We start from the raw sequence: 121896 nt of genomic DNA on the forward strand, positions 1-121896 counted from the left end.
TGTAGGCACTGGCTCACACTGGGATATGGCCTTGAGGGCACTGGCTCACACTGGGGTCTGGTCCTGTAGGCACTGGCTCACACTGGGATATGGTTCTGTAGGCACTGGCTCACACTGGGATATGGTTCTGTAGGCACTGGCTCACACTGGCATATGGTTCTGTAGGCACTGGCTCACACTGGGATATGGCCTTGAGGGCACTGGCTCACACTGGGATATGGTTCTGTAGGCACTGGCTCACTGGGATATTGTTCTGTAGGCACTGGCTCACACTGGGATATGGCCTTGAGGGCACTGGCTCACACTGGGATATGGTTCTGTAGGCACTGGCTCACTGGGATATTGTTCTGTAGGCACTGGCTCACGCTGGGGTATAGTCCTGTAAGCACTGGCTCACACTGGGGTATGGTCTTGAGGGCACTGGCTCACACTGGGATATGGCCTTGAGGGCACTGGCTCACACTGGGGTATGGTCTTGAGGGCACTGGCTCACACTGGGGTATGGTCCTGTCGGCACTGGCTCACACTGGGATGCGAATCTGCGAGCAGTGGCTGCCACTCTGATATTTTGCCCAATTGGCCATGCCTAATGTGTAAGCCCAGTCAATGAGCGGTGGTTTATTCAACCTGTGGGTGAATCTGAGCCCAATCCTGTTTCTTTTGCCATCTGCATGGGTTCATTATCTACCAGGGGGACATCATTGGACAGCGAGCAGGGACATGGGTGAGTGTGATTTAGTGCCCTGGGCATAGGTTTCCACTTAACCACCAATTATGTATAAAGTGAACCTCAATTTTTCCTTCTCTGACCTACAGAAACATATTCCATGTCCAAGAGTGGGGCTTGAAGCCACAGTCTTACAGCAGAGATAAAGGTGCACCAACTGAACTACAACGACACTTAAACATTTATTGCGCTGCGGAGAGAAAGAGACAAAACCGAACATCTCAATCGTGCCCTGTTAGCGCTTTTAATTGTGCTTATGTGACTTCCGGTTGCGGCGATGACCAGCTAAGCCGCACGTTTCGGCACCTCACGTTTCAACTGACTATTGGGCTCTTATCGGGAGCCCCAACGGAAATTTTCTTGCGGCCAAACCCAGTGTGAGGTGACAAAGGAAGGAGTCCCCCTGGATGGAAAGGAGCGGTGGTAGTGGCCAGATTGCGGAGGATCCTTTGGAGCAGCGGCAGAGAAGAGAAGGGAGAAGCAAGATGGCGGCCGAGGGAGCCCAGATGGTATGAGGCCCGGACCAGCAGGAGTTCCTCCGCCGATGTGTGGAGGAGCTCAAGAAAGAGGTGCTGGCGCCGATGTTACTGGCAATCGAGGGACTGAAGGAAACACAAAAGGTCCAGGCGATGGAGCTCCGTGGAGTGAAGGCAAAGGCAGCCGAGAATGAAGATGAGATACAGGGCCTGGTGGTAAAAACGGAAACACACGAGGCGCTACATAAGAGGTGCATAGAAAGGCTGGAAGCCCTGGAGAACAGCTCCACGAGGAAAAACCTACGGATTCTAGGTCTCCCTGAAGGAGCAGAGGGAGCTGATGTTGGGGCTTATGTGAGCACGATGCTCCATACGCTAATGGGAGCTGAGGCCCCAACGGGCCCCCTGGAAGTGGAGGGAGCGTACCGGGTCCTCGTGAGAAGACCAAAGGCAGGGGAAACACCAAGAGCAATAGTGGTGAGGTTCCATCGCTACAGGGACAGAGAGATGGTCCTGAGCTGGGCCAAGAAGACACGGAGTAGCAAGTGGGAGAATGCGGTGATACATGTGTATCAGGACTGGAGTGCGGAGGTGGCGAGAAGGAGGGCGAGCTTTAACCGGGCCAAGGCGGTGCTCCATAGGAAGAAAATTAAATTTGGGATGCTGCAGCCGGCGAGATTGTGGGTCACACATCAGGGCAAACACCACTACTTCGAGACGGCGGAGGAGGCATGGACATTTATTCAGGAAGAGAAATTGGACTAGACTTGAGAAATTGCCCGGAGATGGGTAGCGAGGTGGTGGCACAGAAATGTAAAGTGGGGAGAGGGGAGGGCTAATGTATAATAATGTTGGACGGGGAATTTGTCTCCCCCCCGATGGGGGGGACATGAAGAAATGTGGGCGCCGGTGGAAAAGGGGACAAGGAAGGGGAATGAGGGAACTGCGCCATTAGGGGCGGGGCCGAGAGGAAGGCGCGGGATTTTTCCCACGCTATGGAAACTATGGCGGGAAAAAGGGCGCAGGAAGGAAGGGAGCCTCCCACGCAGGGAGGTCAAAGGATGAACGGGGGAAGCCGAGGTCAGCCAGAGTTAGCTGACTTCCGGAAGCAATATGGGGGGAGTAATCAAGCTAGAGGGGGATCTAGCGGGGGGGGGGGTTAACTGGGTTGCTGCTGCTGAGAGTAAGGGGGAGCTGATACGAGACGAGGTGGTCGGGACGGGAGGGCGCCGTCTGGGGGACAGACGGGTGCGTGAGACCTGGGTGAGGAGATGGTTTAAAAAAGGGGATGGCTAGTCGACGAGGGGGGGGGGGGGCGGTAAATGGCCCCCCAACCCGGCTGATCACGTGGAATGTGAGAGGTTTAAATGGGCCGATTAAGAGGGCAAGGGTGTTTGCGCACTTAACTACGTCTGCCTTCAGTCTCTTTATGCTCCAGGAGACGCACCTGAAGATGGCGGATCAGGTTAGGTTAAGAAAAGGATGGGTGGGACAGGTATTCCACTCAGGGTTGGACGCGAAAAACAGAGGGGTGGCAATACTTGTGGGGAAACGTGTATCGTTTGAGGCTAAGACCATAGTGGTGGATAGTGGGGGCAGGTATGTGATGGCGAGTGGCAGATTGCAGGGTGAGGCGGTTGTGCTGGTGAACGTATATGGCCCGAACTGGGATGACGCAGGATTCATGAAGCGAATGCTGGGACGTATCCCGGACCTGGAGGTGGGAAACTTGTTAATGGGGGGGGGACTTTAACACAGTGCTTGACCCAGGGCTGGACCGGTCCAGATCCAGGACCGGGAGAAGGCCGGCAGCGGCCAAGGTGCTTAAGGGGTTCATGGAGCAAATGGGGGGGGGAGTAGATCCGTGGAGATTCGCCAGACCGATGGGTAAAGAGTTTTCCTTTTTCTCCCACGTCCACAAGGTATATTCCCGGATAGACTTTTTTGTTTTGAGAAGGGCACTGATCCCGAAAGTGGCAGGAACGGAGTACTCGGCCAGAGCCGTTTCAGACCACGCCCCGCATTGGGTGGAGCTGGAACTAGGAGAGGAAAGGGACCAGCGCCCACTCTGGCGATTAGACATGGGACAACTGGTGGACGAGGGGGTATGCGGAAGGGTGAGGGGATGTATTGAAAGATACCTGGAGGTCAATGACGATGGGGAGGTCCAGGTGGGAGTAGTATGGGAAGCGCTGAAGGCGGTGGTTAGAGGAGAGCTGATTTCCATCAGAGCCCACAAGGGGAATCAAGAGGGTAAAGAAAGAGAGAGATTAGTAGGGGAAATTTTGAGGGTGGATATGAAGTATGCAGAGGCCCCAGACGAAGGGCTATACAGGGAAAGACGAAGATTACAGACGGAGTTTGACCTGCTGACCACGGGAAAGGCAGAGACACAGTGGAGGAAGGCACAGGGGATACAATATGAATATGGGGAAAAGGCGAGCCGGCTGCTGGCCCAACAACTTCGGAAGAGGGGGGCGGCGAGAGAGATTGGAGGAGTTCGGGACGAAACGGGAAAGATGGAGCAGAGGGCAGGGAAAGTGAACGAGGTATTCAAGACATTCTATGAGAGGCTGTACAAGTCCCAACCCCGGAGAGGAAAGAGGGAATGAGACACTTTTTGGACCAGCTAGAGTTCCCGAGCGTGGAGGGGCAGGAGGTGGCAGGTCTGGGGGCGCAGATTGAGGTGGATGAGGTGATCAAAGGAATTGGGAGCATGCAAGCAGGGAAGGCCCCGGGACCAGATGGGTTCCCGGTAGAATTTTATAGGAAATATATGGACCTGTTGGCCCCGCTTTTGGCGAGAACCTTTAATGAGGCTAAGGAAAGGGGGACATTACCCCCGACAATGTCGGAGGCGACGATATCGCTAATCCTGAAATGAGACAAAGACCCGCTGCAGTGCGGGTCATACAGGCCCATCTCCCTCCTAAACGTAGACGCCAAACTGCTGGCCAAAGTGATGGCGACAAGGATAGAGGATTGTGTCCCAGGGGTGGTACATGACGACCAGACAGGGTTTGTTAAGGGGAGACAACTGAATGTTAATGTACGAAGGCTGCTGGGGGTGATGATGATGCCCCCACCGGAGGAGGAGGCAGAGATAGTGGTGGCGATGGATGCGGAGAAGGCATTCGATAGGGTGGAGTGGGACTATTTGTGGGAGGTGCTGAAGAGATTTGGGTTCGGGAAGGGGTTCATCAGATGGGTTAGACTCTTGTACGCGGCCCCGATGGCAAGCCTCGTTACAAACCGGCAAAGATCGGGGTATTTCGGCTACATAGGGGTACAAGACAAGGGTGCCCCCTGTCCCCGTTACTGTTCGCGTTGGCAATTGAACCATTGGCCATAGCGCTGAGGGACTCTCAAGAAGTGGAGGGGGGTGCTTAGAGGGGGAGAGGAACATCGAGTGTCGCTCTCCGCAGATGATCTACTGCTATACGTTGTGGACCCAGTAGAGGGGATGCCAGAAGTAATGCAGATACTCGGAGTTTGGAGAGTTCTCGGGATACAAATTAAACATGGGAGAGAGCGAACTTTTTGTGATGCACCCCGGGGAACAGGGCAGGGGGATAGATGCTCTGCCGCTGAGGAGAGTAGCAAGGAATTTTCGATACCTGGGGATTCAGGTGGCCAGGAACTGGGGAACCCTGCATAGACTTAACCTGACGCGATTGGTAGAGCAGACGGTGGAGGACTTCAAGAGGTGGGATATGGTGCCCCTGTCATTGGCGGGCAGAGTACAGGCGGTTAAAATGGTGGTCCTCCCGAGGTTTCTTTTCGTGTTTCAGTGCCTCCCCATCCTGATTACAAAGGCCTTCTTTAAAAAAATAGACAGGAGCATTATGAGCTTTGTGTGGGCGGGAAAGACCCCGAGGGTAAAGAGGGGGTTCCTGCAGCGCAGTAGGGATAGAGGGGGACTGGCACTGCCGAGTCTGAGCGACTATTGCTGGGCCGCCAATGTGTCGATGGTCTGTAAGTGGATGAGGGAAGAAGAAGGTGCGGCGTGGAAAAGGTTGGAGACGGCATCCTGTAAGGGAACGAGCCTAAAAGCGCTGGCGACGGCGCCACTACCGTTCTCCCCGAAAAGGTACACCACAAACCCAGTAGTGGTGGCGACCTTGAAGATCTGGGGGCAGTGGAGACGACATAGGGGAGTGACGAGTGCCTCGGTGTGGTCCCCGATAAGGAATAACCACAGGTTCGTCCCGGGGAGGATAGATGGGGGATTTCAATGTTGGCAGTGAGCAGGAATTAGGAAGCTGAAGGACCTGTTTGTGGACGGGACGTTTGCGAGTTTGGGAGCATTGGAAGAAAAATATAAGTTGCCACCAGGGAATGCTTTCCGATACATGCAAGTGAGGGCATTTACGAGGCAACAGGTGAAGGAATTTCCGCAGCTCCCGACGCAAGAGGTCCAGGATAGAGTGATTTCGGGGGCATGGGTTGGAGAAGGTAAAGTGTCCGAAATATACAGGGATACGAGAGACGAGGGGGAGGTGATGGTAGAGGAGCTGAAGGGAAAATGGGAAGAGGAGCTGGGGGAAGAGATTGAGGAGGGGCTGTGGGCAGATGCCCTAAGTAGGGTAAATTCCTTGTCCTCGTGTGCCAGGCTTAGCCTGATTCAATTTAAGGTTCTACACAGAGCGCATATAACGGGAGCAAGACTGAGCAGGTTTTTCGGGGTGGAGGACAGGTGTGGGAGGTGCTCGGGAAGCTCGGTGAACCACACTCACATGTTCTGGTCGTGTCCGGCACTGCACGAGTTCTGGGAGGGTGTGGCAAGAGTGATCTCAAAGGTGTTGGGGGTCCGGGTCAAACCAAGCTGGGGGTTGGCTATGTTCGGGGTTGCAGAAGAACCGGGAGTGCAGGAGGCGAAAGAGGCCGACGTCTTGGCCTTTGCGTCCCTAGTAGCCCGGCGAAGGATTCTACTTATGTGGAAAGAAGCTAAACCCCCAGGCGTGGAGGCCTGGATAAACGACATGGCAGGGTTCATAAGACTGGAACGAATAAAATATGCGTTAAGAGGATCGGCTCAGGGGTTCACCAGGCGGTGGCAACCGTTCCTTGACTATCTCGCGGAGCGATAATGGAAAAACTTCAATAAAATATATTTCAAAAAAAAAAAAATTGTGCTTATGTTTCGCGCAAGTTAATGAGCAATGACTGAAGATCTCCACAGCTCTGCTAAAAATCCCAACCACTAAATTCAACTTGAGACAGGTTGCAGTGAATGAACACAGACAATACACACCTTTGAAAAACTTTTATTAGTGACCATTTGAGTGCAGTATCAGTGGAAACCGTTTATGAAAAATTGTTCCCAGTCACTGCATAACTGAATCAGCGTTGAGTGCATTTCAAGTTACTTCAGCATGAAATGGGGTACTTAGAGCAGGAATTTTGCAAGATAATGTTTTTTTTAAAAAACAGCAATTTGCGCACTTTTTTTAACCTCAACCCATCCGCATCCATTCTGCTCAATGTAAAATTAAACCACAATTGGATTACACAGGCCAAGGGATAGAATATAAATCTTTCTTTTTTATATATAAATTCAGAGTACCCAATTCATTTTTTTTCCAATTAAAGGGCAATTTATCGTGGCCAATCCACCTACCCTGCACATCTTTGGGTTGTGGGGGCGAGACCCACGCAGACACTGGGAGAATGTGCAAACTCCACACGGACAGTGACCCAGAGCCGGGATCGAACCTGGGACCTTGGTGCCGTGAGGCAGCAGTGCTAACCACTGCGCCACCGTGCTGCCCTAGAATATAAATCTTGGGAGGCTCCAGTGTTGCTGCATAAGATGTTGGCCAGTCTCCATCCAGTTGGAGTATTGTGTGCAGATCAAGAATATTACTGTACAAAGCACTATACAGTCCTTTATTGTAGAATACTCCCTTGCCCAAGCTGTTTTCATGTTTTACTGGGGAAAAGAAATTCAAATAAAACTGCTTTTGCTAAAGACGCTACGAGATTAATTGAGGTGGAGAGTATGTTAAATGCACTACAGCTGCTGACTTTCTCCAGAGAACGAGTGACACAGACGGCTTCAGGTGAGTGGGTCTGTGACAACAGCAAGACACTGTCAACTAATTAAAAATAAAACAAGCCAAATTGAAGAAAATTAATATTTGTGCCCCTGGTTACAAGTATTCTCTTCTGAGCAGTCGATATTGCTTCCAGGTATCCAAAATTAATTGTGAGATGGTTGAGGAAGAATGGCTTATTTTCTCTGGAAAGGTGATTTCATTGAAATTTACACGATTTTGAATTTGTATTATTCTCTACGGCCCAAGTTATGCTTCCAAACTATTCCCCCACCAGACTTTGGGGCAGAACCAGACATAAGAAAAAAAACCCAGCAGGCTGTTAAATTTTGAATTTGGCCCCAGAATTGGGAGCAGAGGTGTGATAGAATCAGCTTCTCAATGAAAGTCTCAAGAAACAAGAGCATGAGGCTGCCAGCACTGCACCTCGTCCTGTTCTGCCACCCAGCCCTGTTCTGCCACCCAGTCCTGTTCTGCCACCCAGCCCTGTTCTGCCACCCAGCCCTGTTCTGCCACCCAGCCCTGTTCTGCCACCCAGTCCTGTTCTGCCACCCAGTCCTGTTCTGCCACCCAGCCCTGTTCTGCCACCCAGCCCTCTTCTGCCACCCAGTCCTGTTCTGCCACCCAGTCCTGTTCTGCCACCCAGCCCTGTTCTGCCACCCAGCCCTGTTCTGCCACCCAGCCCTGTTCTGCCACCCAGTCCTGTTCTGCCACCCAGTCCTGTTCTGCCACCCAGCCCTGTTCTGCCACCCAGCCCTGTTCTGCCACCCAGTCCTGTTCTGCCACCCAGCCCTGTTCTGCCACCCAGCCCTGTTCTGCCACCCAGCCCTGTTCTGCCACCCAGCCCTGTTCTGCCACCCAGCCCTGTTCTGCCACCCAGCCCTGTTCTGCCACCCAGTCCTGTTCTGCCATTACTCTTGATCTCACAGCTCCTGTGCCCTGGGGATCTGAGCTCCATGTTCTGCTGCTGGTGGTGGTTGCCTGACTGCGGACTCATTGCGGTCTCACCAGCTGGTTAGGTAACTGAAGACAGCCTACGAGCTGACCGCATATGCATTTGGCTGCGATTGTCTGCGTGCAAGCTATTTGCGGACTTTCTATGAGCTTATTGTTGACTGGCTATCTGCGAGCAGGATGACTGACAGCAACCTTTCTGTTGCTACTGAAGATTTGTGTTCCATCGATTTCTCTCCTTGTCTCCTCATAAGATCCTGTAATTTAATAGATTCAGGGCCTCTCTCCAAACTTTTAAAAAATCAATTACGACTGTTAAACCTTTCTGAAGTTATAATTACATTGAGACAAATAGCAAAAAGGGCAAACAAGGGATATAAGCTAAAATCAGGGAGATATTGGGAAGAACTTGCAATTTTGTAGTGTCTTTCATAATCACAGGACATTCCAGAGCGTCTTACAGCCAATGGAGTACCTTTGAAGTGTGGTCACTGTTGTAGAAAACGCAGCAGCCAATTTGCGCACAGGGAGCTCCCACAAATAGCATTGAGATAACGACCAGATTTTCTGTTTTAGTTATGTTGGTGGGGGGATAAATACTGGATAGGACACCAGGGAGGACTCCCTTGCTCTTCTTCAAATAGTGCAATGAGATATTTTGCGTCCAACTGAGAGGTTTGACATCTGATCTGAAGGAATGCACATCTGACACTCCAGCACCGCACTGCGTGTCAACCTGGATTATCAGGCTCAAATCTTTAGAGAGAGGCTTGAACTCACAACCTTCTGACTCAGGCAAGAGTGGTACCCATTGAGGCAGGACTGAAACTTGTAAGACTGTCTTCGCCCAAAGAGTAACGATAAACTTCCCAGCTGTTACCTGAATAGGGTTGAAGCAGACAGTATGACGAGGTAACAAGGCATGGAGATGGTGAGAACCTATGATTCAGCAACCCCAAATACCTCTTGTCATATCAACTGCACCATATAGCGCTTGAACATTCTTACTTCAGTATCAGGCTAGACTTGCAAAGACTGCAGTTGTCTCCTGCCTGACCCACCTCCATCCCTTGTGTTTCTAAGATCCTTTTGGCTCCTATGTGTCTCAGATCTCACTCCCTCCTCTGCTGTATATCATGTGAAGCCAAGAGGATAGGCTGAAGATCTGCTGCATTGGCATCGTCACAGCCACAGTCACGAAGAGATACATATAACATTGGCCGTAAGGGTTGGGACAGAAAGGGAAATGCTACTTTGTTTTCCCCCTCTCTCTTTCCCTACCTATGGGCTGCTCCCTGGTATTTGTTTACTGACTTCTAGGTGACAATGACTCATCGAATGGGACATCCAAGGAAGTCAACCCACAGCTTTATTAGCAGGAAGTTGGGTTGAATGTGGAACGGGATAAATATTTGGGAATTTTGTGAAGGAGATTAACTGGGTGGCGTGGTGCCTGGTCTGAGGAATGAGTGCTGCTGGAGGCCCTGTTATCACTCCATGATTTATAATGTGCTTCTGGAAAGAAAGTAATTTGTGAGATATGAAGAGAATGTTGGGGAAGAGTGGCTCATTGATCAAAACAATAACTGGGCTTGAAGTTATTTTCTTTTCGTAGCTAACAGAATGGCAGAACACGCCCAATGGATTGAATGGCCTAATCTACTGTCTATGTTCCACCCATATGATCATTGTAGTTTTTGTAACACCATGGGTCCGTTAATTTTAAAACAATTAAGTGGAGATGTTGGCTGTTTGGGTTTCTGTTCATCATTTTGCGCAATAGATGGTGTTTGTGTTTTTCTTTGCTGAAGGACAGGGTGATTTGGAGACATTCCCTAAACTATCACAACAGGAAGGTTTGGTGCCAAAAAGTGTAATTGAGGCAGAAGACAGAATCGCCATTGGCAGAAAGTGGCACAAGCGTTATCCAGTTCTCCATCACCTTTTAGAACATTCCTTTCGACTTCTTCAAGTTTATCTGTTTCCAGCTGGGAAGTGCAATGAACATCCCCCTCGACAGGCCGAAAACCATTTTGAAATCCTGGTCTGTCAGGGAGTTCTGTGAAGGAAGTTTATGGGTTCAGTTTTAATCCTCTCCACGCTTCTAGAACGTCCTCAGCTTTAAAGCAGTGGCACTGCTGTAGCATGTAGGAATAGATTCAAGGACCCAAATCTTCTTGGGTTCTTTCATGACCTGAATTTGACTTCACCATTGATGGTCACCTCCACTCTTTCCCTTCCATTATTCAATTTGTTTTCCACAGCCCCTCACCACCTCCCACATCAGCATCGTGTGGATCCTGCAGGGCAAACCCTACATACTACTTCCTTCATGTATGGACAGATTTAGTATGATCTGGTGAATTGGCTGATCCCAGCCAAGGTGATAATTGGGATGCCACTACTGGCCTCAGCACCTTTGGGCCAAGCCATTCCTGGTTCACAACAGCCAGTGGTTCCCCCTCCACAGTGCTGGAAAATGCACAGGTCTCGGTAACAAGTGAGGACACACATAAATCAGTGCCTTTGTGTAACGGGTACAGAATATTAGCTGTAAAAAACATGTAGCATAGGGGGTTACGACATCAACATCACAGAACAGTAGGCCCCAGTATGCTGGTTCTTGTGGTAAACACTCTTTTGCTAACGAGAGAGATCGCCCTGTTTTTGGCCGGGCAGGAATCCATTCAATACAAGAAATAAGTGTGCGGCCATTTTAAATTCGGGGGTCAATTTAAAAAAAATAAAAATCTTTATTCTAACAAGTGGGCTTACATTAACACTGCAATGAAGTTACTGTGAAAAGCCCCTAGTCGCCACATTCCGGCGCCTGTTCGGGTCACAGAGGGAGAATTCAGAATGTCCAAATTACACAACAGCGCGTCTTTCGGGACTTGTGGGAGGAAACCGGAGCACCCGGAGGCAACCCACGCAGACACAGGGAGAATGTGCAGACTCCCCACAGACAGTGACCCAAGCCGGGAATCGAACCTGGGACCCCGAAGCTCTGAAGCAACAGTGCTAACCACTGTGCTACCGTGCTGCCCAATATGATTTCCTGAACTCTGTTGCCTACAGGTGGGAGAGGAGTTTTACAGACTTTCCCTCTGAATTGGCTTGGATTTCTGTCAGCTTCTTTCACCTCTGCCAAGAAATCATGTGGCAGTGGGTTGCTACGCAGCTTCTGGATGTGCCAAGCTGGATGGACCAGTTGGATTTTACTTGGTTTTGCTACGTTTGTTTGCTGTTACGCTCTCGGCCTTGATTTGGGACAGAGGCACTAATTAAGAGCCAAGCACCTCCTCCTTAATAGAGACAACAATCAGAGGGAGCACCAATACTGGGTTACTCTCACATGCCTCTTAGTGGCCAATTTCATAGACCAGAGAGTGACTCTCCTCCTCAAACGCCACCTCCTCAGTGAAGGCTGGAGAGACCTAATGAGAGAAATTGAAAATTTCATCCTCACCCCCTAAAGCTTCTCTATTAAGTCTCCCAGCCCTTATGGTTGGATGGAATTGCACCATCCAACGCAGTGCGAAGAGGTGAAGACAAATCCATAGTGTCAGATTTCTGTGCATCTAAGATGCTACCAGTCCTTTGACCATTGGTTTCTTTATACTCTGGAGTGCAGCTAACTGACGCAGAACCCCATGAGCTGTCAGCGTTGCCTCCCATGTGAAAGTCCCTTACTGCACATCGTTTCCATCCCTACTATCAGCTTTACACCAGCCACTTAAAATTACAAGTGGAATGGGAGAGCAGGACTAACCTCCTTTCTGGTTGGGTCGACACCTCCAGGTAATTGATGCCTTTGTTTATTAATCAGTGCCTCTGGGGGGTAGCACTTGTATGAACCTGCCTTACTGTCCGAGTCCATTCCATTCAAATCCTGCATTAAATAAGATGTTATTAATGACTGAATTTGGATATTTTTTTTAAACCATTTTCTGACAGGCTTTTCCCCTGTCATGTACATTTCTTATCTCTACTTTAGATGGTCCTGTCACATAATGTTAGGCTCACTGTGTCATTAGTACAATACCTTTGACATATAGTGCCTCATAGGTCTGTACTTTGGTTAATATATCTTATGTGTCACCGCACTCGTAGATCACTCGACAGATCTTGGGACTGAGCTTCATGCGTGAAGTACATTATCCTTTATTCAGTTAGTTTTGCAGATGCCTCTTATCAAGTCAGTTTTCTTGCAAATACAGAGTTTTTAAAAGTTTGTTTTGTCCAAGCAAATACAAAGTACTGAGTTGAATTCAATACGAATTACAGCTCTTGATATTTCTTCTAATTGAATACATGATACAGAAAAATTGAAAGTAAACAAAATGGCGGTTCAAAGCGATAGTGCAGCAAAATAGCTTCAGAAGTGATGCACGATCAATAACTACTAAAACGAGGTTGTAGTACAACTGAAGGCTTTAATATGCTAGAACTGTTCCCCAGCAGCTCAGGTACAGAATGAGGACTGCTGGGACGGCACGGGTTCTTATACCCCGCCTATCAGGGCGGAGCTACTATACTATACAGCCAATGGTAAACCCCTAGGTTTAACCAATGGTACTTCAGCCTCTCAGGTACCGTAATACCTGATAATACCACAAGAAGTTAAGCCAGATGATTCCGGAATGAGTAGTTCAGACCGGCACGTACTTTTTAAGATTATTGCTGTCACTAATGTCTTTCCCCTTTCTGACTGTGGTTGGGTTGAAGTTATTACACAGTTAATTCAATTCGATTAAAATGTCTGTCCATCAAATTTTAATATGAGGTAATTGAAATATGTTTTCCTTATGAGCCTTATCCGTTGTCGTGAAAACAGTTTCTGGGAACACTGCCCAGACACTTTAAATTAGCCAAATGTGTCCTTGGTCTGTTTGGCTTTCCTTACCCTGATGTTTCTCATGGGATTCAGCATTTTTACTGTCCTGTCTGAAATGTGGGTATTTTAACAAACCATTTCAAGAAGCCATTTTAAATACAGGGCCATTTATTCCTTTACACTTGTTATATACTAAAAAGGTAGATTTATACTAAAAAGGTAGATTCTATAAATGCCCCTGCATAAATTATACTGCAGAATTGGCTACGTTGATCCAGGCAAATTGCACATTGTGAGGAAAGGTTGAATTAGCAGGGAACAGAGGAAGTAAGAAAGGGCGAACTTACTCACATAAAGGGTAATCAAGATGTGGAATAAATGACCAGGGAAGGACATTGAAGTATAAATGGGTTCAAGAGGCAAATGGATGGAGAGAGAAGGAACTGAGAAGATGGGATGAGAGGGCAAGAAGTGAGGCTGTTCTATGGAATTATACACGATTCGGCTATGGCTGGGGGCATTTTTTGGTAACATAAGTCACGATAGAGCGCAAGTCACCGGCAGAGGAACAAAACCATAGCTCATTCTGCCTTAATATGATTTGCAAAAAAACAGGCACCTTAAATGTTCCCCATTCGGCCCACACCCAGAGGGGAGGACCTCACCCAGGGTGAAGAGAGTATAAAAGACCATAAAGTGAATCGATGAGCAGATTAAGGGAAACAGCAAGGAGTTTGTAAAGGGAAGCAAAACGGAGGCTACTGTTGAGATCTTGGGAAAGAATGATTTTGAATGGAAGAGAGTGCAGGGAGGGAGAAGATGTGTGAGGAACTATATGAGACGATACTTACAGCAGTGATCTCAACAATTGTCACAGCGTCACCGAGCTCTTTTTTCAACTGTTCATAAGTTTTGCCTGCCTGTAAAAGATAAAAAAGTGAGTTCTATTATGGGCTACATGTGTTGGATTTTGGACTAGGTCAGTTAGCGTTCTGAGGGATAAGCTTTTAATGAACTGAAATATCCTTTTCCTGTCTTTCATTCGCTCCTATTTTTGAAATTGAATAACCAGTCATTTATATAGTACCGTTTGCAGAACAAAATATAGCGAACACAATATAATAAGGTTCTGTGGACTTCCATTCTGCGTCTTCGTAACTGCTCCATAATATTGTCTAAACTCTGGGCTGATGTGTCCATTGTTACTCCCAGTTCCCTTCCCAAGCACCTCTCCACTATTGCAATTCCATTGATTGTAGAGTTACATTTCAGTTTCCTCAGTCAAATGTACAACACTTTATATTGGTGCCATTTAGCTGCTCAATGACAAAACTGATTCAACCTTCTTGAACACCCAAATCTTCTTGAACGAATGCTTTCCCTTTGACCAAGTATTACCGTCTGCAGTGAACACACCAAAAAAATATCCATTTAATATTTCTACCATTTATCCTTTAACCACATCAGTTTTATTCTTCCAGTTTGCTCTTGAACTGTCCTTTCTCTGTTGTAATACTAAAAGGATTCCATAGTATTCTGCTTAATCTCCCCGGGATTGTGTATACCTCCAATAATGTTTAATTATGGTCAACAGAACATTAGCACTCTTCTCATGCAATATAAATTGTTGTTCCCTTTACAATAAGTATTCTTGCAAGCTGACCTGATGAGTGCAAGGTGAAAAGCTTCAACTGCATGTCTCCTTTTTCAGCAATACTCAAATTTTTAATTTGTTAAGTGCATCCCTACACTTTTGTTCCAGTGTTCTCTCCTTTCTAACCACAGGAAGCTTTACACATGTTGTTGTTTTCCATGCACCACTGAAAGGCTGCTATAAAGTGTTGAAAGTTTAAAGGCTCCTTACACTCCATTTGCTTATGTCCCATGCCACAAACCAGCCAGTGAAGGTTGGTGGCTCAAAGCCCTGTTTGATGATGATTATGGGTGTGCCAAGGTCCCGGCCACTGGGGTGTGTCTTCAGATAGTCCTGTGCTGTGATCATGGTCTCTTTCCTTTCTATCTCATTCGCCTCTTTGCCAATCCAAATAAAAATCTGGAACACAAGGAACGATGATAAGGAGGATGATGTTGAAAGAGATGAAGTCAGACTCAAACCCACACCAGTTCCTGCAGAACCTCTGTCCTCTGATCCACTCAACTTTGCTCGTTCATGTACCAGCTCAGCTACTCCATGGCACTTTGTCACTCAGAGCATAAGGGAGCAAAAGGAGTACGATGTGGGAGGAGGCAGTGACATTTCGGTAGTCATAGAATCCCTAGAGTGCAGAAGGAGGCCATTCGGCCCATCGAGGCTGCACCGACCCTTCAAATGAGCAATCTACCCATGCCCACCTCCCCCCTATTTCCGTAATCCCAGAACCTAAGTTGCACATCCCCGGACCTTAAGGGACAATTTATCATGGCCAATCCACCTAACCTGCACATCCCCGGACCTTAAGGGACAATTTATCATGGCCAATCCACCTAACCTGCACATCTTTGGACACTAAGGGACAATTTATCATGGCCAATCCACCTAACCTGCATTTCTTTGGAATGTGGGAGGAAACCGGAGCAGCCGGAGGAAACCCACGCAGACACGGGGAGAACATACAAACTCCACACAGACAGAGACCCAAGCAGGAATTTAACCCGGGTTCCTGGTGCTCTGAGGCAGCAGTGCTAACCACTGTGCCACCATGACATTGGACTAGTAATTCAGAGACCTCCGAGATCCAGGTTCAGATCCCAAACAAAAAAAATCAAATGATAACAATGAATTGATTGTTGTAAAAACCCATCCGGTTCATTAATATCCTTTTGGGAAGGTAACCTGCTGTCCTTACCTGGTCTGGAAACAATAATAGCAAACCCAGCCCTGCCGTCCCTGTAACGTCCTCCTTACTAACATCTGGAGGCGTGTGCCAAAATCAGGAGAGTCCCACCAGCAGCCCTCCTCCAGCTGATGGATTGGTACTCCATTTGGAGGAGGTCCTGAGGGTGGCACGGGTGCAGATTATTCTCTGGATGGGGACTTCAATGTCCATCACCAAGAGTGGCTCGGTAGCACCACTGATGACCAAGCTGGCCGGGTCCTAAAGGACATAGACTGGGACCGCAGCAGGTGGTGAGGGAACCAACAAGAGGGAAAAACCTACTTGACCCCATCCTCACCAACCTGCCTGCTGCAGATGCATCTGTCCCTGACAGTATCAATAGGAGTGACCACCGCATAGTCCTTGTGAAGACAAAGTACCGTCTTCACATTGAGGACGCCCTCCATCGTGTAGTGTGGCACTACCACCGTGCTAAATGGGATAGACTTCAAACAGATCCAGCAACTGTTTTAAAAAAATTTAGAGTATCCAATTTTTTCCAAATTAAGGGACAATTTAGCTTGGCCAATTCATCTACCCTGCACATCTTTTTGGGTTGTGGGGGCGAGACCCACGCAGAGCATATCCCCATTCTAACATTATCGCCAAGCCAGGGGACGAACCCTGGTTCAATGAGGTGTGTGTGCCAGGTGCAGCACCAAGCAGAGCTAAAATGAGGTGTCAACCTGGTGAAGCTATAACTCAGGGCTACCTGCATGCCAGACAACATAAGCATCAAGTGATAGGCAGAGGTAAGCAATTCCACAGCCAATGGATCAGATCTAAGTTCTGCCACATACAGTCATGAATGGCGGTGGGCAACTAAACAACTTACTAGAGGTGGAGGCTCCACAAATATCCCCATCCTAAATGATGAAGGAACCCAGCCCATGAGTCCAAAAGATAGGGGCAGCACGGTGGCGCAGTGTTTAGCACACCTGTCTCACGGCACCGAGGTCCCACGTTCGATCCCGGCTCTGGGTCACTGTCCGTGTGGAGTTTGCACATTCTCCCCGTGTCTGCGTGGGTTTCGCCCCCACAACCCAAAGATGTGCAGGGTAGGTGGATTGGCCGCACTAAATTGCCCCTTAATTGAAAAAAAATGAATTGGGCATTCTAAATTTAAAAAAAAGATAGAGATAGATAAGTTCTTGATCAATAAGGGGATGAGGGGAGAAGGCAGGAGAATGGGGATGAGAAAATATCAGCCATGATTGAATGACGGAGCAGACTCGATGGGCCGAGTGGCCTAATTCTGCTCCTCTGAGTTATGGTCTTATTGTTGATGCAATAGTGGGAACTGGATCTGAATGCTGGGTGTCTTCCATTCTTCATTTGGATCAGCACTGAATTTGCACAAAGTATTTAAAAAGGAGGGAGTGCTAGTGTCACACGGGAGGGTTTAAACTAGTATGGCAGGGGGGTGGGCACGGGAGCAATAGGTCAGAAGGTGAGAGCATTGAGGGAGAACTAGGGAATAGGGACAGTGTGGCTCTGAGGCAGAGCAGACAGGGAGAAGTTGCTGAACACAGCGGGTCTGGTGGCCTGAAGTGCATATGTTTTAATGCAAGGAGCATTACGGGTAAGGCAGATGAACTTAGAGCTTGGATTAGTACTTGGAACTATGATGTTGTTGCCATTACAGAGACCTGGTTGAGGGAAGGGCAGGATTGGCAGCTAAACGTTCCAGGATTTAGATGTTTCAGGCGGGATAGAGGGGGATGTAAAAGGGGAGGTGGAGTTGCGCTACTTGTTCGGGAGAATATCACAGCTGTACTGCGAGAGGACACCTCAGAGGGCAGTGAGGCTATATGGGTAGAGATCAGGAATAAGAAGGGTGCAGTCACAATGTTGGGGGTATACTACAGGCCTCCCAACAGCCAGCGGGAGATAGAGGAGCAGATAGGTAGACAGATTTTGGAAAAGAGTCAAAACAACAGGGTTGTGGTGATGGGAGACTTCAACTTCCCCAATATTGACTGGGACTCACTTAGTGCCAGGGGCTTAGACGGGGCGGAGTTTGTAAGGAGCATCCAGGAGGGCTTCTTAAAACAATATGTAGACAGTCCAACTCGGGAAGGGGCGGTACTGGACCTGGTATTGGGGAATGAGCCCGGCCAGGTGGTAGGTGTTTCAGTAGGGGAGCATTTCGGTAACAGTGACCACAATTCAGTAAGTTTTAAAGTACTGGTGGACAAGGATAAGAGTGGTCCGAGGATGAATGTGCTAAATTGGGGGAAGGCTAATTATAACAATATTAGGCGGGAACTGAAGAACATAGATTGGGGGCGGTTGTTTGAGGGCAAATCAACATCTGACATGTGGGAGGCTTTCAAGTGGCAGTTGAAAGGAATACAGGACCGGCATGTTCCTGTGAGGAAGAAAGATAAATACGGCAATTTTCGGGAACCTTGGATGACGAGTGATATTGTAGGCCTCGTCAAAAAGAAAAAGGAGGCATTTGTCAGGGCTAAAAGGCTGGGAACAGACGAAGCCTGCGTGGAATATAAGGAAAGTAGGAAGGAACTTAAGCAAGGAGTCAGAAGGGCTAGAAGGGGTCACGAAAAGTCATTGGCAAATAGGGTTAAGGAAAATCCCAAGGCTTTTTACACGTACATAAAAAGCAAGAGGGTAGCCAGGGAAAGGGTTGGCCCACTGAAGGATAGGCAAGGGAATCTATGTGTGGAGCCAGAGGAAATGGGCGAGGTACTAAATGAATACTTTGCATCAGTATTCACGAAAGAGAAGGAATTGGTAGATGTTGAGTCTGGAGAAGGGGGTGTAGATAGCCTGGGTCGCATTGTGATCCAAAAATACGAAGTGTTGGGTGTCTTAAAAAATATTAAGGTAGATAAGTCCCCAGGGCCTGATGGGATCTACCCCAGAATACTGAAGGAGGCTGGAGAGGAAATTGCTGAGGCCTTGACAGAAATCTTTGGATCCTCGCTGTCTTCAGGGGATGTCCCGGAGGACTGGAGAATAGCCAATGTTGTTCCTCTGTTTAAGAAGGGTAGCAAGGATAATCCCGGGAACTACAGGCCGGTGAGCCTTACTTCAGTGGTAGGGAAATTACTGGAGAGAATTCTTCGAGACAGGATCTACTCCCATTTGGAAGCAAATGGACGTATTAGTGAGAGGCAGCACGGTTTTGTGAAGGGGAGGTCGTGTCTCACTAACTTGATAGAGTTTTTCGAGGAGGTCACTAAGATGATTGATGCAGGTAGGGCAGTAGATGTTGTCTATATGGACTTCAGTAAGGCCTTTGACAAGGTCCCTCATGGTAGACTAGTACAAAAGGTGAAGTCACACGGGATCAGGGGTGAGCTGGCAAGGTGGATACAGAACTGGCTAGGCCATAGAAGGCAGAGAGTAGCAATGGAGGGATGCTTTTCTAATTGGAGGGCTGTGACCAGTGGTGTTCCACAGGGATCAGTGCTGGGACCTTTGCTCTTTGTAGTATATATAAATGATTTGGAGGAAAATGTAACTGGTCTGATTAGTAAGTTTGCAGACGACACAAAGGTTGGTGGAATTGCGGATAGCGATGAGGACTGTCGGAGGATACAGCAGGATTTAGATTGTCTGGAGACTTGGGCGGAGAGATGGCAGATGGAGTTTCATCCGGACAAATGTGAGGTAATGCATTTTGGAAGGTCTAATGCAGGTAGGGAATATACAGTGAATGGTGGAACCCTCAAGAGTATTGAAAGTCAAAGAGATCTAGGAGTACAGGTCCACAGGTCATTGAAAGGGGCAACACAGGTGGAGAAGGTAGTCAAGAAGGCATACGGCATGCTTGCCTTCATTGGCCAGGGCATTGAGTATAAGAATTGGCAAGTCATGTTGCAGCTGTATAGAACCTTAGTTAGGCCACACTTGGAGTATAGTGTTCAATTCTGGTCGCCACACTACCAGAAGGATGTGGAGGCTTTAGAGAGGGTGCAGAAGAGATTTACCAGAATGTTGCCTGGTATGGAGGGCATTAGCTATGAGGAGCGGTTGAATAAACTCGGTTTGTTCTCACTGGAACGAAGGAGGTTGAGGGGAGACCTGATAGAGATATACAAAATTATGAGGGGCATAGACAGAGTGGATAGTCAGAGGCTTTTCCCCAGGGTAGAGGGGTCAATTACTAGGGGGCATAGGTTTAAGGTGAGAGGGGCAAGGTTTAGAGTAGATGTACGAGGCAAGTTTTTTACGCAGAGGGTAGTGGGTGCCTGGAACTCGCTACCGGAGGAGGTAGTGGAAGCAGGGACAATAGGGACATTTAAGGGGCATCTTGACAAATATATGAATAGGATGGGAATAGAAGGATACGGACCCAGGAAGTGTAGAAGATTGTAGTTTAGTCGGGCAGCATGGTCGGCACGGGCTTGGAGGGCCGAAGGGCCTGTTCCTGTGCTGTACATTTCTTTGTTCTTTGTTCTTTGTTCTTTGAGGGAGTGGTTTAGTAAACAGCCAGCAAGTGTGAGTGGTTCAGATGCTTAATTTGAACAGTTCTGTTGCAGATTCAGCGGCCGAGTGCGGTCATTCGAATGAATTGCCCTGATACTCAGGTGGGCACCTTTAACCAGCTCTGTCCTCAGCCTCCAAATAAGACAAGCTCAGGAAGGAGACTCTCACCTGAGTGGGGAAGACTGGATGTCCATCCCTCGCATCCTGCAATCCACGACTGATTGAGCAGGAAGAGGAAACATGAGACCAACAAACTAATCTTCAGACCATAACTTGATAACTGCATTTCCATTGGGTGATTTTTTTTTACCTGATCCCATGTGTCCAGGAGCATGACGTCACCTTCACTGAGGTCATCCTGGCTGAAGTTTGTGACCTCGTTAACAATGAATCGCCCTGTTTTGTTGGAGCACTCAAATAGACGCGGTTGAAAATCCGTATTTTCGTCTTGGAGTCTGCGTGAGACAGAAACAATCTGTGGAGCAAGAATTCTGTTCCATGTTCCTCACCTTGCCTTCATTTTTAAATTTTTTTTTATAAATTGAAAGTACCCAATTCATTTTTTCCAGTTAAGGGGCAATTTAGCGTGGCCAATCCACCTGCCCTGCACATCTTTGGGTTGTGGGGGCAAGACCCAAGCAGACACGGGGAGAATGTGCAAACTCCACACGGACAGTGACCCAGGGCCGGGATCGAACCTGGGACCTCGGCGCCGTGAGGCAGCAGTGCTAACCCACTGCGCCACCGTGCTGCCCCTCACCTTCCCCTCATAAGGCCCCAAAAATCCACTGTTATTTGGGGGCTTCTAAAAAACGTCAGGTCAGTGTGTACTCCATGGGTGTCATTGTCCAGTCATTATAAAATGGCAGCAACTAAAATGAAAGCTCCCTTCACTGACATCATGAGTGGCCAAATCTTGGAAAAGGTGTTGGCAGCGTTGATTCCTGCTGGTCTCCTATTATTCTCCTGATAAATAGCCTGTATCACTGCTGGTCTCTTGATCTGAAGCCATCCATCTCCCAAGTGATGGCTTTACTCTTGTTGGCCCAGATGCCCACTCCTTACAACTGTGACATGACTCCTATTGAAAGGGGTCATGTGCGGACAGTAGATGCGGTCAGGAAAGGACTTGGTAACGGTGTCCACTGCATAATTAAACAGCCCAGCGACACTCACTATCTAGGTGGAGAATGGACATTTGGATAAGGTACTAAGGACAGCCCGTCCCGAGGAGCTTTAGCCCAGCTTTGAAGAAGGGGTGGAAAGGAAAATGGCTGTTACCTTTTGTCATTTGCATATGGCACCTTTCCACCAAGTGCTTCCCAGAATACCAGTGGTTCTTGACCCTCAGCAATGATGGCCTCATTCCCATTGGCAACAATGGCAGCCAATTCTTTTGCCATTGCACGTTCATCCCCACTGGAACCCTAGACACAGGAAGAAAGAGGAATATCAGCCCTACATCCCGGAAGCAACTTCCAGTGGTAACATTCCATCTCTGCTACTGTCTCACATCCCAATGTATGTTCACTCGGTAATAGCTGTGTTTGAATCTGGCCTGCAATAAAGGACAAAGGCCTTTTCTCGTCCCATGGCTTATGCGGTATGTGGAAGATTATCAAGCGACCTCTGTATATCCTCCCAGCACAAATATAGCCCTAAAACTGAGCATCCATTAACAGTAATTCAACAAATCAACGTCCCATCACCTCATTGGTTTAGGGTTGCCAATCCTCCAGGAATGTTCTGGACTCTCTGGAAATTGAATATTAATCTGCAGGACGCTGCTTCAGTTTTGTTGGAACATTTTCAACGTTTGCTGATAAGAATTTTGGAGATCGGGGGATGGGAAGGGGGGGGGGGGGGGCTGGAGAGGTTGTTTGATTGACAGTCAATAAACATCCAATCAGGTAACAGAATATTTTCAATATGCAACTGTTGTGGGTCCCAAGAATGGGCACATTGGGCAACTAATGGTTGGAGTGTGAGGTTGGGTTTGTGTAATACAACATCCAGAAATATGTCTCGCCAGAGTTGGCAACCCTCCACCCATCATGTGTGTCTGAGCGAGTGTCATTAAGTGGGGTGCTCTTTCTAAGGGCCGGTGCAGACTCGATGGGCCGAATGGCCTCCTTCTGCACTGTAAATTCTATGCTTGTATAATACTTTTGTGAGAGGCATTTCAGACGCACCTGATCCCGCCCTCTTTAGACCTGCCACCTCCAGCAGGGTACACTGGATAGTGATGGCCCAGGGTACTTCGCTGGGAGCAGGGATTGAACTTCCAAACTGGGCCATGAAGTTCGCAACCGAGTCAACATGAGGAGTTCAGAATCTTATCCACAGCTACCTGATAATGTGCAACTTGCGGTTTGAAGTTTTTTACCTTCCCACACCACAGGTAGCAATTTGTTTCTGTTTTTAGAAGAAAGACATCATTTGAGTTGAAAGATGAAGCGTAGGCCGGGACCTCAATTGCCTTGGTATTAGACTGAACAAAGCCATGAACCTGAAAGAGTCTGACAGGAGGCTCTGGATGGTTGCCGCTCTTCCTTGAAGTGCCGCCCTAACAAGCAAACCAAAGGTGCACTTTATCAATATGCCGGTAACTATCTTATTTTAAGGGTCCAAGCCCTCCATGACAAAAGGTCCAACATGATTTGCCAAATGTTTGTTTCTTCTCTTGACCAACATCCCATAAACAGAGAACTTGGCCATTTTTTTTCCCACATCATTTGATGGACCTCATTCCTTTAAAAGGTCATGAGGTGAAATCATACCGTGTATGGGCGGCACGGTAGCACGGTGGTTAGCACTGTTGCTTCACAGCGCCAGGGTCCCGGGTTCGATTCCCGGCTTGGGTGACTGTCTGTGCGGAGTCTGCACATCCTCCCCGTGTGTGCGTGGGTTTCCTCCGGGTGCTCCGGTTTCCTCCCACAAGTCCCGAAAGACGTGCTGTTGGGTGAATTGGACATTCTGAATTCTCCCTCTGTGACCCGAACAGGCGCCGGAATGTGGCGACGAGGGGATTTTCACAGTAACTTCATCGCAGTGTTAATGTAAGCCTACTTGTGACACTAATAAAGATTATTATCATATATCACAGTGAGAATTTAACTCACAAAATAGAATCATATAACAGATTGAAGGCCTGTTGCTAGATGCCAGTTCATTGGTAGGGCACCTGTAGCTTTGAGTTTGTTAAAATTAGTGGAAACTCCAGCCCATAAAACAAACCTTTCCTCACATTTACTGCAAACAACATTCTATCCAAATATTATCTGATTGTATTGTTGTTTCAGGTGAAAATTTTACATCAATTCCTTATATCCAAATTAATGTACACATCAATAGTTACTGGGAGTCAAGGTGGAATTAGTGATACAAATCAGTCAGAAGATTAAACCTTCAGAATTGGCCGCATAAGGTTGATTAAAATATATAATTGAGGCATTACTGGTAGGCGAGGGTAAAAGTCTTTTCTCTTTCAATTTTGTTTCCTTTTTCTCACCTCATTCGAAGGTTCTGGCACCTGTCAGGATAAGGGCCCAGTAGACAGGCTGTTTTGCCTATCTGAACACTCTTAGAGCCACTCTTATTGCACTGAATAAATGCAGCCCATCAAGTCTATGCCAGCTCTCCATGGAGTAATCCAGTCCGCCCCATTCCCCCCCTCTAACTCCGTAGCCCTGAGGGTTTAGTTCCTTCAAATGCCAATTCACTTTCCTTTAGAAAATGTTGATCATCTCTGCATCCACCAGCAGCCGGTTCCAGGTCGTTACCACTCGCTGTGTATAAAGGTTCTTTCCCACATTCCGCCTGCATCTCTTGCCCAAAGCCTTGGGCAGAATTTAGAGGCCTGTTCGCAGTGGACGCAAATCCCATTATGGCTGCTAAATCTCACGAGAGGGCCATAACGGGATTTGCGCCGACGAGATCTCAGTTTGAGATCTTCCCCGACCCCTGGCGGTGACATGACCAGGTTCATGCCCAGAAAGGGGTGTGACCTGATTTCCATGAATTTGAATAATTTAAATGCACTTAACCGGCTTTACCCTGTCGTGTCTGTCCTTCGGCGGCGTGACATCACGCCCGAGTGACTCATTGCTGGTTTTCAAAAACTAAAACAAGTCTTGATGGACCAAGCTGGGGACGCGGAGGTGCCTGGAGGCCTCGGGGGTTGAGGACCAAGGCTGGACATTGCATCCTGGCCCCAGGTGACACTGTCGTGGGAACTGCCGGGAGCACTGCCAGGGGGCACTGAAGCAGACACTGCCAAGCGGGCTCTGGCAGGGGGATAACCCTCCTCCACTGCGGGGGGGGGGAATAATGCTCCCCGATATTTCCATGGTGAACGTCGCCCAGATGCTTATGGGGGTGGTCCTCCATGTCTGTGGGAGCAGGTTGGGGGAAACATATTTTAAGTGCTCTTTAAAGATGGCGCCCAAATCTCTGTGGGGCCGCCCTTGCTGGTTTTCAGACAGTCTTACACTTTGCCATTTTGGGGGCGAATTCCACCTCTTAAATCTGTCACTCCTAGTCCTGTACAATCAGTTCATGGGACTGGGTTTCCTTATGCACCTCTATCAAATTTCCTCGCAAACCAGGGACACCCTCTGTCCAGTCCCATGCCAGCTAGTCTATTCACACACTGAGCCACTGGTAATCTCAGGTTTAATTCTATTCTAGTCACATTATACCAAAGACTTACTTCAAAGATGATCACTTTACCATTGAAAATGGTCATGAAGTGTCGTGGCTCCTTGCCCATGGTGACCCGAACCTGCACAGGTTCATCACCAAACTTCTGGTCCAGCTGGACTGCTTGAAAGGCTGAGGCAGCCAGTTCATCTTGGCTGGCATGACGACCCTAGGAATAAAGGCACCAATCTAGTTAAGCTACTCATAACATAGGAACATAGCACTGCTGCCTCAGTGCCAGGGACCTGGGTTCGATTCCGGTCTTGGGTGACTGTCTTTGTGGAGTTTGCACATTTTCCCAGTGTTTGCATGGGTTTCCTCCGGGTGCTCCGGTTTCCTCCCACAGTCCAAAGATGTGGATTGACCATGCTAAAATTGCCCCTTAGTATCCAAAGAGATGATTGACAGCTTCAAATTCCTAGACGTGCACATCACCAACAATCTGTCCTGGTCCACCCACGTCGACGCTACCACCAAGAAAGCACAACAGCGCCTATACTTCCTCAGGAAACTAAGGAAATTCGGCATGTCCACATTGACTCTTACCAACTTTTACAGATGCACCATAGAAAGCATCCTATCTGGCTGCATCACAGCCTGGTATGGCAACTGCTCGGCCCAGGACCGCAAGAAACTTCAGAGAGTCGTGAACACCGCCCAGTCCATCACACGAACCTGCCTCCCATCCATTGACTCCATCGACACCTCCCGCTGCCTGGGGAAAGCGGGCAGCATAATCAAAGATCCCTCCCACCCGGCTTACTCACTCTTCCAACTTCTTCCATCGGGCAAGAGATCTGAGAACATGCACAAACAGACCCAAAAACAGCTTCTTCCCCGCTGTTACCAGACTCCTAAATGGCCCTCTAATGGACTGAACTGATCTACGCATCCTCTCCACTGTTGTAGTACTACACTCCGTATGCTTCACACAATGTCTATGTCTATGTATTTACTGTACGTTGTATGTTTTTCATGTACGGAATGATCTGCCTGGACTGTACGCAGAACAATACTGGACCTCGGTACACGTGACAATAAATGTAAATCTAAAGATGTGCAGGTTAGGTGGATTGGCCGTGATAAATTGTCCCTTAGTGTCCAAAGATGTGCAGGTTAGGTGGATTGGCCATGTTAAATTGTCCCTTAGTGTCCAAAGATGTGCAGGTTAGGTGGATTGGCCATGTTAAATTGTCCCTTAGTGTCCAAAGATGTGCAGGTTAGGTGGATTGGCCATGTTAAATTGTCCCTTAGTGTCCAAAGATGTGCAGGTTAGGTGGATTGGCCATGATAAATTGTCCCTTAGTGTCCAAAGATGACTCCCTTACCGAACTAAAATCCGTCCACTCAGCCATGAATAAATTCATCGACCTAAGCCTCGACTGCTATCTGAGGAAGGGACTTCCACAGAGCAACAACCCTTTGGGAGAAAACATTTCACCTTACCTCTTCCCCACAAAAGGAACCATCCTCTGGGTATCCACCCTGTCAAGTCCCCTCAGGATAAGGTCACCTCTCATTCTTCTAAGCGCCAACGGATACAGGCCCAACCTGCTCAATCTTTCTTCATAAGACGCGGTACAGTGGTGCAGTGGTTAGCACTGCTGCCTCACGGCGCCGAGGTCCCAGGTTCGATCCCGGCCCTGGGTCACTGTCCGTGTGGAGTTTGCACATTCTCCCCGTGTCTGCGTGGGTTTCACCCCCACAATTCAAAGATGTGCAGGGTAGGTGGATTGGCCGCACTAAATTGCCCCTTAATTGGGAAAAAAAAATAATTGGGTACTCTAAATTAAAAAAAAACATTTGTCCCAGGAATGAGCCTAGTGAACCTTTGCTGAACTGCTTCTAACCCAGTCATATCGTTTTTGAACCAGGAGACCAAAACTGTACACGGTATTCTCAACGTGGCCTCACCAATGCCCTGTATAGCTGCAATAAACACCAATATTCCATTGGAAATCCAAGTACACCACATCTACTGGCTCTCCTGTATCATCAAAAAACCTCTAACGGATTAGTTGTACACAATTTCCCTTTCACAAAGCCACATTGGCTCGGCCTGATCAAATTGTGATTTCTAAGTATCCTGCTGCAATTTCCTTAATAATGGATTCTAGCACTTTCCCTATGACAAACTACAGACAGACCTGGCTCCTCCCAAAAAAGTGGGCAGCATGGTAGCATAGTGGTTAGCACAGTTGCTTCACAGCTCCAGGGTCCCAGGTTCGATTCCCGGCTGGGTCACTGTCTGTGTGGAGTCGGCACGTTCTCCCCGTGTGTGCGTGGGTTTCCTCCGGGTGCTCCGGTTTCCTCCCACAGTCCAAAGATGTGCGGGTTAGGTGGCTTAGCCATGATAAATTGCCATTAGTGTCCAAAAAATGTTAACTGGGGGTTACGGGGATAGGGTAAAAACGTGGGCTTCAGTAGGGTGCTCTTTGTAAGGGCTGGTGCAGACTCGATGGGCCGAATGGCCTCCTTCTGCACTGTAAATTCTATGATTCTATGACATAGGCTAACTGGCCTATAATTTCCTGCTTTCTGACCCCTCCTTTCTTGAATAAAGGTGTTAAATTAGCTATTTTCGATTCCAATGGAACCTTCCCAGAATCTAAGGAATTTTGGAAGATAGCTAATGCATCTGCTATCTGTGTCGACACTTTACTGGCCCTGGGATGTAGGCAAATCCAGTTATGGGGATTTAGGTCTAATAGTTTTCCTCGATCCCTTCCCTGCTGATGGAGATTGTTTTAAGTTCACCCCTCCCTATCGCCTCTTGACTTTATAACCTCTCGACTTTTAAGAACTTTGGGAAGTTTTCTAAATCCTCTACCGGGAATATAGACACAAATTTCAACGCCTCTGCCATGTTCTCCATGATCAATTTCCCAGACTCACTCTCTCGAGGACCAACACTAACTTTAGTTACTCTTTTCGTTTTCAAATACTTGTAGAAACTTCTACTATTCGTTTCTATATTACTAGCCAGCTTTCTCTCAGACTCTGCTCTCTGCCTCATTATTATCGTTTTAATCAACCTCTACTGGTTCTTAAAATTTGCCCAATTCTCTGAATTATCACTAATCTTTGCAGATTAAACTAAATTGTTTGGCAGCTTTGACAAGCTTCCACTCTGTCTATGCACCTCATAATTTTGTAGACCTCTATCAAGTCGCCCCTCAACCTCCGTCGTTCCAGTGAGAACAAACCGAGTTTATTCAACCGCTCCTCATAGCTAATGCCCTCCATACCAGGCAACATCCTGGTAAATCTCTTCTGTACCCTCTCTAAAGCCTCCACATCCTTCTGGTAGTGTGGCGACCAGAATTGAACACTATACTCCAAGTGTGGTCTAATTAAGGTTCTATACAGCTGCAACATGACTTGCCAATTCTTATACTCAATGCCCCGGCCAATGAAGGCAAGCATGCCGTATGCCTTCTTGACTACCTTCTCCACCTGTGTTGCCCCTTTCAGTGACCTGTGGACCTTTACACCTAGATCTCTCTGACCGTCAATACTCTGGAGGGTAATTTTGAGGCGTGGTCATTGTAATGTAGGAAATGTGGAAGTCAATTAAAAAAATATATATATTTTTATTCTCCTTTTTCACATTTTCTTCCAAATTTACACTGAACAATAAACAATAATCAGTAACGAATGTAATGTCAATCCCCATATCAATAACAACGATCCCATCCTCCCACTAAACCCCAAACATTGGCCCGCATGTTAACATAAACAAATGACAAAAAGGAATCAGGAATCACCCATAGTCGCCATTAACACACACAGCCCCCTCCCCCCAACCCACCCAGCCCCCAACATGTTCAATGTTATCCAATTCTTGAAAGTCCAGAATGAATAACGGCCATGAATTGTAGAACCCCTCCATCCTTCCCCTCAGTTCAAATTTGACCTTCTCAGGCGATAAGAATTCCAGCAGGTCCCCCCGCCACGCCAGGGCACAGGGTGGAGAGGTTGATCTCCACCCGAACAGAATCCGCCTTCGGGCGATCAATGAGGCGAAGGCTACAACAGCTGCCTACGCACCCGTTTCCAACCCGGCTGCTCCGACACCCCAAATATGGCCTCCCGAGGGCCCAGGTCCAGTTTTACATGCAGTGGAAGTCAATTTAACCACAGCAAGCTTCCACAATGAAAATGCAGATAATCTGTTTTTTTAGTGATGTTGGTGGAAGGATAAATACTAGCCTAACACTCCAGAAGCTCGACACCATCCAGGACAAAGCAGCCCCGCTCGATTGGCTCCCCATCCACAAACATTCACTCCCTCCACCACCGACGCACAGTGACAGCCGTGTGTACCATCTTCAAGATGCACTGCAGCAACTCACCAAGGCTCCTTAGACAGCACCTTCCAAACCCACGACCTCTACCATCTAGAAGGACAAGAGCAGCAGATACCTGGGAACCCCACCACCTGGAGGTTCCCCTCCAAGTCACTCACCATCCTGACTGGGAAATATATCGCCGCTCCTTCACTGTCGCTGGGACAACATCCTGGAACTCCCTCCCTAACAGCACAGTGGGTGTACCTACACCTCATGGACTGCAGCGGTTCAAGAAGGCAGCTCACTCCCACCTTCTCAAGGGGCAATTAGGGATGGGAAATAAACACCCTAACCAGCGACGCCCACATCCCATAAATTAATTGTGAAAGAAATAGCCAGAGGAGTGGAGAGAATTCTCCCTAATATGTTTCAAAATAGTCCTGTGGCATTTCTTTCACCACGTAAGAAGGCAGACAGAGCCTCTGTTTCTTATTCAAAAGACAGCACTCCCTCAGTACAACACTGGGAGCGTCAACCTAAATTTTGTTCTGAAGTCTCTGGAGTGGGACCTGAACTCACAACCTTCTGACTCAGTGCTGCCAACTGTGCCACAGTAACAGCTTGAACATTCCTTCGAAATATAGAATCGCTACAGTGCAGAAGGAGGCCACTTGGCCCAGCGAGCCCGCACTGAAGACCAGCACCCAGGCCCACGTCCCCACCCCATCCCCAACCAACCCCACCTTGGACACTAAGGGACAATTTAACACGGCCAATCCACCTAACCTGCACATCTTTGGACACTAAGGGACAATTTATCATGGCCAATCCACCTAACCTGCACATCTTTGGACACTAAGGGCAATTTATCATGGCCAATCCACCTAACCTGCACATCTTTGGACTGTGGGAGGAAACCGGAGCACCCGGAGGAAACCCACGCGACACGGGGAGAATGTGCAGACTCCGCACAGACAGTGACCCAAGCTGGGAATCGAACCGGGTCCCTGACGCTGTGAGGCAGCAGTGCTAACCACTGTGCAACCGTGGTCTTTATTAGTTCAAATGATGACAACAATTCGCACTTGGGTATCTCCTCAAGTACGTAATATTCCATTGGCTCAAATCACCAATGCGATTGACATATGCATCTCTTAACGACACATTTCTATTCAAATTCCTCAAGAACACAAAAGCCTAACATTTTGACAACTTGGGGCTTGCAAATCAGAAATCAAACTGCCCATTTGACCATCGGCAATGTAAAGTCTGAGTTGGAAGGCTGCTGCAGCCGAGGTTATGGTGTATTTGGTTGTGACCCCTTCAGATAGCCTCACCTGCCAAATATAGAGGATAAAATGTTGCTTCCTGTTCACTTGGTATGTATACAGAATCAGGTAGCAGTCACCACCGTAGAAGAAGCCATGCCTTCCGGGATCCACCGGAACCAGTTCAAGGTTTTCTATTCTCCACACCTGCAAAGACAATATGGATCTACAGTCATGTGAAGAGCTGGATGGAGTTCATTGCCAAATTCAGCACCAGAGGAAATAGAAGGGGGCATCCAAATGGGGTCACTGCTAGTATCAAAAATATTCAAAACCAAGTTGAAAAAGTTGTAGCTGGTGCAAAATCAAAACAGTGTCACACTACCTTTCCTCACTCTGCTTTTCAAACACAATTGAAGTGATTTCACTCCCAAACACACTCCACAGTTTGTTTTGGCACAAATCCATGTTACAGCATTTGACTAGAACAAAGAAGAAGGAACAATACAGCACAGGAACAGGCCCTTCGGCCCTCCAAGTCTGTGCCGACCATGATACCACCCTTGGCCAAACCCCTCAGCACTTCCTTGTGCCGTATCCCTCTATACCCGTCCTATCCATGGGTTTGTCAAGATGCCGTTAATGTATCTGCTTCCACAACCTCCCCTGGAAACACGTTCCAGGCACTCACCACCCTCTGCGTAAAAAACCTGCCTCGCACATCTCCTCTAAACTTTGCCCCACGGACCTTAAACCTATGCCCCCTGGTGACTGACCCCTCCACCCTGGGAAAGAGTGCCTGCCCATCCACTCTATCCATGCCCCTCATAATCCTGTAGACCTCGATCAGGTCACCCCTCAAACTCCGTCTCTCTAATGAAAACAGTCCGAGTCTATTCAGCTTCTCCACATAGCTAACACCCTCCAGACCAGGCAACATCCTGGTAAACCTCCTCTGCACCCTCTCCAAAGCCTCCATGTCCTTCTGGTAGTGTGGTGACCTGAATTGTGCGCAATATTCCAAGTGGGGCCTTACCAAGGTTCTATCCAACTGCAGCCTGACTTGCCAGTTTTTATACTCGATGCCCCGTCCAATGAAGGCGAGCATTCCGTCTGCTTTCTTGACTACCTTGTCCACTTGTGTTGCTACTTTCAAAGATCTGTGAACCTGCACGCCCAGATCTCTCTGACTTTCTATATTCCTGAGAGTTTTGCCATTTACGGTATATTTCCCTATATGTATGCCCCTCAGGGGCTGGTTTAGCACAGGGCTAAATAGCTGGCTTTGAAAGCAGACCAAGGCAGGCCAGCAGCACGGTTCAATTCCCGTACCAGCCTCCCCGAACAGGCGCCGCAATGTGGCGACTAGGGGCTTTTCACAGTAACTTCATTTGAAGCCTACTTGTGACAATAAGCGATTTTCATTTTATGTTAGACCGACCAAAATGTATGACCTCACACTACTCGCCTATTGCATTGGAAGCAAGTACAACGAGGCTGTGGTCAACGATATGGCCACCCTGCATCCAATCCATCCATTTGTTTATTTTTAAATCTCTCTCTCAGTACCAACAACAAGTAATAATAGTACTGTACCTCTGTTTTTCCTTTGCCATCATCAAACATCCTCTCTTGAGCTGCCACCTTTGGCATGGCATGCAATAAGTTGGCATCAAACGCCTGTTGGCTAATCTTGGCTGGAAAGGGAATAAAAAGATAAAAGATGTCAAAATTGTTAACTTTGAAGGCGTGCAGTGTACTTAGGCACATAGAAACAGGAGGAGGCCATTCAACCCCTCAAGACTGTACCACCATTGAACAAGATCATGGTTGTTCAGTATCTTCATTCCATCCACCCTCCTTGGCTCCGTATCCTCTTATATTCTTGTCTAGCACACGTGCATCACTCTCAGGTTTAAAATATTGACTGAGTTCGCTTTTAATATGAGTATATAATTCTATCATGAAGAAGTGTTACCTAACATTTTTCTTAATGCCCTAGCTCTAAATACCTAGTTATGTGTCTTTGCTCTAGACTCCCACACCAGTGGAAATGATTTCTATGCCCTTTATAAATTCCTTTAAAAACCTTTAAAATAGGGCAGCACGGTGGCGCAGTGGGTTAGCACTGCTGCTTCACGGCGCTGAGGTCCCAGGTTCGATCCCGGCTCTGGGACACTGTCCGTGTGGAGTTTGCACATTCTCCCCGTGTCTGTGTGGGTTTCACCCCCACAACCCAAAGATGTGCAGAGTAGGTGGATTGGCCACGCTAAATTGCCCCTTCATTGGAAAAAAAATAATTGGGTACTCTAAATTTTTTTTTTAATCTTTAAAATCACCCCTAAACCTTCTCTCTTCCATGGAATACAAGTCTGCTTTTTATAATATCTCCTCATAACCTAACTCTGGGAACATTCTGGTGAATCTGCATTACGCTCTTTCCAAGGTCAATATATCCTTTCCAAGGTACAGTGCCCATTATTACACATCTGGTCGAACCAAGGCTTTCTATAGCTGCAACAGAAATTCCTCCCCTTCATATTCGAGCCCTAAAAGGTCTAAAGGTGAATATACTGGACGGGATTCTCCGACCCCAGGCTGGGTCAGAGAATCGGCGGGCGTGTGGGGGGGGGGGGGGGGGGGGGGATGGGGGATCCGACCCCAGGGGGCCTCCACGGTGGCCTGGCCTGCAATCGGGGCCTACCGATCAGCGGGCGGGCTTCTCCTGGTGGGGGCCTATGTTCCTCCGCGCGGGTCCCTGCACCTCTCCGCCATGTTGCGTCGGGGCCGGCGCGGAGAAGGCAACTAGTGCGAATTCACGCCGGTCGTAGCGTGCATGCGCGAACTCGTGCCGCACGCACAGACCCGCGGCATCCATTCTGACAGCGGCATCGGCAGCTGGAGCTGTGTGAAGCGCCCCAGTGCCGTGCTGGCCCCCTTTACGGAGCAGGATCGATGCTCCTAGGGGCCTGTTGACGCCGTCGTAAAACGCGACGGCATTTACGACGGTGTCAACACTTAGCCTCAGGACCAGAGAATCCCGCCCACTATTTTGGGGGGATTATTTTTTGATATGATTATTACATTTTAATGATCTATGTACCCGGACCCCGAAATGTCCTTGGTCCTCAATTTGTATTAAAAAGACAACCCTTGTCATCTGGAAAAACTGTCAAAGTTCATCACTCTCTCCACATATTTCTGAAACGCTACTCCAGGGCATACTTACCAACTTTACCAACACTGTGTATTTTCCCTAAACCCACGGTTTGCTCCTTCACCATCCACATCTGGAAAAGCTGCTTGAACATCGCTGACTCAGCTCCATCATTCACCGTCTCAATGTTCGTGGTGTTTGGGTAACCCTTCATCTTAATAAAATCCTGAATTATAGTTTAAAAAAATCCATCAATATATATTGGAAGGACCCTTCCTGTTTATTCCCTACTTTATTTTGTCGTGATTATTTTTGATCCATGGTTGATTAATGGTCATGTATCTTTAAGTTAAGCAGCAGAATTCAGAAGCTGCAGGTGAGCAGCACGGTAGCACAGTGGTTAGCACTGTGGCATCACAGCGCCAGGATCCCAGGTTCGATTCCCGGCTTGGGTGACTGTGCGGAGTCTGCACGTTCTCCCCGTGTCTGCGTGGGTTTCCTCCGGGTGCTCCGGTTTCCTCCCACAGACGTGCAGGTTAGGTGGATTTGCCATGCTAAATTGCCCTTAGTGTTTAAAAAGGCTAGGAGGGGTTATTGGGTCACGGGGATAAAGTGGAAGTGAGCGCTTAAGTGGGTCGGTGCAGACTCGGTGGGCTGAATGGCCTCCTTCAGCATTGTATGTTCTAGGTTCTATGAGAGAACACTTTGCCAGTCTCTGCTGGTTTTAACAGGTTCTGCAGACTTGCCAGCACTGGAGAGAGAGAGAGAGAGAGAGATGCGGTGGGTCTCGGCTTGATTGACTGGCTGCTGGTCAATGAATTGGCCCAAAAGGCCGCACTCTGCCTGGTGACAGGTAGTGATTGAATCCTATCCCAGTGGAATGATTTTCAGAGTTCCAAGGAGTCTCAGTTTGACTCCTGGCAGTACAAAGACAAGGACCTTCTCTCTTTCTCCAGAAAGGCCTGTGAGTGTTGTATTTCTGAAACTGCCGAGACCTGAATGAACCTACAATAACACCACGAACTGAAAGCAAGTTTGAAGAGGAGTAAAGTGCTGGAAACCACATCTGAAACAAAGACCCTTTTTTTCTTTTACTGAAAATTCTTTACCCCTTTCTCCCCCTCTGTATTTGTCTGTCGTGTGTGTTTGTGTATTTAGAGGGTGGGAGACAGGTTAAAGTGGGGATTAGGAATTAGATAATAGTTAACCAGTTGTATTTGCTGCATATTTCATTATAGTTCTTGTTATAAATGAACAGTAATTGTGTTTAAATTTACAAACCTGGTGACTGTAATTATTGGGCAGCCAAGGGCCAAAGACATTGGACATTTTTCTAAGAATTATTGGTTAATTCACTTGAATTGTGACTCTGGGTCATGTGGGGCTGGAATTGACTGCACACTAGCCCAGGGGTGTCGTAACAATGTATTTACAAATCATTTGTGTGTAGAAACCAACTGATCATCTGGATGCAGGTCAATCTGGCTCAGTTAAATCAATTCACGGCGGTGGTCGGTAGCTCTGACTGATTTTTTAACTTTTGAGCTCAGCAGGCACTGAGGCCAATGGTTTTCTCTGAGTTGAGATACATTAACTCAGCACAGACATAGAACGTAGATCATACAGTGCAGAAGGAGGCCACCGAGTCTGCCCCGACCCACTTAAGCCCTCACTTCCACCCTATCCCCGTAACCCAATAACCCCTCCTAACCTTTTTGGACACTAAGGGCAATTTATCATGGCCAATCCACCTAACCTGTACATCTTTGGACACTAAGGGACAATTTAACATGGTCAATCCGCCTAACCTGCACATCTTTGGACACTAAGGGACAATTTAACACGGCCAATCCACCTAACCTGCACATCATTGGACACTAAGGGACAATTTAACATGGCCAATCCACCTAACCTGTACATCTTTGGACACTAAGGGACAATTTATCATGGCCAATCCGCCTAACCTGCACACCTTTGGACTGTGAGTGGAAACCGGAGCACCCGGAGGAAACCCACGCACACACGGGGAGGATGTGCAGACTCCGCACAGACAGTGACCCAAGCCGGGAATCGAACCTGGGACCCTGGAGCTGTGAAGCCACAATGCTAACCACTATGCTACCGTGCTGCCCAGTGATGAACCAGGTACCTTGCTGATTCTTATTAGACACCGGGGCAAAATTCTCCAGCCGCAACCCCCCGCCCCCAATGGCGTGTTTTCCCGCGATGGAGGCGACTCACCATCATGATCTTCCGACCCGCCAAAGTCAATGGCGATTTACATTCCTCGCCTGTCAGGGAACCTGCGGCAGGGGTCGACTTCAGCGGGATGTGAATATCGGGAAAGGCTGGAGAATTCTGCCCCAAGGTAACTGCAGACACATTTTTAGGTCGAGAGAAAACTTGACCAAGATTGTTTCTCCAGATCATCATCCAAAGGCTTGTTCTGGAGAAGGGAGCATGTGTCGATGTTAAACAGGGAAGGACAAAATTAAGCTGAGAGTTTTGATGGTTCCCAATAAACTACCAGGACTCACTTGTCTCAGCTCACAGTATAAATAGCCACATGGGGAAGATACCCGAAGGCAGCTGGAGCCTGTTGAGTCTCAGCATGAGTCAGCGAATTCAGGGGAAGAACATTGGGAAAAAAACATTTTGCTTCCCTTTTTTGTGATGACTTGAGTGTTGTGTTCTGTACTCTGGGATAACACGGGCTGCAACTCGATGCAGCTTTGACCAAAAGATACTCCAGACTTTGAAGTAAGTTCAATGTGATTTATCGACCATTAGCACAGTTCTCTATGAGTTTGACTCTCCTGCTGATCTTGCTATAGTAACTCAGTCTAACTAACCAGTCTGCTCTAAGTCACGAGGTGGGTGTGATGCTTCTAATCTGCCCCTGTCCTTCTCTCTAAGTGTCGCCTGTGGAAAGAGACAGAGCATGTGTGCCCTGTCCTTATATATGGGTTGTGTAATGCCCCCTTGTGGTAGTGTCACCTCTGGGTGTCTTGACTGCCCATTGGTCGTGTCCTATTCTATGTGTTCATTAGCTGTATGTCTGCATGTCATGACGCCTCTGGTGCTCCCTCTAGTGTTTACTTAGTCATAGTGTATTTACATTAACCCCTTGTGTATTTACAGTGTTGCATATCACCACATAGAGGATTTAACCAAGATCGGGAACAGATGACAAGCCTTTTAGACAAAAGGCCTAGACATTGCTGTTTGTTCGATGTACCAACCAGCAGTCGCGACATTCCAGGTAATTAGCCAGTACTTACCAGAGCCCGAGCCATAGCAGCCTGTTTCTCTGCTTTTGTAGCTCCTTTTCCCTTCCAGACATAAATCTTTGTTCCACCTTGGTCTAGTACATAGCAATCCTGAAAGAGATTGAACAATTTCACATTATTAAATGCAAGAACCCAGTTACAAATTATAAATGTATCAGTATGGAGCTGGTTTAGCACAGGGCTAAATCACTGGCTTTTAAAGCAGACCAAGGCAGGCCAGCAGCACGGTTCAATTCCCGTAGCAGCCTCCCCGAACAGGCGCCGGAATGTGGCGAGTAGGGGCTTGTCACAGGAACTTCATTTGACGCCTACTCGTGACAATAAGCCATTTTCATGTGGGGTCTGTTTCATTGACAACTATCGTGTGATTCATGTTTTACGGGAAAATGTCACGGCGCCGAGGTCCCAGGTTCGATCCCGGCTCTGGGTCACTGTCCGTGTGGAGTTTGCACATTCTCCCCGTGTCTGCGTGGGTTTCACCCCCACAACCCAAAGATGTGCAGGGGAGGTGGATTGGCCACGCTAAATTGCCCCTTAATTGGAAAAAAATGAATTGGGTACTCTAAATTTATATTTAGAGAAAAAAAAAATGTTTGATGGGAAAATGGGTTATAAAACTGTCCGCATTTCTGAAATTAATAATGATCCCTGCAGGTGGCACTGTGCTGGAACATCCACCTCTGGAGGGGGTCAAACCCTGACCATCACACAACACATACTGTTTCAGTGAATGTCCGACACGGGCAGTTAAGTGGTTCGATGTGTCCGTGTCACCAGTAAGTAGGGGAGGAGAAAACATGTTTAACCCATGTTCTCAAAGCCTAAAGGAGGACGAAGGCTGTGCTGAGTACTCACATTGTGATTCAGCATGTCCTGGGTGAGAGGTCGTGTGGCAACTTCAGTCACATTCATACGTCCGTGAGCATCTGAAACACTGAATGATAAAGGCAGCTTGTTTATCATAGATTATCATAGAATTTACAGTGCAGAAGGAGGCCATTCGGCCCATCAAGTCTGCACCGGCTCTTGGAACGAGCACCCTACCCAAGCCCACACCTCCACCCTATCCCCATAACCCAGTAACCCCACCCAACACTAAGGGTAATTTTGGACACTAATGGCAATTTAGCATGGCCAATCCACCTAACCTGCACATCTTTGGACTGTGGGGGGGAAACCGGAGCACCCGGAGGAAACCCACGCACACACGGGGAGGATGTGCAGACTCCGCACAGACAGTGACCCAAGCCGGAATCGAACCTGGGACCCTGGAGCTGTGAAGCAATTGTGCTAACCACCATGCTACCGTGCTGCCCCAATAGATATGAAATCAATGAGCACACAAGGTCCTATCTCTGGGTGTAAAGGCTAAATTTAGTGGTGGTTATGCCAGTTTTCACTCTGTAAAACCAAAGGCAGACCAGTTTGTTCCTTAAAAGCGATCCTAGACTTCCGGGTGCGGCGATGACCAGCTGAGTCGCACGTTTCGGCAGCTCCCTGTGAAACGGACTTTTGGGCTCTTGATAGGAGCCCCAACGGCAATTTTGACAGCTAAAAACACTGTGCGGTAAACCAGAAGGGAATCCCCCCTGGATACGGATGGAAAAAGGAGGAGAGAGTGGCCAGATTGCAGTGGATCCTTTAGAACAGCGGCAAGGAAGGCAAGCAAAAACCAAGATGGCGTCGGAAGGTGGCAGTTTAACACGGGGCCCTGAACAACAAGAGTTCTTGAAATGCTGTGTGGAAGAGATCAAAAAGGAAATGAAGAAAGAGCTGTTGGCCCCGATACTACAGGCGATCGAAGGGCTAAAGGAGGAACAAAAGACCCAGGAGCGGGAGCTTCGGGTCGTGAAGGCAAAGGCAGCAGAGAATGAGGACGATAGACAGGGCCTGGTGGTGAAGACGGAGACGCAGGAGGCACATCAGAAACGACGTGTGGAAAGGTTGGAGACACTGGAAAACAACGCAAGGAGGAACAACCTGAGGATTCTTGGTCTTCCTGAAGGTGTGGAGGGAGCGGACGTCGGGGCATATGTGAGCACGATGCTGCACTCGTTAATGGGAGCGGAGGCCCCGGCGGGTCCGTTGGAGGTGGAGGGAGCATACCGAGTGATGGCGCGAGGACCGAGAGCAGGAGAAATTCCCAGAGCCATAGTGGTGAGATTCCTCCATTTTAAGGATAGAGAAATGGTCCTTAGATGGGCGAAGAAAACTCGGAGCAGTAAATGGGAGAACGCGGTGATCCGCGTTTATCAAGACTGGAGTGCGGAGGTGGCGAGAAGGAGGGCGAGCTTTAACCGGGCCAAGGCGGTGCTTCATAAAAAGAAGATGAAATTTGGAATGCTGCAACCGGCAAGACTGTGGGTCACATATCGAGGGAGGCACCACTACTTTGAGACGGCGGATGAAGCGTGGACTTTTATTGTGGAAGAAAAACTGGAATGAGCGGGTTATTAAAAAGAACGTTCGAACAAAGTGGTGGGGCGAATGTGGGGGGCAAAGAGGGGTTTTATGTACTAATCCTGCGATGTGGTAACTTTTCTCTCTCCCACAGGTGGTGATGGGGGGAGGAGGGGAGGTGGAGGAGATGGGGCGTTGGCCATTGGGGGCGGGGCCAAGGGAGAAGCGCGGGCTTGGTTCCTGCGCTATGATAATCATGGCGGGAATAGAGAAGCAGGAAGGAGGGGGCGTCGCACGGTGCGAGCCGAGGTCACGGGGGGAAGCCGAGGTCAGCCAGAGTTTGCTGACTTCTGGGAGCAACATGGGGGGAGTAATTACGCTAGCGGGGGATCTAGCGGGGGGGGGGTGGGAGGGGGGAATTACTGGGTTGCTGCTGCTGGGGAGAGGGGGGAGCTGGTATGGGAGAGGATGGGCGGGGGGGCACCGCCTGGGGGAGATACAGCTGCGTGGGAACCGGGTGAGGAGCTGGAAAAAGGTGATGGCTAATCGACAAGGGGGGGGGGGGGGGGGTGGGGGGGGGGGGGGGTAAGGAAGCCCCCCAACCCGGTTGATCACGTGGAACGTGAGAGGGCTGAACGGGCCGATAAAGAGGGCACGGGTACTCGCACACCTTAAGAAACCTAAGGCAGATGTGGTTATGTTACAGGAAACGCACCTGAAACTGATAGACCAGGTTAGGCTACGCAAAGGATGGGTGGGGCAGGTGTTCCATTCGGGGCTAGATGCGAAAAACAGGGGGGTGGCTATATTAGTGGGGAAGCGGGTAATGTTCGAGGCAAAGACTATAGTGGCGGATAACGGGGGCAGATACGTGATGGTGAGTGGCAAACTATAGGGGGAGACGGTGGTTTTGGGAAACGTATATGCCCCGAACTGGGATGATGCCAATTTTATGAGGCGGATGCTAGGACGCATTCCGGACCTAGAGATGGGAAAGCTGATAATGGGGGGAGATTTTAATACGGTGTTGGAACCAGGGCTGGATAGGTCGAAGTCCAGGACTGGAAGGAGGCCGGCAGCAGCCAAGGTACTTAAAGATTTTATGGAGCAGATGGGAGGTGTAGACCCGTGGAGATTTAGCAGACCTAGGAGTAAGGAGTTCTCGTTTTTCTCCTATGTCCATAAAGTCTACTCGCGAATAGACTTTTTTGTGCTGGGTAGGGCATTGATCCCGAAGGTGAGGGGAACGGAATATACGGCTATAGCCATATCGGATCACGCTCCACACTGGGTGGACTTGGAGATAGGGGAGGAAACAGGAGGGCGCCCACCCTGGAGAATGGACATGGGACTAATGGCAGATGAGGGGGTGTGTCTAAGGGTGAGGGGGTGCATTGAAAAGTACTTGGAACTCAATGATAATGGGGAGGTCCAGGTGGGAGTGGTCTGGGAGGCGTTGAAGGCGGTGGTTAGAGGGGAGCTGATATCAATAAGGGCACATAAAGGGAAGCAGGAGAGTAAGGAACGGGAGCGGTTGCTGCAAGAACTTTTGAGGGTGGACAGACAATATGCGGAAGCACCGGAGGAGGGACTGTACAGGGAAAGGCAAAGGCTACATGTAGAATTTGACTTGCTGACTACAGGCACTGCAGAGGCACAATGGAGGAAGGCACAGGGTGTACAGTACGAATATGGGGAGAAGGCGAGCAGGTTGCTGGCACACCAATTGAGGAAAAGGGGAGCAGCGAGGGAAATAGGGGGAGTGAGGGATGAGGAAGGAGAGATGGAGCGGGGAGCGGAGAGAGTGAATGGAGTGTTCAAGACATTTTATAAAAAATTATATGAAGCTCAACCCCCGGATGGGAGGGAGAGAATGATGGGCTTCTTGGATCGGCTGGAATTTCCCAAGGTGGAAGAGCAGGAAAGGGTGGGACTGGGAGCACAGATCGAGGTAGAAGAAGTGGTGAAAGGAATTAGGAGCATGCAGGCGGGAAAGGCCCCGGGACCGGATGGATTCCCAGTCGAATTCTATAGAAAATATGTGGACTTGCTCGCCCCGGTACTGACGAGGACCTTTAATGAGGCAAAGGAAAGGGGACAACTGCCCCCGACTATGTCTGAAGCAACGATATCGCTTCTCTTAAAGAAGGAAAAGGACCCGCTACAATGCGGGTCCTATAGACCTATTTCCCTCCTAAATGTAGATGCCAAGGTCCTGGCCAAGGTAATGGCAATGAGAATAGAGGAATGTGTCCCGGGGGTGGTCCACGAGGACCAAACTGGGTTTGTGAAGGGGAGACAGCTGAACACGAATATACGGAGGTTGTTAGGGGTAATGATGATGGCCCCACCAGAGGGAGAAACAGAGATAGTAGTGGCGATGGATGCCGAGAAAGCATTTGATAGAGTGGAGTGGGATTATTTGTGGGAGGTGTTGAGGAGATTTGGTTTTGGAGAGGGGTATGTTAGATGGGTGCAGCTGTTGTATAGGGCCCCAGTGGCGAGCGTGGTCACGAATGGACGGGGATCTGCATATTTTCGGCTCCATAGAGGGACAAGGCAGGGATGCCCTCTGTCCCCATTATTGTTTGCACTGGCGATTGAGCCCCTGGCGATAGCGTTGAGGGGTTCCAAGAAGTGGAGGGGAGTACTTAGGGGAGGAGAAGAGCACCGGGTATCTTTGTATGCGGACGATTTGCTACTATACGTGGCGGACCCGGCGGAGGGGATGCCAAAAATAATGCGGATACTTGGGGAGTTTGGGGATTTTTCAGGGTATAAATTGAACATGGGGAAAAGTGAGTTGTTTGTGGTGCATCCAGGGGAGCAGAGTAGAGAAATAGAGGACCTACCGTTGAGGAAGGTAACAAGGGACTTTCGTTCCCTGGGGATCCAGATAGCTAAGAATTGGGGCACATTGCATAGGTTAAATTTAACGCGGTTGGTGGAACAGATGGAGGAGGATTTCAAGAGATGGGATATGGTATCCCTGTCAATGGCAGGGAGGGTGCAGGCGGTTAAGATGGTGGTCCTCCCGAGATTCCTCTTTGTGTTTCAGTGCCTCCCGGTGGTGATCACGAAGGCTTTTTTTAAAAGGATTGAAAAGAGCATCATGGGTTTTGTGTGGGCCGGGAAGACCCCGAGAGTGAGGAAGGGATTCTTACAGCGTAGCAGGGATAGGGGGGGGCTGGCACTACCGAGCCTAAGTGAGTATTATTGGGCCGCTAATATTTCAATGGTGAGTAAGTGGATGGGAGAGGAGGAGGGAGCGGCGTGGAAGAGATTAGAGAGGGCGTCCTGTAGGGGGACTAGCCTACAGGCTATGGTGACAGCCCCATTGCCGTTCTCACCGAGGAACTACACCACAAGCCCGGTGGTGGTGGCTACACTGAAGATTTGGGGACAATGGAGACGGCATAGGGGAAAGACTGGAGCCTTGGGGGGGGTCCCCGATAAGAAACAACCATAGGTTTGCCCCGGGGGGAATGGATGGGGGATATGGAATGTGGCAAAGAGCAGGAATAACGCAACTGAAAGATCTGTTTGTGGATGGGAAGTTCGCGAGTCTGGGAGCGCTGACCGAGAAATATGGGTTGCCCCAAGGGAATGCATTCAGGTATATGCAACTGAGGGCTTTTGCGAGGCAACAGGTGAGGGAATTCCCGCAGCTCCCGACACAAGAGATGCAGGACAGAGTGATCTCAAAGACATGGGTGGGGGATGGTAAGGTGTCAGATATATATAGGGAAATGAGGGACGAAGGGGAGACTATGGTAGATGAACTAAAAGGGAAATGGGAAGAAGAGCAGGGGGAGGAGATCGAGGAGGGGCTGTGGGCAGATGCCCTAAGCAGGGTAAACTCGTCGTCCTCGTGTGCCAGGCTAAGCCTGATTCAGTTTAAGGTATTACACAGGGCACATATGACTGGAGCACGGCTCAGTAAATTTTTTGGGGTGGAGGATAGGTGTGCGAGGTGCTCGAGAAGCCCAGCGAATCATACCCATATGTTTTGGTCATGCCCGGCACTACAGGGGTTTTGGATGGGGGTGACAAAGGTGCTTTCAAAAGTAGTAGGAGTCCGGGTCGAACCAAGCTGGGGGTTGGCTATATTTGGGGTTGCACAAGAGCCGGGAGTGCAGGAGGCGAGAGAGGCCGATGTTTTGGCCTTTGCGTCCCTAGTAGCCCGGCGCAGGATATTGCTAATGTGGAAAGAAGCCAAGCCCCCGGGGGTGGAGACCTGGATAAATGACATGGCGGGGTTTATAAAGCTAGAGCGGATTAAGTTCGTCCTAAGGGGGTCGGCTCAAGGGTTCACCAGGTGGTGGCAACCGTTCGTCGAATACCTCACAGAAAGATAGACGGAATGGGAAAAAGAAGGCAGCAGCAGCAGCCCAGGATCGGGGGGTGGGGGGGGGGGGGGGGGGGGGGGGGGGGGGGGCTGGGGGGGGGGGGGGGCTGGGGGGGGGGGGGAGGGGTGGGGGGGGGGGGGAGGAACCAGAAGGACTCTCAGGGTTGTTAATATATACTGTATAGTATGTATAGGTCGTTGCGACAGATAATTATATATTGGACTGTTAAATTATATTTTTGGAGAGTGTTACTTGTGACAAGGCAGTTGCCAATTAGGGCTAGTTTTCATTTTTGTTATTTATTATTTATTCATTTTTGTTTATAAAATAGGTCATTGTTATTTGTGTTGTTACAATGTTGTGTAAAGGATGCACAATGTACTGTGTTGGTTGACCAAAAATTTTCAATAAAATATTTAATTTAAAAAAAAAGCGATCCTAACCCCACTTTGCGAACAGTGCCAGGTGATCCCACCTCCCCACATAAAAAAGAAAATACTGTAGATGCTGGAAACCTGAAACGAAGCCACAAAATGCTGGAAATACTTGGGAGTCAACTTTTCCAGTCAATAATGTTTCATCAGATCGCATCTGAGGTAAGGTCATTGGTCTAAAATGTTAACTCTGTTTCTCGCGCGCGTTCTCTCAACAAATATTGGCTGAACTGCTGAGTATTCCCAGCATTTTCTGTTTGTTTTCCATTCTTTTTACAACTGGATCAGTTTGTTTCTAACTCTTTATGTTTGTTTCTAACTCTTTACCGATTTAGAACATAGAACGTACAGTGCAGAAGGAGGCCATTCGGCCCATCGAGTCTGCACCAACCCACTTAAGCCCTCACTTTAACCCTATCCCCATAACCCAATAACCCCTCCTAACCTTTTGGACACTAAGGGCAATTTAACATGGCCAATCCACCTAACCTGCACCTCTATGGACTGTGGGAGGAAACCGGAGCACCCGGAGGAAACCCACGCACACACGGGGAGGATGTGCAGACTCCGCACAGACAGTGACCCAAGCCGGAATCGAACCTGGGACCCTGGAGCTGTGAAGCCACAGAGCTGTCCACTTGTGCTACCGTGCTGCTTTGTTTGACTTGAATGTGATGTGGTATGTCACACAAAATAATGCAACATTGCATAAGCTCACTATGCCATGGAGGGCCCACTATTCACCGTCTACAACATGTCCTCTTCCCCTCCTATTTGTCATTGCCTGCCCTGACATCTCTCACTGATAAAGAAAACAAGATTACACCAGAATGGAATTATATACACAATCTCCATGTAACAGAGGCTACAGTGTGTTTAGGGTTGTGATGTGTCTCAAGGATTAGATGGTGTGGATAAAACACCTTAATATTTGCTCATGGATTATATTTTCTGGACCCTTATTTCTAAGGGTCGGGGCAGGCTCAATGTGCCGAATGGCCTCCTTCTGCTCTGTAGGGGTTCTATGCTTCTAACACACTCCATATCCACTACGCTGTCTGTAACCATATCCACGAATGCTATCGCTTAGTTGGCACTGCTGCCTCACAGTGCCAGGGATACGGGTTCAATTCCGGCCTTGGGTGTTTGTCTGTGCGGAGTCTGCACGTTCTCCCCACGTTCTCTGCGTGGGTTTCCTCCGAGTGCTCCGGTTTCCTCCCACAGTCCAAAGATGTGCTGGTTGGGTGGATTGGCCATGATAAAAATTGCCCCTTTGTGTCCAAAGATGCGCAAGTTAGGTGGGGTTATGGGGATAGGGTGAGGGAATGGGCCTTGGTGGGGTGTTCTTCAGAGGGTTGGTGCAGACCTGATGGGCTGAATGTCTTTACGTGTGCTATTTTATATGTAATTCACCTTGCTTGTGTATTAATCTTTGTCTGACATTTTCCATATATGCGATTGTATATATAACATACTCCATACATACACTCTTACGTATAAAACATGCACTGCATCTGATATTCTATATGTAACATGTTTCACATATGCAATTTTCTACATTTAAAATATCCCACACATTTGCTCTTTTTGTCTGTTACTCAACATATAAAATAGAGCCAGGTTTACTGATGCTCTTACTGGTAGAGGCTAAGGTTGGCTTTCATTCTTTGAACTGCTTTTTCATCAGATGTTGGTGGGTTTATTTTCTTGGTCCTTTCCCCAAGAAAGTTTATCACAATCTTCATGAGTTCAGGAGATTTTGACTCCTCGTCACCTTCGATCACTCCGATCTCTGCACGTCCACCTCTTTCCCGATCTCTGATGTCCTTGGCGAGCTGCACACCCTACAGAGAGGCCAAATGGAATTCAAAGAAATATTAACTCATTGTGAGGAGGATCTGATGAAGAAAAAGAACATTTCTGTAGCAGCTTTCGCAACCCAGGATATCCCAAAGCACTTTACAGTCAATTAAGTATCTTTTGAAGTTGTAGTCTAGGAAATGCAGCAGTCACAATTTGCACACAGCAAGATCTGTCAAACAACAGTGTGATAATGACTGGATAATAATTTTTAATTATATTGATTGACCATTAATATTGTACCAGGGCACCAGGGAGAACTTCCTTGCATTTCTTTGAGATAATGGTGGTGGTGGTGGGTTACAGATCATTCAGGGTATCAGAGTTTATGTGGTAACATACACTTTTACACAGCTCCAGGGTCCCAGGTTCGATTCCGGCTTGGGTCACTGTCTGTGCGGAGTCTGCACGTCCTCCCCGTGTCTGCGTGGGTTTCCTCCGGGTGCTCCGGTTTCCTCCCACAAGTCCCGAAAGACGTGCTGTTAGGTGAATTAGACATTCTGAATTCTCCCTCTGTGACCCGAACAGGCGCCGGAATGTGGCAACTAGGGGCTTTTCACTGGAACTTCATTGCAGTGTTAATGTAAGCCATCTTGTGACAATAATAAAGATTAATAAAATTAAAATCAAATGTTGTAGTCTGGAATTATGAATAGTGATGGGAAACTTTGAAATAGTGCCATGGGATTTACACCTTGTTTTAACATCTCTCCTACAAGCTAAACAGCTCCGTATTGAACCTCCAATAGTGCACTGCTCAGTACAGCACTTCCAACAGTGCAGCGCTCCCTTGGTAATGCCCTCTGACAGTGCAGCACTCCCTCAGTACTGGCCCTCTGACAGTGCAGCACTCCCTCAGTACTGACCCTCTGACAGTGCAGCACTCCCTCAGTACTGACCCTCTGACAGTGCGGCGCTCCCTCAGTACCGACCCTCTGACAGTGCGGCACTCCCTCAGTACTGACCCTCTGACAGTGCAGCACTCCCTCAGTACTGACCCTCTGACAGTGCGGCACTCCCTCAGTACTGACCCTCTGACAGTGCGGCGCTCCCTCAGTACCGACCCTCTGACAGTGCGGCACTCCCTCAGTACTGACCCTCTGACAGTGCAGCACTCCCTCAGTACTGACCCTCTGACAGTGTGGCACTCCCTCAGTACTGACCCTCTGACAGTGCGGCACTCCCTCAGTACTGACCCTCTGACAGTGCGGCGCTCCCTCAGTACCGACCCTCTGACAGTGCGGCACTCCCTCAGTACTGACCCTCTGACAGTGCGGCACTCCCTCAGTACTGACCCTCTGACAGTGTGGCACTCCCTCAGTACTGACCCTCTGACAGTGCGGCACTCCCTCAGTACTGACCCTCTGACAGTGCGGCACTCCCTCAGTACTGACCCTCTGACAGTGTGGCACTCCCTCAGTACTGACCCTCTGACAGTGCGGCACTCCCTCAGTACTGACCCTCTGACAGTGCGGCACTCCCTCAGTACTGACCCTCTGACAGTGCGGCACTCCCTCAGTACTGACCCTCTGACAGTGCGGCACTCCCTCAGTACTGACCCTCTGACAGTGCGGCACTCCCTCAGTACTGACCCTCTGACAGTGCCGAGCTCCCTCAGTACTGACCCTCTGACAGTGCAGCACTCCCTCAGTACTGACCCTCTGACAGTGCGGTGCTCCCTCAGTACCGACCCTCTGACGGTGCAGCACTCCCTCAGTACTGACCCTCTGACAGTGTGGCACTCCCTCAGTACTGACCCTCTGACAGTGCAGCACTCCCTCAGTACTGACCCTCTGACAGTGCAGCACTCCCTCACTACTGACCCTCTGACAGTGCAGCACTCCCTCACTACTGACCCTCTGACAGTGTGGCACTCCCTCAGTACTGACCCTCTGACAGTGCAGCACTCCCTCAGTACTGACCCTCTGACAGTGCAGCACTCCCTCACTACTGACCCTCTGACAGTGCAGCACTCCCTCACTACTGACCCTCTGACAGTGCAGCACTCCCTCACTACTGACCCTCTGACAGTGTGGCACTCCCTCAGTACTGACCCTCTGACAGTGTGGCACTCCCTCAGTACTGACCCTCTGACAGTGCAGCACTCCCTCAGTACTGACCCTCTGACAGTGCAGCACTCCCTCACTACTGACCCTCTGACAGTGCAGCACTCCCTCAGTACTGACCCTCTGACAGTGTGGCACTCCCTCAGTACTGACCCTCTGACAGTGCGGCACTCCCTCAGTACTGACCCTCTGACAGTGCGGTACTCCCTCAGTACTGACTCTCTGACAGTGCAGCACTCCCTCAGTACTGACCCTCTGACAGTGCAGCACTCCCTCAGTACTGACCCTCTGACAGTGCAGCACTCCCTCACTACTGACCCTCTGACAGTGTGGCACTCCCTCAGTACTGACCCTCTGACAGTGCGGCACTCCCTCAGTACTGACCCTCTGACAGTGCGGTACTCCCTCAGTACTGACTCTCTGACAGTGCAGCACTCCCTCAGTACTGACCCTCTGACAGTGCAGCACTCCCTCAGTGCTGACCCTCTGACAGTGCAGCACTCCCTCACTACTGACCCTCTGACAGTGCAGCATTTTTCAGCGCCGTATTGGGAATGTCAGTCTGGATTTTGTGCTCAAGTCTTCAAATTTACTGCCTTATGACACAGAGGGAAAAGTGCTACCGACTGAGTCACATCTGACAATTCAGAATAGCAGCGGAATAAGAAGCGTGGCATCTGATTACACACTGCAGGCATTTTACACTAGTATCATGCTGCAGCTCGCAATGAGATTAACGACTAGATTATTTCTTTATGGTGGCATTGATCGAGCGATGAATTTTGCCCAGGCCATTGGGAGAATTTCCTTCTCTTCAAATAGTTATGTCATCTTTAACATTCAACAGGCTGCCAGGGCCTTATTTCATTGGCTCTTCCAACAATACAGCACTCCCCCAATAGTGCACTGAAGTGGAAATGTAGGGAATTTACCCCAGGAAAATGTATCAGAATATTACCTCCAAAAGGTTCTGTATAAAAGCAGAGAGAGCATTGACTGCAAATACGCTACCTTGAGTCGTTCCATTCTATTGCTATCTGGCCCATTCCATTGAATTATAACTTTGCCAATATCCAGTAGAAATACGTCACCCAAGTTGTAACTCCCCCAACTCATTTCAACCTGTAAAACACATAATACACGATAGATTAACTTTCACCTAGTGCCAGCAATTAGAGATTGACCAATTATTGCATTGTCTCGAAAAGACTGGTCTGTTCAGTTGGTGCAGGTTTGGAGTCAAGGCCTTAGATGTTCACTGAGCCTTCCACCTTTCCAGGGTAGATATAACGAGAGGACTGGATACACCTATTGGGATGGAAAACATTGTCAAGTCAGTGGGAGTCAGTCAAAAGCGAGAGTCTATGGGCACAGTGTTGATATTTCCCAGAAAGAAAAGGGCGGTACTCGAGCCTCCTGGTTAGCAGAAAAAAACCTGATGACAGTCACAAAAAGCTTAATACTGAAGAAAGCCTAGAAAAGTATAGAACGTATATACTGAAGTATAGAACGTATGGGGGTGAAGTAAAAATAGCAATTAGGAAAGCAAAGACAGGATACCAAAAATATTGGCAGGTAAAATCAAGGAAAGCACAAAGATGTTTTACCAGTACATTAAGAATAAGATAATAACTAAGGAAAGGGTAAGGCATATCAGAGATGTACATGGTAACTTACGCGTTGATGCAAAAGATGTGGGCATGGTCTCAGTGAGTTCTTTGTCTCTGTCTTCAGTAAGGAGAGGAATGATGCAGATGTTCCAGTTTAAGAGGAGATGAGTACAATATTGTTTACAATAAGCATAATGAGAGAGGAAGTATTGGAGGGACTGACATCCTTGAGGTGGATAAATCAACAGGGCCAGATGGATTATAGCCCAAGCTGTTAACTGAAGCCAGGGAAGAAATGGCAGTTGGGTCAGAGGATCATTTTACAATCCTCACTAGATACAGGCACGGTGAGGATTGGAGGTCTGTGAACATTGTACCATTATTAAAAAGGATGTCAGGGATAGCCTGTCAGCCTGACATTGGTGGTGGACAAATCATTGGAAATAATTCTGAGAGGCAGGTTAAAAGGCACAGATTGATCAGGGATAGTTAGCATGGTGCAAATCCTGTTATGTTGGGAGAATTCTGAGAGAGGCCTGGGATTTGCAGTTTCTAATGCTCCTGGCCCGCTCCAGCTGGCGTGATCAGGATCTCTCCCAGAATGGGTACATTTCCATCCCAAAATAAGAGGTGTATACCATCATAGAAGTAGCTGGCACCACGAGAGTGTTGGGGCCCTTGTTGTATATTTGAATGATTTAGACTTAAATGAGGGAGGCGTAATTGGGAAATTTGCAGATGATACAAAATTGGCCGTGTAGTTGACAGTGAAGAGGATAGCTGTCGACTCCAAAACAATATCAATGGTTCGGTTGGGTGGGTGGAAAATTGGCAAATGGAATTCAATCCAGAAAAAGGTGAGGTAATGTATTTGTGGAGCGGGAACAAAGCAAGGGAATACTCAATAAATAGGAAGATATTGAGAGGGGTTGAGGAAGTGAGAGATCTTGGAGTGTATGCCCCGAAGTTCTTGAAGGTAACAGAACTTAAGGGGCAACTTGACAAATACATGAATAGGATGGGAATAGAGGGATACGGACCCAGGAAGTGTAGAAGATTGTAGTTTAGTCGGGCAGCATGGTCGGCACGGGCTTGGAGGGCCGAAGGGCCTGTTCCTGTGCTGTACTTTTCTTTGTTCTTTGTTCTTAGAACAGGTGGACAAGTGGTAACAAAAGCATATAGAATGCCTCTCTTTATTGGGCGAGGTATTGAATGCAAAGCAGAGATGTAATGATGGAGCTGGTTAGGCCACAGCTCGAATTTTGTGTACAGTTCTGGTCACCACGTTATAGGAAGGACATAATTGCTGTGGAGAGTGTGCAGGGGGGATTTACAAGAATGTTGCTGGGACTTGAAAATTTCAGCTATGAGGAAATGGCTAGGCTAGCGCTGTTTTCCTTCGAACAGGAGGCGGCTAAGGGGTGACCCTAAGATTTAAGGTAGTTGGGAGAAGGATTAGAAGGGACATGCGGATAAATATTTTCACACAGAGAGTGGTGGCAGGTGGAATTTCACTGCCCGAATTTGTGGTTGAAACGCTCAACTCAACATGACCTGTTTTCTAGATGTTTTCTAGTCTTCCCCACAAGTGGAAACATCTTCTCTACGTTGTCCGTATTGAACCGTCATAATCTTGAAGTCCGCTATCAGATCACCCTTTGAGAAACAAGAGCTGCAGCCTATTCAGTCTTTGAAGAGCAGGACAAAGCAACATGTTGTGTGACTGGCCATGACGCTGATATAGTGGGTAGGGTTCATACAGCTGCAGGTCGTGCTCAGGGGATAGTCTTACCTCAGTAGCAGTCACAGTCTTCTTTCCCTTCACGTGGAGGAGGCGGCGCACGTTGTAAATGTTGATTTCCACGTGCCTCATTCCAGAGGCCATGCCCCCTTTCTTGTAGCTGCAAGAGATAGACACAAGGCGTGCTGTCAGGGAAGAACACACTGCATCTGATCAGTGCTACAGACAAAGAACATGCCTTTGACACCCTCAGGATGTCCCACAGCTGGTTGGTCGGCATAGTGGTGGAGCACACCAACATGTAGTGCTGTAGAGTGGGGAAGAGGTGGTTTAACTGTTTCCCCCCCCTCTAAATCTACTGAGCTGTCAACCTTACAGTTCTACGTGGGACAGACTCCGGACATATCTAGCAGGCGACTCAAGATGCGCTTTGAGCCATTAGAAAAATCCGAATTGCACTCCAGCAGCACAATCCATGCCGTCAGGGCCATGATGGAGCCATCGCTCCTTGATCACCAGCACATTAGGAGACCAATTCTCAAACATGCAGTGTGTAGAATGATCAATCAGGCGCAACACCACGATTACCTATGAGAAACCTGTTGAAGCTACTGCACGGTGGCACAGTGGCTAGCACTGCTGTCTCAGAGCGCCAGGGTCCCAGGTTCGATTCCGACCTCGGGTCACTGTCTGTGCGGAGTCTGCACGTTCTCCCCGTGGCTGCGTGGGTTTCCTCCGGGTGCTCCGGTTTCCTCCCACAATCCAAAGATGTGCAGGTTAGGTGGATAGGCCATGATTAGCATGTGGGGTTATGGGGTTAGGATGGGGGAGAGTGCTGTTTTGATTTATTTGATTTGATTTATTGTCACACGTACCGAAGTACAGTGAAAAGTATTTTTCTGCGGCTGAGGAACGTACACAGTACGTACATAGTAGACACAAGAATAATCAACAGGGAATACTGGCAAATGGTACATCAACAAATAGTGATTGGTTACAGTGCGGAACAAGGGACAAACAAAGCAAATACATGAGCAACAGCAGCATAGGGCGTCGTGAATAGTGTTCTTACAGGGAACAGATCAGTCCGAGGTGGAGTCGTTGAGGAGTCTAGTAGCTGTGGGGAAGAAGCTGTTCCTATGTCTGGATGTGCGGGTCTTCAAACTTCTGTATCTTCTGCCTGATGGAAGGGTCTGGAAGAAGGCAATGCCTGGGTGGGAGGGGTCTCTGATAATGCTGTCTGCCTTCCTGAGGCAGCGGGAGGTGTAGACAGAATCAATGTGGGGGTGGGGAGCTTGTGTGATGCGCTGGGCTGAGTTCACCACACTCTGCAGTTTCTTGCGATCTTGCACTGAGCAGTTGCCGTACCAGGCTGTGATGCAGCCGGATAGGGTGCTTTCTATCGCACATCTGTAGAAGTTTGAGAGAGTCGATGCAGACATGCCAAATTTCTTTAGCTTCCGCAGGAAGTAGAGACGTTGTTGGGCTTTCTTGACTGTTGCATCAACGTGAGTGGACCAGGACAGACTGTTGGTGATGGTGACCCCCAGGAACTTAGAGCTATCGACCATCTCCACTTCGGAGCCACTGATGCAGACGTGAATGTATGTCGTGCTGCGCTTGCTGAAGTCGATGATCAGTTCCTTGGTCTTTCCAGCATTTAGAGAGAGGTTGTTTTCGGTGCACCCTGCAACCAAGTGATTTATCTCCCTCCTGTAGTCTGATTCGTCGTTGTTTGACTAACTATGAAAATAAAGAAGGATGGGGATATATTAAAAAGCTCCTGGGCACAAATAAATTTCATTTCCCTGATAACTCCTTCAATTTTCCCAGTGGAAATGCAGAACAGAAACTCGCATATTAAATACCTGGCCTGCACAGTTAGCTGGTTGATTACCTCAGTCATCGATGAGCGAGGAGCAAAGTGAGTAAGATCCTGCTCCGGAGCACCCTCCGGTGGTCTCTGCTGGAAAGTGCACACACATGAACATCTTGGTGGGAGGTACAAGATCGAACAATTGGGATGGCTTTAATGGTCCTCCCTGGTCTCGTCCTCCAAGGGACCAACATTCACTTCAGATACTCTCTTCCCTTTTTTTTTAACAAACAATTTTATTGAGGTATTTTTGGCATTGTAAACAGTTACAGATTACAGAAATATACAAACATCAACAGAAAACCAACACTTCAACCAAACCATAATGCACATACCCGCTCCTCTCCCATAAACACGACCTGCCTATTTATCCCTCCTACTCTACTCTAATCTCTTTCCCCCCCCCCACTGCTGACGTTCGCTCTCCGGCGAAGAAGTCGATGAATGGTTGCCACCTTCGGGCGAACCCCAGTACAGATCCCCTCAAGGCGAACTTGATTTTTTCCATACCCAGAAAACTTGACATGTCCGAAAGCCATAGTTCGGTCTTCGGGGGTTTTGAGTCCCTCCATGCCAGCAGTATTCGCTGCCGGGCTATCAGGGAAGCAAAGGCCAGAACATCTGCCTCTTTCTCCCCCTGGACTCCCGGGTCTTCCGAAACCCCAAAAATTGCCACCCCTGGACTCATCACCACCCTGGTTTTTAGCACCCAAGACATGAACCCTGCAAATCCCTCCCAGTACCCCCTAAGCTTAGGGCATGCCCAAAACATGTGAACATGGTTCGCTGGTCCTCCCGCGCATCTGGAGCACTTGTCCTCTACCCCCAAAGAATTTGCTCATCTGAGCTACCGTCATGTGGGCCCGGTGAACAACCTTAAACTGAATCAGGCCGAGCCTGGCACATGTTGTGGTTGAGTTTACCCTACTCAGGGCTTCCGCCCACAGCCCGTCCTCCATCTCCCCGCCAAGCTCCTCCTCCCATTTGAGTTTCAGTTCCTCCCATTTGAGTTTCAGTTCCCCGTCTGGGACTCTTCTCCCTTCATGAGCACCTGTAAATATCCGAGACTTTACCCTCTCCTCCTTCTCCACCCTCTCCTCCTTCTCCTCTAGAGACTATTCTGTCCTGGATCTCTATTGGCGGGAGGCGTGGGAAGGATGGGACCTGTCTGCGTACAAAGTCCCGCACCTGTAAGTACCTAAAGTCATTTCCCCGTTCCAGCCCAGCTTTCTCCTCCAACTCCCCCAAACTCGCAAAGCTCCCCTCCAGGAACATATCGCCCACCCTCCTCACCCCTGCCCGCCGTCATGCTCGAAACCCTCCATCCATGTTCCCGGGGGCGAATTGATGGTTATCACATATTGGAGCCCAGACAGACGCACCCACCCCCCCCCCTACATGCCTCCTCCACTGGCCCCATATCCGCAGGGCCGCCCCCACTACCGGGCTGGTGGAGTACCTGGCCGGCGCAAGCGGTAGGGGAGCCGTGACCAGGGCTGCCAAACTGGTGCCCCTGCACGAAGCCGCCTCCACCCGCTCCCAGATAGACCCCGTACCCACCATCCACTTCCTTATCATGGCTATGTTAGCCGCCCAGTAGTAGTTGATCAGATTTGGCAATGCCAGTCCCCCCTCGCTGCGGCTCCTTTCAAGCATCGCCTCCCTCACCCGCGAGGATTTTCCCGCCCAGACAAAGCTCATGATGATTTTGCCGGTCCTTTTGAAGAAGGACCGTGGGATAAAGATCGGGAGGAACTGGAAGATGAACAGGAATCTCGGGAGGATTGTCATCTTCACCGTCTGCACCCTCCCCGCAAGTGACAGCGGGAGTGCATCCCATCACCGAAACTCCCTCTTCATTTGTTCCACCACTCTAGTCAAATTTAACTTATGTAACCTGCCCCAGTCGTGTGCCACCTGTATCCCCAAGTACCGGAAACTTTCCCCAACCAGCCTAAATGGCAGCTCCTTCGGTCTATTCTCCTGGCCCCTTGCCTGCACCACAAACATCTCACTCTTGGCCATATTTAATTTGTACCCTGAGAACCGGCCAAACTTCCTCAATGTTTCCAGTATATTTTCCATCCCGGCCAGTGGGTTTGACACGTACAGGAGCAGGTCATCCGCATAGAGAGAGACCCTGTGCTCCACCCTTGAAAATGAAAATCGTTTATTGTCACAAGTAGGCTTCAAATGAAGTGACTGTGAAAAGCCCCTAGTCGCCACATTCCGGCGCCTGTTCAGGGAGGCTGGTGCGGGAATTGAACCGTGCTGCTGGCCCCCCTTAGTCATTCCCTTCCACCCCTTTGCAGCTCTCAGCGCAATCGCTAACGGTTCTATGACCAGCGCGAACAGCAACGGGGAGAGTGGGCATCCCTGTCTGGTCCCGCGATGTATTCTGAAGTAATCTGACATTATCCTGTTCGTCCTTACGCTAGCGTTTGGGGCCTGGTACAATAGTCTGACCCAACTAACCAGTACCTCCCCAAACCCGAACCGTCCGAGTACCTCCCACAAATAGCCCCACTCCACCCGATCGAAGGCCTTCTCAGCGTCCATTGCCACCACCACCTCCACCTCCTTGCCCGTCGGGGGCATCGTGATCACATTCAGCAATCTACTCTCTTCCATGGCTCCGCCATGGCCGGAGCGGAGAAGAGAACCCCCTGCTCATCAGCCAAAATACGCCGGCCGGTCTGCGCATTCGTCGAATCATGCAGGCCGTTCCGCGCATGCACGAGATCATGCCGGCCCTTTGCCGCATGCGTGAACTCGGGCCGTCCCTTTGAAGCCGGCTGGAGTGGCGGCAATCTCTCCGACGTCCACCTAGCCCCCGAAAATGCGAAGAATGCCGCACTTTCGGGGGTTGTTGACATCGGAGTGGTTGGCACCAGTTTTCCCGCTGGCGTGGGGGCTTAGTCCCCAGAAGGGAGAATCCCAGCCAAAGCCTTTAAGTTTGTTCTATTATCACATTTCTCGATTCTTGTATGATTCCTTGGTGCAATATGACGTTCACACATTCTGCCCTTCCTTTTATTTTCTGGTAACAATCCACCTCATCATTAGCCTGCATTCCTATGTTCTCCTTTAACTTTGATTTAATCCCCGCTTCGCCCACACAGAGCAAAAGGTTCAAACCTGTTGGACAAGAACAACAGCTGAGACTCTTACAACCCTACCTCCTGGATTCCTCTATCTGCCTCACTCATAGTCACACCCTCCTGGCCATTGTTGCTCTTTTTAGCCTTAGTTTATTAGCTCTGATTATGTCACCTTTGCTCACGAGTCGCCAGGTATCTTTCTGATACCGCCACGTGGTTCAAGCTCGAGTTATGATTAATAAGTCAGCACACCGCTTAGTAAGATTGAAATCAACGGTCATTTATTATATACAACAATTAATGCTTTCACAATAAACCTACTATCTATATAGAAACCTACCACTACTGGCCAATACTTAACTTTAGGAAGGGCCCACCAGGTCAGGGAAACGAATGGCTTATCGAATCGGATCTGACCCGCGGGATTCAAAAGGCTGATACGGGTCGATGGCTAGGAGTCTTTATCGGGTAGCGATCGCTGGAGTCAAACTTACAGTTTCTGGTCGATGTTCTTGCGAAGGTCTCGAGCAGGCGAAGAGGAGAGAGAGAGAGATCTGAACTTGGCCCCTCACTTTATAGGGCCCAGGGGCTTCCCGCCTCTCGGGGCGGCCCTTGACCCTGAGTCCCAAGTGATTGGACTTGTTCCCAATCACTGGGTTCGATATGTCCAATAATGGGGCGATTCCTCGATGGGGGGGGTGGTCATTCACCTGTCTTTGTTTCGGCCACTGCAGGCACCGACAGGTCTGGCCCGGCATTCAATTGCTAATATGTTGCAATTGTTCCCGGGGATAGCCGATTAAACTGCAGATGTCTGGGTTGATGTGCTGCTAATAGCCTTGAGTATCGATCTGGGCCGACTTCCCCAGAGCCGAATACGCTATTCTGTCTGCAGCTGTCCGTTTGTGTCCTGTTGGCTGCTTTTCCCATCAGCCTTTTCGGTTAGCCATTTAAAATCGGGTTTTGGCCAAATTAATAAGGAATCAGCCATTTTAGGTGGCTACACCATGACCAATGGCTGAATTTAAGGAGGTTATTCTGAGGTGTGTGACTGCCTACTGAAACACAGCATCCAGGTAACTCTCCTCCTCCCTGATGTGTCGCAGCCTCTGAAGCTCAGACTCCAGCTCATCAACTCGGAGGTGGAATTCCACGAGCAACCAACACTTGCCACAGATGTGTTCACTAGAAACCACAATGGGGTCCACCTGTTCCCACATCGTGCAGGTACAACACATCGCCTGCAAATCTGAAAGCAACTGAGAATAGGTCATTCAAATGAGCAGTTATTTACCAGACAATGAACTTACCGTTTCCCTGTGATATCACTCCTGGATTGTTTTTCAAACTCAGCCCGCTACCCGAGTAAAGGTGCCCCTCGCAGGTCTGGCTGTCTCTGCTCCTCCCTCTTTCACCTAACTCCCTGTTTCACCAAATTCCAGCTGCACTCTGATACAACAAGACAGCATAAAGTGCAGATAATGAAGTACAAGTGCCGTGTCCATTGGATATCGAGTCCCAAGCAGAGTGTCCTTTCAATATCACACCCAAAGTACCATGTCGATTGGATATCAAGCCTCAAGCATTGTGTCCCCTGGCGTATCGAACATCAAGTACAGTCCCCCCCCCCCTAATAATGAGCCCCAAGCATCATGTCCCCCAACTATCACACCCCAAGTGCTATCTGTCCTACTCACAGACAAAGGAAAGGACTCACATGATTCCATTTTTGAAGTAACCCTTGAAGGTCTCTGACTCGTGTGCCTGCACTTCCCGATGTTGCACTGGCGCTCCCTCCAGATGTTCATCCAGCTGAATTGTGTAAATTGCAGCTGCGCCCTGCTCATCCTGGGATGACTCCATCCCAATCCAGTAATGGATGTCATGCTTGAAACCACTGCCAACTCTCTGGGTCTGCACAATGGAGGGGGAGAAAATAGTTTGAATGTTTTAACAACATCTTGCATTTATATAGCTCCTTTAACATAAGATGTTCCAAGCATGACGATCCCACACCCAGCAGTGGCTCGGATACTGGGCCGAAACCCCAATATTTGAGTTTATTTGTAAGACTGTGCGGAAAGAATGATTCACTCCAGGAGCGATTGCACGAAGAAATAGGGCTTTGGTATTTCTAAAACTAAAGCTTATTGTGAATATAATATTAAACTTTTAATTTCATTCCTGAAAAGAACAGCTTACAATTACCCCTTAACACTACTGTACACTTACCAATTAAACAATAAGAAAAGAAACATACAGGGCGAAATTCTCCCCCAACGGCGGGATGTCCGCCGACTGGCGCCAAAGGCGGCGCCAATCAGACGGGCATCGCGCCGGCCCAAAGGTGCGGAAGGCTCCGCATCTTTGGCGGCCTAGCCCCAACATTGAGGGAGACGCCGGAGGGATTTCCGCCCCGCCAGCTGGCGGAAATGGCGTTTGTTGCCCCGCCAGCTGGCGCGGAAATGCGGTGCATGCGCGGGAGCGTCAGCAGCCGCTGTCAGTTTCCCAGGGCATGCGCGGGAGCGTCAGCGACCGCTGTCAGTTTCCCGCGCATGCGCAGTGGGGAGAGTCTCTTCCGCCTCCGCCATGGTGGAGGCCGTAGCGGAGGCGGAAGGGAAAGAGTGCACCCACGGCACAGGCCCGCCCGTGGATCGGTGGGCCCCGATCGCGGGCCAGGCCACCGTGGGGGCACCCCCGGGGTCAGATCGCCCCGCGCCCCCCCCCCCCCCCCAGGACCCCGGAGCCCGCCCACGCCGCCTGGTCCCGCCGGTAAATACCAGGTTTGATTTACGTCGGCGGGACAGGCAATTCCTGGGCGGGACTTCGGCCCATCCGGGCCGGAGAATCCAGCGGGGGGTCCCGCCAACCGGCGCGGCCGGATTCCCGCCCCCGCCCAATCTCCGGGAGCGGAGGCTTCGGCGGGGGGCGGGGGCGGGATTCACGGCGGCCAACGGCCATTCTCCGACCCGGTGGGGGGTCGGAGAATGACGCCCACAGTTCTTAATCCAATTTAAAATTAGCAGGGCACAGAGTAATACTTGAATATAAAACAGATTTGGCTCCGGTTGCAATCCCTTCAGACTCTGGCTGAATATCTTCAAATAGATGCTTCAACAGGATTGTTTCAGCCTCTTCCTTGTCTTCAGACAAGACTGCTCTGCTTTAAAATGTTATTACTCCTTTTTAAACTATCCTACTTGTGGATTCAGGATCAGGCAGATCAGAATTCAGTTCCTCTCTCTCTCTCAAAGCTTCTCCAAACTCACTGCCCCTCTCTGCCTTTCTCAGCTCCACCCAGCAATAACCTCATCTCTCCGAGCTGAAAAAAACACATGATCACTGCAGCCTGCAAACGAACATTAACTCCCCAGGGACCTCCCCAGCCAATCCACATTCCTCTGGTCAATTTCACATATTGTTTCCTAGAAGCAAAATCCTTCTTAAAACCATGACCATTGTAGTCAAACACACTACGCCCCCAGGCTTTTAACTCTTAACTTGTCCCAATATTTGTTGTGTTAAGCTGCTTCGTGTAGCATACGCTGCTTCCTTGATGTACGCTTTGACAAAGGAAGCTCCAGACTACGAAATGAGTTCAACTTGTTTATTGAACTATTTACACAGTTCTTAAATGAGTTTGACTCTCTGTTAATCTAGCTGTAGTAACTCAGTCTATCTTTACCAGCCTGCTCTAAGCCACGTGCTGGGTGTGATGCTGTTGATCAACCCTGATGTACTCTCTAGATGTCTGTCTGTGGAAAGAGGCAGAGCATGTGTGCCCTGTCCTTATATATGGGTTGTGAAGTGCCCCCTTGTGGTAATGCCACCTCTGGGTGTCCTGATTACCCATTGGTTGTGTCCTATTCTATGTGTTCATTAGCTGTATGTCTATATGTCATGACATCTCTGGTGCTCCCTCTAGTGGTTACTTAGTTGTAGTGTATTTACATTAATCCCTTGTGTATATACAGTGATGCATATCACCACAATATTTAGAAGCCAATATTCCTAAAATCCTCCAATCGACAGGATGGTGACAGTGCTTCACAAGATCAAAAAAATCAGACCAAATTTTGACACCTACGGTAATTAAAGTATATTTTGAGAACCATCTTAAAGGAAAGGGAGAGAGGTTACGGGGGGGGGGGGGATTCTAGAGCTTAGGGTCCAGGCAGCTGAAAGCATGGTGACCAATGGTGGAGTGGTTAAAATCAAGAATCTCAAGAAGCTAGAAGTGTAAGAGATTTGGGAGGGCTGGGGGGCGTTTGAGTGATAGGGAGCACACCATGGAGTGATTTGAAAACAAGGAAGATAATGTTTAAATGGAGGTATTGTCAGACTGGGGACCAATGTAAATCGGCAAGCAGAGGTGGGTTGGTACCGACAATACTGTAACACGTGACCAGGATAAGGATGTAGGAGTGAGCTAAGCCTGATCCTGCTTATAGCCTCCTCCATTCATACAGCATAAAAACAGACCCTTCAGCCCAACAGATTGAGGCTGGTATTTATGCTTCACAAAAGCTTCCTCCGACCCCGACTTCATCTCAAGCCATCAGCATGCATTTCTATTCCTTTCCCCCTCAAGTGTTTGTCTAGTTCCCTTTAAATGCAACTATGCTACACACCTCAACTATTCCCCGTGGTAATGAGATTTACATTCTCACCACTCTCTCTCATTCACACACAAATGTGCTTCCAGCAGAGCCCAGTTGATAAAGATCAGAAGCAGGAATAGTGACTGATTTCCCTTTCTAATACAGCAGCACGCAGGCTGTTGGAATGGTTCCCACCAGTACACCAGCCAAGGAAAATAAACACTTCTCAAACGTTGCTTCATTTATTTAAAAAATGCCAATTTTAGCTCTGACCAGCTGGAGGCTCAAGAGCAGAAACTCCTCCTACCCCCACCGTTAGGCTGCTGGATTATTTCAGCCCCCCCCTGAATGATTCCACAATTTAAGATCAATTGGTTACCTTATAAGAAAAATCTTATTCACATTTATGTGGGAAATAGGAATACCTTATTACTGTGATATCTGAGAGGATGTTTTACTCTGTATCTAACCACGTGCTGTACCTGTCCTGGGAGTGTTTGATGGGGACAGTGTAGAGGGAGCTTTACTCTGTATCTAACCCCATGCTGTACCTGTCCTGGGAGTGTTTGATGGGGACAGTGTAGGGGGAGCTTTACTCTGTATCTAACCCCGTGCTGTACCTGTCCTGGGAGTGTTTGATGGGGACAGTGCAGAGGGAGCTTTACTCTGTGTCTAACTCCGTGCTGTACCTGTCCTGGGAGTGTTTGATGGGGACAGTGTAGAGGGAGCTTTACTCTGTATCTAACCCCGTGCTGTACCTGTCCTGGGAGTGTTTGATGGGGGACAGTGTAGTGGGAGATTTACTCTGTATCTAACCCCGTGCTGTACCTGTCCTGGGAGTGTTTGATGGGGACAGTGTAGAGGGAGCTTTACTCTGTATCTAACCCTGTGCTGTACCTGTCCTGGGAGTGTTTGATGAGGACAGTGTCGAGGGAGCTTTACTCTGTATCTAACCCCGTGCTGTGCCTGTCCTGGGAGTGTTTGATGGTGACAGTGTAGAGGGAGCTTTACTCTGTATCTAACCCCGTGCTGTGCCTGTCCTGGGAGTGTTTGATGGTGACAGTGTAGAGGGAGCTTTACTCTGTATCTAACTCCGTGCTGTACCTGTCCTGGGAGTGTTTGATGGGGACAGTGTAGAGGGAGCTTTACTCTGTATCTAACACTGTAGTTGCCCTGGGTGATGTAGAGTCCAAACAATTAGAACATTTTACATTCCCCATTACGGACTTCCATTGCTTTAATTACCAGAAGAACCAACACCCAAAAGTGGTTTTATGGGCCTCATTTCCACTTGTCATGCCGCAAAGCCAGCTTTGTAAACTTACCGCGAGGAGGATGTAGCAGTCACCATCAAAAAAGTTACCATAGGTCTTCTCGGGAATCGGCACCAACTCCAATTTCTGCCAAAAATAATAAAAACTTTACGACATAAAGCACAAAATAAAACTTTACCTCCACTATTTCGTGACAACTGAAAGGAGTCGGCTGCTATTGGTTTCAAACATGTAGGTGAGCCACTTGGCAAGAACGTCACTCCGAGTTGATGATCCAACCTTTTGGATTGGAAAACAATAACTCTGTAACTCTGAGTCGATTATTGATGAGGAAAGCCCGATTAACAGCTGCAAATATGGCGTAAACTCCCAGTTGCTCCTATTTGGGGTTTCTATCCAAATTTATTGCCACCCGGTTATAAACAAGCTTGCAACTCACCTCAATTCTCCAGATCAGCAATCCAGGGCTGCAGCTAACAGCACTAAAGGCGGTTTCCACTGACATTCTGGTTTGGATTGTAACTTTCTGCAAATCGATGGATTTTGCTGAATGAAAGAGGCAGGTGTGAGTGAAAGAACTCTTGCAGGTGAAGGCTGTAAGGTGGAACAGCACTGAGCCACTTCCCCACACTGACGGTGAGGAACTAGGTTTGCCAATTCTGGTCGAGTATGTTCCTCATGCTCCACCCCTCACACTCTCACCATTGGTTGCTCGATGTGTCAATCCTCGTGGTGCCTCAACTGGGGGGGGGGGGGAGAGAAAAAATCAGTGCGAAGACTCACAACTCCACTATACATAGACGATGGAGCAATTTGCCCCCAGTGATCGATTAAACAAAGACAATTCTGCATAAAACTGGACTGCAGTGTTTGAGAATCGTCCTGGTAAAAATGCAGAACCCCCTTGATAAACCAATTCTGCAGTCCTCAGATGTGGTGCTCTTGAACGTAACATGACTGAGCTTTCAGGAGGAGAAGCAAGCTAAATATAGGCACCTCTCATTTCTCAATCAAATCAGCTGCCCCACTCCACACGTTTCCGAATCTGCTTCATGTGATGAGACTTGTACTATGTCCAGTTCCCAGTGGAAATTAAAATTGACTGATTTTGTTATCATTTCGCATTACATTGGTACTTTGGTGTGGTTCACTGATCGATGCAGCTTAATTGACAGCAGTGAAGTACAGTTCTACCCTCTGTGGGCGTTGGCGTATATTTGCATGGCATGGTATTCATCTGTTTGGATACGAATGGAGAGAACAAAAGGAGCCATTAACTCAAACTGACAGTAATACGATTGTCCATTTCTCCTGCTGGTAGGTAGGAATATTTCGCCTCAGAGAGATAGCTGTGAAGCAGTCATTTTTCTTTCTATTCGTTCATGGGATGTGGGCAGTACTGGATGTGGGTCACTTGTAGGCTCGACCAGGTAAAGATGACAGATTTCCTTCCCTAAAGGACACCATCAACAATGGTTTTACAGTCATTATTCGACTTTGCATCCCAGATTTTTATTGAATTCAAATTTCACCATCTGCTGTGGTGGGATTCGAACTCGGGTCCCCAGAACATTACTCTGGGTCTCTGGATGACTAGTCCAGCGACAATCCCACTACGCCACTGCTGAGGTTACTTGCCAAGGGACATTTGTGCAGGGAGACGGCAGGTAATCAAGGTCAGAAAAATCAGCAAGAAAATGGCTGACTTTCTTTTTAATTATTCGGACATTTTGAAGTGTGACACACTGTAAGATAAAGAATATGGGCGCGATTTAACCAAATTCATTCGAAGTGTGGTAGTGAGCGGGATTGGTCAGTTTTCCCGCCGGTCGACCCGGTGAAGCTGTCACTGGGATCGAACGTTAATTGCGCCGCAAATGGCTGACCCGCCAGCCGATTCGTCGAGACCGCGCCCGGCAGCTCTCCGCTAACGAGAGGGCGCAGCACTTAAACCGATCCCGCAGAGCAAACCCCAGACAGCACCCAGCCATGCCAGCGTGCAGACCAACTCCCTGGGGCATGGGGCACCACTGAAAGCTAGGGACAGCAGAGGTCACTACTGTACTTGTACACCGAGACGTGTGAAAAGCCACTGCCACATTATTCCACACTGTGGGCCAGCATGCACCCCTCCTCCCCCAGTTTCCCTCCCAGCCCCAGACCCCCGGGCTCCCTGTGCCCTCCACAACCTGGCACAGCAGTGGGGCGATGTGCTGGAGGCGGAGGAGGGGGAACATGCGGCCACCGAGGAGGAGGAGCTCCCTGCTATTATGAACTGGGGGCACAGTTGTGGGGTGGGGTGATGGTGGCTGTGATGGGGAGAGGAGGCGCAATGACGAATACGCCCGATGAGAAGCGGCGAGGGTGAGGGCCTTCGTGGTCCTCCGGGCATTCCGGACCCTCGCCGCCACTGCCTATCCTCCATCTTCCGGCTGGTCCCACGGCTCCGCCCTGGGCTCATCCTCCAGCCCTTCCTGGTCCGGCTCATCCTCAATAGGGGGTCCTTCCCGTTAACAATATGGAGATTGGACTTAATTGGTGATTATTGGTTCCTTGCCACGCCGCGGCGGGATCCAGATCTCACCAATGGGAGCGAGCCGGTGAGATCGGAAACCAAGAGGGAGTGGACCACAAAAACTGTCCTAACCGTGTCCCTTGCGGAATAAGAGCTTCCCCACTTAGGGGCTGGGGGAAGCTTAATCGCCTTTGTATATAAGGTCGGCTGGTTGGGGGCTTCAGGCCGGTTGGGTATCACCAGGAGCAGTGTACTTTAAGCTTTGTAAATAAACCTTTGTTCCTTTTGTTCAACTCGGTGTCTTCATAAAAGAAACCTTCCCCACAGGTTCTGTTTACCTGGGTGTGCTAAGTTAAAGAAAAATGTATGAACTAAACTGGGATGGTGTTTCATGGCACTTTGAAAGGGAAAAAAGCCCTCATCTACAGAAACGTGGTAATATCCAATATGGGACTGAGTGACCCCAAACAGAGCAGGAAGGGCCCACATTCCTTCCTTGGCCTGTGCTGCCCTCAAATTCCCTGTACTCTCGGTGGAAAAATGCTTCCTGATTTCCCTTTGACATGGACTTGCTCCAATTTTAAGATGATGCTCTCTTTCTCTGGATTTCCCCATCAGGGCAAACTCTCTGCCTAACCTATCAAATCCCTTTATTCCCGTAAACACAATTGTCATGTGGTGGTGGCGTGTTACAGGGAGTCGGAGTTGTGACAACATACACTTTTACATGCATGTTGGAATCGGGAGCTATGGAGTGTGATGGTAGAGGCTTCAGCTTTCGTTCCATTCCTGGCTGACCAGGAATCTCTCCCATTCTTACCACCTACCATGGGCATGTGTTGAAAGCATTTGCAGGTTGCTAATCAACCTGTTTGGTCATGTTATGAATGCCTCTTCCTTGGCCATCCAGTCCTGGGATGGCATTCAAACCCAGAGCTTCCAGCTTAGAGGCAGGTACTTTACCCCCTATGACACACGTCCTCCATAATTGTCATGTAACATTCCACAAATACAAGGAGCTATTGTCTGTTCCCTGCCTCTTGTTCTTGGATTTGAAAACAGGGTTAGCCTGCAAGTTGGACAGTTTGAGATTGATGAATAGTGGCAGAAGGCAGTACAGAATAATAATAATCTTATTGCCACAAGTAGGCTGACATTAACACTGCAATGAAGTTACTGTGAAAATCCCCTCGTCGCCACATTCCGGCGCCTGTTCGGGTCACAGAGGGAGAATTCAGAATGTCCAATCCACCTAACAGCACGTCTTTCGGGACTTGTGGGAGGAAACCGGAGCACCCGGAGGAAACCCACGCAGACACGGGGAGAACGTGCAGACTCCGCACAGGCAGTGATCCAAGCCGGGAATCGAACCTGGGTCCCTGGGGCTATGAAGCAACAGTGCTAACCACCGTGCTACCGTATAGGACTGGAGCAGACTTATCGAAAGCTGGGAGTGGAAGGAGAAAATAGAGCAGTAAAATATCCATACTCTGAACAATTCAAGTGCATGTTGCGTAACACTGATTACTTGGCTGGGCTGTACCTGATTCGTGCATGGAACCTGCTGTTTTGTTCATTCCAACCACTGGCAAAGTCACCATGTTTCATGCACCTGCTCTTATTTGTATGGGTCAATAGAGAACAGATATTGAAATACCGGGTGAGTCAGCAAGTAGAGAAATGGATGGATTTTCATAAACATTATCTCTGCGCACTGCACTCTGTAACACAAAGATAACATTCAAATTTATGTGCTTCATATTTTATGATCGACCCCATCAGGTCATTCTCCCCTCCCATCTTGGTCACTGTGGCACTGGTTAAATTCTAAGGGCCTCATTGACTATCGAGTTCTAGTACATTGCCAAGCGCCGATTCTGCACGTGTGAGGCGAGGTATCAAGTGTCACATGGCTATTTGGAGGAGGAAGGAACACCACACCAGATGGTGAGCTCAACTGACTTCCTCTGTTGACACAGTGGTTAGCACAGTTGCTTCACAGCTCCAGGGTCCCAGGTTCGAATCCCTGCTGGGTCACTGTCAGTGCGGAGTCTGCACGTTCTCCCCGTGTCTGCGTGGGTTTCCTCCGGGTGCTCCGGTTTCCTCCCACAGTCCAAAGATGTGCAGGTTAGGTGGATTGGCCATGCTAAATTGTCCCTTAGTGTCCAAAGATGTGCAGGTTAGGTGGATTGGCCATGATAAATTGCCCCTTAGTGTCCAAAGATGTACAGGTTAGGTGGATTGGCCATGCTAAATTGTCCCTTAGTGTCCAAAGATGTGCAGGTTAGGTGGATTGGCCATGTTAAATTGTCCCGTAGTGTCCAAAGATGTGCAGGTTAGGTGGATTGGCCATGTTAAATTGTCCCTTAGTGTCCAAAGATGTGCAGGTTAGGTGGATTGGCCGTGTTAAATTGCCCCTTAGTGTCCAAAGATGTGCAGGTTAGGTGGATTGGCCGTGATAAATTGTCCCTTAGTGTCCAAAGATGTGCAGGTTAGGTGGATTGGCCATGATAAATTGTCCAAAGATGTACAGGTTAGGTGGATTCGCCATGTTAAATTGTCCCTTAGTGTCCAAGGATGTGCAGGTTAGGTGGATTGGCCATGATAAATTGTCCCTTAGTGTCCAAAGATGTACAGGTTAGGTGGATTGGCCATGTTAAAATGTCCCTTAGTGTCCAAAGATGTGTAGGTTAGGTAGATTGGCCATGATAAATTGTCCAAAGATGTACAGGTTAGGTGGATTGGCCATGTTAAATTGTCCCTTAATGTCCAAAGATGTGTAGGTTAGGTGGATTGGCCATGTTAAATTGTCCCTTAGTATCCAAAGATGTGCAGGTTAGGTAGATTGGCCATGTTAAATTGTCCCTTAGTGTCCAAAGATGTACAGGTTAGGTAGATTGGCCATGTTAAATTGTCCCTTAGTTTCCAAAGATGTGCTGGTTAGGTAGATTGGCCATGTTAAATTGTCCCTTAGTGTCCAAAGATGTGCAGGTTAGGTGGATTGGCCATGCTAAATTGTCCCTTAGTGTCCAAAGATGTGCAGGTTAGGTGGATTGGCAACGATTAAATTGTCCCTTAGTGTCCAAAGATGTGCAGGTTAGGTGGATTGGCCATGATAAATTGTCCCTTAGTTTCCAAAGATCTGCAGGTTAGGTGGATTAGCCATGTTAAATTGTCCCTTAGTGTCCAAAGATGTGTAGGTTAGGTGGATTGGCCATGTTAAATTGTCCCTTAGTTTCCAAAGATGTGCAGGTTAGGTGGATTGGCCATGTTAAATTGTCCCTTAGTGTCCAAATATGTGCAGGTTAGGTGGATTGGACATGATAAATTGTCCCTTAGTTTCCAAAGATCTGCAGGTTAGGTGGATTGGCCATGATCAATTGTCCCTTAGTGTCCAAAGATGTACAGGTTAGGTGGATTGGCCATGTTAAATTGTCCCTTAGTGTCCAAAGATGTACAGGTTAGGTGGATTGGCCATGTTAAATTGTCCCTTAGTGTCCAATGATGTACAGGTTAGGTGGATTGGCCATGTTAAATTGTCCCTTAGTGTCCAAAGATGTGTAGGTTAGGTAGATTGGCCATGATAAATTGTCCAAAGATGTGTAGGTTAGGTGGATTGGCCATGTTAAATTGTCCCTTAGTATCCAAAGATGTACAGGTTAGGTGGATTGGCCATGATAAATTGTCCCTTAGTTTCCAAAGATCTGCAGGTTAGGTGGATTGGCCATGATCAATTGTCCCTTAGTGTCCAAAGATGTACAGGTTAGGTGGATTGGCCATGTTAAATTGTCCCTTAGTATCCAAAGATGTGCAGGTTAGGTAGATTGGCCATGTTAAATTGTCCCTTAGTTTCCAAAGATGTGCAGGTTAGGTAGATTGGCCATGTTAAATTGTCCCTTAGTGTCCAAAGATGTGCAGGTTAGGTGGATTGGCCATGCTAAATTGTCCCTTAGTGTCCAGAGATGTACAGGTTAGGTAGATTGGCCATGATAAATTGTCCCTTAGTGTCCAAAGATGTGCAGGTTAGGTGGATTGGCAACGATCAAATTGTCCCTTAGTGTCCAAAGATGTGCAGGTTAGGTGGATTGGCCATGATAAATTGTCCCTTGGTTTCCAAAGATCTGCAGGTTAGGTGGATTGGCCATGATCAATTGTCCCTTAGTGTCCAAAGATGTGCAGGTTAGGTGGATTGGCCATGTTAAATTGTCCCTTAGTTTCCAAAGATGTGCAGGTTAGGTGGATTGGCCATGTTAAATTGTCCCTGAGTGTCCAAAGAAGTGCAGGTTAGGTGGATTGGCCATGATAAATTGTCCCTTAGTTTCCAAAGATCTGCAGGTTAGGTGGATTGGCCATGATCAATTGTCCCTTAGTGTCCAAAGATGTGTAGGTTAGGTGGATTGGCAACGATTAAATTGTCCCTTAGTGTCCAAAGATGTGTAGGTTAGGTAGATTGGCCATGATAAATTGTCCAAAGATGTACAGGTTAGGTGGATTGGCCATGTTAAATTGTCCCTTAGTTTCCAAAGATGTGCAGGTTAGGTAGATTGGCCATGTTAAATTGTCCCTTAGTGTCCAAAGATGTGCAGGTTAGGTGGATTGGCTATGCTAAATTGTCCCTTAGTGTCCAAAGATGTACAGGTTAGGTAGATTGGCCATGATAAATTGTCCCTTAGTGTCCAAAGATATGCAGGTTAGGTGGATTGGCAACGATTAAATTGTCCCTTCGTGTCCAAAGATGTACAGGTTAGGTGGATTGGCCATGATAAATTGTCCCTTAGTGTACAAAGATGTGCAGGTTAGGTGGATTGGCAACGATTAAATTGTCCCTTCGTGTCCAAAGATGTACAGGTTAGGTGGATTGGCCATGTTAAATTGTCCCTTAGTGTCCAAAGATGTGCAGGTTAGGTGGATTGGCCATGATAAATTGTCCCTTAGTGTCCAAAGATGTGCAGGTTAGGTGGATTGGCCATGTTAAATTGTCCCTTAGTGTCCAAAGATGTGCAGGTTAGGCGGATTGGCCATGTTAAATTGTCCCTTAGTGTCCAAAGATGTGCAGGTTAGGCGGATTGGCTATGCTAAATTGCCCTTAGTTTCCAAAAAGGTTAGGTGGGGTTACTGGGTTATGGGGTGGAGGCGTGGGCTTAGGTAGGATGCTCTTTCCATGGGCTGGTGCAGACTCGATGGGCCGAATGGCCTCCTTCTGCACTGTAAATTCTACAATCTATTAAATGCTTTTCACCAGTAGTGACTAAACATGATCAGCCATGATCGTTTGAATGGTGGAATAGTTAAACGGCTCCTAATGTGTTTGTATGTTCATAATTCGGGCAGAGACCCAGGTGGATTACTTGAACCCACCCTCTTACCTCCGAGGGAGAGGTCATCTTTACTCCTGCCCCAGCGAAATACACTTTATGAGTGGTCTGAGTGGAGGAGTTTACCATTGATTAATGACCATTTATATGCCATTTGGATCCTAATGTTTGATCCCACAGTCTGGCAGTATCTAATCATAATGCCTCAAGCCACCTCATCAATAGCTATATTACACACACAGTTCCACAGTAGTGCTGGGAGGCTTAAAACACATTTAGGAAGGTGTTGCAGACCTTCCGCTAAGCCATATTAACTATGACCAGGTCAAATTTATACTTTATTTGTATTTAATGCCTTGGTTGCCATAATGACATCACGGTGGCACAGTGGTTAGCACTGCTGCCTCACAGCGCCAGAGACCCAGGTTCGATTCCGACCTTAGGTCACTGTCTGTGTGGAGTCTGCATGTTCTCCCCATGTCTGAGTGGGTTTCCTCCAACAGTCCAAAGATGTTCAGTTTAGGTGGATTGGATATGCTAAATTGTCCCTAGGTGGGGTTACAAGGATAGAGTGGGGGATTGGGCCTAGTTTAGCGTGCTCTTTCAGAAGGTCGGTGCACTCGATGGGCTGAATGGCCTCCTTCTGCACTGTAGGGATTCTGTGGTTTCCCATCTCGGTTTAATCGCTCGAGTGTAATACAAATCAGACCCTGGTTAAGAAACATGGTGCATGTCTCTGTGCAGCACACAATGTCAGTAAAAATTTGCAACAAAATTTGTTTGTAACCACTTTCAAAGCTGCACATATGTTAACCCATTTGTAACCTGGTTTTGAGCAGAATATTGTTCGAGCAAGCAAAGCTATCGGTCATAGCTCATCTCTTTACCTCAATCAAAAGTGGAGTCCAACTGCAGAGACTCAGCACAATATTTGGGCTGTAGTACTGAGGGAGTGCTGCACGGTCAGAGGTGTCATTGAACTGAGGTTCCATCTGCCCTCTCAAATGGATGGTAAATATTCCGTGGCACTATTTAAAGAGCAGGGGAGTTTTTGTCACCAACATTTATCCTTCAAATCAACAGATTATCTGCTCACTTAGCTCATTACAGTTTGACTATATTAGAACAGTGATTATACTTCAAAAGTACATAATAATCTTTATTGTCACAAGTAGGCTTACATAAACACCGCAATGAGGTTACTGTGAAAATCCCCTAGTCGCCACATTCCGGCGCCTGTTCGGGTACAGAGGGAGAATTCAGAATGTCCAAATTACCTAATAGCACGTCTTTCGGGACTTGTGGGAAGAAACCGGAGCACCCGGAGGAAACCCACGCAGACACAGGGAGAACGTGCAGACTCCGCACAGACAGTGACCCAGCGGGGAATCGAACCTGGGACCCTGGAGCTGTGAGGCAACAGTGCTAGCCACTGTGCTACCGTGCCGCCCTTCATAAGACATAGGAGCCGAATTAGGCCACTCGGCCCATCGAGTCTGCTCCGCCATTCAATCATGGCTGATATTTTTCTCATCCCCATTCTCCTGCCTTCTCCCCATAACCCCTGATCCCCTTATTAATCAAGAACCTATCTATCTCTGTCTTAAAGACACTCAGTGAATTGGCCTCCACAGCCTTCTGCGGCAAAGAGTTCCACAGATTCACCACCCTCTGGCTGAAGAAATGCCTCCTCATCTCTGTTTTATAGGATCGTCATTAGTTATAAAGCATTTTAGGATGCCTCGAGGTTGTGAAAGGTGCTAGATCAATGGCAGCTTATTTCTTTCAAATTATTCTCTTTAACATCTCGCCTGACAGATGCTATCTCTAACAGTGCAGCTCCGTGGACTGGGGTTAAGCACAAATGCACCACAATGATACAAGGCCTAAAAGGGTTAAATTGTGCATAGGCTGGGTGTGTATCCCCTCAAGTATGGAAGATTAAGGAGTGATCTAATTAGAGGTGTTTTGGGAAAGGGAGGCAAGGTACGGGATTACATTTTTACTTCAAAGTGAATCAACTGAGGTTTTTTTTTTTTTTTAAATTGGCCTTCTCCTGTTCTTATGAATTCGCGCTTTTAGCTCAAACATGGACAAGAAAACCGTCTTGCCATTACCACTAATATGGATCAGTACTTATGCTCAAGGAAGCACTTGGAATATACTCGAGTGACGGACTTGTCTCGCTAGTACCACCACTGACTGAATCGTGAAGGATATTGCAGGCAGACTGATTTTAAGGACGGTGATGAGGGATCCACTGGCTTAAACATTCATCTCCCCCTCGGCTGCATTGGGCAATATCTACAAGATGAACGCAATCAGCTCACAAAGGCTTCTTCAACAGCACCTCCCAAACCTCAAAACCTCCACCACCTAAAAGGACAAGGATGGCAAAGGAGTGGAAACACCATCACTTTCAAGTTCCCTTCAAAGTCACACACAAAGCAGGGCGTGAACATACAGACCTAAATTTTCACACTTTATCCAAACATTATTTCATTTCATCTCAGCATTGCACACAAGGTCTGCCCATGATAGGTACTGGGTGAGTTGGCACGGAGAGTGTAAGGGAAAAGGGTGGGTGCATTGGTTGGCATGAGGGCATCGTGTTGGCAGAGCAGCTACGGGCCATGGAGATGAGTGGAGGCACAGATTGGCATGGAGGATATGAGGGGCATGAGTAGGCATGTAAGCATCTGTAGGGCATGGGGAGTGGGCGGAGGGGGCGAGAGTTAAAGGGCCTTGCATTGAGTAAAACGAGAACAGAGACAAGCCCACCTTGGCACTTGGCAGTGCCAGCCTCTGAACTGTTTCTAAGGGTGGCTGCCCAACTTCAGCACAGATCCATGCCCCAGAACAAAGATCCCAGAACAAAGATCCCAGAACAAAGATCCCACAATCTGGAGCACTTTTCTCCCACCCGAGATGCGTGCGATGAACCAGAAAATTCCCTGCCTTTGTACACCTGCCTTGCTCACAGAAATCCAGCCCATAATCACTTTCACTTTTGCTGGTCAAAATCCTGGAATGCCCGACGTAACACCACTGTGGGAGCACCGTCACCACATCGACTGCAGCATTCAAGAGAAAAGACCTCCGGCATCTTCTCAACGGACAATGAAGGACAGGCAATGTCAGTATTGCCCAAATCCCGAGAACGAATAGAAAAACACATTCTAATTGTAGTCTGAAAAAGGCCATGGGTGACATTCAGCACCTTATCATCTATTATGAGGCTGTTTAGCACACGGCTAAATCGCTGGCTTTGAAAACAGACCAAGCAGGCCAGCAACACGGTTCAATTCCCGTACCAGCCTCCCCGAACAGGCGCCGGAATGTGGCGACTAGGGGCTTTTCACAGTAACTTCATTTGTAGCCTACTCGTGACAATAAGCGATTTTCATTACAGCAAACCTTACATATGCAAAAATGGTGCTAAAAGCAGGATGGCAATTACTTTGACAGTCAAATTCAATCTCAGTTTCACTGCCTCGCCCTTTAGGAACTATTACTAATGACAAACAAATCATTTGGGGGACGTATTCGGAGACTGTGAAACAAGCCACTGCCCTGGATCAACAGCAACATCTTTTTATAAATATGTTTTTAAAGAACTCGCGTGGCAAGACATGAACATGGCAAGTCAATAAGATACAAAACTTTGTACATTGGATTCTTCCCGTACATGTCAGTTTCCAGATCATTCATGTGTTTTCTTGCTCAAATGTCCCCCAGAGAACCCCCCCCCCCGGGTTGCTGCTGCTTACCGACCTTCCTCTAACGCTCCGCGAGATAGTCTAGGAACGGTTGCCACCGCCTGTAGAACCCCTGCGCAGACCCTCTCAAGGCAAACTTAATCCTCTCCAGCTTTATGAACCCAGCCATGTCATTTATCCAGGCCTCCACGCTGGGGGGCTTCGCCTCCTTCCACATTAGCAAGATCCTTCGCCGGGCTACTAGGGACGCAAAGGCCAGAATGCCAGCCTCTTTCGCCTCCTGCACTCCTGGTTCGTCCACTACTCCAAATATTGCTAGCCCCCAGCTTGGCTTGACCCGGACTTTCACCACCTGAGATATTGCTCCCGCCACTCCTCTCCAGAACCCCTCCAGTGCCGGGCATGACCAAAACATATGGACATGGTTCGCCGGACTTCCTGAGCACCTCCCGCATCTGTCCTCTACCCCAAAGAACCTACTCAGCCTCGCCCCCATCATATGCACTCTATGAACCACCTTAAATTGTATCAGGCTGAGCCTGGCACACGAGGAAGAGGAATTAACCCTACTTAGGGCATCAGCCCATAGACCCTCCTCAATCTCCTCCCCCAACTCCTCCGCCCATTTACCCTTCAGCTCCTCTACCAAAGCCTCCCCCTCTTCTTTCATCTCCTGGTATATCGCCGACACCTTGCCCTCTCCGACCCATACGCCCAAAATCACCCTATCTTGAATCCCCTGTGTAGTGGAAATTCCCTTACCTGCCGCCTCACAAACGCCCTCACTTGCATGTACCTGAAAGCGTTTCCCGGGGGTAGCCCAAGTTTCTCCTCCAGCGCCCCTAAGCTCGCAAACGTCCCGTCAATGAACAGGTCCCCCATTCATCTAATCCCTGCCCGATGCCAGCTCTGAAATCCCCCGTCCATCCTTCCTGGGACAAACCGATGGTTGTCTCTGATCGGGGACCACACTGAGGCTCCCGTCGCACCCCTGCGCCGTCTCCACTGCCCCCAGATCTTTAGCGTTGCCACCACCACCGGGCTCGTGGTGTACCTTGTCGGCGAGAGCGGCAGCGGTGCAGTCACCAGTGCCCCCAGGCTCGTTCCTTTGCAGGACGCCATCTCCAACATCTTCCACGCCGCCCCCTCTCCCTCCATCACCCACTTACGGATCATTGCCACGTTGGCTGCCCAATAATAACCACCCAAATTCGGCAACGCCAACCCTCCTCTATCTCTGCTATGCTCCAAGAACCCCCTCCTTACCCGCGGGGTCTTGCTCGCCCACACAAATCCCGTAATGCTCCTGCTTACCCTCTTAAAAAAGGCCTTAGTGATCACAATTGGGAGGCATTGGAATACAAAAAGAAATCTCAGAAGGACCACCATTTTAACCGACTGTACCCTGCCTGATAGCGAGAGTGGCAACATGTCCCACCTTTTAAAATCCTCCTCCATCTGTTCCACCAACCGCAACAAATTAAGTTTGTGCAGTGCCCCCCAGCTCCGAGCTACCTGAATCCCCAAGTATCGAAAGCTCCTTTCCGCCCTCCTCAACGGCAGGTCGTCTATCCCTCTTCCCTGGTCCCCCGGATGGATCACAAAGAGCTCACTCTTTCCCACATTGAGCTTATAGCCCGAAAAATCTCCAAACTCCCGTAGGATCTGCATTACCTCAACCATCCCCTCCACTGGATCCGTCACATACAGCAACAGGTCGTCTGCGTACAGCGACACTCGATGTTCCTCTTCCCCCTCGAACCACCCAATTCCATTTCCCCGACTCCCTTAACGCCATGGCCAAAAGGTTCAATTGCCAATGCAAACAGCAGAGGGGACAGGGGGCACCCCTGCCTCGTCCCTCGATACAGCCGGAAATACTCCGACCTCTGCCGGTTCGTGACCACACTCGCCACCGGGGCTCTGTAAAGGCGCTTAACCCAACTGATAAACCCTCCCCCGAACCCAAACCTCCTCAACACTTCGCAGAGATACTCCCACTCTACTCGGTCAAAGGCCTTCTCCGCGTCCATGGCTGTCACTATCTCCGCTTCTCCCTCCACCGATGGCATCATTATCACATTTAGGAGCCTTCGCACATTAGTATTTAACTGCCTACCCTTTACGAATCCCATCTGGTCCTCGTGAATCACCCCCGGGACACAGTCCTCAATCCTCATGGCCAAAATTTTTGCCAGCAACTTAGCGTCTACATTAAGGAGCGAGATCGGTCTATATGACCCACATTGCAGTGGGTCCTTATCCCGCTTCAAGATCAAAGAGATCGTCGCCTCCGACATTGTCGAGGGCAGGGTTCCCCCCCTCCCTTGATTCATTGAAGGTCCTTACCAGCAATGGGGCTAACAGGTCTACATACTTCCTGTAGAACTCCACCGGGAACCCATCCGGCCCCGGGGCCTTCCCTGCCTGCATGCTCCCCAGTCCTTTAACCAGCTCCTCCACCCCAATTGGCGCCCCTAAACCAGCCACCTCCACCCTTGGGAACCTCAACTGATCCGAGAATCGCAGCATCCCCTCTTTTTATCCTGGGGGCTGGGACCTATAGAGTTCCTTGTAAAAGGCCTTAAAAGCCTCATTCACTTTACCTGCACTCCACACCGTAGTTCCCCTGCCATCTTTGACCCCACCTATTTCCCTCGATGCCATCCTCTTACGGAGCTGATGTGCCAGCATCTGGCTCGCCTTCTCCCCATATTCATATATCGCCCCCTGTGCCTTCCTCCACTGTGCCTCTGCCTTCCCTGTGGTCAACAGGTCAAACTCCGTCTGGAGACTTCGTCTCTCCCCGAGTAGTCCCTCATCAGGGGCCTCTGCATAGCTCCTGTCCACCCTTAAAATCTCCCCCACTAACCTCTCCCTTTCCCTGCCCGCTCTCTTCACCCTGTGAGCCCTGATGGAGATGAACTCTCCCCTGACCACCGCCTTCAGCGCCTCCCATACTACTCCCACCTGCACCTCCCCGTTGTCATTAGCCTCTAGATACCTTTCAATACACCCCCGCACCCTCCCGCACACTTCCTTGTCTGCCAACAGTCCCACATCCAACCTCCACAATGGGCGTTGGTCCCTCTCCTCCCCCAGCTCCAGCTCCACCCAGTGCGGGGCGTGGTCTGAAATGGCTGTGGCTGAATACTCCGTTCCCTCCACTTTCGGGATCAATGCCCTGCCCAGAACAAAAAAATCTATCCGGGGGTAGGCCTTATGCATGTGGGAGATAAAAGAAATTTCTCTGGCCAAAGGCCTGGCAAATCTCCACGGATCTACTCCCCCCATCTGATCCATAAACCCCCTAAGCACCTTGGCCGCAGCCGGCCTCTTCCCCGTCCTAGATCTGGAACGATCTCATGCTGGGTCCAGCACAGTGTTAAAATCCCCCACCCATTATCAAACTCCCTACCTCCAGGTCCGGAATACACCCCAAAATCCGTTTCATGAATCCAGCATCGTCCCAGTTTGGGGCATATACATTCACCAGTACCACCTCCGTCCCCTGCAACCTACCGCTCACCATCACGTATCGGCCTCCCTTGTCCGCTACTATGTTCTTGGCCTCAAACGACACCCCCTTTCCCACTAGCATTGCCACCCCTATATTCTTCGCATCCAGCCCCGAATGGAACACCTGTCCCACCCATCCCTTCCTTAACCTGACCTGCCACCTTCAAATGTGTCTCCTGAAGCATGACCACATCTGCCTTCAGTCCCTTTAGATGCGCGAATACTCGGGCCCTCTTAACTGGCCCATTTAGGCCTCTCACATTCCACGTGATCAGCCGGATTGGGGGGTTACCCCCACCCTACCCCTAAACCCCCCCCCCGCCGACTAGCCATCTCCTATCTTAGGCCAGTCCTGTGCTCGCGCCTCCCGCACCCTCCAGTCTCCCAGGCGGGGAACCCCCACCTCGACCACCTCTTCCATTTTCAGTTCCCCCTCGGACAGTGCAGCAGCAACCCTAGAATCTCTCCCCCCCGCCCCCCCCCGCTAGTTCCACATCAAGCTCTTTTGCTCCCCTCATATTGCTTCCGTGAGTCAGCTGACTTCTGCTGACCCCGGCTTCCCCCGCCTTCCCGTCGATCTCCCCCATGTGGGAGTCTCTCCTCCTCCTTGCCTTCCTCCACCCCCCCCCCCCCCCCCTTTTGGCGTGGGAAAAGCCCGCACTTTCCTGAACCAGCCCTGCCCCCTATGGCGCAGCTCCTGTTGCGGCCATTATCCCAGTTCCCTCATCCCCGAGTCTCACCTCCCTCCAGCACCGACGCCCACATTCCCCATCATCATCATCTTGTCTACAGAAAGGAAATAAAGAAATTTTATGAATTATAACCAGAACTCTACCCACATCCCGATCCATCATCCCACCCATGAAATATTCTTTACCCATATTTACAACCCCATATACAACCACATCCCCTCAGTTCAAGTCCAGTTTTTCCATCTGAATAAAGGTCCAAGCCTCTTCTGGCGTTTCGAAATAATGGTGTCGGTCCTGATAAGTGACCCACAGTCGCGCAGGCTGCAGCATGCCGAACCTGACTCTTTTTATGCAGCACCGCCTTGGCCCGGTTAAAGCCAGCTCTCCTCTTTGCCACCTCCGCGCTCCAATCCTGGTACACTCGGATCACCGCGTTCTCCCATCTACTGCTCCGCACCTTCTTGGCCCATCTCAGCACACTTTCTTTGTCCGCGAAGCGATGGAACCTTGCCACTATCGCCCTTGGCGGCTCATCAGCCTTGGGTCTCCTCGCCAGGACCCGGTGAGCCCCTTGCAGCTCCAGGGGGATCGGAGAGGCCTCCGCACCCATCAGCGAGTGGAGCATCGTACTCACGTACGCCCCGGCATCAGCTCCCTCCACTCCTTCAGGAAGACCCAGAATCTGGAGGTTCTTCCTCCTCGACCTGTTCTCCAGGACCTCGATTCTCTCGGCCCACCTCCTGTGCACCGCCCCGTGCGCCTCCATTTTTACCGCCAGGCCCAGGATCTCGTCCTCGTTGGTGTTCACTTTATCGTTCACCTCACGAAGCTCCACCGCCTGGGTCTTCTGGGTCTCCTTCAGCCCCTCGATCGCCAACAGCATCGGCGCCAGCACCTCCTTTTTCAGCTCCTCCACGCAGCGCCTGAGGAACTCCTGCTGGCCCGGCCCCCACGCTGCTCGCTCTCCGCCCTCCGCCATCTTGCCTTTCCCCCTCGTTTTGGTCTCTGCTCCAGGGCCTCTTTCCTCGTCGTTCCACCGCTGATCTCTGCCATATATTGTGAGGGGAGACCTCACTGCACCTTCCCACATGGGATTAATTTGAAAAAAGTTCCGTTGGGGCTCCTCTGGAGAGCCCGAAAGTCCGTTGTCGCGGGAGCTGCCGAAACGTGCGGCTTAGCTCCGCATCGCCGCAACCGGAAGTCCCAGGAACATCTTTAACCAACCATTGCCGAAAACACAAACAATAAGTTAAAACTGTAACATGCAGCAGAGAACACGGGCCTTTTGGAACTTGGAGGTTTTCAGCTCTACAAATTCGGAACAAGGGGCCATAGATATGTAATTAAATGAAAGAGATGGGGTGGCATGATGGCACAGTGGTTTGCACTGTTGCCTCATAGCTCCAGGGACCCGGGTTCAATTCTGGCCTAGGGAGACAGTCTGCGTGGAGTTTGCACGTTCTCTCCGTGTCTGCGTGGGTTTCCTCCGGGTGCTCCGGTTTCCTCCCACAGTCCAAAGATGTGCAGGTTAGGTGGATTGGCCGTGCTAAATTGTCCCTTAGTGTCCAAAAGGTTAGGTGGGGTTACGGGGATAGTAAGTAGGGTGCTCTTTCCAGGGGCCCCGATGGGCCGTATGACCTCCTTCTGCACTGTTATGGGCCAGGGTTTAGAGAAACCCAAAGTGTATCATGGAGTTAACCTGACCCACAACTTTTAATAGATTGTGGTATGGGGAGCACACGGCCCACTCTACAGGTGTGGTACAGCAGAAATGGAAAAGTATTTTGTAAAACAAAACAATGTTTATTCTATGAACTTAAGTTTACCTTTTTGAAACATACAGTGAACATCTTAGCAACCATCAATTCAAATACACCTCCCAAAGAATACAACACTAAGTAATCCTTTAAGCTTTCCTTTTAACATCCATAAGACTCAAAACACCTTTTACCAGAAGCACATCAGGTTAAAGTCACTCCTGTTATTAGTTTTAAATCATCAAGATCGATTTACAGTCTTTAGATTACAGAGAGAGATTCAGACACCTTCTGGCTGTGACTGCAGCTATCCAGCTCTGAAAACAAAACTAAAACACACCCTGCAGCAAACAGCCTAAAACAAAAGTAAAAAGCTGACAGACAGCCCAGCTCCACCCCCTCTCTGACATCACTGCAGTAATAAACACCCATTTCTTAAAGGTACTCTCACTACAGATACTTATGTACACACCCATTTATAAACAGCCATTTCTTAAAGGTACTCTCACATGACATGCACTGTAAATTCTATGATTCAGAACAGAGGGCAAGATAAACCTAACTATAGTAACTAGGATGGCTAAACTTAATTACAGTAACGTACGCGGCATGGTGGCACAGTGGTTAGCACTGCTACATTACAACGCTAGGGACCCAGGTTCTTTTTTTTTTTTACATTTAGAATACCCAACTCATTTTTTCTAATTAAGGGGCAATTTAGCGTGGCCAGTCCACCTACCCTGCACATCTTTGGGTTGTGGGGAACGAAACCCATGCAAGAATGTGCAAACTCCACACGGACAGTGTATCCCAGAGCCGGGATCGAACCTGGGACCTCGGCGCCGTGATACAGCAGTGCTAACCACTGCACCACCGTGCTGCCCCGGTTCAATTCCAGCCTTGGGTCACTGTCTGTGCGGAGTCTGCACGTTCTCCCCGTGTCTGCGTGGGTTTCCTCCGGGTGCTCCGGTTTCCTCCCACAGTCCAAAGATGAACAGGTTAGGTGGGGTGACGGGGGAGTGGGTGCTTTCAGTGGAAGGTGCAGACTTGATGGGCCCTGAATGGCCTCATTCTATACATAGAACATAACAGTGCAGAAGGAGGCCATTCGGCCCATCGAGTCTGCACCGGCCCACTTAAGCCCTCACTTCCACCCTATCCCTGGAACCCAATAACCCCTCCCAACCTTTTTGGTCACTAAGGGCAAGTTATCATGGCCAATCCACCTAACCTGCAAGTCTTTGGACTGCGGGAGGAAACCGTAGCACCCGGAGGAAACCCACGCGCAGACGGGAAGAACGTGCAGACTCCGCACAGACAGTGACCCAGCGGGGAATCGAACCTGGGACCCTGGCGCTGTGAAGCCACAGTACTATCCACTTGTGCTACCGTGCTGCCCAGTACTCTGGAGATTCTATGATTCTAGAGTACAAAATCTTGACTCACATTCTCAGTCCACGACAGGGGGAATGCTGCACTATCAGAAGGGTTGCCCATGGGGTGAGATTTTAAACCAATGCCCCATCTGTTCTCTCAGATCAAGTTGATGTCACCATTTCAAAGAACTGCCGCGTTTGTCCAGTGGTCTAGCGGTAAACTCTTTAACTGACATTGCTTTAAAAGGTTACTTGGTGATTATCGTATTACCAACTGTGGGAGTTGGCTGTGCACAAGTAGCTGTTGTATTTCATTAATTACACTTAGGGCATTCAAGTGTACACCAAGAGTACTTAATTGGGTGCAAAGCAGTTCGGGGTGTCAAAGTTGTGAAAGGTACGACATAACTGCAAACAGACAAAACTCTTGAATGGACTGGCCAGTGTCCAGGTGGCTGAAAATCACCTTCCCGCCAGACCCTGTTCCCTCAACAAGACAAAGAAAATTCTTCAAGCGCATGCGGAGACTCTGCTTGAAGCACAGCAGGATTGACAATGACTGGGAAAAGCTTGCAACCAAATCACAGAGAATGGCAATGACGGGGCCCATCCGGCACTCTGGATACCACAACCTCATGGAACGCCTTGCTCCACATGCCCAAAGATCTGTGGGTTGCAAAATTGGCCTGCTCAGTCACATGAAGCCCCACAGGAGAACCCCACAGCCCCGTCTGGTTGTCATCCTCAAATTGAGGAACAGCCAATGATAAATGCAAGTTTGTTCTCACACAGAGCTGTGAGGCAATGGAATTCACTTAGAGTTCATACGTGAAGTAGAAACTATGTCAAGATTCAGTTGGATAGGTGGATGAAGGAAAAGGAGAGTAAGCTGGCAAGATGTGATTCGAACTTTGTTTGTCTGGAGGGTGTTACGGGCCAGGGTTTAGAGAACCCCAAAGTGTATTATGGAGTTTACCTGACCCACAACTTTTAATAGATTGCGGTTATGGGGAGCACACGGCCCACTTTACAGGTGTGATGCAACAGAGAGCTACAGTACTTTTAAAACAAAACAATGTTTATTTATGAAACACCAATCCTCCCCACAGACACAATATTCTGGAAATAACCCTTACCTTTCCTTGCAACATCCATAAGACAAAAGACCCTTTTTAACACAGAGATCAGGTTTAAATTCTCAACTGAGAACAGTTATCACTTTGAAATCACTCAAATGATCTGGAGACAGTCTTTAGATTGCCGAGAGTGATCCTTATACAGCTGCTTGCTTTGCCTGCAGCTATCCAGCTCTCAAAACAAAACTAACACACCCTGTAGCAAACAGCCTAAAACAAAAGTAAAAGCAGACAGCCCAGCTCCACCCATTCTCTGACATCACTGCAGCCATTTGACAAACACCCATTTCTTAAAGGTACACCCACGACAGCTAATTTTATAAACGCCCATTTCTGAAAGGTACTCTCACATGACGAGGGTAAATGTTACCAAACATTAGTTGGGCTAAATGGTCAGTTTCTATGCTCTGGTAATGGAGGTCAGTGCTGGTGCCAAATGGAAATTGGTGGGACAATCGAGAGTGCTTCTTCATCTCAGTCGTACACTTTTCCCACAATAATCCCCTCACTCCAGAACAAAGAGAAGCATAACACAAATAAAAATATGTTGTTTTAATTCTATCAGATGAGATTAAATACAATAACAAAAGCAGCTGGGCATAAGGAAACATTCTTGAGGAAGGTTGATAACTGACGTGCAGAGGGAAGATCCACTGTAGCACTCCTCTGGAAGAACAATCTGGTGGTCAGAGTAACATTGCACAATTTGTGCCAAACTGTGCATGTTGGAGCTTTGACCTCAGAGCCACTGGGAATTAGCTCACTCTGACCGATACTGCACTCAAAACTCAGGCCCTCAAAGCAGGAAGATACTAGAGACAAGACATCACCTCATCTCTCAATTAACCATTTAAAAATGTCATGTATATCATTGGAGACGAAATAGGAAGACGAGTTGAAAGCAAGTTTTTGATCATGTCTTTCATCCAAGTTACCATTTGAAGGACATGGGAAGCAAGAATGGAAATCCAAGGTACAAGATATGCATTAAAATAGTCTTCAGCTTATTGGTAACTTGAAGGCAATAACCACCATTTGAAAATATGGTCTCTGCAAATTAGCAGTCAGCTCTTTCCAAGATCGTTTTAGCATTTAATCCCCTCCATTATTTAAAAATAAATTTAGAGTACCCAATTTTTTTTCTTAATTAAGGGGCAATTTATCGTGGCCAATCCACCTAGCCCGCACATCTTTGGGTTGTGGGGGCGAAACCCACGCAGACACGGGGAGAATGTGTAAACTCCACACGGACAGTGATCCAGGGCCGGGATCGAACCCGGGTCTTCAGAGCCGTGAGGCAGCAGTGCTAACCACTGCGCCACCATGCCGCCCTGAACCCCTCCATTTTGTATGCCCTTCAACTCTTTTACATTAGGAGCTAGATTCCTTAGTGTCCATAATATTCACTGAAATCCAGAAATACCCCAATACCAACCCCTTACAAAAATATCTCAAAGGGCTTGATTTTAATATCCTGTATTTAAAAATAGTGTGCACTAATTTAAGTAATGTTAAATATTCTGTATGGCTATTAAATTAGAAAAATAAAATCACGTGATTAGCAGCTATTGGTCATTTTCAGCGAATGCTGAAAAAAAGTGAATTTTTTTAAAGTGCATCATCCTTTTAATTTATTTACTGGAGATCCCCACCCATCCAAAACTTATATTTAGTGAAACAAAGTTTTAGCAAGGGTTAGATTTGTGCATTTTTCTTGTGCCTAAAAAGGAGGCATGCATTTTTAGACATGTATAACAGAAACAAAGTGGCATGTGGATGTTAAAAGTAGTTGCATACCCAAATACATCTGTAAAAAAAAAAAAATGGTTTCAAAGTGGTCAACTTGATAAAGGGTCATCATATCCCAGTGCTATAAATGTAGAAATTTAGGTACATTAAAGTTTGGATAGACCCAAAATGTACATTGCCAGAAAGTCCATTCTATACCCTGGAGAAACAATCAGAATGGAGATTATTAGGAGGTGTTGTTATGAATGCTGACAATTGGCTGTTTTTTTAAAAAAAAGACTGGTTTGGCGTCAGTCGTCCCAGACCAGTGTAGACATTCTCTGCTTGGCTAAGTTCCTCAAAGGCAGGGATTAGGCGGAGTAACTCGGTATCGGATAGGTCGTCAAACCAGGATGTTATTGGCACCTGGCAATAGCAGAGAAAAAGAAAACATGACATTTTGCATTTCTAACGCACTCCCCCTCTCCCCACCCAAACACCACACATTTACTCACTTCTTTACTCACTCTTCTTTCCTGAATTCAAACTTTTTCTTTCAATTTAGAGTACCCAATTATTATTTTTTTTTTGCAATTAAGGGGCCAATCTACCTACCCTGCACATCTTTGGGTTGTGGGGGTGAAACCCACGCAGACACGGGGAGAATGTGCAAACTCCACACGGACAGTGACCCGGGATCGAACCTGGGCCCTCAGCGCCACAGTCCCAGTACTATCCACTGCGCCACATGATTGGTGGAGCAAGCTCAAGGGGCTGAATGGCCTACTCCTGTTCCATTTCCTATGTTCCCATGATACAGCCACGTTAAATTGCCTCTCCTTCGATATTTATTTCCAAAATTGATTCAGCTTATTTCATTTCACCTCCCTTCTCAGATTTGAATTGTATTCCCGATACTTGCAGGTAAGGAGGTCCTGTGGTGCCGTGGCAGCATCCCTACCTCTAGGTCAGAAACTCAGAGTTCAAGTCCCACTTCAGGACTTCATGGCCATGGATTGGATTTGTTTATTGTCACGTGTACCGAGGTACAGTGAAAAGTATTTTTCTGTGAGCAGCCCAACAGATCATTAAGTACATGGGAAGAAAAGAGAATAAAAGAAAATACATAATAGGGCAACACAACATATACAATGTAACTACATAAGCACTGGCATCGGATGAAGCATATAGGGTGTAGTGTTAATGAGGTCAGTCCATAAGAGGGTCGTTTAGGAGTCTGATGACAGTGGGGAAGAAGCTGTTTTTGAGTCTGTTCTTGCGTGTTCTCAGACTTCTGTATCTCCTGCCCGATGGAAGAAGTTGGAAGAGTGAGTAAGCCGGGTGGGAGGGATCTTTGATTATACTGCCCGCTTTCCCCAGGCAGCGGGAGGTGTAGATGGAGTCAGTGGATGGGAGGCAGGTTCGTGTGATGGACTGGGCGGTGTTCACGACTCTCTGAAGTTTCTTGCGGTCCTGGGCCGAGCAGTTGCCATACCAGGCTGTGATGCAGCCCGATAGGATGCTTTCTATGGTGCATCTGTAAAAGTTGCTTGAGTTAATGTGGACATGCCGAATTTCCTGAGTGGAAGGTGTTCATAATGAGACCAAACAGGTTGCGTTATCAGCCTGTAAATTCTTCCAGTATCACCGATAGCAGGAAAGGTTTGTGGTCAGCAATACCAGAGAAGGAAACAGCAAACTACTGTAGTACTTTGTGAAGTATAATCATGAGCAATCCAATAGAAGTTTATGGTGACCACGCCCCCTTCGGGAATAGTCTCCTCCTGTAGGTATTTACATCAGAGAATTTATCTGCCACAAAATGTTCTCATAATAAAATTGATCCGTGCATCAGACAGAAATTGTAACATATGCTCTGGAGTTGTTGAGGGATGAGGATGGCACAGTGGTTACCCCTGCTGCCTAATAGCGCCAGGGACATGGGTTCGATTCTGGTCTTGGGTGACTGTGCGGAGTCTGCACGTTCTCCCCATGTCTGCGTGGGTTTCCTCCGGGTGCTCCGGTTTCCTCCCACAGTCCAAAGATGTGCAGGTTAGGTGGATTGGCCATGTTAAATTGTCCCTTAGTGTCCAAAGATGTACAGGTTAGGTGGATTGGCCATGTTAAATTGTCCCTTAGTATCCAAAGATGTGCAGGTTAGGTGGATTGGCCATGTTAAATTGTCCCTCAGTGTCCAAAGATGTGCAGGTTAGGTGGATTGGCCATGCTAAATTGTCCCTTAGTGTCCAAAGATGTGCAGGTTAGGTGGATTGGCCATGTTAAATTGTCCCTTAGTGTCCAAAGATGAGCAGGTTAGGTGGATTGGCCATGTTAAATTGTCCCTTAGTGTCCAAAGATGAGCAGGTTAGGTGGATTGGCCATGTTAAATTGTCCCTTAGTGTCCAAAGATGTGCAGGTTAGGTGGATTGGCCATGATAAATTGTCCCTTCGTGTCCAAAAGGTTGGGTGCGGATACTGGATTACGGACTTAAGTAGGGCGCTCTATCCAAGGGCCGGTGCAAACCCGATGGGCCGAATGGCTTCTTTCTGCACTGTGAAATCTATGATAGCAGGTACAGTGTAGGTGTCAGTGGGGCATTCTTGCCTCAGTCACAAAGTTGTAGGTTCAAGCCCCACAGAGCTCAGAATTTGGGCTGGCAGTGGGGACAGCACGGTAGCACAGTGGTTAGCACTGTGGCTTCACAGCGCCAGGGTCCCAGGTTCGATTACCCGCTGGGTCGCTGTCTGTGTGGAGTCTGCACGTTCTCCCCGTGTCTGCGTGGGTTTCCTCCGGTTTCCTCCCACTAGTCCAAAGATGTGCAGGTTAGGTGGATTGGCCATGATAAAATGCCCTTAATGTCCAGTCCAAAAAGGTTAGGAGGGTCATTGAATTAGGGGGATAGGGTGGAAGTGAGGGCTTAAGTGGGCCGGTGCAGACTCGATGGGCCGAATGGCCTCCTTCAGCACTGTATGTTCTAACTGGGGGAGGAGCACTCCTGTCAGTTGTCAGAGGTGCCATCTTTCAGAGGAGTTAAACAGAGGCCTTATTGTCCCCCTGGGTGGTTGGGACTATTTTGAAGTGGAGCAGGTGAGTGCTGATCAGTGTCCTGATCTATATTTATCCCCAAACTAAACAAAAAAGTAACAGATCAACAATCTTGATGTGTGCAAATTGGTTGTTGTATTCCTCCATGTTGCAACAGTGACTACACATCAGAAATACATGATTGCCAAAAGCCCTGTACTTACTGCGTTATCTGGATGGAAGATATAAGATGCGGGTGAATTGTCGATAATGATGATCTTGTTCAGGTCTCGGCCCAGACGGCTGAGGTCTTTAACATAACTGCCCTGATGGAAAACACAGGATTCCCTGAAGAGTCGGGCTCGGAATACACCCCATTTGTCCAGCAAATCGGTCACAGGGTCAGCATACTGAGGAAGCAAAGTGTGCGGTTAGATTAGGAACAGGTATGGGGGGGAAGCCATAAAAAGAAGTGTGGACACAACTGCAGCAGGTCTTCACGGTAAACTTCAGAACTAACAAATTCACGATTAGGGGACATCCTGTTTCTCAGATATACAGATTTATGGAGTTGCTCGGGTTAGGCAGCTCTTTAATGGTAATCAGTTGTCACTGTTCATCAAAACCATGGTAGAGTGTCAATTCCGATGTGGAAGAGAGTATGTTTTGAAATGAAAATGAAATTAAAATCGCTTGTCACAAGTAGGCTTCAAATGAAGTTACTGTGAAAAGCCCCTAGTCGCCACATTCCGGCGCCTGTTCGGGGAGGCTGGTGCGGGAATTGAACCGTGCTGCTGGCCTGCCTTGGTCTGCTTTCAAAGCCAGCGATTTAGCCCAGTGTGCTAAACCAGCCCCTTTTGCATCAAGCCACAGCGGGGACTGTATCTGGGAGTGGCTGGTTACAGAGCACCTTTAGCAACTAGCCACTTGATGGCGAGAGTAATTAAGCAAGGAGAGGAATAATTATATTTTCCAATTTTGGAAGATTCCCTTTTCATTTGATTTAAATGAAGCCGTTTCGCTGAACCGACTTGAAGGGAAAGGGTACCTTTGCTAAACTGGCTGTAAATAACACACATTCAAACAGTTCTCCCATTCTTTGAAGGAATTCGTCTACGTAAGGCCTCTTGAACACATATACCTAAAAGAAACACACAGGACAATGAAAAACAGCATAGAACCCAACACAACCACATCCCCACACCCCCAAGTAACAATCTGGGACCAAATCCACTCAAATACTGCAGTTGTCTGTTTCTTCCGAGATGAAAGGCGAGTGCTGAATAGACGCTTTAGTAATCCTACTTTTCAGGGAAAGAAAGGTGTACCAAGAACAGTGGAGTTCATTTGCTTGACTGGGGGCAAGTATTTGCCAACGTAATTTGGATCAGTGTTATTTGTTTGTTGTCTGGCACAAGATGCACAGAACATGCATGTGTCCACTGGGTCTCTCGCTCCTATATGCAGACCATTTGGTGTCTGCTGAAGATTCAATCTGCAATCTTTGGAGGTGTGAAGCAGACCATCACCTGAGACAAGTCATCGAGAATAGGCCACCTTAAACGGACACAGCCTATCCTGGATTACTTGAAGCAGGTGATAGCTCGACACGAATTCTGACAGAATCCGGTTCACCGCTGGCTGAGAAATAATGTTCCAAGTGAGCTACAAATCGTTAAATACAAAATCTTACTCCCACTGGAAATGTAAAAATACTTTGAGATCCCCCCCCCCTCCAGAGTCCCATTATCAGGTGCGCTTCAGCCTTACCCATTCCGGCACAGGTAATGGTCCGCATATTCCATGCCCAGGAATTGAATCCTGGACTACAGACCCAGTGTTAAGGAACATTCCAATGAGATGTCTCATTGATGTTAAGTATCCAATAATTGACACTGATATGTAAAGAGGCTGCTGGTGGCCTGTGTGTCAGGTGATGTGATGTGCTGATAGAGTTTTGTACAGAGCGTGTTCAAGGAAAATAAAGGTGTCTGTGAGAAGGAGCAGAACTCTTGACTCTTTACTCAACAACAGCCAGAAGCTACCACCCAGGACTCCAGTCATTGTCAACATTATTACAAAAGTCGTTCGCCTTGAGAGGGTCACTGTGAGGGTTCGCCCGGAGGTGGCAACCATTCATCGACTTCTTCGCGGAGAATTAATCGTCAGCAGAGGGGGGGATTAGGGTTAGCGTAGATTAGGGGGTTAATTAATGGTAGGACCTGATGGGGAGGGAGGTGGTATTTGCACTGAGGTGGTATTTACACTATGTTTATATTTTCATGTACATTGTTTATATTGCTGCTGTTACAATGCCAAAAAAATACCTCAATAAAATGTCTATTAAAAAAAAACATTATTACAAAAGTCACATTCCAAACAGGAATAGAGAATCTCAAAAGATGATTTAGTTTGAAAATGAGAATAAATTGAACAGTTTCTCACCCATTCAGCCACCCCTTCAATTTGAAGAGGGACTATGAAGTCAGCATTGTCAATTGGCTGAAACAGGAAGAGACACAGTTAGTTTACCAGACGTTGCACATGGTAACTCCCAGCAACACATCCCCTGCCCCATCCAAATTACAACAAAAGGTCCCGACACAAACATGAGGTTTAGGAATTTTTGCAAAGTGCATGACTTCACTAAAATCTGAACCCTAAATTTGTTTGGAACTTTCCTCCATGCTCGAAGTCTTCACCCCAACAACTTAGCCAATTGAGGCAAACTAGTCGGAGCATCTTTGGCAACCAGTTTCCTAGACTTGGGCTCAGGAGAGCAGGTAGGGTTCCCTTTCCTGACCATGATCCAGCGATCTTTTATGGAGAGGGATCGGTGTCTGCGTGGGTTTCCTCCAGGTGCTCCGGTTTCCTCCCACAGTCCAAAGACGTGCAGGTTAGGTGGATTGGCCGTGATAAATTGTCCCTTAGTGAAGGTTAGGAGGGGTTATTGAGTTACGGGGATAGGGTGGAAGTGAGGGCTTAAGTGGGTCGGTGCAGACTCGATGGGCCGAATGGCCCCCTTCTGCACTGTATGTTCTCTGTTGTTCTGTGTCCTAAATTGAGCTGAGCGCAGCCACGATGGCACTGATTGGTCAGACAGCTCACTAACAAATTAACGTTCATACTTATACACGAGGAGTGGCAGCTCGGGGGAGGTTAAGGGCCTAAACCTGTGGACCGGTTACTCGAGAGGGAAATATAGATACCATTGAATGTTAATGGACAAGCTGCCTGCTGTATCAGTATGTGCTTTTCCAGAACATAAAGGAAGGTAGTTTCAGATCAAAGAGTCTTTTTTCTGCTACATCTAAAGCACGATTATATTCTCCATTTCCAGAGGGGGATGGTGCTTTCTCTCAATTTCCCTGCAGGCCCACACCAAAGCAACCCCCCCCCCCACGTGACTGGCTACGAATAGGAAGGGGAAGCCTGTTTGACCAATTTCCTCTGTCTAACCCAAGGAAAGCTAGAGGCAATCGGAATGTTTGATACACCGTGATGGGGGACCTGTCGACCCACCACCGACTGCCCTCACCTCGAAGGAACTGTGAATCAAGGTCTCATCTAAATCAATGACGAGACAAAACCTCTCAGCAACCTGCGTTTCAATCTCAGGCAGAAGCCAAATGTCTGGAATCTGAGGGGAAAAAAGACAATGCAATTTAAAATAAGCCTGCTGTCGTGGACAGTGGCAGAGACTGTTAACCGAGGTGCAGGGCAAGCGAGAGAGGGAGAGGCGCGAAAAACAAAAAGAGACAAGGTTTGAATTGTTCCTTTATCACCAGGGCAGGAAGCAACGAACAGCTGATGGCGATGATCACATGACACTAACAGAAACATTATATTCCCAGCCTGTTAAAACTAGATGGAAGCAACATTTGGTTGGTAGTTATTGGCATCCAACCCTCTCCTCCACACTGTGCTCCACCCTGCCAGTGCTGAACATCCACCTGATGAATAAAATCTACCCCCATTATCATCCAATGTACTTGGTATAATGGTTTAACTCTAGTCATCTTTCAAAGATGCCTTTCAGGCAAACTATGGAAACCCAAGAAATAGCAAGCAGCCAGGTTTCGAGCAAAATACAAGTAGAGCATGCACAAAATCTTTTGCATTACCTCGCACATTTACATCAACACGAAATTCAGGTCTTTTTAAATAGCCAAATCAGCTGTCCCAAAAAGTCTAATTTCAGGATTCATAACCTGAGTGTTGAAGTGTTAAATGGGGGGGGGGGGGGAAATAAAAGAATTTGAGAGGTTGGTAAGCAGACCTAAAAAGGATTCCATTTCATCGGGTAGCCTGCATTTATGTAATAAGGACAGAGTCAGAAGCGGGAAAACGTTAAGCAATGGATGGCCCCTTTCAGAGTCTTGGTGGAGACAAGATATCTACAGTGGTCTTCATAAGGGGCTTAAATTATTCATATAAACTCGCAGATCAAAGAAAGGTTGGACATCAACAGGTAAACACAAAGTACCCATATACTTTTCATATCAAAAGATAAGTTTAGGTTGGGGGGGGCGATGGGTGTTAATGGGGCCATGGGTGATTCCGGATTCCTTTTTGTCATTTGTTTATGTGAACATGTGGGCGAATGTTTTGGGTTTGGTGGGAGGATGGGATCGTTGTTCTCAATATGGGGATTGACATATTTGTTACTGATTGTTGTTATTTACTGATTATTGTTTATTGTTGGTGGGTGTAAATTTGGGAGAAAATGCGAAAAAGGAGGAGAATAAAGAATTATTATTATTTTTTTTAAAAAAAAGATAAGTTTAGGAATTGAAGTTAATTTGATGAAATCTCGATCTGGGACATCTCAGGTGTACCATGTTGCCATGGGGATAGGTTGCCAGGAGCGACTCTTTTATTTTGGGTTGATCCGTTTTGTTTTCTCACAGAAACTGTTAGTCACCTTGGAAGGCTGAGAGGAGACAGTTATTCATGAGGACATAAAGCGACACACACGCATGCACACACACAAAAATGAATTCCCAAGCCCTCTGTCATACCTTGGTTTCGTCCCAGGAGAAGTGAAGGATACCTCAAGATAGTGTGACATATTGGAGAAGTTTTGGGTGAAAAGAAAAATAGAATAGGGAGTATCCCATTGAGATTTTCAGTCTTAAAGAATAAGGGTTTATGAAATATTGTATTGTTAGCAGTACACGCTTTGATTAATTCTTGTACAGTAAAAGGTTTTCTTTAAAATGTGAAACCTTATGGCATAATTCCTTCTGTTAATAATTGGAATTTGAATTTCTATTTAAAAGTTAATGGTTCCCCTTGATATCATAACACAGTTCTGACAGAATGTGATGGAAGAAACAGGAATCCTAATGAGTTATTTACACTGAAAAGCATTCCCTTCAAGCCCAAGATCTTGTTAAAATAGGGATGTGAACAAGACAAGATTTCACTCCAAACGACCCGATGAATCAGTTGGCAAGATTACCACAATGAGCCATACAGGTCCAAGGGTCAGTCCCAGATGTGCATGGAGTTCACTAGTCTCAGCTGGATCAGGTTCAAAAAGAGGGTGAGAAACAGGAGACCGTTGTCTTTCCCATTCCCAGTGATGATAGATGGTGCGCAGTTATTAGATAAATAAAGGATCAGGCTTGATTTTGTTGCCTTCCATAGTCTAGGCTCATCCTGCTTCGAAAGGTTAGTCATGGCATGAATCAACCCCAGCCTCCCGGATTGCCTTGATCCACTACAGTTCGTCTACCGCTGCAACAGGTCCACAGCAGACACCATCTCCATGGCCCTGCACTCTACCCTGGAACACCTAGATAACAAAGACACCCATGTATCGACTACAGCTCAGCCTTCAACACCATTATTCCTACGAACCTCATTTCCAAACTCCGTGGCCTGGGCCTCGGCTCCTCCCTCTGCAACTGGATCCTGAACTTTCAAACCCACCGGCCACAATCAGTAAGGATAGGCAACAACATTTCCTCCACGATCATCCTCAACACTGGTGCCCCACAAGGCTGTGTCCTCAGCTCCCTACTATACTCCTTATACACCTATAACTGTGTGGCCAAATTCCCCTCCAACTCGATTTTCAAATTTGCTGATGACACCACCGTAGTGGGTCGGATTTCAAACAATGACGAGACAGAGTACGGGAATGAGATAGAGAATCTGGTGAACTGGTGCGACGACAATAATCTCTCCCTCAATGTCAACAAAACGAAGGAGATTGTCATCGACTTCAGGAAGCGTAGTGGAGAACATGCCCTTGTCTACATCAATGGGAACGAAGTAGAAAGGGTCGAGAGCTTCAAGTTTTTAGGTGTCCAGATCACCAACAACCTGTCCTGGCCCCTCCGTGCCGACACTATAGTTAAGAAAGCCCACCAACGACTCTACTTTCTCAGAAGACTAAGGAAATTTGGCATGTCACCTACGACCCTCACCAACTTCTACAGATGCACCATAGAAAGCATTCTTTCTGGTTGTATCACAGCTTGGTATGGAGCCTGCTCTGCCCAAGACCGCAGGAAACTACAAAAGGTCGTGAATGTAGCCCAGTCCATCACGCAAACCAGCCTTTGACTCGGTCTACAATTCCCACTGCCTCGGAAAGGCAGGCAGCATAGTTAAGGACCCCACGCACCTTCTCTTCCACCTTCTCCCGTCAGGAAAAAGATCCCAAAGTTTGAGGTCACGTACTAACCGACTCAAGAACAGCTTCTTCCCTACTGCCATTAGACCTTTGAATGGACCTACCTCGTATTAAGTTGATCTTTTCTCTACACCTTGCTACAACTGTAACATTATATTCTGCAGTCTCTCCGTCCTTCCCTATGTACGGTGTGCATTGTCTGTACAGCATACAAGAAACAATACTTTTCACTGTATACTAATACGTGACAATAAATCAAATCAAATTTTTTTTTTTAAATGGCCACCTGAAAATGGTCCTGGAGGACTCATGGTGCCCATATAAGTGTCCCTCAGCAACGTGAATTCAGAATGAGGTGACCTCCTAAACTAGCTACAACCCCCAAGGGGTGGGTCATAGGGCAATTTTCCAGATTAGCCCCCAGCTAATTGCACAGGGCATCACCACATATGGGGAAGTCAGGATGGAGCAGTAGGTCTTTTCCTGTCCTTCACTTCACACGTGAAGCTGAAAGGAGAAAACCAAGTGTACAGTAATGCAAACCAAGGTGGCCTTCTTCGAAAAGTAAAACGTCAAGCAGGATTTGAGTTTTTGCAAACCCGGAGGCCCCAGATGTGTCTTTATGTCGGAAGTGTGAGGGGCAGATGACTTAAAAAGCCAAAAATTCTAACTGGAAACAAATCCCTGGTGTCAGGCTACCCACAATGCAACATGCGATTGGGCATGCTCATTCGCAGTCCAGCACTGAAAGTTACACAATTCTTCAAAAGCTGGATGTACACAATATGGCAAAATTCAAACCTCCTACATTTCAACACTCAGAATGCTGGGGGTACACGGTATCACATCAGCGAAGATAACAAATAGCAGAAAGAGTCCTCTTAGTATAGCAACAAGACACATACCCGGGAATACTGGCACTGGAGAACTCGCGGCAAGTTGGACTGTTTGGGGAAAAGAAAAAAAAAGTCATTTTCAAATGTGGAAGATAATACAGTAAAATGACGCGTCCAGACCCGGTTCAGGAATTCATGACATTGCCTTGCTGCTGTGGCGCAGCAGACATCACCTGGAGTCAGAAGGTTATAGTCCAAGCCGCATTACAAAGACTTGAACACAAAATCTAGGCCGACACTCTGTGGTACTGAGCGTGCCGAATTGTCAAGAGGGGTCACCTGTCAGATGAGAGGTTAAACGGAGGCGCCATATTTTCGCTCGGGTGAACGTAAAAGGTCTAACAACATTATTCAGAGAGCAAGGGAGTTCTCCCCAGTGTCCTGGCCAGTGGACTATCTCCTCTGGGGCAGTGAAGGCCAAGAGGGGAGATTTTTTAAATTACAAAAAGGTGTTTGAAAGGAAGAATAGGGGACAATGGTGAGAAGTTAATTTAAAATGGTTGCTTAAGAGTGTGGTCAAAAAAAAAAATGTGCCTAACACATGAGGGTTGTTGAAGTGTTTTGAGTTAAGAAACCTATATTTATCGGGCAGCACAAGTGGATAGCACTGTGGCTTCACAGCGCCAGGGTCCCAGGTTCGATTCCCCGCTGGGACACTGTCCGTGCGGAGTCTGCACGTTCTCCCAGTGTCTGCGTGGGTTTCCTCCGGGTGCTCCGGTTTCCTCCCACAGTCCAAAGACGTGCAGGTTAGGTGGATTGGCCATGCTAAATTGCCCTTAGTGACCAAAAAAAAAAAGGCAGGAATGTTCCCTTCCAGTCGGGGAACACTTCAGCAGTCAAGGGCATTCAGCCTCTGATCTCCGGGTAAGCGTTCTCCAAGGCGGCCTTCAGGACGCGCGACAACGCAGAATCGCCGAGCAGAAACTTATAGCCAAGTTCCGCACACATGAGTGCGGCCTCAACCGGGACCTGGGATTCATGTCACATTACATTCATCCCCCACCATCTGGCCTGCAAAATCCTACCAACTGTCCTGGCTTGACACAATTCACACCTCTTTAACCTGGGGTTACCCCATCTCTGGATCTGTAAAGATTTAATCACCTGCTAATGCTCGCATTCCAAGCATTGTTTGGCATCTTTGAATTTGTCTATATATGTGTTTCTGGAACATACCTCTTCATTCACCTGAGGAAGGAGCAGCGCTCCGAAAGCTAGTGACATCGAAACAAACCTGTTGGACTTTAACCTGGTGTTGGAAGACTTCGTACTGTGCTCACCCCAGTCCAACGCCGGCATCTCCACATCAAAAAAAAAAGGGTTAGGAGGGATTATTGGGTTACAGGGATAGGATGGAAGCGAGGGCTTAAGTGGGTCGGTGCAGATTTGATGGGCCGAATGGCCTCCTTCTGCACTGTATGTTCTATGTATCAGAGTTTGCAGGTCAAGGATTCCGATTTCCAACGATCCTCACACATTGATCCATGTACCAGCCAGGAACTGGCTACACATGCACAGTTAGGATATTTTTGTTCTTCAGGCTGAGGAATGGCCCTATGCAGGAGAGAAAAAAGAACAGTGCAAATACCCAGGCCCGATGACTTGGTAGAGAGTGCCTTCTATGGAATAAATGTCCCAAGCACAGGAGCGCTCCCAAAAGGGATAAAAGACAGGGGAACAAATAGGTCCTATTAAGTTAATTTAAAAGAAAGGAGTCAAGAGGGTCCAAATTAAAAGAAAGTGCTACAAGGAGCAGACTTTGAGCGAAATTGGCACGAGAGGCCCGGAGGATCAGAGAAGGCAGCCGAAGGGTGGGGCCTACGGGCCCCAGTTCCTTTGGGGTAAAGGTATCCCTTTGAAGCAGTGGTGTTCTGCTTGGCACAGCTGAAGATCTGAAATTGTGCTTCGGAGGGGAAACTGGAGTATACTTGGGAGATTCCGGGGAAGAATCTCAGGAGGAGAGATTGAAACCCTGCGAGGTGGGTCGCTGTTGAAGCCTTCCGAGCGAGACCAATGTTTGGAGAGAATTTCAGGGCGAGATCTTCAAATGTGAAAATGGGAAACTCTGAGAAAGCTGAAGTTTAAGCTTACTGAGGAGAAATCCTTTGAATCAGTTTTGGTCACGTGTCATATATTGTGTAGTGCAGTGTGTTTGACCACAGTTCATCTGTCAATTCACATACACCCCAACACTTACCATGAACATTAGAGCATAAAATAGATACTGTAAATACATTTGTCTTTCTGAACTTAAACAGGTAAAATCTTCTGGATTTAATCACTTAGTAAGCATCTCGAATCTCAAACTTCATCTACCTTTATTGGTTCCGAACTGGATCTCCCCTCACGACCCAGGGTCTGGCCATGAAACATACAGTGCAGAAGGAGGCCATTCGGCCCATCGGGTCTGCACCAACCCACCCAAACCCTCACTTCCACCCTATCCCCGGAACCCAATAACCCCATCTAACCTTTTTGGACACTAAGGGCAACTTAGCATGGCCAATCCACCTAACCTGCACTTCTTTGGATCATAACATTCGTCAAGCAGTTGATGCAGAAACTACTGCATTTTTGAGAGAAATCTGGATAGCTATTTAAGCTCGATCTCGGAAGATCTCGGACTATGGGGAGAGAGTAATTGCTTAAGAGAGTGGGACTAAGAGAGTGGGTCAGTGGGATTGGCTTTGGGTTGCTTGAGCAAAGAGCTGAGACAGACCTGATAGCATGTTCATGCTGTGAACTCTTATAGATCTAGAAAGTTTCAGATTCAATTCTCAACCTATGCAGACTTAGCCAATCTCTGCAGGGGCAGTACGGGATCAGGCTTCGATGTCTCCCTTCCCTCCAGTGGTAGAATAGTTTACCACTTTGGTGAGGTGCCAGTGTTAACAAAAGGCAGACTCAACACCTTCAAGAGTGGAAAGAAAAAAAGTATTGCATTTATATAGTGCTTTTCACAATCACCAGGCACTGTGCGGAGTCTGCACGTTCTCCCAGTGTGTGCGTGGGTTTCCTCCGGGTGCTCCGGTTTCCTCCCACAGTCCAAAGATGTGCAGGTTAGGTGGATTGGTCATGATAAATTGCCCTTAGTGACCAAAAAGGTTAGGAGGGGTTCTTGGGTTATGGGGATAGGGTGGAGGTGTGGGCTTAAGTGGGTCGGTGCAGACTCGATGGGCCGAATGGCCTCCTTCTGCACTGCATGTTCTATGTTATCTCAAGGCATTTCCCAGCCAATGAAATACTTTTCGAAATATAGTCACTGTCATAAGTGGCAGCCAATTTGCACATAGCAACAGTCCACAAATAGTAAGGTGAGATAATCTGTTTCAGTGATGTTGGGCGAGAGATAAATTATTGGCCAGGCCACCAGGGATATTTCCCCTACTCTTCATCAAAATAGTGCAGTGAGATCTTGGATGTTCACCCAAGAGGGCCGTCAGTTTAACATCTCACCAAAAGGCTGCGCCTGCAACAATGCCGCACTCTCAGTACTGCACAGTGTGGGGGACATGAACCCAGAGCCTGTGACTCAACAAGAATGCTACCCACTGAGCCACAGCTGGTACTAAAGGGTGGGGAGATGACAGGGACAACAAGCCAGAAGGTGTACTTGCCTTAGATACAGGACCACTTTCCTTTGGTGGGATTGCGTGCTTGGAACCTTCTGGAAACTGGCGGACATTCTGCGCAGAAAAGCACCAGAAGAGCAAGCTGAAGATATTCCTGCCACAAGACTTGGTCGACAACACGTCGTGAGCAGAACCTGCACATAACCAAAGATTGAAAGAAAAAATAAAGGTTTCAAATCTCCCCTGTCAAATCAATGACCAACCAGGTCTTCAAAAGCCTCCTGAAAAATAATTTGACCCCTACTTTGCTCAGTTGCTCCCACAATTCACAATGGTTGCAAATATTTTGCTTCAGTGAAGAGTTTTGCTACATTAAGACACAATTAACACCCATCCCATTGTAACGCCTTGTTGTTCCTCCTTTCTTCCATCCTAACTTTAAATAGAGACTTTTTCCCAGAGGGGTGAATTACTAGGGGGCATAGGTTTCAGGTGCGAGGGGCAAGGTTTAGAGGAGATGTACAAGACAAGTTTTTTTTTTTTTTAAAAACACAGAGGGTAGTGGGTGCCTGGAACTCGCTGCCGGAGGAGGTGGTGGAAGCAGGGACGATAGTGACATTTAAGGGGCATCTTGACAAATACATGAATAGGATGGTAAGAAGTCTTCCAACACCAGGTTAAAGTCCAACAGGTTTGTTTCAAATCACTAGCTTTCGGAGCGCTGCTCCCTCCTCAGGAGCACTCCTCCTTCCTCTTCATTCACCTGAGGAAGGAGCAGTGCTCCGAAAGCTAGTGATTTGAAACAAACTATTTGTTATTTGCTATTTGTGATTTTTATCAATGACTTGGAGGAGGGGGCTGAAGGGTGGGTCAGTAAATTTGCTGATGACACCAAGATTGGTGGAGTAGTGGACGAGGTGGAGGGCAGTTGTAGGCGGCAAAGAGACATTGATAGGATGCAGAGCTGGGCCGAAAAATGGCAGATGGAGTTTAACCCTGATAAGTGCAAGGGGATTCATTTTGGTAGAAAAAATTTGAATGTGGATTACAGGGTCAACAACAGGGTTGGTGAGGAATGTGGAGGAACAGAGAGATTTTGGGGTTCATGTCCACAGATCTCTGAAAGTTGCCACCCAAGTGGATAGAGCCGTGAAGAGAGCCTATCGTGTGTTAGCGTTTATTAACAGGGGGATTGAGTTTAAGAGCCGTGAGGTTATGCTGCAACTGTACCGGACCCTGGTGAGACCACATTTGGAGTATTGCGTGCAGTTCTGGTCACCTCATTATAGGAAGGATGTGGAAGCATTGGAAAGGGTACAAAGGAGATTTACCAGGATGCTGCCTGGTTTGCAGGATAGGTCTTATGAGGAAAGGTTGAGGGAGCTAGGGCTTTTCTCATTGGAGCGAAGGAGGATGAGAGGTGACTTAATTGAGGTGTATAAGATGATGAGAGGGATAGATAGAGTGGACGTTCAGAGACTATTTCCTCGGGTGGATGTAGCTGTTACAAGGGGGCATAACTATAAGATTCAGGGTGGGAGATATAGAAGGGATGTCCGAGGTAGGTTCTTTACTCGGAGTGGTTGGGGTGTGGAACGCACTCCCAGCTATGGTAGTGGAGTCGGACACTTTAGGAGCTTTCAAGCGGTTATTGGATAGGCATATGGAGTGCACTAGAATGATTGGGAGCAGGTTGATTTGATCTTAGTTTCAGACTAGTTCGGCACAACATCGTGGGCCGAAGGGCCTGTACTGTGCTGTACAGTCCTATGTTATGTTCTAAACCCGTTGGACTTCAACCTGGTGTTGTAAGACTTCTTACTGTGCTCACCCCAGTCCAACGCCGGCATCGCCACATCATGAATAGGACGGGAATAGAGGGATACGGACCCCGGAAGTGTAGGAGATTGTAGTTTAGACGGGCAGCATGGTCGGCGCAGGCTTGGAGGGCCGAAGGGCCTGTTCCTGTGCTGTACATTTCCTTGTTCGTTTGCAGAGAAATACTCAATTTGACAGCGCTTGCAGGTTGCTCTGCCACTTAAATTAAATTAGTTGCAAAAGTTTTGATGAGTTGCCATTATACCACTCTCCACCTGGGGGTGCTACAGGCTCAGAAATGACTGCTCAGGCTGTTAACACTGAACTGCTGCCAGACCGAATTGCAGCTGTTTCCAACGTAGCTTTTGTACACGGACACATTCTTCCTCACCGTGTAAACACACCTAAAGCACTGCAGAGACTTCTTGGAAAGACATTATTTGGATTTGTTTATTGTCACGTGTACCGAGGATTGTTCTGTGTACAGCTCAAACCGATCATTCTGTACATGAAAAGAAATTACTTTGTATAAAATATATGTTTGCCCAATGTAAATACATAGGCACAGGCATCGGGTGAAGCATACAGGAGTGTAGTACTACACAGTAGAGAAGATGTGTGGAGCGATCAGTTCAGTCCATAAGAGGGTCATTTAGGAGTCTGGTGACAGTGGGGAAGAAGCTGTTTTTGAATCTGTTCGTGCGTGTTCTCAGACTTCTGTATCTCCTGCCCGATGGAAGAAGTTGGAAGAGTGAGTAAGCCGGGTGGGAGGGATCTTTGATTATACTGCCCGCTTTCCCCAGGCAGCGGGAGGTGTAGATGGAGTCAATGGATGGGAGGCAGGTTCGTGTGATGGACTGGGCGGTGTTCACGACTCTCTGAAGTTTCTTGCGGTCCTGGGCCGAGCAGTTGCCATACCAGGCTGTGATGCAGCCCGATAGGATGCTTTCTATGGTGCATCTGTAAAAGTTGGTACGGATTAATGTGGACATGCCGAATTTCCTTAGTTTCCTGAGGAAGTATAGGCGCTGTTGTGCTTTCTTGGTGGTAGCGTCGACGTGGGTGGACCAGGACAGATTTTTGGAGATGTGCACCCCTAGGAATTTGAAACTGCTAACCATCTCCACCTCGCTGAGAGGGGTGTGTACAATACTTTGCTTCCTGAAGTCAATGACCAGCTCTTTAGTTTTGCTGGCATTGAGGGAGAGATTGTTGTCGCTACACCACTCCACTCGGTTTTCTATCTCCCTCCTGTATTCGGACTCATCATTGTTCGAGATCCGACCCACTACAGTCGTGTCGTCAGCAAACTTGTAGATGGAGTTGCAGCCAAATCTTGCCACGCAGTCGTGTGTGTACAGGGAGTAGAGTAGGGGGCTAAGTACGCAGCCTTGCGGGGCCCCGGTATGGGGGACTATCGTGGAGGAAAAGTTGTTGTTTATTCTTAAGGATTGTGGTCTGTGGGTCAGAAAGTCGAGGATACAGTTGCAGAGGGAGGAGCCAAGTCCTAGGTTTTGGAGCTTTGATATGGGCAACCTGCACCCCCAGGTACCTAAAATGAGTCCCTGCCCTACGGAATGGCAGCCCCCTCACTCCTGCCCCCACCCCCGGCCGAGACACCACAAAATACTCACTCGTCTAGATTCAGCTTGTACCCCGAGAAAGACCCAAACACTCGAAGCAGCTCCAATATTCCCCCTATCGACACACTCCGTTCCGACACGTATAACAGCAAGTTATCGGCATATAAGAACACCCTATGCTCTATCCCACCCCCTCTCCCCCCCCCTGCACTATTCCTTTCCATACCCCCAAACTTCTTAATGCGATGGCCAACGGCTCAATCGCGAGTGGAAACAGCAGGGGGGGGGGGAGACATCGGACATCCCTGCCTAGTCCCACGGTGGAGAGCAAAGTATCTCGAGCTGATGTTGTCTGTGCGGACACTCGCCCTCGGCTCCTTGTATAGTACCTCCATCCAGTTCACAAATCTTAGTCCAATCCGAAACCGCTCCAGAACTGCCTTCAAGTACCCCCATTTTACCCAGTCAAACGCCTTCTCAGCGTCCAATGCCACACCCACCTCTGTTTCCTTCCCCTCTGCCGGTGCCATAACCACGTTCAATGCCCTTCTAACGTTGAAAAGAGCTGCCTCCCTCTGACGAATCCCATCTGATCTTCACCTTTCACCTTCGGGAGGCACTCCTCCAGCCTACCCGCCAGTACCTTCGTCAATATCTTTGCGTCCACGTTTAAAAGTGATATGGGCCTAGATAAGACCATAGACCATAAGACATAGGAGCGGATGTAAGGCCATTCGGCCCATCGAGTCCACTCCACCATTCAATCATGGCTGATTTCAACCCCATTTACCCGCTCTCTCTCCATAGCCCTTAATTCTTGATTTCTCGAGGAATTTATCAACTTCTGTCTTAAAGACACTCAACGTCCCGGCCTCCACCGCCCTCTGTGGCAATGAATTCCACAGACCCACCACTCTCTGGCTGAAAAAATTTCTCCTCATCTCTGTTCTAAAGTGACTCCCTTTTATTCTAAGGCTGTGCCCCCGGGTCCTAGTCTCCCCTGCTAATGGAAACAACTTCCCTACATCCACCCTATCTAAGCCATTCATTATCTTGTAAGTTTCTATTAGATCTCCCCTCAACCTCCTAAACTCCAATGAATATAATCCCAGGATCCTCAGACGTTCATCGTATGTTAGGCCTACCATTCCTGGGATCATCCGTGTGAATCTCCGCTGGACCCGCTCCAGTGCCAGTATGTCCTTCCTGAGGTGTGGGGCCCAAAATTGCTCACAGTATTCTAAATGGGGCCTAACTAATGCTTTATAAAGCTTCAGAAGTACATCCCTGCTTTTATATTCCAAGCCTCGAGATAAATGACAACATTGCATTTGCTTTCTTAATTACGGACTCAACCTGCAAGTTTACCTTTAGAGAATCCTGGACTAGGACTCCCAAGTCCCTTTGCACTTCAGCATTATGAATTTTGTCACCATTTAGAAAATAGTCCATGCCTCTATTCTTTTTTTCCCCAGAGTGCAAGACCTCGCACTTGCCCATGTTGAATTTCATCAGCCATTTCTTGGACCACTCTCCTAAACTGTCTAAATCTTTCTGCAGCCTCCCCACCTACTCCATACTACCTGCCCCTCCACCTATCTTTGTATCATCGGCAAACTTAGCCAGAATGCCCCCAGTCCCGTCATCTAGATCGTTAATATATAAAGAGAACAGCTGTGGCCCCAACACTGAACCCTGCGGGACACCACTCGTCACCGGTTGCCATTCCGAAAAAGAACCTTTTATCCCAACTCTCTGCCTTCTGCCTGACAGCCAATCGTCAATCCATGTTCGTACCTTGCCTCAAATACCATGGGCCCTTATTTTACTCAGCAGTCTCCCGTGAGGCACCTTATCAAAGGCCTTTTGGAAGTCAAGATAGATAACATCCATTGGCTCTCCTTGGTCTAACCTATTTGTTATCTCTTCAAAGAACTCTAACAGGTTTGTCAGGCATGACCTCCCCTTACTAAATCCATGCTGACTTGTCCTAATCCGACCCTGCACTTCCAAGAATTTAGAAATCTCATCCTTAACAATGGATTCTAGAAGCTTGCCAACAACCGAGGTTAGGCTAATTGGCCTATAATTTTCCATCTTTATCCTTGTTCCCTTCTTGAACAGGAGGGTTACAACAGCGATTTTCCAATCCTCTGGGACTTTCCCTGACTCCAGTGACTTTTGAAAGATCATAACTAACGCCTCCACTATTTCTTCAGCTATCTCCTTTAGAACTCTAGGATGTAGCCCATCTGGGCCCGGAGATTTATCAATTTTTAGACCTCTTAGTTTCTCTAGCACTTTCTCCTTTGTGATGGCTACCATATTCAACTCTGCCCCCTGACTCTCCGGAATTGTTGGGATATTACTCATGTCTTCTACTGTGAAGACTGACGCAAAGTACTTATTCAGTTCCTCAGCTATTTCCTTGTCTCCCATCACTAGATTACCAGCGTCATTTTGGAGCGGCCCAATGTCTACTTTTGCCTCCCGTTTGTTTTTAATGTATTTAAAGAAACTTTTACTATCATTCCTAATGTTACTGGCTAGCCTACCTTCATAATTGATCCTCTCTTTCCTTATTTCTCTCTTTGTTATCCTCGGTTTGTTTTTGTAGCCTTCCCAATCTTCTGACTTCCCAGTACTCTTTGCCACATTCTAGGCTTTCTCTTTTGCTTTGATGCATTCCCTAACTTCCTTTGTCAGCCATGGCTGCCTAATCCCCCCTCTGATAACCTTTCTTTTCTTTGGGATGAACCTCTGTACTGTGTCCTCAATTACTCCCAGAAACTCCTGCCATTGCTGTTCTACTGTCTTTCCCACTAGGCTCTGCTCCCAGTCGATTTTCGTCAGTTCCTCCCTCATGCCCCTGTAGTTACCTTTATTTAACTGTAACACCTTTACATCTGATTCTACCTTCTTTCTTTCAAATTGGAGATTGAATTCTACCATATTATGATCACTGCCTCCGAAGTGTTCCCTTACTTTAAGATCTTTAATCAAGTCTGGCTCATTACATAACACTAAGTCCAGAGTGGCCTGTTCCCTCGTGGGCTCCATCACAAGCTGTTCCAAAAAGCCCTCCTGTAAACATTCAATGAATTCCCTTTCCTTGGGTCCACTGGCAGCATTATTTACCCAGTCCACCTGCATATTGAAGTCCCCCATGATCACTGTGACCTTGCCTTTCTGACATGCACTTTCTATTTCGTGGTGCATTTTGTGCCCCCGGTCCTGACCACTGTTAGGAGGCCTGTACATAACTCCCATTATGGTTTTTTTGCCTTTGTGGTTCCTCAACTCTACCCACACAGACTCCACATCATCTGACCCGATGTCGTTTAGTGCTATTGATTTAATTTCATTCCTAATTAACAAGGCAACCCCGCCCCCTCTGCCCACCTCTCTGTCTTTTCGATAGGTTGTGAATCCCTGGATGTTTAAATGCCAGTCCTGAACCCCCTGCAACCATGTCTCTGTGATGCCTACCACATCATACCTGCCAGTCACAATCTGGGCCACAAACTCATCTACCTTGTTCCGTACACTGCGCGCATTTAAATATAGCACCTTTAATTCTCTATTGACCGTCCCTTTTTGTTTTCTTAGTGTGGTGGACCTTGGTTTACTGAGCCTTTCCATACACTGTCATATTTTGTGGGATGGGGACTATCGTAACCTCTCCTGAGTTTTGTCTGTTCGTGTTTTTTTGTATTCCTAAGCAGCTACGCTTCCCACTGATTACTTCTTTATAATCTCTAAACAGGTCCTCTTTTCTAGACTTGCCTATGTTGTTGGTACCGACATGGACCACAACAACTGGATCCTCCCCCTCCCTCTCCAGTATCCTTTCAAGCCGGTCAGAGATGCCCCGCACCCTAGCACCGGGCAGGCGCTAGGTGCTATATGACCCACACTCTGGCGGATCCTTATCTTTTTTTAGCAACAGGTAAATCGATGCCTGCCCCAAAGTTTGTGGTAACACCCCCTTCCCTATCGCCTCTTCAAACATCCCACCATCAGCGGTGCCAGCTTATCTTTGAATTTTTTATAATATTCCACCGGAAACCCATCCGGCCCTGCCACCTTCCCCGACTGCATCCGCCCAATCGCATCCTTTATCTCCTGCTCCACTATCGCTCCTTCTAGTGTAGCCCTGTCCCCCTCCCCCACCTCGGGTACTCCAACCCATCTAGAAATTCCAGCATCTCACGGTCTCCCCCAGGTGGCTCTGACCTGGACAACCTCTCATAAAATTCCTCAAAGACCCTGTTAGTCAGATCCGGAGCCACCACCAACTTCCCTGCCCCATCCCTCACCTGAACAATTTCTCTAACTGCTGCCTCCCTCCGGAGCGGACCTGCTAACATACGCCTCATCTCCATGTTCGTAAACTGCACCCCTTGCTCGTCTCAGTTGGCGCACCACCTTCAGAGCACATACGTTCACAAGCACCACTCGTACACCCTCCAACTTCCCACTCACCATTATATATCTACCCCCCTTATCTGCCACAATTCTTCCAGCCTCAAACGCCACTCGCTTACTGATCAATATCGCTACCCCCCTGGTCTTTGAGTCCAGCCCAGAGTGAAACACCTGACCAACCCACCCCTTTCTCAATCTCGTCTGGTCTATAATCTGTAGATGTGCCTCCTGAAGCATTGCTACGTCTGCCTTCAGCCCCTTTAAATGCGCGAAAACGCGAGCCCTTTTGACCGGCCCATTCAAACCTCTCACAGTCCATGTAATCAGCCTGGACGGGGGGAGGGGGCTGCTGCCCGGCTTGCCCCCCCCCCCCCCCCGGACTAGCCATAACCTTTTTTTGACCAGCCCCGAGCCCGCGCCCCCCGCTTCCCCGAGCACCCCCATGAGCAGCAGCCATTCCCGACCTCCCATTTGTTCCCCAATAATAGTTCCTCCCCTGTCAGCAAAGCAGCCTCCCCCTCTTCCCCCTCCCCCCCACAACAGCACCCGAAACTCAATCCCCCAGGTCAAGCACCGCCTTAGCACTTGCTCACCCCCCCACCGCGCTTCCGAGAGTCAGCTGACCCATGCTGACCCCGATAACCCCCACCCCTGGTGCCAAACAGTCTGGCTCCCTATTGTTCGAACCCCTCTCCCTCCATGAATAAACCATTTAACAACATTGCATTCCCCAGGAAGTAAACAACCTCAAGTAAAAGAAATTAACATAAACCAATGAAGAACCAATCACTTGAAACAAAACCCAACCTCCCACAGAATAGCACCAACTTCAGGGCCCCCTCCCCCCTCCGCATTAAATCCCTGCAAAACAAAGCACCCACAAACCACCACCCCATCCCAATAATTAACCCCAAACTACATACAATCTTGTATGAAACGATACAAAAATTACGAACCACCGCCACATAACTTCTTCGAGACTTAAGTGTCCTTTAAGACGTTTCTAACTTATTTTCTTTGATAAATGTCCATACATCGTCCGGTGCCTCAAAGTAAAAGTGCCGGTCTTCGTGCGTAACCCCCAACCGCGCTGGATACAGCATCCCGAATTTCACCCCCTTCTTGAAGCGAATCGCCTTCACCCGGTTAAACTCAGCACGTCTCTTCGCCAGCTCCGCTCCCAGGTCCTGGTAGATGCGCACCTCGCTGTTCTCTCATCTGCTGCTCCGCTCTTTCTTGGCCCACCGCAAGACGAGTTCTTTGTCCGTAAAACGGTGGAAACACACCACCATGGCCCTCGGTGGGTCGTTCGCCTTAGACTTCCTTGCGAGGGCTCTGTGCGCTCCATCCACTTCCAGGGGCCGAGAAAACGCCCCGGGCCCCATCAGCGTCTCCAGCATGCCCGCCACATATGCTCCCGCATTCGACCCCTCAATTCCTTCAGGGAGGCCAACGATCCTTAAGTTCAGCCTCCTGGACCTGTTCTCAAGGTCCTCCACCTTCTCCTGCATTCTCTTGTGGCGATCGTCTCACACCTCCACCTTGTGCTCCAGCACGGTTAGATAGTCCTCCTGGCTGGACAACGTCAGCTCAATCTCTTGTATCGCTTTCCCTTGGGCCGCCTGATTCAATACCACTTGAGCGATCGCAGCCTTGATCGGGTCCAGCGTTTCCTTTTTCAGCTCAGTGAGACAGTCCTTAAAGAACTTCATCTGTTGCTCCAGAGACCACTGAGCCCCCGCTCCCTGGTCCTGACACTTCGCCATGCTGCGCCGCGATACCAGCTCCGACTGCTTCACTCTATCAGGGCGGAGTCTTTTCACACGGCCATTTTAAAAAAAATCATAGAATTTACAGAGCAGAAGGAGGCCATTCGGCCCATCGAGTCTGCACCGGCTCCTGGAAATAGCGCCCTACCCAAGGTCAACACCTCCACCCTATCCCCATAACCCAGTAACCCCACTCAACACTAAGGGCAATTTATCATGGCCAATCCACCTAACCTGCACATCTTTGGACTGTGGGAGGAAACCGGAGCACCCGGAGGAAACCCACGCACACACGGGGAGAACGTGCAGACTCCGCACAGACAGTGACCCAAGCCGGAATCGAACCTGGGACCCTGGTGCTGTGAAGCAATTGTGCTATCCACAATGCTACCGTGCTGCCCTAGTCCAATTAGCCATACATCGCAGAGGGAATCCTTCTTATGTCCACTTCACCGATCTATCCCATAAAGTCTGAGAAAAAACGGGAAGAGGTCCGAAAGTTCGTTCCAGGCGGGAGCTATTGAATGTGCGACCTACTCCTCCATGGTCACCACCGGAAGTCCCCGCTAAATTGCCTCTTAAATTGGAAAAAATGAATTGGGTACTCTAACTTTTTTTTAACAAAAGCACAAATATTCTTTATTGAGTTGGCGGAGTTTTTTGATGAGGTAACACAGAGGGTTGACAAGGGGAATGCAGTTGATGGGGTGTATATGGATTTCCAAAAGGTGTTTAACGTAGTGGCACATAACAGACTTGCCAGCAAAATTAAGCCCAAGGAATAACAGGGAAAGTGGTTATAACGCTGGTCGTCAGACAGAAAACAAAGTCGTGGTGAAGAATTGTTTTTCAGACTGGAGGAAGGGGTGTACTGGGGTTCTCCAGGGTCAGTACCAACACCACGGCTTTTCTTGATCTACATTAGTGGCCTAGATTTGGGTGTGCAGGGTACAATTTCAAAATTTGCAGTTGATACAAAATCTGGAACTATTGTGGACTATGAGGAAGATGGTGATAGATTAAGAAGACAGAGACAGGCTGGTGGAATGGGCATGAGAGATGAATTTTAATGCACAGAAGTGTGAAGTGGGATATTTTGGTAAGAAGAACAAGGAGAGGCATTATAAAAATAAAGGGTGCAACTCTAAAGGGAGTGCAGGTACAGAGAGACATAGACATAGACATAGAACATACAGTGCAGAAGGAGGCCATTCGGCCCATCGAGTCTGCACCGACCCACTTTCGCCCTCACTTCCACCCTATCCCCGTAACCCAATAACCCCTCCTAACCTTTTTTTGGTCACTAAGGGCAATTTATCACGGCCAATCCACCTAACCTGCACGTCTTTGGACTGTGGGAGGAAACCGGAGCACCCGGAGGAAACCCACGCACACATGGGGAGGATGTGCAGACTCCGCACAGACAGTGACCCAGCGGGGAATCGAACCTGGGACCCTGGCGCTGTGAAGCCACAGTGCTATCCACTTGTGCTACCGTGCTGCCCTAGACCTGGGGTATATGTGCACAAATCATTGAAATGGCAAGGCAGGTTGAGAAAGTGGTTCAAAAGGTCGACACGATCCTGAGCTTTATAAATAGAGTACGAAAAACAAGGAGGTGATGGTGAATCTTTACAAAACTGTTTCAGCCTCAACTGGAGTATTGTATCCAATTCTGGGCACCAGACTTTAGGAAGGATGTGTTCTGGGAATAAGGGGCTTAAATTATGCGAATTGAATGGAGACGCTGAAGCTGTTCTCCCTGGAAAAGGTGGAGAGCAGATTTGATAGAGGAGTTCTGTTAAATAAGTTAAGAGCCCATGGTGTTACGGGCAAGATCCTGGCATGGATAGAGGATTGGCTGACTGGCAGAAGGCAGAGAGTGGGGATAAAGGGGTCTTTTTCAGGATGGCAGTCGGTGACTAGTGGTGTGCCTCAGGGGTCGGTGCTGGGACCACAACTTTTCACAATATACATTAATGATCTGGAAGAAGGTACTGAAGGCACTGTTGCTAAGTTTGCAGATGATACAAAGATCTGTAGAGGGACAGGTAGTATTGAGGAAGCAAGGGGGCTGCAGAAGGACCTGGACAGACTAGGAGAGTGGGCAAAGAAGTGGCAGATGGAATACAATGTGGAAAAGTGTGAGGTTCTGCACTTTGGAAGGAGGAGTGGAGGCATAGACTATTTTCTAAACGGAAAGATGCTGAGGAAATCAGAAGCACAAAGGGACTTGGGAGTCCTTGTTCACGATTCTCTTAGGTTAACGTGCAGGTTCAGTCGGCAGTTAGGAAGGCAAATGTCGTTTTGGGAGGCACTGAAGGCCGTAATCAGAGGAGAGATCATAGCCCACAAGGCAAGTAGAGATAGGGAAGAGAGGGTGGCCAGGCAACAGCTAGTGGACTCCATCCTGGAAGTCCTGACCATAGGGCTGCTGGCGGAGAGGAAAAAGCTGCAAATGGACTTTAACCTGCTATCCACCAGTCAGCAGTTAAGAAGGCAAATGCAATGTTAGCATTCATGTCGAGAGGGTTAGAATACAAGACCAGGGATGTACTTCTGAGGCTGTATAAGGCTCTGGTCAGACCCCATTTGGAGTATTGTGATCAGTATTGGGCCCCGTATCTAAGGAAGGATGTGCTGGCCTTGGAAAGGGTTCAGAGGAGGTTCACAAGAATGATCCCTGGAATGAAGAGCTTGTCGTATGAGGAACGGTTGAGGACTCTGGGTCTGTACTCGGTGGAGTTTAGAAGGATGAGGAGGGATCTTATTGAAACTTACAGGATACTGCGAGGCCGGGATAGAGTGGACGTGGAGAGGATGTTTCCACTTGTAGGAGAAACTAGAACCAGAGGACACAATCTCAGACTGAAGGGACGATCCTTTAAAACAGATGGGGAGGAATTTCTTCAGCCAGAGGGTGGTGAATCTGTGGAACTCTTTGCCGCAGAAGGCTGTGGAGGCCAAATCACCGAGTGTCTTTAAGACAGAAATAGATAGGCTCTTGATCAATAAGGGGATTGGGGTTACGGGGAGAAGGCAGGAGAATGGGGATGAGAAAAAAACAGCCATGATTGAATGGCGGAGCAGACTCGATGGGCCGAGTGGCCTAATTCTGCTCCTATGTCTTCTGGTCTTATAATCATGAAGGGTATGAACAGAGTAGATGGAAAGAAACTATTCCCATTGTTGGAAGGGTGGCGGACCAGAGGATACTGATTTGTGGTTATTGGCAAAGGAACAAAAGGCATAATGAGGAAAAACCTTTTAAAAAAAAAAACTGAGCCAATGGTTAGGATCTGAAATGCATTACCCGAGAGCATAGTGGTAGAAAATCTAAATTGGGCCTTACAAAAGGAAGTTGGATATGGACCTGATGAAAGCAATTGCAGGCTAGAGGCGGCACAGTGGTTAGCACTCACAGAGCCAGGGTCCCGGGTTCAATTCCAGCCTCGGGTGTCTGCGCGGAGTCTGCACATCCTCCCCGTGTGTGCGTGGGTTTCCTCCGGGTGCTCCGGTTTCCTCCCACAGTCCAAAGACGTGCAGGTTCGGTGGATTGGCCATGATCAATTGCCCCTCAAGTGTCCAAAGGGTTAGGTGTGGTTACGAGGATTGGGAGGGGGCGTGGCCAAGGTAGGGCGCTCTTTCCAAGGATTGATGCCGACTCGATGGACCAAATGGCCTCCTGCACTGTCGGGATCCTATGATTCTATGAAAGGGCAAGGAACGCAATGAGCTGAGTTCTTTTTGCATAGAGTCAGCAGACACAGTGGACCACCTCCTGTGCTGTACCATTCTACCATTACCCACTCATTATCACGTGCTGTTTGTGGAAACATCCGGTGTGTAAATTAGGTGTGGTGTTTCTTATATTACAGCAGTGACTACATTTCAAAAGTACTTTACTGGCTGTAAAGCACTTTGGGATGTCCTACGATTGTGAAGGCACTATCGAAACGCCTGTTTCTAGACATGTGGTCCTTAATTTACAAGATTGTTAATAAGGCATAAATAGGATAAATAAGGTTTCAGCATTTTTCCCACTTTGCAAGCTTGATGCAGAAATAGAGCCCGTCAAAGCTATCCAGCGAGACAATGGCTATCCTGATCAGTTCATGGTTTGCTGGGTATTGTGCCAATGTGCAAAAGGCCACCACTTTCAAACCTGAAGTGCCTGGTCTGTCTCAAATTACCCTGGTAAGGCAAAGTATCTCAGACATTTGAACAACAGGTTAAAAGAAGCCATTTAAAGCTGCTACTATGCGAGTGGTATTTTCCACCAACAGAATACTGCAATCAGTCCAAACAGACATTCCCTCTGCCACACAATTCTGCAACATCATATGAATTTGTGAGTTGGTGCCAGGTATGTATGCTGTACGTCCCAGCAATTGGTCAATTGATTCAAACAGCATGATTTTTTGCTTGTCCTAATAGGCAAAGTACATATACTCAGCCAGCCTACACTTGCAAAAGCCAAAACACAGGGCGCGATTCTCTGGCCTCGGTACGCTCTCGATCAAGCGAAACGCGGTTGGTGAGCAGCGGGAGAGGCAGAAAATGAGAACCGCGCCAGATGCCAAACAGTTTGCGATGCAACCGGCCTGCTTTCCGTAGCCTGGCGAGAAACCAATTATCACCACTTTAAGCCCTATTTCCATACAATTAGCGGGAGCCACCCCCTATTCAACAGCTTTCCGTCATTCATTGGCCTCCCCAGCAAGTGTTCACGCTGGCGCCGATTAGTACTCCTGTTCAAAAACATGGACCTGGCGGAAGGGCTTCTGTGGGGAGCCGAGGAGGTGAGCAGCCATCTTTGCTCACAGGCAAAGAGCCCGGGGGCACGGGGCTCGTCACCCCAGTGCTCGGTGGAGTGTCCAGTGCAAGGAGGGATTTCCACGATTTTGACCCAGTAGCAGTGAAGGAATGGCAATATATTCAAAGTCAGGATGGCGAGTGGTTTGGAGGGGAACTTCCCAGTGACGGTGATCCCATTTGTCGACTAGCTTTGTCCTTCTAGGTGGTAGTGGGTTTGGAAGGTGCTGCCTATGGAGCTTTGGTGAGTTCCTGCAGTGCATCTTTAATTTAGATGGTACACTCTGTGGCCACTGTTCATTCGTAGCGGAGGGAGTGAAAGTGTGTGGATGGGGAGCCAATCAAGCGGGGCTGCTTTGTCCCGGATGGTGTTGAGCTTCTTGAGTGTTGTTGGAGCTGCGCTCATCCAGGCAAGTGGAGAGTATTCCATCACACTCCTGACTTGTGCCTTGTAGATGGTGGACAGGCTTTGGGGAGTCAGGAGGTGAGTTCCTCCCACAGGATTCCCAGCCTCTGACCTGCTCTGGTAGCCACAGTATTTACATGACTAGTCCAGTTCAGTTTCTGGTCAATAGTAACCCCCAGGATGTCAATACAGGAGGATTCAGCAATGGTAATGTAATTGAATGTCAAAGGGCAATGGTTAGATCCTCTATTATTGGAGATGGTCATTGCTGGGCACTTGTGTGGCGTGAATGTAACTTGCCACTTGTCAGCCCGAGCCTGGATATTGTCCAGGTCTTGTTGCATTTGGACAGGGACTGCTTTGATAGCGGGAGGAGTTGCGAATGGCTGAACATGTTTGCGGATGACTGCACAATCCCCACTTCTGACCTCATGATGGAAGAAAGGCCATTGAGGAGACAACTGAAGACGGTTGGAGCTGGGACACTACCCTGAGGAACTCCTGCAGTGATAAAAGAATAATAATAATCTTTATTGTCACAAGTAGGCTTACATTAACACATTAACACTGCGATGAAGTTACTGTGAAAAGCCCCTAGTCGCCACATTCCGGCACCTGTTCGGGTCACAGAGGGAGAATTCAGAATGTCCAAATTACCCAACAGCACGTCTTTCGGGACTTGTGGGAGGAAACCGGAGCACCCGGAGGAAACCCACGCAGACACGGGGAGAACGTGCAGACTCCGCACAGACAGTGACCCAAGCCGGTAATCGAACCTGGGACCCTGGCGCTGTGAAGCAACAGTGCTACCCACTGTGCTACCGTGCCGTCCTGGAGTTGAGGTGATTGACCTCCAACCACCACAATAATCTTCCATTGTGCTGGGTAGTCAAACCAGCGGAGAGTTTTCCCCGATTCCCACTGGCTCCAGTTTAGCTCGGGCTCCTTGATGCCACACTCGGTCAAATGCTGCCTTGATGTCGAGGGCAGTCACTCTCACCTCACTACCATTCAGATCTTTTGTCCATGTTTGAGCTAAGGCTGTAATGAGGTCAGGTTTTCTAATGCAATACGTGGTAAATTTCTGTTAGACTCAGTACATAGAACATACAATGCAGAAGGAGGCCATTCGGCCCATCGAGTCTGCACCGACCCACTTAAGCCCTCACTTCCACCCTATCCCCGTTACTCAATAACCCCATCTAACCTTTTCTTGGTCACTAAGGGCAATTTATCATGGCCAATCCATCTAACTTGCATGTCTTTGGACACTAAGGGACAATTTAACACAGCCAATCCACCTAACCTGCACATCTTTGGACACTAAGGGACAATTTAACACAGCCAATCCACCTAACCTGCACATCTTTGGACACTAAGGGACAATTTAACATGGCCAATCCACCTAACCTGCACATCTTTGGACACTAAGGGACAATTTAACATGGCCAATCCACCTAACCTGCACATCTTTGGACACTAAGGGCAATTTATCAAGGTCAATCCACCTAACCTGTACATCTTTGGACACTAAGGGACAATTTAACATGGTCAATCCACCTAACCTGCACATCTTTGGACAGTAAGTGAATGTCCCACTGTGGTAAATCATAAAGTGTACTTTATAATGGATACGTAAGTAGTAAACATTCTAAAAACAAGTTCTCCACCGTGTCCCCATTTCCAGGAATTCCAGGGAGGCCCGGGACATTCCCTTTGGCTCGTGACCCCTCCATCTCCTTCCCCAAAAAACCTCAACCCTCAGTCTGCACAACATTAAGCATTCAGCTTTGAAATTCCTGATGTATTTACTTCCAGGGGCCGCTGTATCAAAAGTGGAAACTTACCTGAAATTAATTTCCAGCTGAGAAACTAACAAGACAAACGAAAAACTGAAAATTAAACCGCACCCAGGGAAAAAGGAAAACGTGGAAATGCTAGACTGGAAAAAATCAATAAACGTTTGTATTCAACAGCAAAATTCACGTGGAAACGATTTTGCATATTAACAAATGTTATTGGTCGGAGAGAAATGTGCAAGTTAGTGGAGCAAAAGTTTTACCAGAAATTATAGTTTCCCCAGAAGTATAAAAAGGGGGCCAAACAGCTGAATATCGATGCTGCAAGCCAGGTTTTAGAAATGTTAGAACACCCCCAAGTTGCTCAAGTGAGAATTCATTTGACTTCACTATCAATCTGCTATTTGCTCTCCGCTTCAGTTAACAGGGGAGCAACGATGGTCTCATTTTGAATAAGGGAAGTTTTCTTCTGCAATTCCTTCCTTACCTGGATCCCATTGCAGCGGCGGGAGTTGCTCCTCTTTGCGAGCTACGTGTGCAATGATAAATGCCCCTTCCATCGAACAAGACCACCCAAGATTTATTTTGGTATTGCGACAGTCCGGACCCCAAAGATTGTCAGTCACAACAAATTGCAATCATTCCTTTCCCAAGCCCCTACAACAGGGCAGAGGGGAGAAGCGAAAACGAACCAGACAACTGGGACCGTGGCCGAAACGTTTCAAGAAACCCATCCTTCAAGTTAACAACCTCCCTCTTGGGACTCTATCTGTGCCCGATCCCACTGACGCGCAGTTTATCCCACACTTATCCGAAGACATAGTCGTGGGGTTGTTTGAATTGCCAGATTTTAAAATGTGAAAAATTGACACTTGGGATGCCTTGAAACTGCCTTAAACCTTCTGATTGGACAGTTGGGGAAACAGGCATCTTAAAGGGGAAGGCAGGATACATTTGCTTTTTTTTTTGGATGAATAAGATTCCCAAAACACAATGGTCTCTTGTGGATTTTTAAATACCGCGTGTTGCTCGTTTTGCAGGGGCAGTAATCTTAGAATGAATACCCGCTGAGTTCGATCATGTATTTTACCTTTCTCAGACAAGAGGGGGCGCGGAATTGTCTTTGGTCCCTTTTCTGAAATAATAATTTGTCACAAGTAGGCTCCAACGAAGTTACTGTGAAAAGCCCCTCGTCGCCACATTCTGGCGTCTGTTCAGGGAGGCCGGTACGGGAATTGAACCCGTGCTGCTGACCTTGTTCTGCATTACAAGCCAGCTATTTAGCCCACTGTGCTAAACCCGCCCCTTGCCAGCCCCTCACCTCACTTGCACTTTCAAACTCCCGTCTCCTCTCTCGCTCTTTCAAACTCCCATCTCCTCTCCTCGCTCTTCCAGACTCCCGTCTCCTCTCTCGCTCTTCCAGACTCCCGTCTCCTCTCTCGCTCTTTCAAACTCCCGTCTCCTCTCTCGCTCTTTCAAACTCCCGTCTCCTCTCTCGCACTTTCAAACTCCCGTCTCCTCTCCTCGCTCTTTCAAACTCCCGTCTCTTCTCTTGCTCTTTCAAACTCCCATCTCCTCTCCTCGCTCTTCCAGACTCCCGTCTCCTCTCTCGCTCTTCCAGACTCCCGTCTCCTCTCTCGCTCTTTCAAACTCCCGTCTCCTCTCTCGCTCTTTCAAACTCCCGGCTCCTCTCTCGCTCTTTCAAACTCCCGTCTCCTCTATCGCTCTTTCAAACCCCCGTCTCCTCTCTCGCTCTTTCAAACTCCCGTCTCCTCTCTCGCTCTTTCAAACTCCCGGCTCCTCTCTCGCTCTTTCAAACTCCCGTCTCCTCTCGCTCTTTCAAACCCCCGTCTCCTCTCGCGCTCTTTCAAACTCCCGTCTCCTCTCTCGCTCTTTCAAACTCCCGGCTCCTCTCTCGCTCTTTCAAACCCCCGTCTCCTCTCTCGCTCTTTCAAACTCCCGTCTCCTCTCGCGCTCTTTCAAACTCCCGTCTCCTCTATCGCTCTTTCAAACTCCCGTCTCCTCTCTCGCTCTTTTAGACTCCCGTCTCCTCCCTCGCTCTTTCAGACTACCGTCTCCTCTCTCGCTCTTCCAGACTCCCATCTCCTCCCTCGCTCTTTCAGACTACCGTCTCCTCTCTCGCTCTTCCAGACTCCCGTCTCCTCTCTCGCTCTTTCAAACCCCCGTCTCCTCTCTCGCTCTTTCAAACTCCCGTCTCCTCTCGCTCTTTCAAACTCCCGTCTCCTCTCGCGCTCTTTCAAACTCCCGTCTCCTCTCTCACTCTTTTAGACTCCCGTCTCCTCCCTCGCTCTTTCAAACCCCCGTCTCCTCTCTCGCTCTTTCAAACTCCCGTCTCCTCTCGCTCTTTCAAACTCCCGTCTCCTCTCGCGCTCTTTCAAACTCCCGTCTCCTCTCTCGCTCTTTTAGACTCCCGTCTCCTCCCTCGCTCTTTCAGACTCCCGTCTCCTCTCTCGCTCTTTTAAAAAATATATTTTATTAAATTTGTCAAACAGAATTTTTCCGTTTTTACAAATCAACATAAAAATAATACAATAACTAGTAATTAACATTATTTAAATAATATAGTGAACTAACAAAATAACAAAAAATAGTGCTCCCCCCCCGGGTTGCTGCTGCTGTCACTCTATCTACCCTTAACGTTCCGTGAGATACTCAAGGAACGGTTGCCACCGCCTGGAGAACCCCTGAGCCGATCCTCTCAACGCAAATTTTATTCGTTCCAGCTTTATGAACCCTGCCATGTCGTTTATCCAGGCCTCCATGCCGGGGGGTTTCACTTCCTTCCACAGGAGTAAAATCCTACGCCGGGCTACTAGGGACGCAAAGGCCAGAATAATCGGCCTCTTTCGCCTCCTGCACTCCCGGCTCTTCCGCTACCCCAAATATCGCTAACCCCCAGCCTGGCTTGACCCGGACCTTCACCACCTTTGAAATCACCCTTGCCACGCCCCCCCAGTACTCACCCAGTGCCGGACACGACCAGAACATGTGTGTGTGGTTCGCCGGGCTTCCTAAGCACCTCCCGCACCTGTCCTCCACTCCGAAGAACCTGCTCAGTCTTGCTCCCGTCATATGTGCTCTGTGTAGAATCTTGAATTGTATCAGGCTAAGCCTGGCACACGAAGACGAGGAATTTACCCTGCTTAGGGCATCAGCCCATAGCCCCTCCTCAATCTCCTCCCCCAGCTCTTCTTCCCATTTTCCCTTCAGCTCCTCTACCATCGCCTCCCCCTCGTCTCTCATCTCCTGGTATATTTCGGACACTTTGCCCTCCCCGACCCATACCCCCGAAATCACTCTATCTTGGATCCTGTGTGTCGGGAGCAGCGGAAATTCCCTCACCTGTTGCCTCGTAAACGCCCTCACTTGCCTATATCTGAAGATATTTCCCGGGGGCAACTTATATTTTTCTTGTAGCGCTCCCAGACTTGCAAACGTCCCGTCTATAAACAGGTCCCTCAGTTTCCTAATTCCTACTCGTTGCCAACACTGGAACCCCCCCCGTCCATCCTCCCTGGGACAAACCTGTGGTTATTCCTAATCGGGGACCACACTGAGGCACCCATCACCCCCTGTGTCGCCTCCACTGCCCCCAGATCCTCAAGGTTGCCACCACCACTGGGTTTGTGGTATACCTTTTCGGGGAGAACGGCAGCGGCGCCGTCACCAGCGCCTTTAGGCTCGTTCCTTTACAGGACGCCATCTCCAGCCTCTTCCCCCTCTCCCTCCCTCATCCACTTACAGACCATCGACACATTGGCGGCCCAGTAATAGTCGCTCAGACTCGGCAGTGCCAGCCCCCCTCTATCCCTACTGCGCTGCAGGAACCCCCTCTTTTCCCTCGGGGTCTTCCCTGCCCACACAAAGCTCATAATGCTCCTGTCTATTTTTTTGAAAAAGGCCTTTGTGATCAGAATGGGGAGACATTGAAACACAAAAAGAAACCTCGGGAGGACCATCATTTTTACCGCCTGCACTCTGCCCGCCAATGAGAGCGGCGGCATATCCCACCTCTTGAAATCCACCTCCATCTGCTCCACCAGTCGCGTCAGATTAAGTCTGTAAAGTTCCCCAGCTCCTAGCTACCTGGATCCCCAAGTATCGGAAGCTCCTTTCCACTCTCCTTAACGGCAGAGCGTCTATTCCTCTTCCCTGGTCCCCGGGGTGTATTACAAAAAGCTCACTCTTCCCCATATTTTGCCTGTATCCCGAGAAATCTCCAAACTCCCTCAGTATCTGCATAACCTCTGGCATCCCCTCTACAGGGTCCGCAACGTATAGCAGTAAGTCATCAGCGTAGAGCGACACTCGATGCTCCTCTCCCCCTCTAACCACCCCCCTCCATTTCTTAGAGTCCCTCAACGCTATGGCCAGTGGTTCAATTGCCAACGCGAACAGTAACGGGGACAGGGGACACCCTTGTCTTGTACCCCTGTGTAGCCGAAAATACCCCGATCTTTGCCGGTTTGTGACTACGCTTGCCACTGGGGCCCCATATAGGAGTCTGGTCCATCTAACAAACCCCTCCCCGAACCCAAACCTCCTCAGCACCTCCCACAGATAGTCCCACTCCACCCTATCGAATGCCTTCTCTGCATCCATCGCCGCCACTATCTCTGCCTCCCCCTCCGGTGGGGGCGTCATCATCACCCCCAGCAACCTTCGTACATTAACATTCAGTTGTCTCCCCTTTACAAACCCTGTCTGGTCTTCATGCACCACCCCCGGGACGCAATCCTCTTTCCTTGTCGCCAGCACTTTTGCCAGCAGTTTGGCATCTACATTTAGGAGTGAGATAGGCCTGTATGACCCGCATTGCAGCGGATCTTTATCCCGCTTCAGAATTAATGATATCGTCGCCTCCGACATTGTCGGGGGTAGTATCCCCCCTTGTCTGGCCTCGTTAAAGGTTCTCGCCAACAGCGGGGCCAACAGGTCCACATATTTCCTGTAGAATTCCACCGGAAACCCGTCTGGTCCCGGGGCCTTCCCTGCCTGCATGTTCCCCAGTCCCTTAGTCACCTCGTCCACCTCGATTGGCACCCCCAGACCTGCCACCTCCTGCTCCTCCACCCTTGGGAACCTTAGTTGGTCCAGAAAATGTAGCATTCCCTCTTTTCCCTCCGGGGGTTGGGACCTATATAGCCTCTCATAAAAGGTCTTGACCACCTTGTAGCGCACAAAGACTCCGTGAGACGAATAGAGTGAAGTCGATGAGGCTTTATTAAGCGTGTCTGTTCCCCCGCAGCTCGATAGTAGAATGGCCTGCGGGGGAGGACTCCGGCTTCTTATACTCCGCCTTCAGGGCGGAGCTAGAGGTCAACGGCCAACCAGGACCCGGGATCTGTCAGCCAATGGCATTAGGGCTTCCAGTCCCACATGACCCCTAATACATACTACCACATTCACCCCTTGTCAAAAATGAATCCGGCGGGGTGATGCTTCGCATGGTGGTAAGGGTTTACAGGGCTGGTCCTGGGAGGAAAACATTCACATGGCAATACAGTATGTACAATTTTGTCCTGTTTCAACTATTTACAGAAGGTATCGGGAGAAAAGCAAAATGTTCTTGTGAAAAGTCCATATATTGATTTAGATCGACGCCACGAGTCGGTCGGACGGTCTGGTCGTCCGTGTCGATCGCCTCGGCCCCGGTGGTGGTGGTGGTGCTTGTACCGGTGTTGTCGTCTCCGGGAGCCTTACGGTTTCAGCTTGGGCTTTATTCTTGGTCGGGCCTGAGGGGAGGGGAGCCGATCCTCCTGGGAAGGGGGCGGTCGCGGGGTGCGGCGGTGGCAGGAAGGGGGGGGGGGGTTGGGTGAATGGTGTCGGGGGGGGGTGTGTGTTGCCGGCGGGCGCCAGATCCCGCAGGGAGACCGTGTCCTGTCGGCCGTCGGGGTACTCCACGTAAGCGTACTGCGGGTTCGCGTGGAGGAGGTGAACCCTTTCGACCAACGGGTCCGCCTTATGTGCCCGCACATGCTTTCGGAGCAAGATGGGTCCTGGGGCCGCCAGCCAGGTCGGCAGCGACGTTCCAGAGGAGGACCTCCTAGGGAAGACAAGGAGACGCTCATGAGGCGTTTGATTAGTGCTCGTACATAATAACGACCGGATGGAGTGGAGAGCGTCCGGGAGGACCTCCTGCCACCGTGAAACTGGGGGGTCCCTGGACCATAGGGCCAGTAGGACGGTCTTCCAGACCGTGCCGTTCTCCCTCTCTACTTGCCCGTTCCCCCAGGGGTTGTAGCTGGTCGTCCTGCTTGAGGCTATACCCTTGCTGAGCAGGAACTGGCGCAGCTCGTCACTCATGAAAGAGGACCCCCTGTCGCTGTGGACGTATGCGGGGTAACCGAACAGTGTGAAGATGGTGTTCAGGGCTTTAATGACTGTGGCCGCGGTCATGTCAGAGCAGGGAATGGCGAATGGGAAGCGGGAGTATTCGTCCACCACATTAAGAAAGTATGTGTTGCGGTCGGTGGAGGGGAGGGGCCCTTTGAAATCGAGACTAAGGCGTTCAAAGGGGCGGGAAGCCTTAATCAGGTGCTCACCATCCGGCCTGAAAAAATGCGGTTTGCATTCCGCGCAGATGTGGCAGTCCCTTGTGACTGTACGGACCTCCTCTAAAGAGTATGGGAGATTGCGGGACTTGATAAAGTGGAAAAACCGAGTGACCCCCGGGTGGCAGAGGTCCTCGTGGAGGGTTTGGAGGCGGTTAATTTGTGCGTTGGCACATGTGCCGCGGGATAGGGCATCGGACGGCTCGTTCAGCTTTCCGGGACAATACAAAATCTCGTAGTTGAAGGTGGAGAGCTCGATCCTCCACCTTAAGATCTTGTCGTTTTTGATTTTGCCCCGCAGTGCATTATCGAACATGAAGGCTACCGACCATTGGTCGGTGAGGAGAGTGAATCTCCTGCCGGCCAGGTAATGCCTCCAATGTCGCACAGCTTCCACTATGGCTTG

General features: G+C 48.5%; 2 protein-coding genes across 3 annotated transcripts; both read right to left on the reverse strand.

Moving 5' to 3' along the window:
- Positions 1–9375: 9375 nt before the first annotated feature.
- avil (advillin) lies at positions 9376–62971 on the reverse strand. The gene is made up of 19 exons (XM_072494020.1): positions 62841–62971; positions 62453–62527; positions 58244–58440; positions 51601–51709; positions 49210–49320; positions 45911–46116; positions 37945–38023; positions 37081–37179; positions 33872–34025; positions 32239–32339; positions 30712–30849; positions 25093–25251; positions 22768–22947; positions 21663–21808; positions 20692–20836; positions 14915–15103; positions 13902–13970; positions 11986–12105; positions 9376–10272 (listed from the first exon to the last, which is right to left on the reverse strand). The coding sequence occupies exons 1-19, from the start codon at positions 62904–62906 to the stop codon at positions 10159–10161; spliced, it is 2457 nt and encodes an 818-aa protein (XP_072350121.1). The 5' UTR covers positions 62907–62971; the 3' UTR covers positions 9376–10158.
- A 20005-nt stretch (positions 62972–82976) lies between these two features.
- LOC140405504 (carboxy-terminal domain RNA polymerase II polypeptide A small phosphatase 2-like) lies at positions 82977–115724 on the reverse strand. 2 transcript variants are annotated; one of them, XM_072494022.1, is made up of 8 exons: positions 115403–115724; positions 98343–98491; positions 94735–94773; positions 90722–90823; positions 89629–89685; positions 88232–88324; positions 87408–87593; positions 82977–84584 (listed from the first exon to the last, which is right to left on the reverse strand). In XM_072494022.1, the coding sequence occupies exons 1-8, from the start codon at positions 115473–115475 to the stop codon at positions 84447–84449; spliced, it is 837 nt and encodes a 278-aa protein (XP_072350123.1). In that variant the 5' UTR covers positions 115476–115724; the 3' UTR covers positions 82977–84446. The 2 variants fall into 2 exon arrangements, with proteins under 2 accessions (XP_072350123.1, XP_072350124.1); XM_072494023.1 differs by lacking the exon at positions 82977–84584 and adding an exon at positions 85249–85942.
- Between the last annotated feature and the right edge of the window lie 6172 nt (positions 115725–121896).

Source organism: Scyliorhinus torazame, chromosome X, assembly GCF_047496885.1.
Source record: "Scyliorhinus torazame isolate Kashiwa2021f chromosome X, sScyTor2.1, whole genome shotgun sequence".
NCBI lineage: Eukaryota > Metazoa > Chordata > Chondrichthyes > Carcharhiniformes > Scyliorhinidae > Scyliorhinus > Scyliorhinus torazame.

What these genes read in the sequence shown, in the direction of transcription:
- avil (XM_072494020.1), bottom strand. Translation starts at nt 62,906, where the DNA reads ATGTCAGTGGAAACCGCCTTTAGTGCTGTTAGCTGCAGCCCTGGATTG. An exon ending in GCTACCTGTGGTGTGGGAAG is followed by an intron (nt 21,809 to 22,767) that starts GTAAAAAACTTC and finishes TCCTGTGTCTAG; the next exon opens with GGTTCCAGTGGGGATGAACG. An exon ending in CAATTGTTGAGATCACTGCT is followed by an intron (nt 12,106 to 13,901) that starts GTAAGTATCGTC and finishes TATTTAATGCAG; the next exon opens with GATTTGAATGGAATGGACTC.
- LOC140405504 (XM_072494022.1), bottom strand. Translation starts at nt 115,475, where the DNA reads ATGGAAGGGGCATTTATCATTGCACACGTAGCTCGCAAAGAGGAGCAA. An exon ending in AAAGTGGTCCTGTATCTAAG is followed by an intron (nt 94,774 to 98,342) that starts GCAAGTACACCT and finishes TTCCCCAAACAG; the next exon opens with TCCAACTTGCCGCGAGTTCT. An exon ending in TCCAGTGCCAGTATTCCCGG is followed by an intron (nt 90,824 to 94,734) that starts GTATGTGTCTTG and finishes TTTTCCCCTCAG; the next exon opens with ATTCCAGACATTTGGCTTCT.